This window comes from Oncorhynchus keta, chromosome 31 (genome assembly GCF_023373465.1).
Source record: "Oncorhynchus keta strain PuntledgeMale-10-30-2019 chromosome 31, Oket_V2, whole genome shotgun sequence".
Classification (NCBI taxonomy): domain Eukaryota; kingdom Metazoa; phylum Chordata; class Actinopteri; order Salmoniformes; family Salmonidae; genus Oncorhynchus; species Oncorhynchus keta.
This window is the reverse complement of record NC_068451.1, coordinates 11,165,638-11,309,816: the sequence shown is the minus strand read 5'-3', so window position 1 is coordinate 11,309,816 and position 144,179 is coordinate 11,165,638. Positions and strand designations below refer to the sequence as shown.

Here is a 144,179-nt window from a genome sequence, read left to right as displayed (position 1 = left end):
GGGTGCCATAAGGGACGCAGCCTCAATCTCTATATCTGTATTTCTGTCGTTAAGTTCGCCACCAAGGCTATTGCAGCCACAGTCAGCAGCACATCCCAGGGACTGGCCGGAATGCAATAGCCCAGCCACAGAGGAAATCACATAGGGTGTGATAAATGCTTTATCTTTTAATGTTGTGAGAGATTGTTCCTGGTGAATTGAGTCAGTCTGACATGGCCTGAAATATACATCTACAGGCCTTTTATTAGTAATACAGTGGGAGAATATTAAAACGCCAATCCAAGGTCTGAAATAGAAGATCTGACAAAATAAATTATTTGCAATTTTAAAATAAATGGTTCCTGATGGCAACTGTATAAAACATCCACACTCACAAACAACATGCTATAGTTGAGGAGGTATTCACAAATGGCTTGTGAATTCTGCCATGATACATACCCCTTCCATATTTCATATTAGGCATTCTACAAATTCTGGCATATTGGCTACGGATCCCATGATGAACCTTACAGTAGCCTACTGTAGTACTCATAAACATAGCTGATGTTTATTTTTCATTCAAGCGTAATTGAGTGAGTTTATTACGATATTAATTATGTCGTGCCGGCTTGCATCCAATGGTGGTCTGTTATAATTCTGCCAACCCTGAGTGCTGTTGCTAACCAAAGTTGAATCTGTTTACTGTACCCAAGAGGCCCATGGAAACAGTAGCGGAGATTCACAGGGGAGGCAGTTAGAGAGAGAGAGAGAGAGAGAGAGAGAGAGAGAGAGAGAGAGAGAGAGAGAGAGAGAGAGAGAGAGAGAGAGAGAGAAAGAGGAGGAGCCTTCCAGACAGCTGAGCTCCACATGATTCAAAAGAGAAAATAGGATGTGGGGAGGGGAGAGGAGAGGAGGAGAAGAGAGAGAGTGATGAGAGGAGGGAGTACACACAATCTGTGAGCTGCAGTGCGGTGACAGAGCTCAGTGAGGCTTCAGGGCTATGGAGGAGTGTGTGTGTGTGTGCGTGTGTGTGTGTGTGTGTGTGTGTGTGTGTGTGTGTGTGTGTGTGTGTGTGTGCGTGTGCGCGTGCGTTTGAAGTGGGGTTAAGGGGGCGCTATTAATAGCCATTTCCCCTTTCTGTGAGAGCGCACAGGGCTTTTTTTGAGTGAGCCAGGGGCAGAGGATCCTTCATAGAGTAGAGAGCATTGTGCCAGTTGATTTAGTTGACCATCCCCATTACAGTCAAAATACTACTGCTCTCACAAATTCTGTCCCCTCGTAAAAAAGCAGTAAATCTATCATGGTGTTAATGTTTCCTTGCAAAAGCTAAAACATGTCCTACTCTGCTGTACATTGTTAAAATGCCGATGTTGCGACTTTGCTAAAAACACTAAACATAGGACATTCTGTTCACTCACAAAATATCCTAAATGCTAATATAATACTACCAATGCTAAGATCGTTTTCAAATACACGACTACATACATCATGCATCACTAAATGCTAACATGACTCTACCTTTGCTAAAAAGCCATACATCTTCCATTGCTATTATACTAACACACTGTCTTCACAGTCCCTTAAATGCTAACTATGTTCCTCCTTGCTTTGCTGAGTAAAACAGACACAGCTCTGCTCTGCGGTCACGGTCCAGTCCTTTTTTAATCATCCCTCTCTCCCTCCTTCCATCTCTCCCACCCTTCCCTCTCTCCCTCCTTCCATCTCTCCCACCCTTCCGTTGATATACTAAGCAGTTTGTGCCAAGTTAATCTAAAGGCCAAGGAGACACCGGGAGAGAAAGGTTCTCTCTACCCTCAGGGCTACCAGCTGATCTGAAAACAAGAAACAAGCACACAATGAAAAGAGCAAAGGGGACAGTGGGAATTTCCCCAAGGTTATGGCTATGTTAACATCCACCTTGAAAACATGAACACGGTAAAGAGAAAAGGCACCACGACTAACGGTTTGAATATAACCACACTGTCAACAAGACACAATGAGTCTTGATATTGGTGGCAGTAGAAATGAAGTGTATCTGCTCAACTGTGTTAAATCTGTCTGACAGTGAAATCTTACAGCAACATCTCCAGCAGTTCCCCAGAAATCTCTTGCTGAGCGGCAGACAGTACTACCGGAAAATGGCAACCAAAGATTCTCCATTTGCGTTCTGTACAGAGAAATGTAACAATGCATCTGTAGCTATGTACCTTTCTATCTTTCATGAAAAAAAAATGATGTTCCAAGCACAGTGTCACAATTTCCAAATTCACCTCTTTGACTAATGTGGATGCTTACTGCTGCTGGATGGGTGCAGCAGGTGGGAATATATTACGGTCATTATCACACACACACACACACACGCACGCATGCACACACACGCACGCACGCACGCACACACACACACACGCACGCACGCACGCACGCACACACACACACACACGCACGCACGCATAAACACACACACACACACACGCATGCATGCACACACACACACGCACGCACACACACGCACGCACACACACACACACGCACGCACGCACGCACACACACACGCACGCACGCACGCACGCGCACACACGCACGCACACGCACGCACGCACGCACGCACTCACGCACGCACGCACGCACGCACACGCACGCACGCACGCACGCACGCACGCACAGACACACACACACGCACGCACGCACGCACGCATAAACACACACACACACGCATGCATGCACACACACACACGCGCGCACACACGCACGCACACACACACACACACACACACACACACACGCATGCATGCACACACACACACGCACGCACACACACACACGCACGCACACACGCACACACACTGTGTGGTTCCGCCAGAGTGCATCAGGTTGAAGAGACTGGCTCTCTGACAACACTAACAGCGGTCTATTCTGCCTACTAATACAATGGCAGGCAGGGAGGAGGGAACAGCGAGGACACTAGGACCCATGGGAGGCACAGTGGCATACATGAGAGACGCACTTCAGCCTGAGTCAGACATGTTGTGTAACAGGGGAGAGACCAAGGGCCTTGTTTCCATACCGGCTCCCCCAACACAGCACGTACAGAGACCCAGTGAGGGACAAAGAGACAGAGAGACAGAGAGAGAGAGAGAGAGAAAGAGAGATCGAGAGATCGAGAGAAAGAGAGAGTCCACACACATGCCGTTCACACAGACACAAACACAAGCATATACGCCTGCCAGAGCACATGTGGGAGAGTGTCACTGCTGGGAGTCCATACTTACACACCCATTACATACGAAAGCATGCACACATACCGTTTGTAGACTAGAAAACAACCCACACATGCATGACTGGATGTCAAATGAGTCATCTCTATGTCAGTGTGATGTGGATGATCAGACACTGAATTAAATCTAAATATGAAAACTGCCATTGACAAAATAATCAATATGGACCAGTGTGACTTTTGGCCGAACAACAAGAGAGGAGAACGTAATGGTGATGGAGAGAGATTGTTTTGAATCCATTCTCAATCCTGCTGCGCTATAAAAAACATGATAGCCCTTTTAACACCCCATTCAATACGCTGACCTCACTCCCCACATCAAACAAAAAACAACAAGACAAACAAAATGAATCGATAAAAACATGATACCCCTTTTAACACCCCATTCAATACGCTGACCTCACTCCCCACATCAAACAAAAAACAACAAGACAAACAAAATGAATCGATAAAAACATGATACCCCTTTTAACACCCCATTCAATACGCTGACCTCACTCCCCACATCAAACAAAAAACAACAAGACAAACAAAATGAATCGATAAAAACATGATACCCCTTTTAACACCCCATTCAATACGCTGACCTCACTCCCCACATCAAACAAAAAACAACAAGACAAACAAAATGAATCGATAAAAACATGCACAACACAGCATGCCAGTAAAACGGAGAATGAGTTGAATGTGTTATGACCATAGCCCTCGTTCATTGTGTCCTTGCTGAATGGCCAAAGAGAGATGGCGTGTTAGGCATGGAATCTGACTGGACATTGTCCCCCACCAGGAAGGGAAATGGTCACATGAGTAACTTCGCACAGCACACACCATTATCTTAATGAGCCTATGCTATGGTCTCCAGTGTGCAGTATATTATGCTACAAAACACCTGAACCAAAGCATGTATAGGATTTGGCTTGGATTTCAGAGACCGTTTGAGAATTAAAGGGGGCGTTCAGTAGTTTCATGGGCAGTGAATCCTAAAGGCCTTGAGATACTGTAAACCCATATAAAGTGTGTTAAAATAATAAGAGTATGGGGAACATTTTATATTAAAGGGATACTTGTGGATTTTGGCAATGAGGCTCTTTATCTACAGTCGTTGGCCAAAAGTTTTGAGAATGACACAAATATTAAATTCCACAAAGTTTGCTTCAGTGTCTTTCGATATTTTTGTCAGATGGAACACTGAATTATAATTACAATGCATAATTACAAGTGTCAAAGGCTTTAATTGACAGTTACATGAAGTTGATGCAAAGAGTCAATATTTGCAGTGTTGACCCTTCTTTTCAAGACCTCTGCATTCCGCCCTGGCATGCTGTCAATTAACTTCTGGGCCACATCCTGACTGATGGCAGCCCATTCTTGCATAATCAATGCTTGGTGTTTGTCAGAATTTGTGGGGTTTTGTTTGTCCACCCGCCTCTTGAGGATTGACCACAAATTCTCAATAAGATTAAGGTCTGGGGATTTTCCTGGCCATGGACCCAAAATATCGATGTTTTGTTCCCCGAGCCACTTAGTTATCACTTTTTCCTTATGGCAAGGTGCTCCATCATGCTGGAAAAGGCATTGTTCGTCACCAAACTGTTCCTGGATGGTTGGGAGAAGTTGCTCTCTGAGGATCTGTTGGTACCATTATTTATTCATGGCTGTGTTCTTATGCAAAATTGTGAGTGAGCCCACTCCCTTGGCTGAGAAGCAACCCCACACATGAATGGTCTCAGGATGCTTTACTGTTGGCATGACACAGGACTGATGGTAGCGCTCACCTTGTCTTCTCCGGACAAGCTTTTTTCTGGATGACCCAAAAAATCGGAAAGGGGATTCATCAGAGAAAATTACTTTAAGCCAGTCCTCAGCAGTCCAATCCCTGTACATTTTGCAGAATATCAGTCTGTCCCTGATGTTTTTCCTGGAGAGAAGTGGCTTCTTTGCTGCCGTTCTTGACACCAGGCCATCCTACAAAAGTCTTTGCCTCACTGTGCGTGCAGATGCACTCACACCTGCCTGCTGCCATTCCTGAGCAAGCTCTGTACTGATGGTGCCCCAATCCCGCAGCTGAATCAACTTCAGGAGACGGTCCTGGCACTTGCTGGACCTTCTTGGGCATCCTGTAGCCTTCTTCACAACAATGTAACCGCTCTCCTTGAAGTTCTTGATGATCCGATAAATGGTTGATATAGGTGCAATCTTACTGGCAGCAATATCCTTGCCTGAGAAGCCCTTTTTGTGCAAACCAATGATGACGGCATGTTTTTCCTTGCAGGTAACCATGAACTCAATCAGCATGACAGAGTGATCTCCAGCCTTGTCCTCATCAACACTCACACCTGTGTTAACGAGAGAATCACTGACATGATGTCAGCTGGTCCTTTTGTGGCAGGGCTGAAATGCAGTGGAAATGTTTTGGGGGGATTCAGTTCATTTGCATGGCAAAGAGGGACTTTGCAATTAATTGCAATTCATCTGATCACTCTTCATAACATTATGGAGTATATGCAAATTGCCCTCATACAAACTGAGGCAGCAGACTTTGTGAAAATCAATATTTGTGTCAGTCAACATTTTTGGCCATGACTGTACTTTCCCAGTGCCAGATGAATTTCTGGATACCATTTTTATGTCTCAGTGTCCAGTATTAAACTTTTTTTAAACCTTTATTTAACTAGGCAAGGCAGTTAAGAACAAATTCTTATTTACAATGACGGCCTACCCCAGGCAAACCCGGACGACGTTGGGCCAATTGTGCGCCGCTCTATGGGAATCCCAATCCCGACCGGATGTGATACAGCCTGGAATCGAACCAGGGACTGTAGTTACTCTTGCACTGAGATGCAGTGCCTAAGACCGCTGCGCCACTAGGGAGCCCAGTATGAAGGGCGATAGAGGTAGTTTCTTGAACCAATGCTAACTAGCATTAGTGCAATGACTGGAAGTCTATGGGTATCTACTAGCATGCATGCCTCATTGCCAAAATCCCGAAGAATCCCTTGAATAGGCTTCCTCTATGAACTCAAGCTTGCTATTGTAGGGAATAGAGAGATGCAGTCAAAAACTGATAAAGAGAGTGAGAGGGCTAAAGAGAGTTAAGGGGCTAAAGATTGTGAGGGGCTAAAGAGAATGAGAGGAATAAATAGAGTGAAATGACTAAATAAAGTGAGAGGACAAAAGAGAGTGAGAGAACTAAAGAGAGTGAGAGAACTAAAGAGAGTGAGAGGGTTAAAGAGAGTGAGAGGGCAAGAAGAGAGTGAAGGGGCTAAAGAGAGTGAGAGGGCAAAAGAGAGCGAGAGGGCTACATAGAGCGAGAGGGCTAAAAAGAGTGAGAGGGCTAAATAGAGTGAGAGGGCTAAATAGAGTGAGAGGACTAAAGAGAGTGAGAGGACGAAAGAGAGTGAGAGGACTATAGAGAGTGAGAGGGGAAATAGAGTGAGAGGACTATAGAGAGTGAGAGGGGAAATAGAGTGAGAGGGCAAAAGAGAGCGAGAGGGCTAAATAGATTGAGAGGGCTAAAGAGAGTGAGATGGCTAAAGAGAGTGAGAGGGCTAAAGAGAGTGAGAGGGCAAAAGAGAGCGAGAGGGCGAAAGAGAGCGAGAGGGCAAAAGAGAGCGAGAGGGCAAAAGAGAGCGAGAGGGGAAAAGAGAGTAAGAGGGCAAAAGAGAGTGAGAGGGCTAAATAGATTGAGAGGGCGAAAGAGAGTGAGAGGGGAAAAGAGAGCGAGAGGGCAAAAGAGAGCGAGAGGGCAAAATAGAGTGAGATAGCTAAATAGAGTGAGAGTGCTAAATAGAGTGAGAGTGCTAAATAGAGTGAGAGGGCTAAAGAGAGTGAGAGGGCTAAAGAGAGTGAGAGGGCTAAAGAGAGTGAGAGGGCTAAAGAGAGCGAGAGGAATAAATAGAGTGAAATGACTAAATAAAGTGAGAGGACAAAAGAGAGTGAGAGAACTAAAGAGAGTGAGAGAACTAAAGAGAGTGAGAGGGTTAAAGAGAGTGAGAGGGCAAGAAGAGAGTGAAGGGGCTAAAGAGAGTGAGAGGGCAAAAGAGAGCGAGAGGGCTACATAGAGCGAGAGGGCTAAAAAGAGTGAGAGGGCTAAATAGAGTGAGAGGGCTAAATAGAGTGAGAGGACTAAAGAGAGTGAGAGGACGAAAGAGAGTGAGAGGACTATAGAGAGTGAGAGGGGAAATAGAGTGAGAGGACTATAGAGAGTGAGAGGGGAAATAGAGTGAGAGGGCAAAAGAGAGCGAGAGGGCTAAATAGATTGAGAGGGCTAAAGAGAGTGAGATGGCTAAAGAGAGTGAGAGGGCTAAAGAGAGTGAGAGGGCAAAAGAGAGCGAGAGGACGAAAGAGAGCGAGAGGGCAAAAGAGAGCGAGAGGGCAAAAGAGAGCGAGAGGGGAAAAGAGAGTAAGAGGGCAAAAGAGAGTGAGAGGGCTAAATAGATTGAGAGGGCGAAAGAGAGTGAGAGGGGAAAAGAGAGCGAGAGGGCAAAAGAGAGCGAGAGGGCAAAATAGAGTGAGATAGCTAAATAGAGTGAGAGTGCTAAATAGAGTGAGAGTGCTAAATAGAGTGAGAGGGCTAAAGAGAGTGAGAGGGCTAAAGAGAGTGAGAGGGCTAAAGAGAGTGAGAGGGCTAAAGAGAGCGAGAGGGCTAAATAGATTGAGAGGGCTAAAGAGAGTGAGAGGGCTAAAGAGAGCGAGGGGGCTAAATAGATTGAGAGGGCTAAAGAGAGTGAGATGGGAAAAGAGAGTGAGAGGGCTAAATAGAGCGGGAGGACTAAATAGAGTGAGATAGCAAAATAGAGTGAGAGTGCTAAATAGAGTGAGAGTGCAAAATAGAGTGAGAGGGCTAAAGAGAGTGAGAGGGCTAAAGAGAGTGAGAGGGCAAAGAGAGTGAGAGGGCTAAAGAGAGCGAGAGGGCGAAATAGATTGAGAGGGCTAAAGAGAGTGAGAGGGGAAAAGAGAGTGAGACGGGAAAAGAGAGTGAGAGGGCTAAATAGAGCGAGAGGACGAAATAGAGTGAGATAGCTAAATAGAGTGAGAGGGCTAAAGAGAGTGAGAGGGCTAAAGAGAGTGAGAGGGCTAAAGAGAGCGAGAAGGGAAAAGAGAGCGAGAGGGCAAAAGAGAGCGAGAGGGCTAAAGAGAGCGAGAGGAATAAATAGAGTGAAATGACTAAATAAAGTGAGAGGACAAAAGAGAGTGAGAAAACTAAAGAGAGTGAGAGAACTAAAGAGAGTGAGAGGGTTAAAGAGAGTGAGAGTGCTAAATAGAGTGAGAGGACTAAATAGAGCGAGAGGGGAAAAGAGAGCGAGAGGGAAAAAGAGAGCGAGAGGACTAAATAGATTGAGAGGGTTAAAGAGAGTGAGAGGGGAAAAGAGAGCGAGAGGGCAAAAGAGAGCGAGAGGGCTAAAGAGAGTGAGAGGACTAAATAGAGTGAGATAGCTAAATAGAGTGAGAGTGCTAAATAGAGTGAGAGTGCTAAATAGAGTGAGAGGACTAAATAGAGCGAGAGGGGAGAAGAGAGCGAGAGGGAAAAAGAGAGCGAGAGGACTAAATAGAGAGAGATAGCTAAAGAGAGTGAGAGGGCTAAGTAGAGTGAGAGGGCTAAATAGAGTGAGAGCGAAAAAGAGAGTGAGAGGGCTAAATAGAGTTAAGGGGCTAAAGATTGTGAGGGGCTAAAGAGAATGAGAGGAATAAATATGACATAAAATGACTAAATAAAGTGAAAGGACAAAAGAGAGTGAGAGAACTAAAGAGAGTGAGAGAACTAAAGGGAGTGAGAGGGTTAAAGAGAGTGAGAGGGCAAGAAGAGAGTGAAGGGGCTAAAGAGAGTGAGAGGGCAAAAGAGAGAGTGAGAAGGCTAAAGAGAGTGAGAAGGCTAAATAGAGTGAGAGGGCTAAATAGAGTGAGAGGACTAAAGACAGTGAGAGGACGAAAGAGAGTGAGAGGACTATAGAGAGTGAGAGGGGAAATAGAGTGAGAGGACTATAGAGAGTGAGATGGCTAAAGAGAGTGAGAGGGAAAGAAGAGAGTAAAGGGGCTCAAGAGAGTGAGAGGGCAAGAGAGAGTGAGAAGGCTAAATAGAGTGAGAGGACTAAAAAGAGTTAGAGGCATATAGAGAGTGAGAGGGCAAAATAGAGTGAGAGGGCTAAAGAGAGTGAGAGGGCTAAATAGAGCGGGAGGACTAAATAGAGTGAGATAGCGAAATAGAGTGAGAGTGCTAAATAGAGTGAGAGTGCAAAATAGAGTGAGAGGGCTAAAGAGAGTGAGAGGGCTAAAGAGAGTGAGAGGGCAAAGAGAGTGAGAGGGCTAAAGAGAGCGAGAGGCGAAATAGATTGAGAGGGCTAAAGAGAGAGGGAGAGTGAGGGCTAAAAAGAGAGTGCTAAATAGAGTGAGGGAAAAGAGAGAGAGGGCTAAATAGAGCGAGAGGACGAAATAGAGTGAGATAGCTAAATAGAGTGAGAGGGCTAAAGAGAGTGAGAGGGCTAAAGAGAGTGAGAGGGCTAAAGAGAGCGAGAAGGGAAAAGAGAGCGAGAGGGCAAAAGAGAGCGAGAGGGCTAAAGAGAGCGAGAGGAATAAATAGAGTGAAATGACTAAATAAAGTGAGAGGACAAAAGAGAGTGAGAGAACTAAAGAGAGTGAGAGAACTAAATAGAGTGAGAGGGTTAAAGAGAGTGAGAGTGCTAAATAGAGTGAGAGGACTAAATAGAGCGAGAGGGGAAAAGAGAGCGAGAGGGAAAAAGAGAGCGAGAGGACTAAATAGATTGAGAGGGTTAAAAGAGAGGGTGAGTGGGGAAAAAAAGAGAGCGAGAGGGCAAAAAGAGAGCGAGAGGGCTAAAGAGAGTGAGAGGACTAAATAGAGTGAGATAGCTAAATAGAGTGAGAGTGCTAAATAGAGTGAGAGTGCTAAATAGAGTGAGAGGACTAAATAGAGCGAGAGGGGAGAAGAGAGCGAGAGGGAAAAAGAGAGCGAGAGGACTAAATAGAGAGAGATAGCTAAAGAGAGTGAGAGTGCTAAATAGAGTGAGAGGGCTAAGTAGAGTGAGAGGGCTAAATAGAGTGAGAGCGAAAAAGAGAGTGAGAGGGCTAAATAGAGTTAAGGGGCTAAAGATTGTGAGGGGCTAAAGAGAATGAGAGGAATAAATATGACATAAAATGACTAAATAAAGTGAGAGGACAAAAGAGAGTGAGAGAACTAAAGAGAGTGAGAGAACTAAAGGGAGTGAGAGGGTTAAAGAGAGTGAGAGGGCAAGAAGAGAGTGAAGGGGCTAAAGAGAGTGAGAGGGCAAAAGAGAGAGTGAGAAGGCTAAAGAGAGTGAGAAGGCTAAATAGAGTGAGAGGGCTAAATAGAGTGAGAGGACTAAAGAGAGTGAGAGGACGAAAGAGAGTGAGAGGACTATAGAGAGTGAGAGGGGAAATAGAGTGGGAGGACTATAGAGAGTGAGATGGCTAAAGCGAGTGAGAGGGCGAAAGAGAGCGAGAGGGGGCTAAATAGATTGAGAGGGCTACATAGAGCGAGAGGGCTAAAAAGAGTGAGAGGGCTAAAGAGAGTGAGAGGGCTAAAGAGAGTGAGAGGGCTAAAGAGAGAGAGAGGGCTAAATAGATTGAGAGGGCTAAAGAGAGTGAGATGGCTAAAGAGAGTGAGAGGGCTAAAGAGAGTGAGAGGGCAAAAAGAGAGAGAAGGGAAAAGAAGAGAGGGCGAAAAGAGAGCGAGAGGGCAAAAAAAGAGAGCGAGAGGGCAAAAGAGAGCGAGAGGACTAAATAGAGTGCGATAGCTAAAGAGAGTGAGAGTGAGAGTGCTAAATAGAGTGAGAGTGCTTAATATAGTGAGAGGGCTAAATAGATTGAGAGGGCTAAAGAGAGTGAGAGGGCTAAAGAGAGTGATAGGGCAAAAGAGAGTGAGAGGGCTAAAAAGAGAGGGAGAGGGGGAAAAGAGAGTGAGAGGGAAAAAGAGAGGAGAGGACTAAATAGAGAGAGATAGCTAAAGAGAGTGAGAGGGAAGGCTAAAGAGTGAGAGGGCTAAATAGAGTGAGAGGAAAAAAAAGAGAGTGAGAGGGCTAAATAGAGTGAGAGGGCTAAATAAAGTGAGAGGACAAAAGAGAGTGAGAGAACTAAAGGGAGTGAGAGGGTTAAAGAGAGTGAGAGAGGGCAAGAAGAGAGTGAGGGGCTAAAAAAGAGTGAGAGGGCAAAAAGAGAGTGAGAAGGCTAAAGAGAGTGAGAAGGCTAAATAGAGTGAGAGGGCTAAATAGAGTGAGAGGACTAAAGAGAGTGAGAGGACGAAAGAGAGTGAGAGGACTATAGAGAGTGAGAGGGGAAATAGAGTGGGAGGACTATAGAGAGTGAGATGGCTAAAGCGAGTGAGAGGGCGAAAGAGAGCGAGAGGGGGCTAAATAGATTGAGAGGGCTACATAGAGCGAGAGGGCTAAAAAGAGTGAGAGGGCTAAAGAGAGCGAGAGGGGGCTAAATAGATTGAGAGGGCTAAAGAGAGTGAGAGGGCTAAAGAGAGTGAGAGGGCTAAAGAGAGTGAGAGGGCAAAAGAGAGCGAGAGGGCTAAATAGATTGAGAGGGCTAAAGAGAGTGAGATGGCTAAAGAGAGTGAGAGGGCTAAAGAGAGTGAGAGGGCAAAAGAGAGTGAGAGGGCAAAAGAGAGCGAGAGGGCAAAAGAGAGCGAGAGGGCGAAAAGAGAGCGAGAGGACTAAATAGAGTGCGATAGCTAAATAGAGTGAGAGTGCTAAATAGAGTGAGAGTTCTTAATAGAGTGAGAGGGCTAAATAGATTGAGAGGGCTAAAGAGAGTGAGAGGGCTAAAGAGAGTGATAGGGCAAAAGAGAGCGAGAGGGCTAAAGAGAGCGAGAGGGGAAAAGAGAGTGAGAGGGAAAAAGAGAGCGAGAGGACTAAATAGAGAGAGATAGCTAAAGAGAGTGAGAGGGAAAAGTAGAGTGAGAGGGCTAAATAGAGTGAGAGTGAAAAAGAGAGTGAGAGGGCTAAATAGAGTGAGAGGGCTAAATAAAGTGAGGGGACAAAAGAGAGTGAGAGAACTAAAGAGAGTGAGAGAACTAAAGAGAGTGAGGGGGCTATAGAGAGTGAGAGGGAAAATAGAGTGAGAGGACAAAAGAGAGTGAGAGTGCTAAAGAGAGTGAGAGGTCTAAATAGAGTGAGAGGGGTGAAGAGAGTGAGAGGGCGAGAGAGAGTGAGAAGGCTAAAGAGAGTGTGAGGACTAAAGAGAGCGAGAGGGCAAAATAGATTGAGAGGGCTAAAGAGAGTGAGATGGCTAAAGAGAGTGAGAGGGCTAAAGAGAGCGAGAGGGCTAAATAGATTGAGAGGGCTAAAGAGAGTGAGAGGGCTAAAGAGAGTGAGAGGGCAGAAGAGAGCGAGAGGGCAGAAGAGAGCGAGAGGGCTAAAGAGAGCGAGAGGGCTAAAGAGAGTGAGATGGCTAAAGAGAGTGAGAGGGCTAAAGAGAGCGAGAGGGCTAAATAGATTGAGAGGGCTAAAGAGAGTGAGAGGGCTAAAGAGAGTGAGAGGGCAGAAGAGAGCGAGAGGGCAGAAGAGAGCGAGAGGGCTAAAGAGAGCGAGAGGACGAAATAGAGTGAGATAGCTAAATAGAGGTAGAGTGCTAAATAGAGTGAGAGGACTAAAGAGAATGAGAGGGGTAAGAGCATGAGAGGGCTAAAGAGAGTGAGAGGGCTAAAGAGAGTGAGAGGGGAAAAGAGCGCGAGAGGACTAAAGAGAGCGAGAGGACTAAAGAGAGCGAGAGGACTAAAGAGAGCGAGAGGACTAAAGAGAGTGAGAGGACTAAAGAGAGCGAGAGGACTAAAGAGAGTGAGAGGACTAAAGAGAGCGAGAGGACTAAAGAGAGTGAGAGGACTAAAGAGAGCGAGAGTACTAAAGAGAGCGAGAGGACTCAATAGGGTGAGATAGCTAAATAGAGTGAGAGTGCTAAATAGAGTGAGAGTGCTACATAGAGCGAGAGGGGAAAAGAGAGCGAGAGGGAAAAAGAGAGCGAGAGGACTAAATAGAGAGAGATAGCTAAAGAGAGTGAGAGGGCTAAATAGAGGGAGAAGGCTAAATAGAGTGAGAGGACTAAATAGAGTGAGAGGACAAAAGAGAGTGAGAGAACTAAAGAGAGTGAGAGTGCTTAAGAGAGTGAGAGGGCAAGAGAGAGTGAGAAGGCTAAATAGAGTGAGAGGACTAAATAAAGTGAGAGAACTAAAAAGAGTGAGATCGAAAAAGAGAGTGAGAGGGCTAAATAAAGTGAGAGGACAAAAGAGAGTGAGAGAACTAAAGCGAGTAAGAGAACTAAAGAGAGTGAGAGTGCTAAAGAGAGTGAGAGGGAAAAAAGAGAGTGAAGGGGCTAAAGAGAGTGAGAGGCCAAGAGAGAGTGAGATGACTAAATAGAGTGAGAGGACTAAATAGAGTGAGAGGCCTATAGAGAGTGAGAGGGAAAAATAGAGTGAGAGGGCTAAAGAGAGTGAGAGGGAAAAATAGAGTGAGAGGGCTAAAGAGAGTGAGAGGGATAAATAGAGTGAGAGTGCTAAAGAGAGTGAGAGGACTAAATGAAGTGTGAGGGCTAAATAGAGTGAGAGGACTAAATAGAGTGAGAGGACTAAATAGAGTGAGAGGGAAAAAGAGAGTGAGATGGCTAAATAGAGTGAGAGGGAAAAGAGAGTGAGAGGACTGAATAGAGTGAGAGGGCTAAAGAGAGTGAGAGGACTAAATAGAGTGAGAGAGCTGAAGAGAGTGAGAGGGGAAAAGAGAGCGAGAGGGCTAAAGAGAGTGAGATGGGAAAAGAGAGCGAGAGGACTAAAGAGAGTGAGAGGGCTAAAGAGAGTGAGAGGGCTAAAGAGAGCGAGAGGACTAAAGAGAGTGAGAGGGCTAAAAAGAGTGAGAGGGGAAAAGAGAGCGGGAGGACTAAAGAGAGTGAGAGGGCTAAAGAGAGTGAGGGGAAAAGAGAGCGAGAGGACTAAAGAGAGTGAGAGGGCTAAAGAGAGTGAGAGGGCTAAAGAGAGCGAGAGGACTAAAGAGAGTGAGAGGGCTAAAGAGAGTGAGAGGGGAAAAGAGAGCGGGAGGACTAAAGAGAGTGAGAGGGCTAAAGAGAGTGAGAGGGCTAAAGAGAGTGAGAGGGCTAAATAAAGCGAGAGGACAAAAGAGAGTGAGAGAACTAAAGAGAGCGAGAGTACTAAAGAGAGTGAGAGGGCTAAAGAGAGTGAGAGGGCTAAAGAGAGTGAGAGGGGAAAAGAGAGCGAGAGGACTAAAGAGAGTGAGAGGGCTAAAGAGAGTGAGAGGGCTAAATAAAGTGAGAGGGCTAAATAAAGTGAGAGGACAAAAGAGAGTGAGAGAACTAAAGAGAGTGAGAGTGCTAAAGAGAGTGAGAGGGAAAGAAGAGAGTAAAGGGGCTCAAGAGAGTGAGAGGGCAAGAGAGAGTGAGAAGGCTAAATAGAGTGAGAGGACTAAAAAGAGTGAGAGGCATATAGAGAGTGAGAGGGCAAAATAGAGTGAGAGGGCTAAAGAGAGTGAGAGGGCTAAATAGATTGAGAGGGCTAAATGGAGTGAGAGGGCTAAATAGAGTGAGATGACTAAATAGAGAGAGATAGCTAAATAGAGTGAGAGGGCTAAATAGAGTGAGAGGACTAAATAGAGAGAGATAGCTAAATAGAGTGAGAGGGCTAAATGGAGTGAGAGGACTAAATAGAGTGAGAGGGAAAAAGAGAGTGAGAGGACTAAATAGAGTGAGAGGGCTAAAGAGAGTGAGAGGACTAAATAGAGTGAGAGGGAAAAAGAGAGTGAGAGGACTAAATAGAGTGAGAGGGAAAAAGAGAGTGAGAGGACTAAATAGAGTGAGAAGAATACAGATCGAATAAACAAGGAGGGAAAGACAGATAAGGGAACCGGAATAGAGAGAGTGTAATACATTTAGAATAATCGACAGCAGGCTGGCCATTAGAACCATCTTACCCAACATGCCCTTGCTTTCCTCTGACAGACACATGTCCTTCTCTGCGCTGGGCAGCACAAAGCCCACCACGAAGATCTCCACACCGTCCGCCATCAGCGCCAGCCCCAGCACAAAGTACAGCGTCCACTGGAACTTCCCATGGCCACACTCCTGCAGGATGGTCTCGTACTGCTGGGCCAACTCCTCCTGATCCTTCCTCCTCTCTGCCTCGAACTGGGCCAGGTCCCTGATCTGAGCTTGGGGGGCAATCCCGTCCACCGGTACCGTTTTTCCGGACTCTGCCCGGGGGATTCCCTGATACTCGCCCTCGTAGATCTCATCGTCTTCGTCGTGACCTTCCGTGGAGTCGCTGTGGCCGCCCTCGTCGTCGTTGGCCCGGCTGTCGTTGCGGTAGTAGCCGTCGCCATCTTGGCTCTGCTGCACGGGGTAGTCGTCATCGTCGTCCTCTTCCTCGAAGCGCTTGTACGAGCGCTTTGTGTACTCGTCGGCCATTTTGTCCACGCTGCGGCCCACCTTCTTGCCCGCCTGCTTCTTCACCACCTTGGCGATGTCTTTGGCGCCGCGGATGAAGTCCTGCCGTCCGTCTCGTCCATAGCCGTCGTCCATCTTGGCTCTGGCGGTGAGGTTGGTTGCTGCTAGGAATGGGAGATATCAGGAGTGACACAAGAGCATGGGTGTGAACTGGGGATCTCTGTGGATCTGGAATTCAGCGCCACGGACAGCTCTTCTATCAGCTACAGCCAGAATATTTTCCTCCAAATTGAGACCTGGAATGAAAGAGAGGATTCTGTTAGAACGGCACCTCCAACAGTGTAAAGAAACTACGCAGCATCAACTGTCCATCACAGTTCTCACTCATTCTCACTCCAACTTCCAATCAAGAAATACAAACGATGGTGTTTCCATCCTGTTCCAATTTTCACAAGAGTATACACCTGCGTCTGTACATGACAGCTGGCCGGTGGCACCTTAATTGGGAGGATGAGCTCATAGTAATGGCTTGAACGGATAAATGGAATGATATCGAACACATCAAACACCTGTTTGATACCATTCCATTCACTCCATTCCAGCAATTATTATGATCCGTCCTGCCTCCTGTACTGCACATGCCACAGAAAGCCAAACTCAAGTGAAGTCAGTAACCACATGGAGGTTCTCAATACCTGTATTCATTATTCTCAGCCCACCTTATCAGACCCAATGTAATGTCCTTCATAAGTGGACATGACAGCTTTAAGTAGAAAACGACATAAGAGCTCTTGTTCAAACTCAGTGGCCTACATTGATTGAGCCCCAGTTATCTCATAGGTCTCTCCCAGCCCATCCACAGGTCACAGCATGGCATTTCCAATGGCTCTCGGCTTGAATCAAACCTTCAAGGGAACATACTGCTACACTGACGGCCCAGTTAGGAGCACTGCAATTACATTTGTTCCCAGGAAGTCTATAAAGAGACATTATTACTTCCTGTCCGACAATCTGGAGAATGGGGTGATATAAGCCTATATGTCTAGCAGATGAATGCATTAATACGATGAGCTACAGTAGGCAATTAGGTAACACGACCAGTTTCTTTTGGGAGATAGCTTAGAGTCCTTCAGCGATATCACTAAAAAATCATCTTGTGGAATTCAGTGAACTGATGTGGCTTGGCAATAATGTTTTCTTAGTATGTCTCGTGTGGTCTAGTGTGGTCTAGTATGTGTCTAGTGAGTGTCTAGCGAGTGTCTAGTGTGTGTCTAGTGAGTATCTAGTGTGGTCTGGTATGTGTCTAGTGAGTGTCTAGTGAGTGTCTAATGAGTGTCTAGTGTGTGTCAGGTGAGTGTCTAGTGAGTGTCTAGTGAGTGTCTAGTATGTGTCTAGTGAGTGTCTAATGAGTGTCTAGTGAGTGTCGAGTGAGTGTCTAGTGTGGTCTAGTATGTGTCTAGTGAGTGTCTAGTGAGTGTCTAGTGAGTGTCTAGTGTGTGTCTAGTGAGTGTCTAGTATGTGTCTAGTGAGTGTCTAGTGAGTGTCTAGTGAGTGTCGAGAGTGTGTCTAGTATGGTCTTGTGTGGTCTAGTATGTGTCAGGTGAGTGTCTAGTGTGTGTCTAGTATGGTCTTGTGTGGTCTAGTATGTGTCTAGTGAGTGTCTAGTGAGTGTCTAGTGTGTGCCTAGTATGTGTCTAGTGAGTGTCTAGTGAGTGTCTAGTGAGTGTCTAGTGTGTGTCTAGTGTGTGTCTAGTGAGTGTCTAGTGAGTGTCTAGTGAGTGTCTAGTGTGTGTCTAGTGAGTGTCTGGTGTGTGTCTAGTATGGTCTAGTATGTGTCAGGTGAGTGTCTAGTGAGTGTCTAGTGAGTGTCTAGTGTGTGTCTAGTGAGTGTCTAGTGAGTGTGGTCTAGTTAGTGTCTAGTGAGTGTCTAGTGTGTGTCTATTGAGTGTCTAGTGTGTGTCTAGTGAGTGTCTAGTGAGTGTCTAGTGTGTGTCTAGTGAGTGTCTAGTGAGTGTCTAGTGTGTGTCTAGTGTGTGTCTAGTGTGTGTCTAGTGTGTGTCTATTGAGTGTCTAGTGTGTGTCTAGTGAGTGTCTAGTGAGTGTCTAGTGTGTGTCTAGTGAGTGTCTAGTGAGTGTCTAGTGTGTGTCTAGTGAGTGTCTAGTGAGTGTCTAGTGAGTGTCTAGTGTGTGTCTAGTGTGTGTCTAGTGTGTGTCTATTGAGTGTCTAGTGTGTGTCTAGTGAGTGTCTAGTGAGTGTCTAGTGAGTGTCTAGTGTGTGTCTAGTGAGTATCTAGTGTGGTCTGGTATGTGTCTAGTGAGTGTCTAGTGAGTGTCTAGTGAGTGTCTAGTGTGTGTCTAGTGAGTGTCTAGTGTGTGTCTAGTGTGTGTCCAGTGTGTGTCTAGTGAGTGTCTGGTGTGTGTCTAGTATGTGTCAGGTGAGTGTCTAGTGAGTGTCTAGTGAGTGTCTAGTGAGTGTCTAGTGTGTGTCTAGTGAGTGTCTAGTGAGTGTCTAGTGTGTGTCAGGTGAGTGTCTAGTGAGTGTGGTCTAGTGAGTGTCTGGTGAGTGTCTAGTGTGTGTCTAGTGTGTGTCTAGTGTGTGTCTATTGAGTGTCTAGTGTGTGTCTAGTGAGTGTCTAGTGAGTGTCTAGTGTGTGTCTAGTTAGTGTCTAGTGAGTGTCTAGTGTGTGTCTAGTTAGTGTCTAGTGTGTGTCTAGTGAGTGTCTAGTGAGTGTCTAGTGTGTGTCTAGTTAGTGTCTAGTGAGTGTCTAGTGTGTGTCTAGTGAGTGTCTAGTGAGTGTCTAGTGTGTGTCTAGTTAGTGTCTAGTGAGTGTCTAGTGTGTGTCTAGTTAGTGTCTAGTGAGTGTCTAGTGTGTGTCTAGTTAGTGTCTAGTGTGTGTCTAGTGAGTGTCTAGTGAGTGTCTAGTGTGTGTCTAGTTAGTGTCTACTGTGTGTCTAGTGAGTGTCTAGTGTATGTCTAGTGTATGTCTAGTGTGTGTCTAGTGTGTGTCTAGTGTGTGTCTAGTGTGTGTCTATTGAGTGTCTAGTGTGTGTCTAGTGAGTGTCTAGTGAGTGTCTAGTGTGTGTCTAGTGAGTGTCTAGTGAGTGTCTAGTGAGTGTCTAGTGAGTGTCTAGTGTGTGTCTAGTGTGTGTCTAGTGTGTGTCTAGTGAGTGTCTAGTGAGTGTCTAGTGAGTGTCTAGTGTGTGTCTAGTGTGTGTCTAGTGAGTGTCTAGTGAGTGTCTAGTGTGTGTCTAGTGTGTGTCTAGTGAGTGTCTAGTGAGTGTCTAGTGAGTGTCTAGTGTGTGTCTAGTGAGTGTCTAGTGTGTGTCTAGTGAGTATCTAGTGTGGTCTGGTATGTGTCTAGTGAGTGTCTAGTGAGTGTCTAGTGAGTGTCTAGTGAGTGTCTAGTGTGTGTCCATTGTGTGTCTAGTGAGTGTCTGTGTGTGTCTAGTATGTGTCAGGTGAGTGTCTAGTGAGTGTCTAGTGAGTGTCTAGTTAGTGTCTAGTGAGTGTCTAGTGTGTGTCTAGTGAGTGTCTAGTATGGTCGAGTATGTGTTAGGTGAGTGTTTACTGAGTGTGGTCTAGTGAGTGTCTGGTGAGTGTCTAGTGTGTGTCTAGTGTGTGTCTAGTGTGTGTCTAGTGAGTGTCTAGTGAGTGTCTGGTGAGTGTCTAGTTAGTGTCTAGTGAGTGTCTAGTGTGTGTCTAGTTAGTGTCTAGTGAGTGTCTAGTGTGTGTCTAGTTAGTGTCTAGTGAGTGTCTAGTGTGTGTCTAGTTAGTGTCTAGTGAGTGTCTAGTGTGTGTCTAGTTAGTGTCTAGTGAGTGTCTAGTGTGTGTCTAGTTAGTGTCTAGTGAGTGTCTAGTGAGTGTCTAGTGAGTGTCTAGTGTGTGTCTAGTTAGTGTCTAGTGAGTGTCTAGTGTATGTCTAGTTAGTGTCTAGTGTGTGTCTAGTGAGTGTCTAGTGAGTGTCTAGTTTGTGTCTAGTTAGTGTCTAGTGAGTGTCTAGTGTGTGTCTAGTTTGTGTCTAGTGTGTGTCTAGTGAGTGTCTAGTGAGTGTCTAGTGTGTGTCTAGTGAGTGTCTAGTGTGTGTCTAGTGAGTGTCTAGTGTGTGTCTAGTGTGTGTCTAGTGTGTGTCTAGTGAGTGTCTAGTGTGTGTCTAGTGTGTGTCTAGTGTGTGTCTAGTGAGTGTCTAGTGAGTGTCTAGTGTGTGTCTAGTGAGTGTCTAGTGTGTGTCTAGTGAGTGTCTAGTGAGTGTCTAGTGTGTGTCTAGTGAGTGTCTAGTGTGTGTCTAGTGAGTGTCTAGTGTGTGTCTAGTGAGTGTCTAGTGTGTGTCTAGTGAGTGTCTAGTGAGTGTCTAGTGTGTGTCTAGTGAGTGTCTAGTTAGTGTCTAGTGAGTGTCTAGTGAGTGTCTAGTGAGTGTCTAGTTAGTGTCTAGTGAGTGTCTAGTGTGTGTCTAGTTAGTGTCTAGTGTGTGTCTAGTTAGTGTCTAGTGAGTGTCTAGTGTGTGTCTAGTTAGTGTCTAGTGAGTGTCTAGTGAGTGTCTAGTGAGTGTCTAGTGAGTGTCTAGTGAGTGTCTAGTGAGTGTCTAGTGTGTGTCTAGTGAGTGTCTAGTGTGTGTCTAGTGAGTGTCTAGTGAGTGTCTAGTGAGTGTCTAGTGTGTGTCTAGTTAGTGTCTAGTGAGTGTCTAGTGTGTGTCTAGTTAGTGTCTAGTGAGTGTCTAGTGTGTGTCTAGTTAGTGTGGCCCCTTATCCACATTTCCTTCCCTATTTTTTCCTTTTTCTCCACTCATCTCAGCCTCTTTCTCTATTACCCTTCTCCTTCCCTGTCTTCCTCCTCTCTCCTTTCTCCATCCTTCATCTCTTTCCCTCTTGTCATTCTCACCCTCTCCTCACGCTCATTCTCTGTCACTCCTTCCCTATCTCTGTTTCTCTCTCTCCCTCCCCCGGCTCTCTCTCTCTCTCTCTGTTATTTGTGGGTAAGGATAATTGGTTCTCAGCTTCACTCTGTTCTTTCTGTTGTGTATTCCTCTCCTCGTGGCCCTATCGGCAACACTAACCTGACTGGGCTGTGCCGTTTAACCTCCCAAAGTCTCTCTGCTCCTGCTAGAGTCTCCAGAGATAGCAGGCAGGTTAAACCTTGACCCGGAGAACAAGGCCGACAGAAAAAAGGCCAGTCTAAATCTGGCAGCTGGGTGGTCTGCTCTTTTCCCTGCACCTCTGTCACCATTAACACACACAGGTCCGTCTAATTTGTCTCACAGAGGAATACAGCAATACAGCCAAGGGAAACAGATGCAGTCAGATTGTCAGATTACTATACAGTGTCTTTAGAGAGAAAGTGTGCACACTGTTCATTGAAATCCCGGCACAATATATAGCCCAGACTACTATACAACCTTAAAATGTGATGTTTCTTTAGTGAATACTAATTTGATTATCTCCGAAATGTGACTGTATGCTGTTAGTTTGATAATAACACCCATCTGAAATGGTGGTGTGTAGGAGACAGTGTGAAGCTAATCCCTTGATAGAGTGGTGTTGGTCCCCACTGTGGCTGCCTAGTGCTATTGGATTCTCTGGCCCTTTGAAGAGGAGGAGACACAACAGGAGAAGAGAACAGGCCTCAGGGAGGATCCATAGACCATAGCTGAACCCAATGACCATGCACACACTCTGAAATACTGTAACAGTCCCCACCCTTCTTTGGTTAGTGGCCCTCCTTTTATCTGTTAACACTATTTTACAGTGGTATTTCAGCTAGTACCTGTTAGACAAGGGGTACTCTCTGGTGCTGTGATTCAGTACCTGGTACCTAAAAGGCACATACGTAACTACCAAGTCAACTGTGTAACAGGCTACTATTACAGCCTTACCAAACGGACAGTTGCCATACCAGGCAGTGATGCAACCCGTCAGGATGCTCTTGATGGTGCAGCTGTAAAACCTTTTGAAGATCTGAGGGGGAATAGGTTTTGACGTGCCCTCTTCATGACTGTCTGGTGTGCTTGGACCATGTTAGTTTGTTGGTGATGTAGACGCCAAGGAACTTGAAGCTGTCAACCTGCTCCACTACAGCCCTGTCGATGAGAAAGGGGGCGTGCTTGGTCCTCCTTTTCCTGTAGTCCACAATCATCTCCTTCGTCTTAATCACATTGAGGGAGAGGTTGTTGTCCTTGCACTACACGGTCAGGTCTCTGATCTCCTCCCTATATGCTGTCTCATCGTTGTCGGTGATCAGGCCTACCACTGTTGTGTCATCGGCAAACTTAATGATGGTGTTGGAGTCGTGTCTGGCCGTGCAGTCATGAGTGAACAGGGAGAACAGGAGGAGACTGAGCACGCACCCCTGAGGGGCCCCCGTGTTGAGGATCAAATCAAAATCAAATTTATTTATATAGCCCTTCTTACATCAGCTGATTTATCAAAGTGCTGTACAGAAACCCAGCCTAAAACCCCAAACAGCAAGCAATGCAGGTGTAGAAGCACGGTGGCTAGGAAAAACTCCCTAGAAAGGCCAAAACCTAGGAAGAAACCTAGAGAGGAACCAGGCTATGAGGGGTGGCCAGTCCTTTTCTGGCTGTGCTGGGTGGAGGATCAGCGTGGCTGATGTTACCTACCCTTGCCACCTAGGGGTCGGCCCGTCAGGAAGTCCAGGATCCAGTTGCAGAAGAAGGTGTTTAGTCCTAGGGTCCTTAGCTTAGTGATGATCTTTGAGAGCACGATGGTGTTGAACTCTGAGCTGTGGTCAATGAATAGCATTCTCACATACAGGTGTTCCTTTTGTCCAGGTGTGAAAGGGCAGTGTGCCGAGCAATAGAGATTTCATAATCTGTGGATCTGTTGGTGCGGTATGCAAATTGGAGTGGGTTTAGGGTTTCTGGGATAATGTTGTTGGTGTGAGCCATGACCAGCCTTTCAAAACATTTCATGGCTACAGACGTGAGTGCTACGGGTGGGTAGTCATTTGACAGGTTAACGTAGTGTTCTTGGGCACAGGGACTATGGTGGTCTGCTTGAAACATGTTGGTACTACAGACTCAGACAGGGAGAGGTTGAAAATGTCATGAAGACAATTGCCAGTTGGTCAGCGCATGCTGGTAATCCATCTAGCCCTGCGGCCTTGTGAATGTTGACCTGTTTAAAGGTCTTACTCACATCGGCTGCGTAGTACGATTCAATCTTAGTCCTGTATTGCTTTGCCTGTTAGATGGTTCGTCGGAGAGCATAGTGGGATTTCTAATAAGCTTCCGGGTTAGAGTCCCGCTCCTTGAAAGCTGCAGCTCTACCCTTTAGCTCAGTGTGAATGTTGCCTGTAATCCATGGCTTCTGGTTGGGGTATGTACGTACAGTCACTGTGGGGACGTCGTCATCGATTAACTTATTGATGAAGCGAGTGAGTGAATTGGTGTACTCCTCAATACCATCGGATGAATCCCCAAACATATTCCAGTCTGTGCTAGCAAAACAGTCCTTTAGTTTAGCATCTGCTTCATCTGACCACTTTTCAATAGACAGAGTCACTAGTGCTTCCTGCTTTAATATTTGCTTGTAAGCAGAAATCAGGAGGATAAAATGAAGGTCAGATTTGCCAAATGGAGGGCGAGGGAGAGCTTTGTATGTGTCTCTGTGTGTGGAGTAAAGGTGGTAAAGGAGTAAAGGTCCCTCTGGTTGCACATTTAACATGCTGATAGAAACGAGGTCAAACTGATTTAAGTTTCCCTGCATTAAAGTATCCAGCCACTAGGAGAGCCACCTCTGGATGAGCGTTTTCCTGTTTTCTTATGGCAGTATACAGCTCATTGAGTTTAGAGCCAGCATCGGTCTGTGGTGGTATATAGACAGCTATGACAAATACAGATGAAAACTCTCTAGGTAGATAGTGTGGTCTACATCTTATCATGAGATACTCTACCTCAGGCAAGCAAAACCTTGAGGCTTCCTTAGATATCGTGCACCAGCTGTTGTTTACAAATATACATAGGAATTCGCCCCATGTCTTACCAGAGGCTGCTGTTCTGTCCTGCCGATAGAGTGTATAACCCGCCAGCGGTATGTTATTAATGTCGTCATTCAGCCACGACTCTGTCAAACATAAGATATTACAGTTTTTGAAGTCCCGTTGGTAGGATATACGTGCTTTCAGTTCATCCCATTTATTTTCCAGCGATTGAACGTTGGATAACAGTACGGATGTCAAAGGCAGATTAGCCACCCGTCGCTTGATCCTCACAAGGTACCCCGATCTCTTTCCGCAAAATATATTTTTTTTCTCTCCTGCGAATGATGGGGATGAGGGCCTGTTCGGATGTTCGGAGCATATCCCGTCCGACTCATTAAAACAAAATTCTTCATCCAATTCGAGGTAAATAATCGCTGTTCTGATGTCCAGAAGCTCTTTTCGGTCATAAGAGATGGTAGCAGCAACATTACGTACAAAATAAGTCACAAAGGCTTCCATTAGCAGATACTGTGACACTGAAACATGGTTGCATGTCAAGATAAATGATTTAGATTGCATTGAATTGCATGTTAATATTCTCTACATATCATGTCCTCTCCTTGTTCGCTGCTGGGCTAATATAGGCCAGAATGTTGTATGTGGATTTGCTTCATCCACTTCACACGGTAAAGTGTGCATTAGGTGCCACCAGAGTGGTACATAGAAACCTGATTTCCATATAAATGGCAGTGAGTGAGATGGCCCCTACTGGCCCTTGAAATCTTTGCCTCTGAGTCAGAACCTATCTGCTAGCTACAGATGTAGGATCTTAATCTGATCACTCTTTTGTTGCGGAGAATTTTCCTGCACAGCATGAAATGCAAATTTGTAGTGTATTTGAGTTCTAAAACAGCTTCTAAAGTTTGTAATTTCCACTTTGAAATTTCAGACTTGATTTGCCCTTACAAAAAAAATGTATCAACCCCTACAAGAATGTCCATTAATTAATTATAATCCGCATAATAATTTACATTTCCTGTTGCTGTAGGATTACTTTCCTGCTGTAGCAAACTGGCTCAAATTAAGATCCTACATCTGTATGGCTCAGGAATCCTGAAGCCATTGCATTTAAACCTGGGTCCATTGTACCAGAGAAAGCACAAGAGAGACAATCTTCCATTCCTACTGAACGGAGCTTGATGTGCAGGTGGGAATATGAATTGTGGTAAAGCCAAAAGGCAGAAGTACTTGAAAAACATAAGGAGGTAAATATGAAATGGAAATCCTCCTGTAGGACCTTTGGCAGGTGAACAAGAGCAGACATACAGTATGCATAAAACATGAGGCTTGCTGTAACAAGCAGGTTTCCCAGGAAGGGAACAACCTTGTGGTTGCATTACACATGGAGTTAGTGCGTAAAGAGGAGGAAGCTCAAGAATAGTTCTATATGCTGATTTGTATGCCAGCAGCCTCTCTAAGAAAACAACATTGAATACATTGAATCATTGCATACTTTGACAACAGTATATTCATTGGCAATGAGATTGGAAATGTGGGCTGAGAGGGAATCCAATGAATCCATATTGATATGAATTATTTTCAAAGAAGAGATGATATAATTTGAAACAGACAGACAATGTATCAGAATATGTCGCCATGCAAAAACAAACTGTTGTCCCTTGTGCCTGCCTGTATTGGTGGAGGAGTTTCCTGCCTTAACATCATTAGTGGTTAATGGGCCATAGTTTACAAGGATCCTTACACAGAATGACTCTGTTGGGAGCTGTCTGCTTTGGTAAGACATCTCAATTTAGCAACCAGAGGACATATTCCATGTGTCGTCAGAGAAGATGAATGAGGCCCTCCTAGAGGACATATTTAGTTCTGTGTTTGGATAAGAAAACGTGACACTAAAACAGAAGAGTAAAAGCTGTATTAAACCTCCCCCACCTACTGAAATATAGTTACTCCTTACTCCCTAAAGGTCTACCCTCTGCTCCTGATCTTTAATACTTTAAGAGGGCTATTACTCACCTACCCCATTCTAGAGATCCTGGTGTACCTTACTGTAATGGTCCACTGAGCTAGACTATTCTGTAAAAGAGCTGCTCCAAAACCAAAAGCATATTGTATCATCTCTTAGCAATCCAAGATCTTCAGGGCACATAAAACCGCCCCCTCTGCTCTTGGTCTAGAAATCTCGATCTACACACAGCGCCTCAGTAAATCTTCTATCCCTCTCGGAGACACCAGCCGGTTGGCTGGCTGTCCTTTGTCTCCATGGTCACGACTTCAACACCAGGAGCCACTCACTACTAAATGCAATGAGCTAGCCATCACCATCAGATTTCTCTTTAACCATCCCCACTACTGATAGATATGAGTAGGTACAGATAGACTCTTTAGCCTGGAATAATAAACCATTCTCTACTTGAGAGTTATGCTGCATCAAGTATGTGGCTGTTAGTACTAAAAATACTTGAACTAATCTGTGAGTCATGATGTAGACATTTGGCCACAACAAGACAGCAAATCCGTTTGGAAATATGCAACAACAAAGGGCTTAATATACGGGATAAACAGCAAGAAAGGCGATAAGATAACAATGTAATGAGTTATTCCAAAGTAAAGCACATCACTTATTGGGCCTGGCATCTTCAATGAAGTGTAAATTGATAATAAATTAGGTGTCCAAAGGGAGCCGGACCAAAACCCTAGCTGTCGTTTGCCAGTGATGAAAGACTTAATTATTTAAACCTATTTCCTTCTAGTGAGCTGAGAGGATGCCAGGGGGTCAGTGGAGCTCCTCTCTACACCACACACGAAACCGGAACAGAGCAGCAGCTTGCTCACAATAAAAGAGAGCAGAGAGAAACAGGAAATAACCTACCCTGAAGCTAAGATAACGCTAGCTAGCACGTTAAAACTGAGGCAGTGCACTAAAGCGGAACAGCCTTTTGCTCTGGCTGAAGCTACTGTATTTGCTTAACTTAAAAAGCCCTACCACGGCTAAAATACAGCTAGTAAATTTAGACTCGAGCACTGGGCTAGGCAACAGTCAACAGCTGAAATTGTGTGGGTCAATTTCCAATCAAATCATTGCTAATGCTAAGGAGCATTTGCTAAATGTGATACAACACTGTCAATTTCCACCCTAAAACCATTGTGCTAATAGTAATGGAGGAATATATGCCGAAGTTAAAGACAACAACAAGTACAGACAGTTCTGTGCCAGAAGGGTACGTCGCCGTGGCTTAAAGCGATAGTTTAGTGCTAATGCTACCAGGGCTATTAATCCACCCAAGAAAGTTTATGAGTTGGAAAAACGATGTATGTTAAAAGAGAATACTAGAGACATAGGCCCAACTTTATGTCATGCAATATAAGGTGTGAGACAATCAATAAAAGTCACAAGTCAATGAAAACAGATACAATGGAGTAGGCCCTATAACTCAATATAATGTTTGCACAGTACAGTTGTCTGGCTGGCTGTCCAAAAGCCTTGTTTGTTTAATCACAGTACATGAGACCCTACATACCCGGTGTATAAATGTGTACAGTAAGCTGTATCGATCTTTGTGCACAGTGTCTCCCTCTGTTCAAACAATGGAGTAAGGAGGGAATATGTCTCTCTACTATTCCGTTTCAGTCGACTCTCTCTGACTCCTCTGTTTACAGTTCACTGGAGCACAGATTGTCAGTCACTCTGCCAAGGACAAGAGTCAAGATCCCATTACAAAATGGCATGAGTGGCTTGGGGAGTCTGTCAGTAAAAGCTGTTGTCATATATCCTACTAGCAAGAAAACGCTTCCACAGAAAACCCACAACTGTGCTGAATAGGGACACGTCAATTTAGCCTTCGGCTACACTTGGATAAGCTAGGTGAATGTGCATATAAATCGGTCATTTAGATCCACTTCAAACAGATTTCCATTTGACAATGTGGGGTATATATCCACCAAAGAGAGAAATGCATGTGATAAAGGAGTGACATTTTATTCAGCGGAGGCTTTCTAAACGTTTAGCGGGAGACAGTGTTGCCGGAGAGAAGTCAGCCAGTAATGGAGTAAGAAGATGGATGACAGTAGGAATAAAAACACCACAACAGATAGATAGTGCACTGTGTAGACAGGTCTCTACTCTCCCACTCTAATCATATCCTCCTGACTAAACTGTGGTTTGATGAAATCCCACAGATTCTGTATGTGGTAAGACAACTCAATTTACTTCCACGAGAGTATAGTTTGCCTCAACAATATAGTATTGTTTGGCTGTCCAACACAGTAGTCTGGCGGGTGCTTACATGAACTAGCTAATCAGGAAGATTATCCATAATGCTCTGGATGGAGTTTACAGTAAAGTATTATTTGATGACAGAAGAGTGAATGAGATTGGCTCTTCATGGATGTTTTGAACTAACAGAGTTTTTGTGACAGGGTATAAACATCAGGTCTTTAGCATTGTGTCAAGGTTACATCTCTCTAGGGATGCATATACAGTTGAAGTCGGAAGTTTACATACACTTGGAGTCATTAAAACTCGTTTTTCAACCACTCCATACATTTCTTGTTAACAAACTATGGTTTTGACAAGTCGGTTAGGACATCTACTTTGTGCATTGACACAAGTAATTTTCCCCAAAATTGTTTACAGACAGATTATTTCACTTGTAACTGTATCACTATTCCAGTGGGTCAGAGGTTTACATGCACTAAATTCACTGTGCCTTTATACAGCTTGGAAAATTCAAGAAAATTGTGTCATGGCTTTAGAAGCTTCTGATAGGCTAATTGACATAATTTGAGTCAATTGGAGGTGTACCTGTGTATGTATTTCAAGGCCTACCTTCAAACTCAGTGCCTCTTTGCTTGACATCATGGGAAAATCAAAAGAAACCAGCCAAGACCTCAGAAAAAAATATTGTAGACCTCCACAAGTATGGTTCATCATTGGGAGCAATTTCCAAACTCCTGAAGGTACCACATTCATCTGTACAAACAATAGTACGAAAGTATAAACACCATGGGACCCGAGAAGAACGTACTTTGGTGCGAAAAATGTAAATCAATCCCAGAACAACAGCAAAAGACCTTGTGAAGATGCTGGAGGAAACAGGAACAAAAGTATCTATATCCACAGTAAAACGAGTCATATATCGACATAACCTGAAAGGCCGCTCAGCAAGAAAGAAGCCACTGCTCCGAAACCGCCATAAAAAAAGCCAGACTACGGTTTGCAACTGCACATGGGGACAAAGATCGTACTTTTGGAGAAATGTCCTCTGGTCTGATGAAACAAAATAGAACTGTTTGGCCATAATGACCATCGTTATGTTTGGAGGAAAAAGGGGAAGGTTTGCAAGCCGAAGAACACCATTCCAACCGTGAAGCATGGGGTTGGCAGCATCATGTTGTAGGGGTGCTTTTCTGCAAGAGGGACTGGTGCACTTCACAAAATAGATGGCATCATGAGGTAGGAAAATTATGTGGATATGTTGAAGCAACATCTCAAGAAATCTGTCAGGAAGTTAAAGCTTGGTCGCAAATGGGTCTTCCAAATGGACAATGACCCCAAGCATACTTCCAAAGTTGTGGCAAAATGGCCCAAGTATAACAAAGTCAAGGTATCGGAGTGGCCATCACAAAGCCCTGACATCAATCCTATAGAAAATGTGTGGGCAGAACTGAAAAGTGTGTGCGAGCAAGGAGACTTACAAAACTGATTCAGTTACACCAGCTCTGTCAGGAGAATGCACCCAACTTATTGTGGGAAGCTTGTGGAAGACTACCCGAAACATTTGACCCAGGTTAAACAATTTAAAGGCAATTCTGCCAAATACTAATTGAATGTATGTAAACTTCTGAGCCACTGGGAGTGTGATGAAAGAAATAAAAGCTGAAATAAATCAGTCTCTCTACTATTATTCTGACATTTCACATTCTTAAAATAAAGTGGTGTTCCTAACTGACCGAAGACAGGGAATTTTTACTAGGATTAAATGTCAGGAATTGTGAAAAACTGACTTTAAATGTATTTGGCTACGGTGTATGTAAACTTCTAACTCCAACTGTACCTCCACTTCTAATCACACACTCTCTTTCTCTCTCTCACACTCTCTCACCCTCTGTCTCTCTCACCCTCTCTCTTACCCTCTGTCTCTCTCACCCTCTCTCTCTCTCTCTCTCTCTCACACCCCTCTCTCTCTCTCTCTCTCTCTCACCCCCCTCTCTCTCTCTCTCTCTCTCCCTCTCTCCCTCTCTCTTTCTTTCTCTCTCTCTCTCCTCTCTCTCTCTCCCTCTCTCTTTCTCCTCTCTCTCTCTCTCTCTCTCTCACCCTCTCTCTCTCACCCTCTCTCCCTCTCTCTCACCTCCATGTTGGCGCTCTGCCACCTCATCCAACTACAGATGCCCCCCGTGTAGGTGTGTGCCACACTGTCATCACTCTAAATCACATTTGGAAGCAGACCGGCTTCATAAAAGGACATGTTTGCCTCAATGATTATAGACTGGACCTATAGGTTGTTAATTCCCAAGCATAATACGGTGCAAACAGCCCCATCTGCACATTATAGAACAGGTATTTTCTGATGATGACATTTCAGATGATAGATGCCTTTTATTAATAAGATAGGAAGTGTCCTTAGTTACAACCCAAAACAGATCAGGTCACCACCGATGACAAAGCCACTATCAACTCTCATTGGCTGTGTTTACACAGGCAGCCCAATTCTGATTTTTTTTCTTCTAATATTTGGTCTTTTGACCAATCACATCTGATCTTTTCACATCAGATCTTTTTCAGAGCCAAATATAACAATAATGTGCAATTGAAAACCCACTTTTGTTCTTACATCGGTTCAAAATACAGCCTTCAACAAGGCAAAAGGAAGTGTGTCCTTTCCAGCTGTGGATTAAGAAGGACAGCTGTCAGTTGGCATGATCACATATCTTCCCTTGAGCTATGCTATTCTGGTGAGAAGACATGCTAAATGTTACATCCGAAAGGTATGAATGAAATATAAGAACATAATAAAGAACATAATAAAAAAATGGATCAGAATTGGCCTGCCTGTGTAAATGCGGCGGCCATTGAGGCTGACTAAGAGGTAACATAATAGAACATTTAATGGAAAAGCTCATCAACACCAAGTTACAGTACAATACTGCAGAGAGAGAGAGAGAGAGAGAGTGGCTTGGAGTCATCAGCAGCCTTGCTATAATCATCAGAAGTTTAGCTAAAGCAGCTCAGCTAAACTGCAGCTCCAGTGCATTATGACTCATGCCTGATAAACCCAACTGAAATGCAGTGGAACATGCCAGTAATTGCCTGCTGATGTCCAGAAGAGTTTTCTTATTATTAATAAACACACAGTCAAATGTGAATTAAATTGCTGGGAATTTCCGCGTATATGATTTGAAGTGTTATGGTCCAAATGAATAGCAATTGGCTTCAGATTTACTGTACATGGTGAGGAGAGAAGACGCATGGTCATGATTAGTCATGGGGAAAACCATTAATATCCTTTATAGGTAACTGCAGCAATCTTCATCCCTGTTTATTCACTACCTGGGTAGGCCGACATTATATGTAATTATAAGCTGGATGGTTCGAGCCCTGAATGCTGATTGGCTGACAGCCGTGGTATATCAGACCGTATACCACGGGTATGACAAAACATGTACTTTTAGTGCTCTAATTACGTTGGTAACCAGTTTATAATAGCAATAAGGCACCTCTGGGGTTTGTGGTATATGGACAATATACCACGGCTAAGGGCTGTATCCAGGCACGCTGCGCCGCACCTAACAGCCTTTAGCTGTTGTATTTTGGCCATATACCACACCCCCTTGTGCCTTATTGCTTAAATATACCTCAAGCCGTATCCAATGTATCAAGTTTCTGGTTGAGCCATATTTTCACACCATACTCCCAGCAAAACCTTGGCTTGCCTCAGTGTCATGTGTGCAGAGCACTGCATGCTGGGCCGTGTCAGTGCGGCCCACTCACTCCTGGCACATGTCTGGTCTGTTAGAAGTGATCCCCACAGGGTCCAGTCAACAAACCCCTATGCTGGCACCATTCTGTCCACCATGGTGAAACACATACACACTGAGGAGGATGTGTATCTAGTCAAGTCCATTTGATTGGGCAGTATGTTTCTGTTCAACAGGAAGCACATAACCCCATTACACTTGGATAGGTATAACTATCAATACAGGTGTGTGGACCATAATCATCTCCAGTGTACAGTACACATCAAGCGAGAGACCAAATTCACATTCTCGTGAGCGTCTTTTTTGCTTTCTATAATTTCCTCAATACCAGAAAGTGTGTTAGTGAGGGGGTAGCAAACAACATGGAATACAAATATCTCAACATCTGTTTGTAACAGACTAACTGCAATGGAAATATATGACCTTCTAGAGACTAAATATTGAACTAAATGAGGAACCAGAGGTCCAAAACTAAAGATCCTATGAATATACTGTAGAATGCTCCTGAATGTGTGCAATTAAAGTAAATGTGTTTAAATTGGTTCCCCTTGGAGCGGGTGAGGTGCCGCTCTGAAAGACCAGATAAACCAATACCTTTTCACTTATTCTAATTCTAAGCGAAAGTTGCATGAGTTGCAGTTTTGAGAATACGACATGATAGACTAGACAGTGTGTCAAGGTAATAAAGTCATTTAATTTCCCTCAAGGAATAAGTCTAGGTAGACAATAGAGTGCTCTGTTGAGGTAAGGCAGACAGGTAGAGAGCCTAGGGACTCCCGTGAGGACATACATACAAGCTTGCACGCACGCACACACACACCTTTTAATTTCATGTCAATCTATCACAAACTGCAAATAAAGGAGAGAATAGAGTATCATATTAAAAAAGGAAAGTTGTGGAAAATAGCGAAGGGTGAGGTGAGGTTGTTACAGTAACTTTCAGAATATGATCTACTTAGACAGCTAAGTTATGACTCAGTTCCTTGTCCTCTCTTGCCGTAATTCAGATATCTGCTGCTCTGGTCTGAGAGTCCAGGGGTGGCCTGGTCTGGTCGAAACATCCATCAGTTATTGGCTGCTCTGGTCTAAGTGTCCAGGGGTAGCCTGGAGCGATCGAAACACCCATCCATAATTCATGCCTGGTTTTCTGGGCACAAGGACAGGGGCGCAGCGGCCAAGTCATCCCTCAGTGATGATGTATGTTGAAAGTTTGTTCAAGTGTAGTTGCAGAAAACATCAAGCGCTATGATGAAACCGGCCCTCATGAGGACCGCCACAGGAAAGGAAGACTCAGAGTTACCTCTGCTGCAGAGGATAAGTTCATTACAGTTAACTGCACCTCAGATTGCAGCCCAAATAAATGCTTTACAGATTTCAAGTAACAGACACATCTCAACATCAACTGTTCAGAGGAAACAGTGTGAATCAGACGTTCTTGGTCAAATTGGTGCAAAGAAACCACTACTAAAGGACACCAATGAGAAGAAGAGACTTGCTTAGGCCAAGAAACACGAGCAATGGACACTAGACCGGTGGAAATCCACATTTTAAACTTTTGGTTCCAACCGCATTGTCTTTGTGAGATGCAGAGTAGGTGAATGGAGGATCTCTGCATGTGTGGTTCCCACCGTGAAGCATGGAGGATGGGGTGTGGGGGTGCTTATTTAGAACTCAAAGGCACACTTAGTCAGCATGGCTACCACAGCATTCTGTAGTGATACGCCGTCCCATCTGGTTTGTGCTTAGTGGGATTATCATTTGTTTTTCAACAGGACATATGCGGACATATCTCAGCATATGTGGGAACTCCTTCAAGACTGTTGGGAAAGCATTCCTCATGAAGCTGGTTGAGAGAATGCCAGGAGTGTCCAAAGCTGTCATCAAGGCAAAGGGTGGCTACTTTGAAGAATCTAAAATCTAAAATATATTTGGATTTCTTTAACACTTTTTTGGTTACTACATGATTCCATATGTGTTTTTTCATAGTTTTGATGTCTTCACTATTATTCTACAATGTAAAAAATAGTGAAATCAAGAAAAACCCTTGAATGTGTAGGTGTGTCCAAACTTTTGGTGTGTACTGGACCTAGAAAGAGACTCAAAGGAAATGTATTTCTTTATTTGATTACATTGTGTCACTGCTGCCTGAACACTGCACAGGCTAGACACTCCTGGGTTGGGCATTGCAGGGTGGAGGTATACCTGAGAGAGGATGATGAGAGGCTGTTCAGCAGGAGCAGCAAACAGAGAGTAGACAATATCTATTTATTTAGCTGTTCCTTTCTGTCCAGCTCCAATGCCATGTTTGGATGTGCGTAAACACACTCCTTTCATGGCTCATACAATAGCTCCACCCACCTAGACAGTCTGTATGGTTCTGCAGAGAAAGAGAGAGAGAGGTCCCCTCTGGAAAGGGCACAGCCCAACATGAGTCACGTCATCACTGTCATCATTCCCTGGGTGGAACCTCTCAGTGTGCGTAGTCAACCTGGGCTCACTACAGCAGTCGGCAACACCATGTCAAACAGCATGTCATCCCAGCATCCATTTTAGTTCCCCACACTGCTATATAGATATTCAAAGAAAAAACAGCTGTGGATGCATTCCCAGTGCCTATAATGACAAATGTCATTATAAGCATCTGTGGAAGTTGCCCTTGCGACAGAATAGTTGAATATACACAATATTGTACTATTTGAGAGGGCTTCTTCATGTCGGTTTTGAGAGGCAACAAGGGAATGAAATGGGTGATATATGCAGAGGGAGACAACTCAATGAGCTTGTATTCCCTTCAACGATGTAACAGTCCATAGGTTTTAACAGTACAGTACTTGAATTGGATGTTGGTGGTATCCATGTCAAGGGTAACTACTTTGTACCACTCCTGTCCACCTTTAAACGGGGGCTCTGATTCTCTAATAGAAGCTATTGGCATTTGATTATACCTACTGTAATGCCTGAGTGGTAATGCCTACGTATGAAATAATAGATATGTAGAGGGTTTTTACAATTTTCATGGTCGTTTCATGACTCATAACAACAATGTTTCTGTTACTGTTTCAAAGCAGCAAGTGTAGATGCTAACACAAGGATGCCCGGCTTTGAACTGAAATATGAGAAAATTGTGACTATGTGTGCTGGATGTGACAATTGTGAAAGGTTGGAGAGGAAAGTATAAAATGTCCTCGCTGGAGAAAGGGAATCTTACGAACAGGAAATTGCACACTGCAATGAAACACCAGAGAGGAGAAGGTGATTTCTCTAACAGAACCCCAAAATATACTGCAGGGATTATGGGAGGAGAGGATTATGATGCTGGGGACTGGGGTACTCTCGATGCAGATATCCTCACCACTGCATTCTGTAGAAACTATGGCAAGCTCTCCTTTCTCAGTGTTATGCATTGGCTTAATACCATTTGTTGCTGTTACAAATTTAGCCCATGTGAAGCGTTTGAAATTGCTACTATACAGCGACAAGGTTTGCTCTTGTTTTCCTACTGCGTGCACTGAGGCTATTTGTTTTGCTACCGCTTTACAGTTTGGTTTACAACATTACATTCCTCTGAGGTAGATACCCCTTATGGCAGATTAAAAGCAAATGTGCTGTCAGTGGAAGACGGATGGTAATGTGCTTTGAGAACTCCGTCGAGACACAAAAAAAAGGCATTGATTATCTCTCAGTTGTACAGTCAATCTATAAGAGAGTAGAAATGTAAAACACGTAAGTATGTATTTGACCGATGGCCTGTGTTTCTGGGTTGCTAGGTGGTGATGGAAGTGGACTGTCTAAATTTAGCAACACCTGCACTGATCAAGTGATCTCAGCGATATGTATTGGATACTGGTGGATGGGAATGAGTTGAATGTCTGTGTTGCTGGTCCACAGGCTATTTCAGACTGTTTTAGGGTGTGTTATGGTAATGTGCTCACAGCCACCGCGGAGTCAAGTTGTAACTTGTGACAAGGCTCATCTTTGAGGACAGCCCAGAGCACACCCTAATCAGCAGAGGTAGCAGGCAGAAAATAAGAACACCAAAATGTCCAGCTCCCTTCCCTGTCGTCTGGCTAACTGTGGAGGCTGGAGCTGCTGTCGCATATCCATGATACTCTCCCTCTTCAATGGATAACCTCCATTATATAGTTATTGTACAATTAGCCCAACTCTCCCTTAGTATAGCCACCCAGAGCTTGATCCAGAGCCCCTTGTGTCTCAATACTTCCCCAGTTTGTCAAGCTTGCGGGTACTTGATGTACTTGATTGTACTTCTGTGCCACATCACTGCTCAAGGAGCCCAAACAGCCACTGTATTTAATGAATACTGCCTTTAATGCCACTTTACAAATGGCTCATCTGGCCTCAACGGGTTGTTGAACAAGCACAAACAACACAGAGGGAGTAATATCAAAACTTCAATGAAGATTATGCATTGAAGAGGAATGTATCATCATGGGCATGACTGTAACTGTCGCCAAACTGAACTGCAATGCCATTCTCAATGTATTCTGTTTTACTCTGTACTCTACAGTACACACACCTTTCAGAAGTAATCTCTCAAGGTTACACTACAGTGAGTATTGCAGCATCAGAAGAGTAGTGAATCAGCCAAGAGACTCACGGAGGAATTACTGCAAGGTTAGAGAAAAACATATATTTATAAACTCAAACAAAAAAGAAACGTCCCTTTTTCAGGACCATGTGTTTCAAAGATAATTCTTAAAAATCCAAATAATTTCACAGATCGTCATTGTAAAGGGTTTAAACACTGTTTCCCATGCTTGTTCAATGAAACATATACAATTAATGAACATGCACCTTTAGAACAGTTGTTAAGACAGTAACAGCTTACAGACAGTAGGCAATTAAGGTCACAGCTATGAAAACTTAGGACACTAAAGAGGCCTTTCTACTGACTCTGAAAAACACCAAAAGAAAGATGCCCAGGGTCCCTGCTCATCTGCGTGAACGTGCCTAATAGGCTGACCACCTGCTCGCATCGCAAAATAAATTTAGGAATCTATGTTATTTAATTATTGCACCCACACTGCTCGCGCGCGCCAACGAGCGTCTGCGTTGCCAAGGGCTAAAATAGAAGTCATTCCTATTTCTGACGCAGATCGTGCTGCAAGTCCTGCCTCTCCCATCTCTCCATTGGTTTATAGAAGCAGGTACCCACGTGCCATCTCCTCATTGGTTATACCGACGTGGGTGATTGAAAGACGAATTGTGTTGCCGGTTGTCGTGGTAATACTATGAAAGTTTAGATGCCAATCACCATATAAGTTCAAAGATGAAAAGGCTTAGAAGTAGGGAGAGAGATGACTAGAAACGATTCGGTTGACCGTGTGTGGACTAATTGTCAGAGTAGAGGACCTTGTGCATTTCAGGTAAAATAACAACCTAATGTTTATATCCCAGGACAAATTAGCTAGCAACAGCAAGTTAGCTAAATAGGACAAATTAGCTAGCAAGTGCAAGCTAACTAGCTAGATTGCCATAAATGTTTAATGCTTTTCGACCTGTCCCCAAATGAATGTCATTGGTTTAGAGTTTGTTTTGATATTTTAACCTGCATGTCGTGATCGCGTTTGGTGTAGGGGGACAACATAAATGTATGCACGATGGGGCACGATGGCGCACGCACGCAGCCGGTATGGGTTCCGTGTTAAGCATGCTGCAAGGAGGCATGAGGACTGCAGATGTGGCCTGGGGGAAAAAATGCAATGTCCGTACTGTGAGACCCCTAAGACAGCGCTACAGGGAGACAGGACGGACAGCTGATCGTGTAACAACACCTGCACAGGATCGGTACATCTAAACATCACACCTGTGGGACAGGTACAGGATGGCTGCCGAGTTACACCAGGAACACACAATCCCTCCATCAGTGCTGAGACTGTAATAGGCAGAGAGAGGCTGGACTGAGGGCTTGTAGGCCTTTTGTTAGGCAGATCCTCACCAGACATCACCAGCAACAACGTTGCCTATGGGCACAAACCCACCGTCGCTGGACAAGACTGGAAAAAAGCTGTCTTCACTGACGAGTCACAGTTTTGTCCCACCAGGGGTGATGGTCGGATTTGCGTTTATCGTCGAAGGAATGAGCGTTACACCGAGGCCTGTGCTCTGGAGCGGGATGGATTTGGAGGTGGAGTGTCCGTCATGGTCTGGGGCGGTGTGTCACAGCATCATCGGACTGAGCTTATTATCATTGCAGGCAATCTCAACACTGTGCGTTACAGGAGAGACATCCTCCTCCCTCATGTGGTACCCTTCCTGCAGGCTCATCCTGACATGACCCTCCAGCATGACAATGCCACCAGCCATACTGCTTGTTCTGTGCGTGATTTCCTGCAAGACAGGAATGTCAGTATTCTACCATGGCCAGCAAAGAGCCCAGATCTCAATCCCATTGAGCACGTCTGGGACCTGTTGGACCGGATGGGAGGGTGAGGGCTAGGGCCATTCCCCCCAGAAATGTCCGGGAACTTGCAGGTGCCTTGGTGGAAGAGTGGGGTAACATCTCACAGCAAGAACTGGCAAATCTGATGCAGTCCATGAGGAGGAGATGCACTGCAGTACTTAATGTAGCTGGTGGCCACACCAGATACTGACTGTTACTTTTGATTTTGACCCCCCCTTTGTTCAGGGACACATTATTATATTTCTGTTAGTCACATACCTGTGGTACTTGTTCAGTTTATGTCTCAGTTGGTGAATCTTGTTATGTTCATACAAAGGAACACATGTTACAGTTTGCTGAAAATAATCGCAGTTGACAGTGAGAGGACGTTTCTTTATTTGCTGAGTTTATATCTGAGTCACCAACAGCCTTTGCAAGCTACAGCAGGACTTGATTGACATCAAGCATAACAAATGAAAGGGAGGGTAGTAAATACGGTGTCACTATTTGGCAAGCACTGTAATCCAATCCATAGGCCTAGTCAATTAGATTATAAACTGATGTAAATCACAAAGCATCTTCCAATCACATATTGATCTTAATAAATAGTGTGTTAACCAAATAAAATAAACATATATAGGCTATCATTCTATTGGTAAAGGCCATATTGTAGTTAATCCTATCCAAGGTGAGAACACGCGGACGTAACAGTGATTGTGAATAAAGGATTGTAAAAGAGATAGGTAGGTGTCAATTGTTGTAAAATAATTTTACAATCAGATCGAATATTTTTCCCAGAATGCCTTTTCTATCAGGCCAATAAGTCAATGTAACCGTAGCCTATCCACGCATAGACGTTGCCTTCAAAAATCGACCATATGGGGTTGTGTCATGTTTTTTAATGGAAAGGTCATTGTAGCAGAACTAACGCCACACTGCAATGACATATAAAAAAATAAAATAAGATTCCGTCAATTCGTTTAGTCCTAAACTAGACTTGTTCATCTTCAGGTTCACAGAGCGCAAGGTCATTTATCGTGTTCTACGCGTAATGAATAGGTCGCAGCCGTTTATGCCGCTTCTTTAAAAATTCTAAATAAACAGTCTACATATAGCCTTTGTTAAAAACATTTAGTGATGCTCAACAGTGTGTGCAGCCTATACCTTATAGTTCAGGTGAATATATCCAACCATCAAATCAAATGCAAGCAGTCCAGACTGGTGAAGGGGCGAGGCGAAGGTGAGAGTCATTATGTAAATCAACGCCACTTAACCATAAACTAAACTATGGAAGAGTCTTCACCACTATACGTACACCAACTGTAGCCTATATTTGGCCAGGTTATGTCATGCTTGAGAAGAACTCAGTTTTCACTAGTAATAATGGCTAAGATGTGATCGCGCAGGGATGGAGCTGGGATGCAGGTTTACATTATTACGCACGAGACCACGGGCCAAATTTGGTGGCTTTCGAAATGCTATTCGTTCTTTGGAGATATGTTGTTTTTGTTGTAGAAACAGATGTATATCACCTGTATTTTACTCACAAACGTCGACTTCTCCTCTGGCTCTTTCACTAACAGGCTATTAAGGGATGGGGTGGGGGTCATTTTCTATCGGTTGTGCGTTCTTGCTATCGCTCAAAATAACATCGGGAGCTCGGCGTGGTCAGCCGTGGGAAACTATTGACTAGGCTATTTAACAAAATTATTGCGATACTAGCCTAAATGCTCTTGATAAACATCGAGTATGACGAAATAAGCGTGAAATAAATGTAACCAAGACTTATAATCATCCTTACCTTTGGTAGAAAAGGTTCGCGTTTTTCCACTTGACCTTATTAATTAACTGTATTTGTTTCTTAAGGTTGTCACCGTGTTCAAAAAATATATAAAGGTGTTAAATCCGGTCTATGAAAATTGTTCTGTGGTCACCTACCCAGTTTAGAATACAACCTAACCCTGTTATGTGCACAAGGCTGACGTGGTACGACAGCGCTACCCTACCACACAGCATCCTTCTTGGAACATCCCCCTCCTATCGAGCATCCATCCCTCTCCTCTCGCGTACCCCATTCTCTTCAGAGAGGGGGTTCCTCTTTTGCTCCAGTGTGGACGTTAGAATGTCAATGGAGCCGTATGCTGTTTGTAACGTGGCATTCATTCATTTTTCAAACCACGGGAAGCATTTTTGAAGACATATTATGATATAAGGGTTTTTTCGTTTTTATAGACGCTATAGATTTCTTACCAAACTGATATGGATTCGACTTAGATTTTCGCCATACTCACCAAATTGTTGAGGCAATGATCTGTGCACGAGATGTCTCTGTCTACACGTGCTGCAGCTCGTGGCTATAATTGACCATGAAAAATTATAGTTTGATATTGATTTGGATGACTCAAGTGCTGTTTTTAATTAAAGCAGCACTGGCTTGAATTTAAATGTGTAAATCTTGTGTAAAACTGTACTTTTAGGTATTTATTTTGGGTGTCATCTTGAATACTCATTAGGCTATCAGTATCGACTTTAAATTAACACATGTGCAAAAAAAGACTGATAAATCATTTGGGAGAAGTAAAAGGTGTAACATATTTTCAGGAAAGTTATTGCTGTAAAATTAATCTGTTAAACTGAGATGGAGAAACCTTACCGTCTGTGCAAACCATAAATTGTAACACCAAAATAGACTAACATACACTACCAAACTGTACACTGAACCATACGTCTAACCTTGATAGGCCTACCTATTGCCATGCCAACTGCAAACCCTCTCCATCATGATCTCATCAGACCAGATGAGTCCTTGGCCTTTAGCTTCAGGCCTTACTATAGTCGCCAACCACAGTCTATTTCAGAGATGGCCAGCTGCCATTTGGACAGCTGCCTACAGGCTGGTATCTATTGACCACAACAGTCCTACTCCTATCTTTTACCCAATCTCTGCCCTGATTCCACATTAAATTAGCCTATACCCTTTAATTCACAAAAAGTGAGAAGAGTGATTGATTGAAGCTGTCAGAGTGACAGGTCACATGACCATGATGTTGATGGGATCAGGACATCCCATAGTACTCCTAACCTCTGGTGCACTGCACTCAGTCCCAGTTGGATGCTCAGTGCATGACTGGCATTATGTTAGAATAGCTATATGGCTTCTCTTCCACTCTTCCACCCACCCTGGCTGACATATGTGAGGAGTACAGTACAACGCATCACTATCTTCCAATCATTTCCAGCATGGTTTGTTGGTGAGAGATTTGATTGGTCGGGGTCAAAAGTCGACATATTAAAGCTGCCTTGTTATTTAATCAGCATTAATGTGAGAGATCTGCATTAAGTGACTTCTCACTCGTAGCACGGTCCAACTTGGAAAGCATACTTGAAAAGCATACAATTAGGGTCAGAACAGAAGTCAGGAAATGGAACTCTCAGGGTGCTGTGATACCATCCCAGAATTCATTAGGGAGGCCATGCTGGTTTTAATGAAACACATTCAAAGATGTTTGGGGAAGGTGTGGTGCCTATTGCTACAGTAAACAAAACATGTTTCTATAAGGTCTTTATATGTTTTTCATTTTGTGAAATTGCATGTTAACAATACTGTATTGAAAAGTGACCAAAATCTTATTTCCGTTGCTATCTATAATACTTTAACTAAATTCATATTAATATAATACTATAATCACTGTATCACTGCAACCACACACAACCCTGAGTAAAATGATAATCCTATATTGCAGTAGGTGCTTATATTGCCATACTGTATCTCACCTAGACATCATTTCCACAGATGGTCCAGACTCCAGTGGAGGGAGTAGAAGCAACACCTATCCATGCATCACCCTCAGAGGAACCAGAGGAACAGCTGCACAAATTGCCCCTAAACCAGTCAGCAGATGGCTGGTGTGAGATCCACATAACTGACAGAAAATATTACAATCTTATCAAACAAATGTGCTTGAAAGTTAGCACTGCCCAGGCTAGGTAGCATTTCATGTGGCCTACAATAGAATGATCTTCATTGCTATTTGCATCTATTTGACTAGTATTTGCCTGTTATTACATTTAATTTAGAAAAATATAGGACTGCATCATATCTTTGTACAATAACAAAAGTGAGCCTAGCCAGTGCTGGTTTACCAAGAACACCTAATTTAATTACAAAGATATCCAATTTCCTGAGCACAATAGTGGCATCATGGGCCAATATTACTATGCATTTCCTTCCCTGCCCTATAATTTCATACTTTATGATAAACATATAAGGCAAATAATTGAACACTTGCATTGGAACCACTCTTTTTTTTTCAAACATGAAGTTAAAACCATTGACCATAGCTGACGTTAAAACTCAGTGGGACAGTAAGTCTTGTCAAAGAATGCTCAGGTATGTATCGCCACCCTGTGGCTACCTTGTGAAGTTATGCCTTCACGTAGCGATTGCCGCATCCTAATGACCCGATATTCCACATGAACACATGCACATGGCCCAAAAAGAGAAAAACCCTATGCGCGTTTGAAGTCAGCATTAAATGAACGTATTGCTATATGTCGAAACGCCAAGTGTAACCTATAGACTTTCCATGTATGATAATAAATAACGTTAACGTCAATATCAACGGTTTTCATCAAATCCAGTCTACGTCGTGTGCGCTTTTAATCTATCCTGATTACTCCAGCTGCTCTACTTCGTATTCAGTTTCTGTTCGCGTGCCGTGAATACCTGGTGTCAATGTAACCTACTCTAGTTAGAGGAACATTCGAAAGCAATTGCCATTGTAACGTTATTCATTTTCTCTCACTGGAACTGGTACAACGATACTGCTTTGTTATGCATTTTGGATTTGCCTAATTTCCATATTTAGATAGGGTGGTTTTAAAGGCAACAGAGAGTGTAACATATGAAATAAGACCGACGCATAGAGGATGTGCCCCAGAAACCAGGTCGATGAAATATTGGCACTACCATGAGAGGAAGCGGTATGGACCTTTTATGGAGAATCTTAGCGGCTCTGAGCTTCGATTGTTTTAAAGGTTCGGCGTCTTCACAGAGGTGAGTGTGAGAAAATTCCATCAAATTTTCCCACGGGCAATGACCATAATTGTTTAATATCCCACAGTTTTTATGCCATTCTATATTACACTGAACAAAAATGTAAAGGCAACATGCAAGAATTTCAACGATTTTACTGTTTTACAATTCATGTAAGGATATCAGTCAATTGAAATAAATTATTTATGTCCTAATCTATGGATTACATGACTGGGAATACAGATACCTTAAAAAAAAGGTAGGGGTGTGGATCAGAACCAGTCAGTATCTGGTGTGACCATCCACACATCTCTGTCACATAAAGTTGATCAGGCTGTTGATTGTGAAATGTTGTCCCACTCCTCTTCAATGGCTGTGCAAAGTTGCTGGATACTGGTGTGAACTGGAACACGCTGTCATATGTCGATCCAGAGCATCCCAAACATGCTCAATGGGTGTCATGTTTGGTGAGTATGCTGGGCCATGGAAAAACTGGGACATTTTCAGCTTCCAGGAATTGTGTACAGATCAGAGTGCTACACATTATCATGGTGAAACATGAGGTGATGGTGACGGATGAATGGTACGACAATGGGCCTCAGGATCTAGTCACGGTATCTTTGTGTAATTCAAATTGCCATCGATCAAATTCAATTGCGTTCGTTGTCCGTAGCTTATGCCTGCCCATACCATAGCCCTACTGCCACCATGGAGCACTCTGTTCACCTGTTCACAACATTGATATCAGCAAACTGCTTGCCCACACAATGCCATACAATGCCATCTTCCCGGTACACTTGAAACCCGGGATTAATCCGTGAAGAGCACACTTCTCCAGCGTGCCAGTGGCCATTGACGGTGAGTATGTGCCCACTAAAGTCGCTTACGTTATCAAACAGCAGTCAGATCAAGACCCTGGTGAGGACGACGAGCATGTAGATGAGCTTCCCTGAGACCGTTTCTGACAGTTTGTGGAAAAATTCTTCAGTTGTGCAAACCCACAGTTTCATCAGCTTTCTGGGTGGCTAGTCTCAGACAATCCCGCAGGTGAATAAGCTGGATGTGAAGGTCCTGGGCTGGCGTGGTTACAAGTGGTCGAATCAAGTCAAATTGATTTATATTAGCCCTTCGTACATCAGCTGATATCTCAAAGTGCTGTACAGAAACACAGCCTAAAACCCCAAACAGCAAGCAATGCAGTTGTAGAAGCACGGTGGCTAGGAAAAACTCCCTAGAAAGGCCAAAACCTAGGTAGAAACCTAGAGGAACCAGGCTATGTGGGGTGGCCAGTCCTCTTCTGGCTGTGCCGTGTGGAGATTATAACAGAACATGGCCAAGATGTTCAAATGTTCATAAATGACCAGCATGGTCCAATAAGAATAAGGCAGAACAGTTGAAACTGGAGCAGCAGGACAGCCAGGTGGACTGGGGACAGCAAGGAGTCAACATGTCAGGTAGTCCTGGGGCATGGTCCTAGGGCTCAGGTCCTCCGAGAGAGAGAAAGAAAGCCCCCCGACATATAAACTACTGCAGCATAAATACTGGAGGCTGAGACAGGAGGGGTCAGGAGACACTGTGGCCCCATCCGAGGACACCCCCGGACAGGGCCAAACAGGAAGGATATAACCCCACCCACTTTGCCAAAGCACAGCCCCCACACCACTAGAGGGATATCTTCAACCACCAACTTATCATCCTGAGACAAGGCCGAGTATAGCCCACAAAGATCTCCGCCACGGCACAACCCAAGGGGGGGCGCCAACCCAGACAGGAAGATCACATCAGTGACTCAACCCACTCAAGTGACGCACCCCTCCCAGGGACGGTATGAAAGAGCCCCAGTAAGCCAGTGACTCACCCCCTGTAATAGGGTTAGAGGCAGAGAATCCCAGTGGAAAGAGGGGAACCGGCCCGGCAGAGACAGCAAGGGCGGTTCGTTGCTCCAGAGCCTTTCCTTCCCACTCCTGGGCCAGACTACTCTCAATCATATGACCCACTGAAGAGATGAGTCTTCAGTAAAGACTTAAAGGTTGAGACCGAGTTTGCGTCTCTTACATGGGTAGGCAGACCATTCCATAAAAATTGAGCTCTATAGGAGAAAGCCCTGCCTCCAGCTGTTTGCTTAGAAATTCTAGGGAAAATTAGGAGGCCTGCGTAGCTGGAAAGTAGAGCATTGCAGTAGTAAACCTAGAAGTGACAAAAGCATGGATACATTTTTTTGCATCATTTTTTGGACAGAAAGTTTCTGATTTTTGCAATGTTACGTAGATGGAAAAAAGCTGTCCTTGAAATGGTCTTTGTTCTTCAAAAGAGAGATCAGGGTCCAGAGTAACGCCGAGGTCCTTCAGTTTTATTTGAGACGACTGTACAACCATTAAGATTAATTGTCAGATTCAACAGAAGATCTTTGTTTCTTGGGACCGAGAACAAGCATCTCTGTTTTGTCCGAGTTTAAAAGTAGAAGGTTTGCAGCCATCCACTTCCTTATGTCTGAAACGCATACTTCTAGCGAGGGCAATTTTGGGGCTTCACCATGTTTCATTGAAATATACAGCTGTGTGTCATCCGCATAGCAGTTAAAGTTAACATTATGTTTTCGAATGACATCCCCAAGAGGTAAAATACACCGAAATGTACAGTTGATTTGTCAGAGGACAAACCATAGACAAACTGATATCTTTCCGACAGATAAGATCTAAACCAGGCCAGAACTTGTCCGTGGTGGTCTGCGATTGTGAGACCGGTTGGACGTAATGCCAAATTCTAAAACGACGTTGGATGCGGCTTATGGTAGAGAAATTAACATTCAGTTCTCTGGAACAGCTCTGGTGGACACTCCTGCAGTCAGCATGCCAATTGCATGCTCCCTCAACTTGAGACATTTGTGGCATTGAGTTGTGACAAAACTGCACATTTTAGTGGCCATTTGTCTCCAGCACAAGGTGCACCTGTGTAATGATCATGCTGTTTAATTGGCTCCTTGATATGCCACACCTGTCAGGTGGATGAATTATCTTGACAAAAGGATAAATGCTCACTAAAAGGGATCTAAACAAAGTTGTGCACAAAATTGGAGAGAAATAACGTTTTTGTGCATATGGAATATTTCTGGGATCTTTTATTTCAGCTCATGAAACATGGGACCAACACTTTACATGTTCCGTTTTACATTTTGTTTAGTATATTATGGAGTCAGAGCCGAAGTGTCAATATCACAGTAAATAATATTTCATTTCAGTTTTAGGACTAGATTAATAGCATAGGGGATAATCTATTTGATCCCCCCTCTAAGAGTTTGTGAAATGTAACAATATATTTGCTATGAAGAAAAAATCCATCCTTTAGTTGTTATGACAAAAGGTTTGTGAAGCAAAAAGGTTTGCCTCCATTCTCCAGCATTGTCTTCATGAGACAAATTATGAGAGGGATGAAATAATGTCACATGACCACAAATGTAGCCAGAAATGCATCTGTTGGAAACTCTTTGTTAAACCAAAGCATATCATACACTATATATCTTACTGAAAATGCAATAGTATCTGCATGTATGATATGTGTTCTATTCAGGGTTGCTGAATGATAGTTTCTGTACTTGTATGATTCTATTACATACCATTTTGCCCCACACCATTTGTTTGGACTAAATTGATTTTCAAGATTCTCAGAGTACCACACTGTAGTCTATACACCACCTACCATTGCAATTCAGCAAACACCTTGTTATGCCTATTCCTGCTCCCTCCCTCAGGCATTTGACATCACCGGTCCTAGCAATCCACATTGCGCAAACCTGCTCCCCTTCGTTAAGCACACCTGGACTTCATCACCACCCTGATTACTTTCCCTTCATATAGCCCTCCGTACGCCTCATTCATCAGGCAGTATTGATTTTGGTCACATTCAGTACACGTATCCTGTTTTGTATTTTCTTCATGTTTATTATTATTAAACTCACCTTCTATGCCTGCTCCCTGACTCCCTGCGTATACATTACTCACCTCTTACCCAGAGTCCAACCCCTAACTTCTCATCCCCTCTGTAGGTCTCCAGGCAAGCTGAGCTCCAGCCAGGCAGGTAGTCTGGAAAGCAGCTCCCTGACTAGCTCGCTCTCCCTGGGTCCAGACCTGCCTCACTGCCAGTGCTGCATCTCCTACGAAGCCCGCCTGAAACGCCTGTCCTGCGGCCATCTCTACTGTGACCCTTGCACAGACCAGATCGTCAACCTGGCCTTCGAGGACATCGAGGGCCTCTCTGATTACCCCTGCCCCATGTGCAAGTCCCTCCGCAAGCTAGGGGACCTGGGCCCCCCCTCTTATGGGTACCTGGGGACCCCCTCCTTTGGGCCATGTGGGACCCTGAAGCAACAGATGGCTAAAGAGCATGGGAGCAGCTGGGGGTAAAACTGAGGCAGTTTATACTGTACATCAAGGGGTGTGGGTAAAAAAAGCATGTTGTCCCCTCTCCAGATGAAATACCGTAGGAACCATTTTGTCTTTTCAGTTATGTCTTTAGTGTTTTGATTTGAATATTTTAATGCACTGCCTTACACTGAGATTGTGATCTGGTTAACATGTGGTGGGAAGTGGCTCTGTCTTTCTTCTTTGTGTAATATGGTGGTGGAAGTGAAACTAATGGAAGTGCATAACATTACAGATAAAGTCCATTTGTGTGCCATAACATGAGTGGTTATTTCAGGGTGATTAAGCCAGATAAAAGATAAATGTTAGATGTTTGTGTCAGAAAGTTCTTTATATTTATGTGTACTGATTAAGATTACTAGACATTTGCACCTTATTTTATATTTTGAGTGTACTTACAGCTTATGCATTTTAATTTAACTGAATTGTGCAGTGCCATACTACTTTTAAAGTGTTCAATATCATATCGTAAATATTTATTTAGCTAAAAAATAAAGTTTGAATTGTATTACTCTGTTTGAAGACTTGAATGATTGCAGTACATCATCATCTGGGGTCCACGGCATGAAAAACGTGTCTTGCAGAGCTTCCTGTCCTCCATTGTGATCTCTGGCCTGACTCTTCTGCAGAACGGAATATGTTCGGGGATTCATCCGATGGCATTGAGGAGTATACTACCACATCCGTCATTGGCCTTCATTAATAAGTGCATCGATGATGTTGTTCCCCACAGTGACTGTACGCACATATCCCAACCAGAAGCCATGGATTACAGGCAACATCCGCACTGAGCTAAAGGCTAGAGCTGCCGCTTTCAAGGAGCGGGAGTCTAATCCAGTGCTTATAAGAAATCCTGCTACACCCTCCAATGAACCATCAAACAGGGAAAGCTTTAATACAGGACTAAGATCGAATCCTACTACACCGGCTTTGACACTCGTTGGAGGTGGCAGGGCTTGCAAACTATTACGGATTATGAAGGAAACCCCAGCCACGACCTGACGTGAGCATACCAGATGAGCTAAATGTCTTCTATACTCGCTTCGACACAAGCAACACTGAACCAATACTGAGGGCGCCAGCTGTTCCGGACGACTGTGTGATCCATAGGTGATGTAAGACCTTTTTTAAACAGGTTATCATTGACAGATTACCACGACACATACTCAGAACATGTGCTGACCAGCTGGCAAGTGTCTTTACTGACATTTTCAATCTCTCCCTGAGTCTGTAATACATGTTTCAAGCAGGCCACCATAGTCCCTGTGCCCAAGAATGCAAAGGTAACCTGCCTAAATGACTACCGCCCCGTAGAACTTACATCTGTAGCCATGAAATGTTTTGAAAGGCTGGTCATGGCTGAAATCAACATCATCATCCCGGAAACCCTGGACCGACTCCAATTCGCATACTGCCCCAACAGATTCACAGATGATGCAATCTCTATTGCACTCCACACTACCCTTGACAAAAGGATCACCTACGTGAGAATGCTGTTCATTGACTACAGCTCAGCGTTCAACACCTGCACTGCAGGCATCTAATGTGACCCAGGATTCACAGCTGTAAAGACGTGTGGTGATAGACTGCTTGATAGACAGCAAGTTTGGTGTGGAGGTGGAGATCCCTGTTTTGGAAGACTGAGTTTCCTGAAGGCAGTTGATGCTTTATCCTATTTTGAATTTCGAGGTCGATGCTGCAGTCCTCGGAGAGGATGCTGCCCAGGTATTTGAAGGATGGACTATTGCAAGTGATTTGTGTTCAATGGTGAAGACAGGCATGGTGGGTGGAGGGCTAGATCTCCATTAGAACACCACCTCTGTCTTGGTGGTGTTGCTAGACGGTCCCATCCTGCTATAGACCCTCACAGCCGCTAACAGGACAGACTGAAGGTCTTTCAGAGTGTGGCCACGAGCACAGTCATCAGCATACTGCAGCTCAAGTACCCACGCCATCAAAACCTTGATGGTTGCTTGGAGCTTCCTGATGTTGAATAGGTTTCCATCCAGCCTGATGTCCACTGCAAACCCGCTGCTGTCCTCAAGCCTCCTTATGGAGAAGCTGGGTGACACATAGGAGGAAGATGTTAAAGAGTACAAGTGCCAGCACATGCCCCTGCATCCCACCGATGCTTACTCCAAAGGGCACTGACTCGCCCTCCTATGGCCACCTGAGCCATCACCCCATCATGGAACTGGAAAAGGATGTTGAAAAATTTATCTGGACAGCCAAATTTGAGTAGAATGCCCCAAAGTAGTTCCCTGTTCAGTGTCGAAGGCCTTGGAGAGGTTGACAAAGGCAATGAAAAGGTCCTGATGTTGTTCACAGCACTTCTCCTGGAGATGCTGTGTGGTGAATATCATGCCGACTGTACTCCTGTTCTTTCTGAAGCTGCATTGTGACTCTGTTGTTTACCAGCCTGGGTAACATCACCTTGGCCAGACCTTGCCGGCAACCGCCAGAAGGGATATCCCCTTGTCACCCTTGTTCTTATAGATGGTGCAATGTTGGCATCACGCCACTGTTGGGGGATCATCCCCCAGTCCCAAACCTCAGTGATGTACTGGTGGAGCTCTCTGGTGCAGAAGTAACCTCCCTTCTTAGGTAGCTATGGCGGGATGCTGTCAGCACCAGGAGCCGTATTGTTCTTGCGGGAACGGATAGCTGATAACACCTCTTGGAATGTTGGCGAATAGTTGAGGTCTTGACTGGGTGGATGGACAGGCAGTTCTTCCAGGATGGAGTGGTCAGTAGGACAGCTTTGATTGAGTAGTGCTAAAAAGTGGTCAGCCCACCATCAGGATATGGTTTTGGTCCTTCAAGAGATTCAGACCTTCAGCTGTTTTCAGGGGGTGATGGAGTGACTTCTAGGGTGAAGATAAAATTGTGCATGTTGTTTTTGTCGGCCGACATTTGGATTTCCTGTGCCTTATTCATCCACCATTCGTTCTGCAGAGTACACAAGGTTGTTTGCACTTCCTTGCGCGACGCATTTGAACCTTTTTATTTAACCTAGGCAAGTCAGTTAAGAACAAATTCTTATTTACAATGACGGTCTACCACGGCCAAACCCTCCAATAACCCGGGCCACACTGGGCCAATTGTGCGCCGCCCTATGGGACTCCCGATCACAGCCGGTTGATACAGCATGAACCAGGTCTGTAGTGACACCTCTAGCATGCCATTGACGGTGGAGGGTAGCAGATGTGTGGCTGTTGAGAGTAGCTCTGGGCGCTTTGCGCATATTGTCCAGTGGGGTTGTGATGGTGACAGTTCTCATCGAACCAGTCCTGATGTTTCCTACCTCTGTAGCCAAAGGAGTGGGTCGCTGCCTGATAGAGCACTGAGCTAATAGCCACTTCTGGTCCATGGGGTCCTCTGCGCTCAGAAGAGGCTAAGTCTCCCTCAGCCTTTTAGCGAGAGGGCAAAGGAACTCGTCCCTTACTACAGCTTTCTCAAGCCGAGTACAATGCAGAGGCCTCTTACTGGACATCTGCAAGCGTTGGGGGACGTATTCTCACCTGGAGTGTAGCCCGTATCATACAGTGATCTGTCAGCATTCAGCACCTGTAACAGTTTTGCTTCCGTCCCTCTCCTCGCCCCTACCTGGGCTCGAACCATTGACCCTCTGCACACATCAACAACTGCCTCCCACGAAACATCGTTACCCATCGCTCCACAAAAGCCGCAGCCATTGCAGAGCAAAGGGAACAACTACTTTGTCTCAGAGCGAGGGACGTCACCGATTTGAAAAGCTATTAGCACCCACCCCACTAACTAGCTAGCCATTTCACACTGGTTACACACCCCTCATAGTATGTGTCAGCAGGACATCATTCGTGTCAGAATGTCTCACTATGACGTAGTCGATCAGGTGCCAGTGTTTGGAGCGTGGGTGCATCCATGATGTTTTATTTGTTCTTCTGCAGGATCAAGGTGTTAGTGAAAATGAGATCGTGCTCTGCACGTAGTTAGCAGTCTCGTGCCGTTCTCATTGACCTGGCCAACACCATGCCTACCCAGTACTCCACTCCATATCCTGTTGTTCCATCCCACCCTAGCGTTGAAGTCACCCAGCAGAAAGATTTTGTCATTCCTGGGGATGTGGTGAATGGCCTCATGTAGTGACTGGTAGAAGCAGTCCTTTGACTCATTTTCAGATGGTAACTTTGGTGCTTATGCACTGAGAGGAGTAGTAAAACACATCTTGGCTAAGGGGATATGGAGAGACATGACTCTTTCACTTATGCCGACAGGTGTTTCGGTGAGGCTGGGTAAAAGGCTGTTCTTTATTGCCAGTCCCACACCATGCTGATGTTGTCCACCTGGAGAGTAACTTTCCAAAAGAAGGTGTAGCCTTCTCCCTCTTTCAGGGATCCTTCAACTAGGAACCTGGTCTCGGGTGTCAATGATGTCAAATCAAATCTTATTTGTCACATACACATGGTTAGCAGATGTTAATGCGAGTGTAGCGAAATGCTAGCGCCTTAGTTCTGCACAAATCAAAGCTGTTCTCTGATAGGGTCTATCGCTATTATCATCAGTGTCCAAAAGAGTTTTGATGTTCCATGTCGCCAGTTTCAGGGGAATTATTTTCGTTAGCATTTTTTTGACTGCTGAGTGGAACTCCCGATAGGTGCGGTAGCCTATCCAGGATGGAGCGAGTGGGCAATTTTAGACCAGCTTTTCTAGGCCTCTTCCCAGCTTGGGTGAGCAGTGTGGCTCCTAAATAGGGCTGCTTAGTCACACAGGGGTCTGTCAAGAGCAGCTGCCACTCAAGTCCTAACTGTTGGCGACCATAATCGTCCTGTGCCGCTGGCGTGCATTGGTCTAATTTAAGGGATCCCGGTGCATTCACTCCTGCCCCTGTCACCAGACACCCCAATGCCACCAGACTTTCGTCCGGTTTCCGGTTGACGACTTCACCAGAGGTCAGAAGTGGATACCTGCGCAAAGGAAGTTATTTAAAGTGCCACTGATGGTGCACAATCCCCAACAGCACTGCTTCACTGTAGGTAGGTGAATTCCAGTGGCAAGGAGGGAAACCCAGGATGTCCGGTATCTTCCACAGCTGTAGGAGGCTGCCAGATCCCCACCTACCGCTCACCTCCAGCACGCTACTTTTCTCTCAGGGTGTGCTCCCCTAGCCTTTGTCGTACCAGACTAACCCACAAGGCAGCAGAGCAGTGGTTGATGGCTGCCAGGACGTGTCCACACAGAGGTGGGCCTGTACAGATGCACCTCTGCGGCCCACTGCTGCTCTGAAATCCCCTGCCCGTTAGCCTGGAGTTTCAAGACAACCAGCTAACTGGGAGGAGGTCAGAGACCTGGCAGTGTGGTGCCACGACAACAACCTCTCCCTCAATGTCAGCAAGACAAAGGAAGCAAGGAAAAGGAGGGCAGAGCACACCCCATTCACATCAACTGGGCTGTAGTGGAGCGGGTTGATGGCTTCATGTTCCCTGGTATCTACATCACTAAGAACCTATCATGGTCCAAACACACCAACACATATTCCCCCGCAGGAGACTGAAAAGATTTGGCATGGGACCTCAGATCCTCAAAATGTTCTACAGCTGCGCCATCAAGAGCAGCCAACCCAGAGGCTACGACTAAGGACACGTGTACACGAAGTCCCACTACGACCGCTGCAGAGTCATCAAACAGGCAAAAGGACAATATAGGAACAAGGTGGAATCCTATAACACCAGCTCTGATGCATATGTGGCAGGGGCTACAGTCCATTACAGACTACAAAGGTAGACCTAGCCGTTATCTCTCCAATGGTGCCTCTCTACCAGACGAACTCAATGCATTTTATGCACGCTTCGACAAAAAGAACACAGGGCCCCCGCCATCCCAGAGGATTGGGATGGCGGGGTCTCATGCTCTCCGGGTCTGAGGTTTTTAATCTGGTCAACACTTGCAAGGCCAGACGGTATTCCAGGGCGCGTTCTCAGGGCATGCACAGACCAGCTGGCAGGCATCTTCATGCTCAATCTCTCCAGTCTGTAATCTCTACATGTCTCAAGGTGATCACCAACATTCCTGTTCCCAAGAACTCTGAGGTTAACTTCCACAATGACTACTGCCCTGTAGCACTAACACCTGCAATCATGACGTGTTTTGAAAGGCTGGTCATGGCACATCTCACCTCCATCATGCCAGACACCCAAGACCCACCCCAATTTGCATACTGCCCACACAGATCTACAGACAAGGGCAATCTCAATTGCACTCCACACAGCCCTCCCACCTGGACTAGAGGAATACTTGTGAGAATGCTGTTCATCGACTACAGCTCAGCGTTCACACCATAGTGCCCTCCAAGCTCGTTATATCAAGCTTGGGACCCTGAGAATGAACACCTCCCTCTTCAACTGGATCCTGGACTTCCTGACGGGCTTGACCCCAGGTGGTGAGAGTAGGCAAAAATACCTCTGCCACGCTGACCCTCAACATGTGGGACCCCACGTGTGTGCTTATTAGCCCCCTTTCTGTACTGCCCGTCTACCCACGACTGTGTGGCCACACACAACCAACTCTATCAAGTTTGCTGACGACATGAAGATGGTAGGCCTGATCACCAACAGCAATGAGACAGCCTACAGGGAGGTTGTCAGAGAACTGGCAGGGTGGTGCCAGGACAACACCTCTCCCTCAAAGTCAGCAAGACCAAGGAGCTGATCGTGCACACCCCCATCCACATCGACGTGGCCGCAGTGAAGAGGGTCAAGAGCTTCAATTTCCTCTGTGTCCACATCACTAAGGACATAATATGGTCAGCAACGCCTCTTCTCCCTCAGAAGGCTAAAACGATTTGACATGGCCCCTCAAACTTTTACAGCTGCACCATTGAGAGCGTCCTGTCTGTATCACCATCTGGTATGGCAATTGCACTGCCTGCAACTGGAAGGCTCTACAGAGGGTGGTGTGGCCGGCCCAGCGCATCACTGGCGGCGAGCTCCCATCCATCCAAGACGCACATGCCAGGCGGTATCTGAGAACGGCCTGAATAATTGCCAAAGACTACTGCCACCCGAGACATGGACTGTTTTCCATGCTCCGTCTGGCAAGCGGTACAGGAGGTGCTTCAAGGCTCAGACTAACAGAGTCCGAAACAGCTTCTATCCCCTGTCCATAAGACTAGATGGCTAACTGGTCATCCCCAAAGCCAACACCTCCTTTGGTCACCTTTCCTTCCAGTTTTCTGCTGCCAATGACTGAAACGAATTGCAAAAATCACTGAAGTTGGAGACTTATATCTCCCTCACTAACTTTAAGCATCAGCTGTCAGAGCAGCTTACCGATTGCAGCAGCTATACACAGCCCATCCAACCAACTACCTACCTCATCCCCACTTTTGTTTTTGTTCTTTTGCACACCAGTATTTCTACTTGCACATCCTAATCTGCACATATCACTCCAGTGTAAATTGCTAAATTGTAATTACTTCGCCACTATTGGCCTATTTATTGCCTTACTTCATTTGCACACACTATACAGATTTTTCTATTGTGTTATTGACTGTGTTACTTTATCCCATGTATAACTGTTGTTTTTTTCGCACTGCTTTGCTTTATCTTGGTCAGGTCGCAGTTGTAAATGAGAACTTGTTCTCAACTGGCCTACTGGTTAAATAAAGGTAAAATACAAAAATAAATGCTCTCCTTCTCCCACAGACAATGCACACTGACTGCCCATTCACAGGTCTATACCCACTGACACAATCTATGCTAAAATGATGATTGATTTGATGTATTACTCCATTACGCTGCTGTCCATTGATTTCCATTACCATTAGTATTTATCCTGCTACTGGTCACTATTACTCCTGTTTACATGTCTATCCTACCAGTCACTTTTCATGTAAACATACCTCAACCACTCCAGTACCCCTGCACATTGAATACTGTAAATACTTGCATTCTCATATTCTTTAGCTCTCATCATTATTCTTGAGGTTTTTATTCTTACTTGTATTTTTTTAATTCTATCATCTGTGTATTACTTTCATTACATTTTTGGAAAGAGCTCTCAAGGTAAGAATTTAACAGTCCTGTTGTGCACATGGCGTATAAACTTTGAACGTGAAAGCAAAGATTTTATGAACTTATACAGTTTATTAATCAGGATCCTAACATGCTGATACAAAAAAATATGTACATCTGGCAAATCATTTTGTCATTCGTACCAAAACATTTAAATATATAATAGTGTATAGATACAGGAAGTAGGGTTGCATGCAAAAAGAGTACTTTCATTTTCTCTTTGTATAGCCAATGCCATTAGGGAATGTGATGGCCGTGTGTTTTTTCCATGGAAGACGAGAGCAAAAGTACTGGCATCAAATCCAAAAACAACCTGATATTCAGTACCTGATATCAAACAGTGTGCTGTGATATTCAAAAATGAATATTTACAGCCCTTGAATAATTCAAAATGCTCTCATACTGAGGCATAGCAATGCAAGAGTGATGATGTACACCAATGTAAGTCATATATATAACCACCTTCAGCCTTTATATTTCATAATAAACATGAGACATTGTATGCCAGCCAGAAACCCTTTCATCCTATACAAGTACTTCTCTGCATGTAAATGCTAGTTTTGTATAAACACACAGTACATCCCTGTAGCCTGAAGAGTGTTACAGTATATGGAAATCATGCCAGTGTATTTGCTGCTTAATATCCACATCATGCAAACAATAATCTGGCTGGACTGAGTAACCCAGTCCCAATAGCTCACTGGGCTTTGAATGAAATGATGCATTTAGAAGTCTTTGACCTGAATACTAGCTGCATACGAAACTAGCAGTCAGGACAAGTCGTGAAAAAATACACTATTGAAAAAAAAAGTAGCTTACCTTAAAAAAAGCTACATCTAGAAGAACCAAATAAAAGGAAATTATAAATATGAACCATCAGAACTTATGGTTTGCACAATGACACCATAAGGGGGGGAAGAGTAATACTCATCTTGGTCACGACCACTTAAGAATGTATCGTTAAATATTCGGAAATTCATACGCAACCAAAGTTGGTCAATAATACTTAGAACTCTCAATAGAGATGCACAGACCATAAAAATAATAGCACTTTTACCTCAATCATGCACACTTACAGCAATATTAACTGACCATGGCCATAATCTGAAAAACAGGGTTATGATACGGAGTTCACTACTAGCATGCATGCAAGTATAAAGATATGGGAACAGTATCAAAATAGCTCCAGTGCCCTAAATTCCAGATCAAATTTACTGGACAAAATGCCTGGAGTTACAACTGCATGTTTTTTTGTGACGCCAATGTCTGTCCCTAGTGTTGACTTGGTGAACAGCTCTCTGTATTTTTCCTCTCAAGGCTGAGTTGGTTTTAGAACTGGGGGTTATTGTCACTCAAAAGGAGCGAAGAGTCAGGACAACAGTCCTATTATAGCTGTCTGGTCAAGAATGAAGGTTGTCATGATGAAATCATGATTCTAAAAACAGCTGAAGTCTGATCAATAGAAGTATTTGATTCCATATTTCAGCCAATGGCTCACTATTTGTGCTCCCAGGTCATTAGCTTATCAATCATCATCAGCCCTTATTCATTTTGGGTATTAGCTTGCTGCTTTTAGAAACACCAATACGTTCTCAGGGAATGCTGACCAGACCATCAGTTTGGGTGTCATATTCAGTAAAACAATCTTTCAGAAACATTTCAAATACTATTTGTGCTTTGCACTGCTCTATGCATTATTACTGCAGTTTAGTCTCTCCTCCCTGCTCAGTACATGACTCTCCTCATCTTGTTATGGCCTCAAAGCCCCTCAAACAGGCCTTGACAGGAAAATCACATCAGGTTCCACCCAGAGATCAGGTGTCGGGGAAGGAAATAGAGTCTTGGAGGGTGTGTATAGGTTCTAGAGTGCTGAGCCAGGAGGAACAGTTTGTACCATTTGTGCTAACTGACAGCGGACACCCAGAGCTCAGGAACCCAGTGAAGGACCGTTGCTCTTGGGCAGCTTGGCATTATTATTGGGCGCGGGGAAATAACGCTGGTCTGGACGGGCCTCTGAAGAGGATGGGTGGCCAAATAGGAATGTGTGCTTGCTGCTGTCTCTGGGGCCAGGTCTAGATAGAGGGGCAGAGGAAACTGGAGGAACCATGGGTTGGAGGTTCAAGATAGGGGGCGTGGTTCTGGAGACAACCGGCCCAGGGTGTCTGCAGGCTGGGAAGAGGAAGGTGCTATTGTTGGTGTTCTGGTTGAGGTTTGAGTCTATCTGACGGGGCTCCAGGGTCTTGGCTGGGACTGTGTTAGTGGGGCTGGAGGCCAACGTCAGCTTGTCTCTAAGCTGCTGGACCTCCCAGGCTAGCTGTTCCACTGGGTGCTGGGTGGATGAGGAGATGGGGTGGGAGAACGCCTGAGGACACAACATGGCCAGGGTTTCTGTTAGTTTATGACACCATCATGACTACAGCCATCCATGAGGAACTAATTGTAGTTTCTGATGTGACCAGCAAAAATTAGAAGCTTGTCCAGTACAACGTATAAAAATATTAATTTTGATTTCTTACTATATTTTTTATGCAATACCTCTAGTTGAAATCCTTTTTCAGATACCGAGTTCAAAGTTCATTTTGATCTCCCACCCACATACTAGTAGAGTAGGCTATTATAAACATCCCCATGGCAACAGTGTTCTAGGCTCTGTATAGTAGTGAGAATGATCCTCCTTCCCTATGTACCTGAGCATGAAGAGCCCCACGGAGGTAGCAGTCTCTCCACACACCTAAGCAGGGCCCCAGGAGCAAGGGCAGCAGAGGCTCATAGGGGTCCAGGGGCCCCTGGAGACCCAATATGGTGGTGGTGTGGCCCTGGGGGAGCTCTGTGAGGGCCCAGGCCTTCAGAAGCCTCTCCAGGCCCGGCAGGTTCTCTGAGGAGGACCCCCCTCTCCGGTGGCTCTTCCGGTAGACGCCTGAGCCCCCTCCGCTGCGCCAGGGCAGGAGGTTAGCAGAGCAAGAGAAGGAGCCCCTGGAGAGCAGGAACACAGAGCCTGGTGCGCTGTCACTCAGCTGAGTGAGGGGGGGGGAGAGAAGAGAGAAATAGGGAGAAAGAGATAGGTGGAGATTAATACGTTTAAATATCCCTTATGTACCTTAAGGGCGGCAGCGTTGGGCCAGTAACCAAAAGCTGGCTGGCTCAAACCCCCGAGCTGACAAGGTAAAAATTAGTCTTACTGCCCCTGAACAAGGCAGTTAACCCACTGTTCTTAGACAGTCACTGTAAATAAGAATTTGTTCTTAACTGACTTGCCTAGTTAAATAAAGGTTAAATTAAAATAAAATATATTATTAAGCATGTTGCAATACTGAGACCTACCACACAGAGGTGCAGTGGGCTTGTGCGCTTCCCTCATCATGGCCATTAATATGTGTGTTTGTGTGTGAGCGGGGTGGCTTTTGTAAGACAAGAGCTCATTAAAATAGCAATAGAGTTACTAAGCACTCTAACATGAATGATCAAATGCATGATTTGCATTTACATTGTGCTTTTCACACTCCTAGCGCCTGGCTGTATCCCCCATAACAACATCCTCTCTCTCCTACCCTGTGTGCCTCAGAGTTGGTGTTGAGGTTGCCGTTGAATAGGGGCTGTGGTAGGGCGGGCAGAGACACTGGCTGGGTGAAACATTCCCGTCTCTGGCTGCTGTACTGCAGAGCCCAGTCCCACACAGGGGGCAGAGGGGGGTCTGAGGGGTCCGGGAAGGAGCCCCTGGGTACCACATCTCTCCAGCCGTTCACTGGAGTGTAACTCTGGGATAGGTTCTGGGAGAGACAGGAAGGGATGGAGGAAGAAGAGGTGAGAGAACAGTGATTTGTCTGATTCAATCTGAGCTCATTCAAGAGTTATCGTTGAAGACAATCTGAGCTGATGCATGTGTGGGATTGAAAATGATGTGGACTCGCCTCGCAAATCAACCGCTTTAATCTAAGATGGTTTACAGAATTACGACTTTGAAACTTTGAAACAGTTATTTCCAACTTTTTCCATGTTAGCCTAGGGTAGCATACCTACAGTGTATCTTGTTTAGTACTACAGCTTCAGCATTAGCGGTGGTGTTGCTGAACAGTGGCCTACCTGTGAGCGTTTGCACCTCTCCCTGTGGCAGTTGGCCAGAAAACTGCTGAAGAGGGGCAGGTGGAAGCTGTCATGGAGGGCCAGCAGGAAGTCCCCTGTCAGCTGGAAGCGGGACGGGTACTGGACCCACAGCTGCCACACACAGTCCAGGAAGAGCAGGAACACTGGTGCCTAGTGGGGACAAAACACAGGGTTAAGAAAGATGGGAGATCACCACAGACAAATGACTGGCATTAAACGCTGTGTCCTAATGCAAATAGTTTCATTTCCTTGCCCTTTTTCCTCCATGACCATTGATAGGCGAGTTGACTGATAGGTGACAGCTTATCCTCTCACCTCTTCCTTGTCGCTGTCCCTGTGGTAGTTGATGCGGCTGAGGAAGCGATGTCCGGCCATCACCCACTCCTTCTGCACCAGACCCTGGAAGCCCACCCTGGTCCTGCAGTGGGGGTCACACATCACCTGGACCAGACTGGACACCACACAGGTCATGTCCCGGTCTTCCGCCTCTGCACACAACATGAGGAAATAGACCATCAATAATCATGTGTAACTGAATACAGTAACAGAACACATATTCAGGGCTCAGATATCAGAGGATAAGAGAAGTATCCACAAAATAAAAGATTTGAGAAGATGCCTTGTATAAAAAATAACACAACATGACAATCTAAATGCCACAGTCTCACATCAGCCCTTTCATTCTCACAAAAAGTGCCCCCCCCACAGAATCCTCACAGAACTCCCCCACATCTGGTTGGCAGGTTTTTTCTAATGTTGGCTGGGCCTGTCTGAAAATGCCATTGGGTAATTTCTCCAGTCATTTACTTGTGTTCAGGACACTGTCAGCTCTGTGGTTTTAGGGGGGTGATATGCAACCCTCTTCTCCAAAAAGCCCACTTGAGGCTGGCCAGGCAACACAACTCATATGGGGGGGAAGGGAAAATCACAGAGCAGTAGCAGCCATTGTTCATGTGATACAGAGTTCTGTTGACTTTTCAGTCTGTGGTAGCTTAGCTACCTTAGGTATCAACAGACTAGGACGGACTCTCACAGCCCAATTATATGTGTCAGTACAAGGAGTCATGTAATAATAATGTATGAACATAATTGTATTTAGTCAAGAACGTCTGTAGCTTTGCCATAAGACTGTTCTCTCTCATAATACTGTAATATTACACTTATCTCTCCAAGGCTGTGGTCTCCAGCCTGGGTGCCAGACTATTTATGTTCAACATCGCTAGTTCGCTACGTCCTTGACTTGTGTGACAAAACAACCACAATCTGGATAAAACAGAAACAGACAGACTGGCACCCACCTTGAACTTCCAACACACTACAGTAAACTTCCACAACTAGGTGAGCCGGTCAGCATGACAATATGGTACACTATCATAACACAACCTCACCAGACACAATAGACTTACCACCTGCTGCATTATAGTGTCCTAGTAGAGTAGTGCTTCTACAGTACGAGTCTCCTTCAGGGTAAGCCCTAATGCCGCTTTAATGAGGGACGCAGCGTGAATAATAAATGAACGGATTGAATATTCGGTACTGCTTGGCCCTCGACACGGGACTCACCTTGAAGCACCACGGTCAGGTGACCTCCGCGGAGCAGACAGGCCACCTCAGCAGCTTTCCTCAGACAACACCTGGGGTGGGAGCAGAGCAGCATGCTAATCAGGCTAACGCTATGCTACTATCACAGTTATAGCAAGTTTCAGCACATAGATGCTTCAACATCCACGTGTGTAAGCCTGTATAAAAACTAGGTCTTGGTCTACTGTGTAGATATAACAAGCTCCAACACTTATTGAATATATGAGAGCTACATTCAACATCCATGTGTGTAGGCCTATTATAGCCTCATGCTAAAGGTATGTTAGAGCATTCCAAATCTGCTTACAGCTAATGTAACACAATAATGCCACATATTCAACCAGGGCTAGGCTAATGTGCTATAATGGTACATTCATACTACATCAACATTGAACTACAGGCTATTCACTATCATTACTAGGTAGACATAAACAAATTGACCAAATCAATGTAGGCCCCGCACATTTATTACAGATTATTTATTACTTTGATGAGAAGCCAATCAGGACCTCTCACCTGGTGTAGTCCAGCCAATGGGTGCTCTCCAGCGTAGACAGCCATTTGTCATCTGGCACAGACACAGATGTGGAGATGTCTGTGGACCAACACAGAAGACAAAGAAACCGTGTTCATGTTTTTGTCGAAGGAGCATTATTGTACATAACTTAGGGTGGGGATTTGACAAGTTTTAAGATATACTATTGCACCTGAAATCTTTAAATAAGATCCATAGCTCTACATATTAAATGAGTTTGGTTGTAAATACATATCTTCTGAAAACATATTGTTTAAGTCTTAAAACATTTTTTTCACAATTGTTAAGGTAGTTCAAACATGATATGACGAGTGAGGCTCATAGATTTGTGTGGTTGTTGTCTATCCAAATCCATCAGCCTTGTGTAGCGGTATCACACAATAAACCAAACAATGTGAGCATTGTGTTGGCAATGTGTGAGCCATGGGAATCAATGACCTGTGGTGTGCCCTGCCTTGACAATGTGAACTCCACATCCGCACAACAGAGAGGGTGTTGTCTAGGAAACTAGTTGTCTCCTCGTTTAGATAAACTGTCTCTCATAGCTTTTTTGACTTCTCACAGCATACAAAAAGAAGAGTCAGGAAAAACACGCCACCATCACATGGTGCTCACGTATCTTATAATTTGCATATCGCTACATATTTGTTGCCAAACCCACTGGATCCAGATAATCTATACGTCTTTGCTAGGTAGCCTTAGCTCAGCTCACTGGTCCCCATAGCAACACCCACCCTTGGCACACGCTTCAGCAGGTATATTTCACTGGTCATCCCCAAAGCCAACACCTCCTTTGGTCGCCTTTCCTTCCAGTTCTCTGCTGCCAATGACAGGAACAAATTGCAAAAAGCACTGAAGCTGGAGACTCTCTAACTTTAAGCATCAGCTGTCAGAGCAGCTTACTGATCACTGTACCTGTATACAGCAAATCTGTAAATAGCACACCCAACTACCTCATCCCCATATTGTTATCTTTTTGCTCTTTTGCACCCCAGTATCTCTACTTGCACATCATCATCTACACATCTATCACTCCAGTGTTAATGCTAAATTGCAATTATTTCACCTCTATGGCCTTACCTCCCTAATATTCTACATTTGCACACACAGTACATAAGATTTTTCTATTGTTTTATTGACTGTACGTTTGTTTATGTGTAACTCTGTGTTGTTGTTTTTGTCGCACTGCTTTGCTTTATCTTGGCCAGGTCACAGTTGAAAATGAGAACTTGTTCTCAACTGGCCTACCTGGTTAAATAAATACATTTTATTTAATTTTTTTAATGAGTAGTATACGCCAGTGGTGGAAAAAGTACCCAATTTTCATACTTGCGTAAAAGTAAAGAGACCTTTGAAAGAAAATTACTCAAATAAAAGTGAAAATCCCCCAGTAAAATACTACTTGAGTAAAAGTCTAAAAGTATTTTGTTTGAAATGTACTTAAGTATCAAAAGTAAAAGTATAAATCATTAAACATTTCTTATATTAAAGAAACCAGACAACACGATTTTCTTGTTTTTATTTATTTATGGATAGCCAGGGGCACAGTTCAACACTCAAACATAATTTACAAATTAAGCATTTGTGTTTCGTGAGACTGTCAGATAAGAGGCAGTAGGGATGACCAGGGCTGTTCTCTTGATAAGTGTGTGAATTAGACAAATTTCCCTGTCCTGCTAAGAGTTCAAAATGTAACGAGTAATTTTGGGTGTCAGGGAAAACGTACGTAAGGAGTAAAAAGTACATTATTTTCTTAGGAATGTAGTGGAGTAAAAGTAAAAGTTGCCACAAATATAAACAATAAAGTAAAGTACAGATACCCCAAAAAACGACTTAAGTAGAACTTTAAAGTATTTTTACACCACTGGTGTACGCTTATATGAGGGGGTATACATTGATTTATTGAGGATCTAACTGAATCCAAATCTGTAATTTCAGGAGGTAAATTGGTGTCTGGGGTCTTGTCATCTGAATGTGATCTCTACTAACCTACCATCTCTGTCTCAGTAGCATTGTAATGGGAAGCACATGGAAACAGATTAACACCACTTCATGTCCTCTATAAAATCTGCATGCCCACTGTCCCTCAGGGCTAGAGTGCCCCTCCATAGATGCGGTGTAAAACCTGTGCTAAAGCGAATTCATTTGTCAACAAATAAAAAAGACGGCACGGGAGAGGCAAGGGGAGGGCTTGCCAATGAAACTGGCAACCCCAATCAAATGTCTATCAGGCTATCATGTGAAACGAAAACAGAATACACTCCTATGTTTAAATGCCCTGTGGCAACATTTTGACAAACATTTTATCCAGTGTGGGACTTTGTCAGGTACATTAGAACACATACTAATACACTTGTCTTTCCAAAAAGTGCAGATGATTTGTACTGACCTCCCAGACACAGAGCCCGTAGGCGGGTGTGTGCCAGCTGTATGTCTGTGGGTGAAGGCATCTCGTCTCCCAGCTCCACCACCACACATAGAGACTGGCCCCCAAACAGGATCAACTCCAGGTTCCTACAGTAACACCCCACAGGACAGACAGACAGGGATCCCTTAGCATTATTCTCTGTGATTAGACATGTCACATTCCATTACTTTGTAACCATAGCCCAGGGCTAGTAAACTGTCTTGCCCCCAGTCTAAGAGCTGTCTCAGACATGCACAAGGAATAGCATTCAACGATAGCCTGCTAACCTGTCCCATCTCAGGAATGGCCAGGTAACATGTACATGATTACAGGTTAGTTTTGACTTAAAAATTCAGCTGTGAAGCAATAGCCTTTGGCATAAAAACAAACAACAACAGTATTACTATGTTAATCTCTCTCTATCTTTCTCTCTCTCTCTCTCACACACACACACACCTGATGTCATCCTTCTCATGGTAGATGTTGTTCTGGAAGCTGGCCATCCGTAGCAGGTCACTGCCCCGAGGATGTCGCCAACACCAGCGCTGGACGACAACAGTCACACAGATTTAGACACAACGTGATCACAATAGTAATGTTTTTTTGTTCTGAAATCCCTGTATGAGTTCTTAGTGACCAGGGCATGAGATTTTAACTGAGTTTTCTGACATGACTGATATTGTGGGGTCATATGATGAGTGGTAGAGTTCTACTTACAGGATTGACTGATATTGATGAGTGGTAGACTTCTACTTACAGGATTGACTGATATTAATGAGTGGTAGACTTCTACTTACAAGATTGACTGATATTGATGAGTGGTAGAGTTCAAATCAAATCAAATTTTATTTGTCACATACACATGGTTAGCAGATGTTAATGCGAGTGTAGCGAAATGCTTGTGCTTCTAGTTCCGACAATGCAGTAATAACCAACAAGTAATCTAACTAACAATTCCAAAACTACTGTCTTATACACAGTGTAAGGGGATAAAGAATATGTACATAAGGATATATGAATGAGTGATGGTACAGAGCAGCATAGGCAAGATACAGTAGATGGTATCGAGTACAGTATATACATATGAGATGAGTATGTAAACAGAGTGGCATAGTTAAAGTGGCTAGTGATACATGTATTACATAAGGATGCAGTCGACTACTTACAGGAATGACTGATATTGATGAGTGGTAGAGTTCTACTTACAGGAATGCGTCCCTCGTTGAAGTGGGCAAAGGTCTTCTTCAGCTCAGTGTCTAGAACTTTCTGAGGGACCACGTTGAACTTGGGCAGACTGACATGAAATAGGAGAAAATTACATTAACCATTGCAAGTGGGCATTTGGGCTAGGATACTGACTATACACCAGGAGCACAGTGTGAGCAGGCTTCTGTTACAGCCCAACACTAACAGGACCAGAGTGGGAAACTATATCATGTATTTTATATTTTCCACTAATAAAGTTCCATACAGGTGAACCACCAGGAAGTGTCAGGTGGTGGGTGTATAGGCTACCTGGTGGACATCTCAAAGCGGTCATTGACAGAGCTGACCCTCCAGCCGCAAGCCCCGGTCCTCTCTAGCTCCTGCTCCCAGTCCGACAAACTATCAAACCAGTTCATCTGGGCGTCACGCCTACGGTTGCTTAGAAACTGCTTCATCTCTGGGGAGGAGAGGGGGTGGTGGAGAAATTTAGCTTTCCTTAAGAGAAGCTTTCCTTGCCACATTGAAACATTGGTTATGCTGATTTCATGTGTATCACTATTAATACATTTTAATATCAAGTTTACAGCTGCATTGTATCACTTTTTGGGCAACCTGGCGAAATTCACATAGAAATGCGTGTTATAGATCTGTCGTTCTCATTAAAAGCAAGTATAAGAAACGGTAGATCTGTTCTATTTCTATGGTTCCCGTTCTCAAGTTTAGTTTTTGTGTCTTTTACTTTCGGTTTTGTACACCAGCTTCAAACAGCTGAAAATACTATATTTTTGGTTATGGAAAATATATTTCACAGCGGTTTACATGGTACATTATTCTCGCCCCGATACATGCTTGTTTTGTCACATAAATTGTAATTTGGGGAACTATTAGAATTTTAGCAACCAGGAAAGGGCTGAGTGATTTCTGCATAGTGTATCTTTAATGCTATTCTATTCAGCTAGAATAGAATGGTTGTAGGTCAGGGGTTTGCAGTTGTTTGGTGTATAGACCTGAACTGAACACATCCTGACCACACTTGAACCTTTGACAGGGTTCATCAGGGTGATGTTTCAGATAGCTTAACATTAGAACTGCCTAAGAGCTAGCTGGATGTATCCTGGCCAGTGTAGCGTACCGTAGCATTGAATAGCATAGTGTACAGTAGTGGCTCATGTTTCTGTATACAGTATGTTCTGTCCAGTCAGATATTCACTGTCATGGTGAAAACCAAGTTACTTCTTAGTTGGCAGCTACATGTTTTATATTTTGTGTCTGCACCTGTAACTTTCAGTTGAGATATATATATATATATATTATATATAGAGATTTCATCAAGGGCCTGCCTGCAATAGCAATTATTTCCAGCCCCATAACCCGTCGGACAAAAATGTGTGTGTGTGTGTGTGTGTGTGTGTGTGTGTGTGTGTGTGTGTGTGTGTGTGTGTGTGTGTGTGTGTGTGTGTGTGTGTGTGTGTGTGTGTGTGTGTGTGTGTGTGTGTGTGTGTGTGTGTGTGTGTGTGTGTGTGTGTGTGTGTGTGTGTGTGTGTGTGTGTGTGTGTGTGTGTGCGTGCGTGCGTGCGTGCGTGCGTGCGTGCGTGCGTGCGTGCGTGCGTGCGTGCGTGCGTGCGTGCGTGCGTGCGTGCGTGCGTGCGTGCGTGCGTGTGTATGAATGACTCATGAATAAATTATTCCAAGTATCTGTATGACCTTTAAAATACTTTAGTTATTTGTACTCAGAATGTACTCTCTTCAATGTCACTTCTTTAATAACGTATTCCAGCGTGTGTGTGACTCACCAACACTCCCCAGGGCTGCGTTCTGGAAGGAAAGGACAGTCCCTGGCTTCAGAGGCTGGTAGGTCTTGGCAATGGTGTACGTTATCTGAGGCAGAACAACAAGACTCAGTCTGCTGATCAGCATGACAAAGTGCATCAGCTTTCAACATAGAGGGAGACCCTGTAAGCATGATCACAATGACCTAGCAGACACATCAGTTTATCTAATCACAGGGTAAATGCTGCATACTAGCCATTTGACTCAAATCACAACCCTCTGAAGTCAACCTTCAAATAAGGAGACGCTGGGCATGCTACATTGTAATTAATATAAATGTGCTTTAAAAGGTAATTTTGTATTTAATCACAAGGACTCGTATACTAAAATATACACACATGCTGACAGAGTACAGTGCATTTGGAAAGTATTCAGACCCCTTGACTTTTTACACATTTTGTTACGTTACAGCCTTATTCTAAAATGGATGAACATGTTTTTCCTCATCAATCTACAGTACACACACACTACTTCATAATGACAAAGGCAAATTTATATATACATTATTTTTTAAATACCTTGTTTACACAAGTATTCAGACCCTTGCTATGAGACTCGAAATTGAGCTTAGGTGTATCCTGTTTCTATTGATCATCCTTGAGATGTTTCTACAACTTGATTGGAGTCCACCTGTGCTAAATTCTATTGATTGGACATGATTTGGAAAGGCACACACCTGTCTATATAAGGTCCCACAGTTTACAGTGCATGTCAGAGCAAAAACCAAGCCATGAGGTCGAAGGAATTATTCGAAGAGCTGAGACAGGATTGTGTTGAGGTACAGATCTGGGGAAAAGTAACAAAACATTTCTGCAGCATTGAAGGGCCCCAAGAACACAGTGGCTTCCATCATTCTTAAATGGAATACGTTTGGAAGCACCAAGACTCTTCCTAGAGTTGGCTGCCCAGCCAAACTGAGCAATCGGGGGAGAAGGGCCTTGGTCAGGGAGGTGACCAAGAAGCCATTAGTCACTGTGACAGAGCTCCAGAGCTCCAGAGAACCTTCCATAAGGACAACTATTTCTGCCGCACTCAACCAATCAGGCCTTTATGGTAGAATGGCCAGACGGAAGCCACTTCTCAGTAAAAAGCACATGATAGCCCCTTGGATTTGGCCAAAAGGCACCGAAAGGACTCTCAGACCATGAGAAAGAAGATTCTCTGTTTTGATTAAACAAACTCTTTGGTCTAAATGCCAAGCGTCACATCTGGAGGAAACCTGGCACCATCCCTACAGTGAAGCATGGTGGTGGCAGCATCATGCTGTGGAGATGTTTTTCAGCAGCAGGGACTGGGAGACTTGTCAGGATCGAGGGAAAGGTGAACGGAGAAAAGTATAGAGAGACCCTTGATGAAAACCTGCTCCAGAGCAGGGCTGTTATGGTGACCGTATTACTGCCACACCCGCAGTCACGAGTCATGAAGGCAGTCAGTCAAATTCCACGTGACCCTTTAGTCACGTTAATTGTGTTTCTCCAAGCTCTGATGCTCCAAAACTTGCTAAGTGCCTGCTACTCAGCACTCTATTGTCCCTCTAATCACTCTGCCATCAATGCAAATGTAATCGAAAATATAATCAAATACTTCATGAAAGCCTATGAGCTTATGTTTATGTAATTGCGTAAGAATACAGGTTGATGGCCCCTATTAAAAAGAGGAGGATCCCATCAGCTTTTTATAGGCTAGGCCTACTATATTTATTTCTCAACATTCCTAATATTAAGCACATTGCTTCTCTTTACAACAGGAGTATAGCTTACCTAACTGGCATGAAAATTACCTACAGAAAAAGCTGCTCCCTTCGCTATTTAAGTGCATAGATTACATTTATTTTTTCCCCTGTTTCGAGACAGGTGCATGATAATGGTCCTTTCTAAATCAAAACAAATTTCCCACATATATGTAAAGACAAGCCTGAAATCAAGAATAGTCTGATGGGTGACAATATAATATTATTCACTTGTGAACAAGAAACAAAGCCTTTCATAGTCACACACCTCATGTAGCCTAGCCCATAGGCCTATATGTTTTGATAAGGTTTGTGCCAAATAACTTCTTAAAATTAAACAGATGAATCCGCTTTACAAGGGGCATAGAGCCTAACTGGCAGGTATAAGCAGTGCGTGAGTTTCAAGTTAAAATGTGGACAGTTCTTCCAATATCTTCAATTGGATAAGAACGCCCGCAGTTGCGAGTGCACACAGCACTCTAATTGTTATAAACTCAGCAAAAAAAATGTCCTCTCACTGTCAACAGTGTTAATTTTCAGCAAATTTAACATGTGTAAATATTTGTATGAATATAACAAGATTCAACAACTGAGACAAAAACTGAACAAGTTCCACAGACATGTGACTAACATACATGGAATAATGTGTCCCTTAACAAAGGGGGGTCAAAATCAAAAGTAACAGTCAGTATCTGGTGTGGCCACCAGCTGCATTAAGTACTGCAGTGCATCTCCTCCTTATGGACTGCACCAGATTTGCCAGTTCTTTCCGTGAGATGTTACCTGGGGTCTTCGCTGGCCATGGCAGAATACTGACATTCCTGTCTTGCAGGAAATCATGCACAGAACGAGCAGTATGTCTGGTGGCATTGTCATGCTGGGGTGGCATTGTCATGCTGGAGGGTCATGTCAGGATGAGCCTGCAGGAAGGGTACCACATGAGGGAGGAGGATGTCTTCACTGTAACGCACAGCGTTGAGATTGCCTACAATGACAACAACTCAGTCCGATGATGCTGTGACACACCGCCCAGACCATGAAGGACCCTCCAGCTCCAAATAGATCCCACTCCAGAGTACAGGCCTCGGTGTAATGCTCATTCCTTCGACGATAAACGTGAATCCGACCATCACCCATGGTGAGACAAAACCGTGACTCATCAGTGAAAAGCCCATTTTGCCAGTCCTGTCTTGTCCAGCAATGGTGGGTTTGTGCCCATAGGTGACGTTGTTGCCGGTGATGTCTGGTGAGGACCTGTCTTAGAACAGGCCTACAAGCCCTCAGTCCAGCCTCTCGCAGCCTATTGCTGACAGTCTGAGCACTAATGGAGGGATTGTGCGTTCCTGATGTAACTCGGGCAGTTGTTGCCATCCTGTACCTGTCCCGCAGGTGTGATGTTCGTGTGTACCAATCCTGTGCAGGTGTTGTTACACATGGTCTGCCACTGCGAGGATGATCAGCTGTCCATCCTGTCTCCCTGTAGCGCTGTCTCACAGTACGGAAATCGCAATTTATTGCCCTGGCCATATCTGCAGTCCTCATGCCTCCTTGCAGCATGCCTAAGGCATGTTCACGCAGATGAGCAGGGACCCTGTGCATCTTTCTTTATGCGTTTTCAGAGTCAGTAGAAATGCCTCTTTAGTGTCCTACATTTCCATAACTGTGACCTTAATTGCCTACCGTTTGTAAGCTGTTAGTGTCTTAATGACCGTTCCACAGGTGCATGTTCATTAACTGTTTATTGTTCATTGAACAAATCAAATCAAAGTTTATTTGTCACGTGCTCCGAATACAACCTTACAATAAAATGCTTACTTACAGACTCTAACCAATAGTGCAAAAAAGGTATTAGGTGAACAATAGGTAAGTAAAGAAATAAAAGCAATAGTAAAAAGACAGTGAAAAACAGTAGCGAGGCTATATACAGTAGCGAGGCTATAAAAGTTTTGAGGCTACATACAGACACTGGTTAGTTAGGCATGGGAAACAGTGTTTAAACCCTTTACAATGAAGATATAAGCAGTCATTTGGATTTTTACAAATTATCTTTGAAGGACAGGGTCCTGAAAAAGGGATGGTTCTTTTTTTGCTGAGTTTATTTACCCCAAGAGCACAACGGCCACTGGCTGCAAAAGGCATGGATTTTGTTAGGGGGCATTACGGCCACACAAAGGGGATGCTGCCGGGAAATTCTAGGCATTATCAAGTATTTGTCAAATTGAATGAGAGACTGATGAAGTGTGTACAGCCTGCTCCAAAAACAAAGCAGAGGGGCCTCCCGAGTGGTGCAATGGTTTCAAGGCACTGCATCGCAGTGCTAGCTGTGCCACTAGAGATTGAGGGTTCGAGTCCAGGCTTTGTCGCAGCCGGCCGTGACTGGGAGACCCATGGGGCGGTGCACAATTGGCCCAGCGTCGTCTGGGTTAAGGGAGGGTTTGGCCGGCAGGGAAGTCCGTGTCCCATCGAACACTAGCAACTCCTGTGGCGGGCCGGGTGCAGTGCACGCTGACACGGTCGCCAGGTGTATGGTGTTTCCTCCGACACATTGGTGCAACTGGCTTCCGGGTTAAGTGGGCATTGTGTCCAGAAGCAGTGCGGCTTGGTTGGGTTGTGTTTCGGAGGACGCACGGCTCTCGACCTTCGCCTCTCCCGAGTCTGTACGGGAGTTGCAGCGATGAGACAAGACTGTAACTACCAATTGGATACCACGAAATTGGGGAGAAAAAGGGTTACATTTTTTTTTCAAAAAACATGCCTTTCAAGCAACTTTTTTCAAATCATTATTAGAGTCGAGTCATGCAGCCTTACAATTAATTAAAAATCTAAACATATAGCCCAACATTTGTAGAAAAACTCAAGTTAAATGAATAACTCAATTAGGCATATAGGAGTACCCATTTCTTTGTTAACTGCTCAATACAGAATAGCCACATATGCGCAGTTTCTCAAATCGTTTTGTGAAAAAGTATCCTTTCTACTTTATTCAGCTTTGTTAAATTTGATTCTATAAAATAATATTAAATAATGGCACGGAATTCTAAGCAAATCTTGTCTGCTAAACGAACTAGTGTAGCCCACAGCCATATGGCAGAGCCAGATCAGGACTTAACATAAGGACATACATGGATTTATTGTGAAGGTGTAGGCTATATTACATGGATTTATTAGACTTAAAAAATGTAGACGTTCCAACAGTCTGTATCAGTGGCTTGTAGGCTATGTGTGGAAGCCAGGAGTTGCTAAATGTGTTTTTGTTAATTAATGGTAAATTACCATGAACCCGGCAGTTTTTTGCTTTACAATCACCGGCTGATGAAATTTCGTGACCGCCACAGCCCTACTGCAGAGCGCTCTGGACTTCAGACTGGTTCAAAGGTTCCCCTTCCAACAGGACAACGACCCTAAGCACACAGCCAAGACAACAGAGGAGTGGCTTCGGGACAAGTCTCTGAATGTCCTTGAGTGGCCCAGCCAGAGCCCGGACTTTAACACGGACATCAAACATCTCTGGAGAGACGTGAAAATAGCTGTGCAGCGATACTCTCCATCCAATCTGACAGAGCTTGAGAGGATCTGCAGAGAAGAATGGGAGAAACTCCCCAAATACAGGTGTGCCAAGCTTGTAGCATCATACCCAAGAAGACTCAAGGCTGTAATCGCTGCCAAAGGTGCTTCAACAAAGTAAAGGGTCTGAATACTTATGTAAATGTCATATTTCCATTTTAAAAACCAGTTTTTGCTTTGTCATTATGGGCTATTGTGTGTAGATTGATGAGGAAAAAAATAATTTAATCAATTTTAGAATAAGGCTGTAACGTAACAAAATGTTGAAAAAGTCAAGGGGTCTGAATATTTTCCGAATGCACTGTATACATGCACGCACTCACACACGCATGCACACACACACACGCAGAAACATACACACGCACAGACACATGCACATGCACAGACACACACACACTACCTCCACAGCCTGTGTGTCGGGGGTGAGGCGGTCGAAGAGGAAGCAGAGAACACGCAGGTCCCGGCAGTACAACACCAGCTCCTCAGGAGTGAACTTCAGAGAGGAGCTGGCCGTCACCAGCTTGGTCCGGGATGGGCCCACTGCAGCACAGAGGTTACACAACCATCTTACAGTCAAAACCCAGGTACACCACTGATGGTTCATAGCTACAGCTTCCTGTGTCAAGCCGAGTCTAGAATTGGGTTTAGGATATTACCACTGTTTATTATTTATATCATTCATCAGATTTTCTTTTACAAGGACATCTCGTGGCTCTCATAGAACAAAGGACTTTGGGAGCACTACAGCCTAGTAGTTGTAGAAGCCTTACCAGCTACAACCTTCTCAATGGAGGCCAGGGCCACGTCATGATCCCCCAGGAGAACAGGGTCTGCGTTGTCCTACATACGGAGGGTTAGAGGGATAGTACAAATATAGGTCAGTTTGTCTGATCAGGATTTTTACACCACTGAATGGATGGTCTGAAAACGTTCTATATGATGTTGTTGATTGTTATGATGGTGATTACGCCCACAAGCCTTCTTCTAGCAATAATACGGCATCATTACTACTTTCCTACTATGATAGCAGGTGAGCTGTCCTTCAACTGTCCATACTCAGAGCTAGTCCAGTACTCACGTCAGGTTTGGGGCTGTCCTGAGGCACAAAGGCCACTCTGAAGTGGGTACAGAAGAGAGTGCCAGACAGCCATCCACCCCCCTCCTTGGCAGTTAGCTTCTTCCTCACCAACACAGCCCTCTGGAGCACACACTCTCCTGGGGAACACAGACAGGGGGTTTAGGCTGGAGCACACACTCTCCTGGGGAACACAATCAGGGGGTTTAGGCTGGAGCACACACTCTCCTGGGGAACACAGACAGGGGGTTTAGGCTGGAGCACACACTCTCCTGGGGAACACAATCAGGGGGTTTAGGCTGGAGCACACACTCTCCTGGGGAACACAATCAGGGGGTTTAGGCTGGAGCACACACTCTCCTGGGGAACACAGACAGGGGGTTTAGGCTGGAGCACACACTCTCCTGGGGAACACAGACAGGGGGTTTAGGCTGGAGCACACACTCTCCTGGGGAACACAATCAGGGGGTTTAGGCTGGAGCACACACTCTCCTGGGGAACACAATCAGGGGTTTAGGCTGGAGCACACACTCTCCTGGGGAACACAGACAGGGGGTTCAGGCTGGAGCACACACTCTCCTGGGGAACACAATCAGGGGGTTTAGGCTGGAGCACACACTCTCCTGGGGAACACGATCAGGGGTTTAGGCTGGAGCACACATTCTCCTGGGGAACACAATCAGGGGGTTTAGGCTGGAGCACACACTCTCCTGGGGAACACAATCAGGGGGTTTAGGCTGGAGCACACACTCTCCTGGGGAACACAATCAGGGGGTTTAGGCTAGAGCACACACTCTCCTGGGGAACACAATCAGGGGGTTTAGGCTGGAGCACACACTCTCCTGGGGAACACAATCAGGGGGTTTAGGCTAGAGCACACACTCTCCTGGGGAACACAATCAGGGGGTTTAGGCTAGAGCACACACTCTCCTGGGGAACACAATCAGGGGGTTTAGGCTGGAGCTTACTGAACATAATGCAACAACTTTATTGTCCACAGAGTGTTTCAAATGTGCCTGATATTGATAACAATAAAAAAGTACACAATTTTAGAACATCATGAGAGTTTCATTGTCAAGACTGAGCATTTCAAGGTAAAGTGATAAATTGTGCAAAATACCAGAATGACTGCTTGTTTGAGGGAAGGGAGAGGGTAATGTTGAGTCCTATGTATAACAGAAATGTGAATGAAAATAAACTTCAGCATGGAGTTTATCAAGGGGCTGGGAGGTGCTATTTTCTCAGCTATGTCAGCCACTGAACGGTTGAGTCAAGCAGATGTAGTTGTCTGGCATCCAGGTCGAGCTTGGCATTTGCCTCATATTTCCGATCACATTGACATTTCACATACATATAATTAAATATGGTGTGTGCAACCAATGTGATTACAGTTCTACTGTACATAACAGTTAGCATAACAGCCCTTACATATAAGACCTCTCTCATGTACCGCAATCACAATTCACTAGCTTGTGATCGGGCTCCATAAACTCAAAATCACTGAAAGAGGGTTTCAGAAAAGGTACTCAGTCCTTTTCTCTCTAAGGCGCAACATTCAGCTCTCTTTTGTCCTTCCACACTCTGAATTTGTATCCATTTCATTACCTTCATACCAATATTTCAGCTCAGCCTGTCTACGTAGCTATCAGTCTGTATCAAAAGAGAAGGACCAATTCTCCTGTTCGATCAGGTCTGGATCTACTGAAAGATCCAGTGACAACTGCCTGGGGACACAGATACTGTAAGGACTGTATTGAGCGCTACTGGGATCAGGATGATGAGTAGGGGTTCTACAGCAGCCCCCAGGGCAGACTGGCCTTTATCCCCAAGGACTTTTTTGAACAGAAATACCACCCTGGCTGATATGGTGGAGAAACTGAACGGAGAATTCCAAAGTGTTTTCTTTTACGCTCGACCCGGAGATATGCAGTGTGACGTCTGCTCGGGGAGAAAACGGAAAAGCGGATATTTCCTGTCTGGTGTGTATGGCCAGCTACTGTAGGACCGCCCTCCAGCATCACTATCAATCTTCTGCATCTAAGATGTACACGCTAGTCAAAGCCTTGCCAAAACTGCAGGAGAAGGTCTGCTCTCGTCATAACAAACTGTTGGACGAGTACTGCAAAGAACAGCAGTGTTTCTGTTATCTGTGTAGATGAACATAAAAGCCATGATACAGTCTCAGCTGCAGCAGAAAGGAGTGTGAAAGAGATTCAGGTGAAAATACGGTGGGGAAACATTCCAACTGAAGAGAAAAGAGAAGACATGGGAGATAGAACAGCTCAGAGAAGCTATGGCGTCACTCAAGAGCTCTGCAGAGGCAGCAGCGGAGGGCAGTGAGAGGAGGTTTAGCTGGAGCTGATCCACTCCATTGACAGAAGGTGCTCTGAGGTGAAGGAGTCAATCAGAGCCCCGGAGGAGGCTGAAATGAGTCGGGTTGAACTGCTCCTGAAGCGACTGGAGCAGGAGGTGGGTAAGCTGTGGATGAGAGAAGCTGAGTTGTGAACAGCTCACACACACACAACATATCACATCTATTTCCTTCAGACGTACAAGGAACATTGTAAGCCTGTCTCTGAAGATTTGCCTGCCACTTCGACTCAACCAGGCTGGGATTTTGGGGCGGTGAGGAAATCAGAAGGGAGGGGTGGAGATAACCATGGCAGTGAAAGCTGTCCAAATGCTAGTGCGACACAAATATATTTAAAGCAAGTAAGGAATCATTCCGTCATCGCAATTATTGATATCAATGCAAACATTGTCACAAATAGAAAAGGCAGCATATTACCAGAGGCATGTGCGTGCCAATAAATTCATTTTCCTATTTAGATTGATGAACAGTTCCCTGCCTTTTCTCACTGTGGTGTTTCGGCCTTAAATGAAGCTGTTTGTATCAACGCCAGTCATATACTATTCCACCTCACACTCCAACATATTCTCATCAATATACTGTACTTACAGTTGAAGACGGAAGTTTACATCCACTTAGGTTGGAGTCATTCAAACTAGTTTTTCAACCACTCCAGAAATGTCTTGTTAACAAACTATAGTTTTGGTAAGTCAGTTAGGACAACTACTTTGTGCATGAAACAAGTAATTTTTCCAACAATTTTCCAACAGATGATTTCACTTATAATTCACTGTATCCCAATACCAGTGGGTCAGAAGTTTACATACACTAAGTTGACAGTGCGTTTAAAAGGCTTGGAAAATTCCAGACAATTATGTCATGGCTTTAGAAGCTTCTGATAGGCAAATTGACATAATTTGAGTCAATTGAAGGTGTACCTGTACCTGCCACTCAACAAGGAAGAAGCCACTGCTACAAAACCGTCATAAAAAAGCCAGACTATGGTTTGCATCTGCACATGGGGACAAAGATCGTACTTTTTGGAGAAATGTCCTCTGGTCTGATGAAACAAAAATAGAACTGTTTGGCCATAATGACCATCATTATATTTGGAGGAAAAAGGGGGAGCTTGTAAGCCGAAGAGCACCATCCAAACCGTGAAACACGGGGGTGGCAGCATCATGTTGTGGGGGTGTTTTGCTGCAGGAGGGACTGGTGCACTTCACAAAATAGATGGCTTCATGAGGGAGGAAAATTATGTAGATATATTGAAGCAACATCTCAAGACATCAGTCAGGAAGTTAAAGCTTGGTCGAAAATGTGTCTTACAACTGGACAAATATCCCAAGCATACTTCCAAAGTTGTGGCAAAATGGCTTAAGGACAACAATGTCAAGGTATTGGAATGGCCATCACAAAGCCCTGACCTCAACCCTATAAAACATTTGTGGGCAGAACTGAAAAAGCGTGTGCGAGCAAGGAGGCCTACAAACCTGACTCAGTTACACCAGCTCTGTCAGGAGGAATGGGCCAAAATTCACTCAACTTATTGTGGGAAGCTTGTGGAAGGCTCCCCAAACATTTGACCCAAGTTAAACAATTTAAAAGGCAATGCTACCAAATACTAATCGAGTGTATGTAAACTTCTGACCCACTAGGAATGTGATGAAAAAAATACAAGCTGAAATAAATCAATCATACTCTCTACTATTATTGTCTCTACTATTATTCTGACATTTCACAATTTCTTAAAATAAAGTGGTGATCCTAACTGACCTAAGACAAGGGATTTTTACAAGGATAAAATGTCAGGAATTGTGAAAAACTGAGTTTAAAAATATTTGGCTAAGGTGTATGTAAACTTCCGACTTCAACTGTATGTATCCTAATTATACTTCAGATGCATTTTCCAATCCAAATGCATGACTTTTCTTCTGGGAAGGGTTGTATTGGTGCATATTTACAGAGCCTTTTTTAATGTCAATTAAACTTGCAATTTAACCTGCTCTTGTCTAGTCCCATGGGATACAGGGCTCATACAGCTTTGACTCTACAGCTATCAATATTAGTCTATTACCATGTTATTACGCCATAAATGTGTTTGAATGCTTTGTTAGGAATGATTAATTTATGCAACATATTTTAAAATATGTTTGTAATATTTTGTTGATGCTTGAAAATAAAAACTAGATTCCAGAACTCTAGAACAAATCTTCCAAAAACAAGCACTTTCATCCATACAGCTCTCTTACATCTAAACACATTGAACACAAAGACACACCCTCTTTCACACATCAGTGAGACAGCACATTTGTAATGCTCTCTCCCAGCAAAACAAAGCCTTTGCCAGCTAGACTTGGGTTTCCATGGCAACAAAGTCCAGGACAGAGTAGAGGGGGAAAATAGCCTTTTTATCTCTTGCAATGGAAGTGTTTGGCCAGACAACATCATGGTGGAGAGAATGTTTTCATTTTCAGAACAATAAAAAGGATTTGGTGGGTTGTTGAAAGGGCTCAATTCCTTCAAAACTAATTTTAAGGAACTGAATTCCTTCAAAAATAACGTTGAAGGAGGAAAAAAAAGAGAATAAGTCAAAAACATAACTGCACAAAGCATGCCATTTTTGGTAGTGCTCAACCTCAGACAGCCAATTAGACCTCGGTTGAGAGAAGATTTTCAGGGATACCAAATGACATAAAAACAGGAAATCGTAATTTAACACATCAAATGCTTGTTTATCCTATGAGAAAGGGAAGTGTGGCTGTAATCAAGGTCTTCACAGCTAACACTCCAATACTTTGCCCATTGCACAAGATTAACACCAAAGCCTGGAAAAAACTACAAAGAAATCTTCAAAGGGTCCCTCAGCAAAGCCACAAGATCTTTGGGGTGTGTGAGCTGAGGACTGGAACCAAGCAAGGCACTGTGATTAGGCTATGTTTACGCCGACTTCGGTCTTATGACGCCGGATCAAAGTCACAAACCCTCAACACAAGTATTCCCTTTCTAAAGTCCCAGACATATAGCTACGAATTAAACTCTTGAACCAGGCGCCCTACGGACACTTTAGGTTTTAAACACAAATGAGCCCTTGTTTCTAGGATTGCCTGTTACTCTGTGGCCAATCAGGCCCAGTGGGATTTGCGTGCTCCTTTTAATGGCTCCCGGGTGCAACAGTGCTGAAGACATTTCTTAGGCATTGTGGCTCACAGACATGAGAGAGGGGACAGGAAGTGTCTGCTTCTGGTTTGACTCTTCTGGACTGGAGAGTCTGCAGGTGGTTTACATTCCTAAAACATGGGAAGCTGAGGATTGAGTCACTCAATACTCTGTATACAGTGACACTGTTTATAAGATGACACTGGTAATTTAACAGTTTAAACAGTTTTACTTTCGTCCAACAGAGTGCAGGCCCCACCCCCACCACACACACAAAGCTCAAGTGCCTTTGTCTCTCTCTTTTTCTAACCCTCCCTCGCTCACAAAAACACATGTACTCACATATGCACTCAGACAAACACAAACACATGCACTTTCAGACAAACACACATAAACTCTGAAAAATCCCCACTGTGGCTATATTTCTCTTTGTCCATTGGTGTTCTGCCAGTGGATTGAACAACCTGAGAAATCGGCCAGAGAGAACACAGCTGAATGTGATATGAACCAAATGCTCCATTTTCAATTTCATTTGTTTCCAACCACATTTTGTTCCTCTGTGCGTGCAGAGGAGACGTTTCTGGCCCTCTGCTAACCAATGGGAGAGAATAAGACAAAAGGTTTACCAGAGCGGTGTCATGAAAGGTCTGATGAAACAACACACACAGCTTTGTTTTCATAAATTTACACGACTTTTTGGGCAATAGAAATGTATTCCCATTCAAAAATCCTATTTTGACAGCCCCTAAACCTAAATATAACCCTAACTTTTACCCCAAACTTAATAATTAAGCCTAAAATACAATTTTAACAAAATCCAGACATGAAGTCCTGACTTTTCAAAATGTTTCTTGTTTTCCTACCTTGTCAGGACATTCTGGTGACCTGTCAAGACATTGTGGTTGTGATAATGTAGGAAAACATGTATACATATGCACACACACGGAATGCACAGAGCTCTTCACTACTTCTTTAGGTAGGTGTGCTATCCAAATTGAGCTCATAAAGCATACAATTGTATATTCTTCAGAGATATTGACCTGCTCTTCTCTTGTCACTCAGCAAGGCCAGCAGTGACAGTCCAAGGATTGACACCAAACCAAATCCAGTGTAACATAAGCGCATGGATCAGGGGATTGTGGTTATGCTCTGAGGAGGGTCCTGTCCACTTGGCTTTGTCTGTGGATCTACAGTAGGCCCTTCATATTCAAAAAGGTACACGATCTATCTTTCCACCCATAGCTGTTTGTGCTGCCCTGACCCATTCACCCCCTGGAGCCCGCTCTGGTTTCCCCTGTCCTGTGTTCGAATGTTATCTGAGAATGTGATGAATGGCATGCAGGGTTGTATAGTATACAGTACACTGAGGCCTGGGACTTTTCCGACTGTCTGTGTGTCTTTGGGATGCTGCAACGTGAGGCCTTTCACCCAGTTTGCTTCCACAAATTCCCCATTACCTTGTGTGGTGCATCTGTGAAAGTGTGTGTAGCACATTTTTCAGAGCTGAAAGTCAGTTTCCAACATGAGAGAATTCCTTCGCAGAAACTATGACAGTGTTTCCAATTTGGATGAATCCTTTCTGCCTTAATGTGAGGCAGATTTCCATGACCAGATGTGTTTCAAATCTGCCATGGCAGGACACAGAAAGTTGGTCAGAGAAAGGGATGTGAGAGCCGGAGAGAAAGAAAGACAGACGGACAGAATTTCACAGTCACACAATAACAAAAACAACTCCGAATGGGTCCACAGTGACCCTCAGACAGACTGGGAGAGTCTGGAAAGAATGAGGCAAAAACAGTTTCTGAATCAGACAGAAAAAGTGAATGAAGTGGGAAGTGAGGGAGGAGGGGTGTGTCTAGGTCAGCGGTACAAGGTGGAAGTGAGAGCTGAAAGTGAAAGGGACAAGGAAACACACACACTGCTCCCACAGAGGTGCTGTGAATAACTGCTGATATGAATCGTTAGAGATTAGCTTGGCTCTGGAGGGGCCCTGGCCTGCCAACATTCCAGTTGGAAAGCTCCTGATGCGGCGTGCTGCTGAAACTGAGATTATGAACAGGGGCAGGGGCCTGCAGCACTTCTCTCCACAGTACACTGACACACTGTTCTCAGAGGCTACATTACAGTAGCTTAGCACTAGGATTTAGTAAGAAAACAGAGATACAGATGGGTGCAGTTTCAAAAGATGGACTTGCCTAAAGAGATGTGGCTGACGCTGTGTTTTCAGATCCACGTGTTATGATATGCGTATGGCTACTGTATTTGTCACATGGAACTAGCCTCATATTCATCAGTGCTCTTCAGTCTGTGTCTTACCTGGTAAGCAGCGTAGTCCAAACATATCTCTCCCCCGTGCGTTGACACCACTGTGACTCAGCATCCTCTCCTGCAGAGGGAACAGAGAACAGGCCTGGTGTTATTACTGCATCCCGTCAAAAAATAATAAGAGAACAAACACTAATGTGATTTTGCTTCAACTCAAGATTTTCTTATTGACCACATTCCCCAAAACCATAGCCAATCCCACAATGCTCCATGATGACTCTCAGTTTCCATGTTTTATTAGTTGTTTTGCTCTGTACTGTATGATTTGATGCGGTCTCAAAGTACTCCAGGCTGTTCTGCTAGCGACATAATCCAATCCCATAGAACCGCAGGTTGCTATTACCGGACTACTGGCTAGCTGCTAGCACATATGGGCCCATTTAGCCTGAGCTCCCACCCACCACAGAAGACCATTTACATAGGGTATAAATCACACAATGCACAAGACATAGGCCTAGGCATTGAAAAAGGAACTGTTTGTTCTGGTAATGACCACTCTGGCAGTCCAGTATAGAGACATGGAAATTGCTATAAAGTATACAATGAATCTTTATGGTACTGACTACTCAGCAATTCTTCACTGCCTACAAGGCCAATGTTCACAAACACGTTACATTTTTGCTCCAGTTTAGTCACATATTTCTTGGCTTGCGAACTAAAAACAACTTACTATAATGTGTGACAAATACTCTTAGGCTACTATAACTCTTGTGACACACACAATGTAGAGGTGAAGTGAACTGTGTGCTAACATGCTAATGAGAACGTATGACACACTTCTGGTTTCCTTTAGATTGACAGTGGCTAAAACCTCATGAGAACATTAAACAAAGTTAACCTTTGCTCCTTAAGCAGGTTGTAAGTTCCACTCATTCATAGCATAGCTGTTTGTCTTGTCTGTGAAATGCATATGCCCAACTGACCATATCAACAGCGGCCTAAGCTCTAGAGCACTCTGCTAACATTAGCATTATGCTAGCATAATGCTAGAATAATATGCTAGCCTCATGCTAATGTTAGCAGAATACTCGAGTGGCTGAAAATGCTAGAGAATATGGAGCTTAAGGAACTTGTCAACAATAACAGAACTTGCACATCTGAATAATAGTAGTATTGGTTTTCAGGTTCTTTCCCATCATCAAATCACACAGCTTTTAAATTCTTTCCACAGCAGTTAGTGTGAGAGAAACCCCAACCCCAAACTGCCAACCCCCCTAACAAAAATCTCAAAAATAGGTGAACAGTGCCGACTTTCTCAAAACAGAAGATGAAGTCCTGGGTCATACCAAGACATCCTGGACAGGGTTATTGTTCCACCAATTTTATTGACTCAATCCTCCACCCAAGACCTGAGTTAGCAGAAGGGCATGGTGGATAAACAAGCCAGTTTTTAAATTACAAGGGAGAACACTAAAACTTTACAACGTTCTTGGTTTCTGCTCACCAGCAGACCATTGTTAATTTTTGTTTTCTTCTGGCTTTTCAACTCATTTGTTTTTCCGTTGTTTCAGCACCAATTCCCCATTTATAACTCAAACACCCACAGCTGCATTGCTTGCTCTTTTTCTGAACTTATTTTGATATTTAGATCTTGTTTTATTTTTTTTTAAATCTGAAACTCAGTTCCTATCATCAACCCTTTTGGGAGTTATCAATATTAACAAACTCTGTTTCTGTGCCTTGGGATTGTGTTATATTCCGAAGTTCAGTCAACATATTTGGATTCCAACAGCAGAAATTCTCCAAACTGCTCCACCAGCTAAAACTACATTGGAGGCTGTGGAAGAATAGAGTGAAAGCCCATCAAATAAACTACAACAAAATGTGTCATAACATGAAGAATAACTGCACTAGGCAAAGGTAGAACAAGTCAGCAGGTAGATCAGATAGGAGAGAAAGGAGAGAAGGGCGAGGTGAATCTGTCTAGACGAAAATGACTGGAACCCTAAATCGGTGAGGGAGAGGAAAAATCCCAAATTAGAGTCCTAAATCCAATTCACCTCCAAAAATGAATAACCACATGTCCAGGCTCTGTTTCTGCTGATGATTCACTCCTTGACTCTCCCTGAAGTATCTGGCTTTTGCGTGTGTACTACTCGATCACTCTTTCCCTCCCTCCTGCCCTCCTTCCCTTTCTCCTCAGGGAGTGCAGCCAAGGCCCATTGCAGTTTCCATTGCTCATGGCTTCCCCTTGCCACTGCGGGCAGACTTCTTCTGCAGAGGAGAACATACCTCCTCTGCCCTGAAATAGACCAAACTTACTGGTGGAAGGAAAGTGGCAGTCTAACACCACATAAACCTCACACTGTAGGTTTGAACAACGTCCCTCGCCAACAAGGGGCCTGTGTGTAGCTCAGGTAGTTAGATTTTTACTAGTTTGATCATTAAAACACACTGTTTTAACATGTGGTGCTGCTGTAGAGGGAGGTTAGCCTGGTGGTTTATGTGGTATTGTTCTTTTCCTCACATCAATAAGCAGGTTTGTGGCATTGCCGTAGGGGCTCGAAAAAATGTAAACAAGGATGTTGGGTCTTTTCTCTAAACATGGACTCGCTTTGAAGTGTTTTACCTCTTTCCCCATTTGGAGCAACTCCTGAAACATAAACCAGACAAAAGTTGTCCTGAAACCCAAAACCGTTTCTGTCTAGCCGTGAGCCGTGGCTTTGCTTTAATGCTGCCTCGTTTCTTTTGCTTTCAAGGAGCGTCTACGACAGTGTAATACATTTCCTACAACATAAATAGTCACATCACACCATTTATTATACCGAGAGAACAAAACCCCAACGACAAAACAATGAAAGATCCCACACTGGAATAGACTACTGAGAATTCCACCTCGGAATGTACAAAAGACAAGGAAGGAAAGTGATTTGAACATACAGGAGAAAATATGAATGTTTTAATGAATCGTAAATTCATATACCATTACCCACTTGCCCTGCTTAAAATGCAGCTTTGAACCACTAGCTTACTCTACAGCCTGCAGAAGCATTACTATAACTCTCCCTATGGAATCGAATGTGCCCACTACTCTCCATATAAATGAAGGTAGAGGGACTATTTATAGTAATGCCTATGGCGTCTTGGCCTTAAATCATAATAACGACCTCAGCACAGACTTGGTCTGCAACAAACACTCATTAACTGCCCTTAATGATAGTACAAATGAGTTGCTGTTCATGGTGAGACATTTTGCATTCTAATCTTCTTCTATATCCCTCTAAATTAAACTCTGTATCATCTAGTCTGAAGGAAAGTGGTTGTATACTCAATGATGCACTCGCTGTGTAAGGAGGGTTCAAAGTTCAATCAGAGGGTGTGTGTGGGGCACGTGTGTGTCAGAGGGTGTGTGTGGCAGTATGTATTTCAAGCTTCTATTTGTCACTGGTTGTGCATGTGTCAGTTCATAGCTTAACTATGTCAATTTGTAGACTTTAATAACAGGACAGGTTTCAATAACTCGTGTTTCAAATGTGCTTCTTGTTTAACAAACATTTGTGACTCCAGCAACTCATAAACATACAACTCCCACATTGGGTGTTGTCCAAAACATTCTAGACACTTGAAATGGACAGAAACAGGCTACCATCCTTGTTTCAGGCTTCCCTCGGGATAGCAGTATTGGTTAATAATCACCCAATGTACAATCAATAAATCCTTGAAAACAAGCATACATCTTGTTTACTAATTACAGACCGCATTGTTTTGTTCAGTTTCCGCATGGGAAGCACCGCCAGTTCCATAGCTTGTTTCAGGATCGGAGGCCTTGGCCCTATGGGACTGGGTGTGTGAATACCATTTTGGCTCTCTTTTATGAGCCCTCATGGATCTCCAGCCACTCTGAATAGAGCTGAGCCCTCTGACATTTTCACTACTGTGGCACTTGCATTGTGTTGTGTGGTTGACTGACTGACTGCTTCCAGATTCTAGCTAGCTGAGGAGCCAGCATGTGAACAACTCAAGGGAGGGGAAAGACCGAGTGGGGGAAAACAACAAGCCTGGACTGTAATTATGAACAGTAACATGCAAACCTCCTTATAACCCAACCAGTCTGCATGTGATGTGAAATGGATGGCAGGACTTTGCTTAACCTTATGTTATATCTCAATGGTAACTAATTTGGTATTACTGTACATAGCCTACATACACAAGAGTTACAACACTTATTCCACAAATGTAATTTGATTCAGTATTGGGACCAACTGTAGCCTACTTCTTAAATACAAAATGTACACGACAAAGGTTTCAGATCCAGTGTCAACTCATTCCTATTCAGTGCGTTTCTAAACCTCAACACTTTAGTGGAAGTGAAACCAGAGTGTATAGGTGTATAATATTCAGGACATCACCATATGTTAATCTGCAGCCACATTGCAAACGTTTATTTCCAAGATGGCTAAAAGAAACTGCTATTTCTGTTAGGCACTTATATTCAAGAACTCCTGCTCCTCAGGCTGCCGTTGCCATGGCAACAGTCAGATGTTGCGCTAATCACCCCCACTCCACATGTGAGCAGCAATGCTTGAGGGTGGAGTTGAGGCATCTGTTATCGTTTCCCCCTGCGGCTTCTCAAAATAACCATGGAGGAAGAGCGAACCAGCACAGAGCGCACGAGCACACCAGCATAAAATTCTAAAGAAATATCTAGGCTATGACCATCACTATAATAAATCAGTCTACCAATTTTCACCAAGGTTCTTCAATTTAGATTGGTTTTAATTGTATTGGGCTTATAGACATGTCCCTCGCCCCGAATGTGTTCACACAGACAGTCTTCCACGCAATGATGTCCAAATCTCTGTAAATTTGCATGGCTGCTGCCTTTACAAAATACTTTTCCCAAAGACGGGCGTGACAAAGCATGTTCACTGACATACTGTAAGTAAAAGGTTGATCCCTTTGTGGTGGTATAACAGACTTGAAGGCATCAACAGTGTGGACCCGTGCACAGACCCATCCAGAGCTCCACCACAATGTGTCCTGTGCAACAACAAAATATTCAAGGCCACAACACATGATGAAGGATCTCAGAAATAAACCTGAATGTTAAGAAACCACAGGTCTCTCTGATGTTCAAAATAAATTATATATATATATGCTTTCAGTGATAGTGTGATGGTAGCAGCTTCCTGTATGATTGCTTCCTGGCCACCCAAGTTTAGAATCAAGAGGTGCTGCTGAAGAGTAGTGAGGAGTTATTTAAGAAAACGGGCATCACTATATGCATAATGATCCAAGGTCTTGAATATGTTGACTAATCCCACTTGTCGTAGTCAATTTATATTCCCACATTTCATTAATCTCATATAATACTGTACAGAATGCAACTGTAGGGTTTAAAAGTTTGTTTAGTCCATCAGCTCAAATTATGTTCTCTCTAAACCTGTATTAACCATATGGGCATTCATAGCACATGCCATCATTTGGTATGGATAATAATTCATAGAATCCAAGCAGGCAAAATGAATCGTTGCACATGTGCTGGCTGTCTCTTTACCATACATAAACCTAGTGTATAAAACAAAGAATGCTACGATGGACAGCTTCTTTTGGATGCTGTATAAAAGGAAAACAACTCCCTTAGTCCCAGACAATAAGAATAAAAGGCCTTCAGTCTTCTGTCTGTGGAATGTAGGTTATCAAACCATTACTGTTTCCACAAGTAATACATACATACGTCTTACAATGTTTCATAGAATTCGAGACATTGTCGAATTAGTTGGACACATTGTAACTAACCATTCTGAACACAGCAAGATATCTAGGTGGAATCTACATCTGTTTATATAGTCCAACGATGGAACAAAGTATTTCAGTTCATTATTCTCATTGGTAGCTAAAGTTGACCCACGGCAAGCTACCTTTCAGAACACGAAACAAATCCAACATAATATTAAAACATTGAATCGAAAGCGTACCTTTATATCTGGAACCATCTGTCTCACTTTGAACGTGGTTTTGGATCCCGTTAACATTTTGACGTCCAACACTCAACTCTCTCGAGCGAAATATAGAAAGTAGACCTTAGACCTTAAGAAACAGTCCACTTTCTTCGAATGACAGCGAGACCCTGCATCACCGGTTTCGAGAACAGAGGTGGTCTCTGTGAATTAAAAACTAATTTCGTTCCTTTCACGGTTATCACTGCCGAAAGAATCCATGTATGTAGGCTACTGTGTAGTGCACGCCCCACATAAATGTACCGCCCGTCAGGAAAATTTGCCTATAGTTGTTAGTCACTGGAATGTGTAAGAAATGTTTACCTCTGCTTGTACCCATTCCTCTCATTTCCATTTGTTGATTCCCTCGCCATAGTTAAAATGACACACCAGTGAAAAAAAGAAAGTGCAGTACAGCCTCTTAAAGGGCCAGCAGTGTAAAAAGCATCTAATAGGATCCCAATTTTTCACCAGTATATTGTACTTCAATAATAGTCCTGCAAATTAAGCCACCTTATTCAGGTAATCAAAGTCTTGGTTAGTTGAATGAAGTGTCACAGCACTGGGACTAAAGCAGTTCAGTTCTTCAGGACTATGAAGAACACTGTGCTATGACATTTTGAATTTAGGAAAGGTAAGACAGTATGTCAAGCTTTTGAAGTAGGCCTAGTTTTATGGAAATGGAGATGGTTCAAATGGGCCATTTAATAGGTTGTTGAATACAGGCCTATACACAGATGCACATATATTTCTAAATACAAGTGTTTTGCCTGATTCACTGAATTTAGAAGTATAGAAAGAGCCTGAGGTACAGAAATAAAAATGTGATCGTGTAGTCCCATCGTTAACTTCGTTAACTTCAATATAGATACTTAACATCAACAGTCCTATAACATTTTACAGGATCATACATGCTTGTAAAATAGTTGTAAATCGTTATACTCGTGTTACTAATGCAGAATTAATTGGATGTTGCATTTGTAGTATACTGTAAAATGACTCACTAAGTATTCAACTTCTCGCCTACCTTGAGAATTTCAAACGAGAATGGAAGCAACGATGTAAACAAGAAAATACCATGAGGATGACTAGGCTTAAAGAGCACAGAAGCAAAAAAAAAACAAGAAAAATACTATTTCAAATTCTAAATAATATTACCAGTAGTAAACTACCTACAAGATACAAGCCCTAAAAAAGGCACCCATTTGTAGGCGTTAGTCTTAACACAGGCCAGTGATGAATATGAGTGATACAGTGATACAGTACCTGCAGTTGATCCTTCGGTAAATGATGAGCGTCTGAGGCACTGTCATCTGAACTGACAATGTAGAAAGGTAGTACTGCAGTCATGCAGACAAATGATATTGGAAGAATATTCCAGCGGGAATGTATTGAAGAAATTCCTTTTGATGAGCAAATAGAAATTCTAAAATGGATAAAGTACAGTCTGTCCCTCCTAACAGCCAGGTGGGGAGACCGTGTCCTGGTGATCGAGCTATAAATCCAAGCCTCGTTCTACCACATGGGACCTTATTCAATATTACATAAGGGTCTCCAATTTCTCTAATACATAGAACAGCTTCAGACACTGTCAGCTGCATCATCTGGGTGAAAGTTACTACTAATGTGTAATGCTGTAACAAGTTGTTTCTAATACATAAAAACAGCTTTTGTGGTTTAATCAACCAAGCGAGAGAGAGACTTGAGTGTTTCAACACAATTGATAAATTGGACAATATAATAGTTTTGAACATTTATATGCACTGGCTGGCATCAGATGTAGATGAATCGATGTACACATTGTTAGAATCAATGTAAATCGCAGTAAACCCAGAACTAAAATCTGGTGTAATTTGGTCAGATGGTCGATAAATGTACTGGACTACGGTACCATTTATGTTTAAGTAGTCTGGCCACGGGAGATTTCAAATCAATGGTGTCACAATTACATCATTCTTAGATCAAGATAATACCAATTCTCACCCTTCATCTAACATTGTATATCCAATGAGTACATTGAAAAACAGACAATCCCTTTTCAATACATCTCTGCAATACCTACCATACATTTGTAACCCCCCAAAAACAGTCAGAAACGGAGAAAAACATTTGGATTGCCACCATGCTGTTGAAATACAAATGAGAGTTTATTCAAACAGTGCAAAAAAAATAAAAATAAATCAGATGTTCTTTCCATCCAGATTGCACTGTCACAGCCTCTCCTCTCCAAACATGAAAAGAGAAAATAAATTTTAAAAACCAGGACAGCCCAAATCAGCTCAAAATAATGCACAAATTTGGTTAAATGGATAGTAATTTACATGCAACAGTTCCAGTCCCATGCAACTACAGTATCCCATGTTCATGTTGCTTATGACTATTTTGTCCCATAGAAATGAGAGAAAATGTACAATATAAAAATAAATGGGTCAGTTACTTTGTAAAACAAATTCAAAGCCATCTAATTCCTAGAGAGGGATTGCAGCAAGAGCATAGGTTGAAAACACCAACCATCAAGTATTGAATCATTACCGTAATGTGTTAGCATTGCATGGATTGGTGGTGGAAAAAAATACACACGTACAATTCAAATAAAAACAAACAAATAAAAGCCAGTCCGCTTGACACATACGTTCCTCAACTAAACATTCCAAAAGGAAACTTCTGAAAAAAAAAACAATTTTTCTATAAATATATATTCTCAAATCATATCGTCAGGTCAGCAATGAGGAAACTAGTTTGCTAATGAGAAACCTTTTGAGTTTAGGAGGCTCTTTTGTGATCAACCTTGACAGCCAAACTGTCCATTCTGGTGAATACTGACTCCTCCATAAACCCAGGCTATTACAAGCTTATATTCCACTCATTTTAGCATCCATCAATATAGATTCTTTAAAAACATTGTAAAACTTTGGGTTTACAAAAATAACTTCCAACATATACAACCTCGCTGTCATTTGTTTTTGTAATACAAAAATGTTTGCAGTCTATAAGTGAAATGTTCAAGATGTTGTCTGTAAGCCATCCAATTCTTTAAAAAAAATTGAGTTGATGATGTAAGCTAATATTATTACATTGAGAGGAGAAAGCACACACACACACATTTCTTAGTTATCCCGCTTTCCATTAAAGATGACCTCTTGTTTGTGCCTTGTGAGCTGCAATGTGTTTGTTGCAAAAAGGTTTCATAACAGCGTAAGCACACACACACACACACACACACACAGAATTATTGTTTTGGATATAGCATAATGGTATTGTGGGGAATGGTTGGTTCCAATTCAAGAAGCACATGCCACCTCGAAGTCATGGAGCATCCCTTGAAGGATGACTATTTTGAGCCGCATGTTTGAACTACCTCTCAAAAGGCAAACATTACTTAAAGTCCCTCATACCCTTGGCAAATTGTATTTTTGGAAATTAACTCAAATCTTAGTACCCTTGAAAATTGTTCTCTTTTGTATTTTTGGTTAAGTAGGACATGGAAACTTCCAGGAACAGTGAACACAAATACAAGAGCGCCATCCATTGGGCAAGGCAGTGAATTGCATACAGATATTCTCACACCATTGTGCTTCAAGTAAAAAGACTGAACGGCTGTTTATCAAGTCAGGAAGATTGGTCTTCCTCATGAGTCTACATGGCTCATTGGTAATAACACGGCTTGGGTGAGAAAGTGTTAATACATTGGTGATGAGATAAACAATCAATTCCTAATCTGCAAATCATTGAGAGTAACATTAGACCAAGACGGTATCTAAAAAATGTGATATGTTCCAATCTCCAGAATTATTATTTATATATTTTTTTTACATTTGATTTCTAAATCGCTTTATGAACTACGAACAATGACTCCATGTCTGGATGCAAAATGAAAATAATTAAAACAGGGGCTTTACACTGAGTAGGGTACAAAAATACCATTAGAGAAACTGCAGCAAAAACAAAGTGTACATCTGATGCACATTTTGTAAAACATACAAACAAGACTGTAATGCCACAAGGACAAGAGACTGAAAAAGGCAACAAGGAAATAGAGTTAAACCACAACACTGGCACCAAAAAGCTGTACCCATGGTAACTGAATCCTTAGAGAAGGGGTTCTAGCCCATGCATCTGCCCTCCCGCAAGTAGAGGTGGCAGTGTCTACAGTTCTGACATGACCTAAGGACAACATAACAGTCAGATACCTTCAAAACGGTAACAAAATGTCTACGGACATTAGGAAAGTGCTTGAATTTGTGCAGAAAGAGGTTAAGCGACAGGGGTCAGTCACTTGTTTGGAATCAACACAATGCCCTCAATAGGACTTGAAGGAGAGTTGGGTTAAACAATCAAACTCGTTTTGAATCGTATCAATGGGGTGTCCATGTCAGGAATTTGGGGTTTGCCATAAGTAGGTTCACGAAAAGTTACATTAATATTTAGACCAAAGTAACACAGCCCTATGGACGAGATTCCAGAAAATACCTGTTACCTTTCTCAGCCACAAGAGAAGCAGAGACTAATTTGACAGTTACAATGTAAGTGGACAATGTTACAATGGACAGTGTCTTTTTCAACCAAAATGTGAACGTTTACCAGTTTAGCATATACTGATTACCTTGAGGTCGAGACGAAATTGTGAGGGGAGTTTGTGTTTTGAATGCCGGTTTAGTAGTGTTGGATGACCCTAAATGTACCAGCATATTATTGAAATGCCTCATTTTCATGGATATAAAATGACGAAAACAAGTCAGGAACAGTAAGATTATAGCAATCTTATTAAATACTATATATTAGTCATTCGTAATATCTACCACAGTACTCTGCCATGTTTGTTCTATAATTGATACTTCTATAATTAAATGTACTTGACTGACATCTGGACACAATATGGTTTGGACACAATGGTGAATTTAGATTGGATAGTTACTTGGCCATAAAAGGCATCTTAACGGTGGATAGGGCTATATGTTTGCCTGTTTAAATTTGAGATGAACTTGTATAGAGGGGGTCTGTTGCATTCTGGAACGTTAGCAGCACCAATGCAGCCCACAGAACAGCAACCACTGTAACATAATACTGTAGTTTCAATTTGCATTACAAGAGAAAAGAAACCCAACAACTCATCAGGAAAGAGCTCCGTTCATTCCCAAGTCATACATGAGCACCCGGTATCAGTAATGCCCTAGGCTAGTCCGTCTGCATACATCTCTAACCCTCTGGTTGAAAAGACTAACAAGACATCGAAGGGCTGATTCGTATGTTAAAATACCACCAATTTACAGGGCCAAATATAGGTCGTCTCCACATATAGAGGAGTGATAATCAAGAAGTTTCAGGTTGTGCTTGTGCAGTGTTAGTTTGTGTGTGTAATGTGGATGTAAGAGTGCGTGTATCGCCTGCCGTATACATTCTCTCCACCAGGAGGAGACAGTTGCGAGGTGACAAGGGGACAAAGCGGAGGAGAGCCTGAAGTTCTCACTCACACATACACACAGCCTGCATAAGAGCCACAGCAAATGTAAGAGAAGTGCACAGTCCTATTGTCTAACGCCCGCCGCAGCAGCCGCCAGCCACCTTCTCTCCAGTCACTGTACCGATCCTGTCCAGGACGCTCTCCACACACAGTGTTGCCTTTAGAGAAGGAAGTGATGCGATGAGAGGGCCAGGCTCTGTATCGTCCTATAGCAGGAAACCTCATCCATCAGTTCCCTTGTGGTTGGTGGCCACAAAGCCAGTTCTGGTCAGTCTGTCCGTTCGTTCAGAACCTGTGGATGGCCGGCTCCGTTTCCCTCCTCTTCAGCTCCTCTCGGTAGCAGCAAGAGCAGTAGTTGCCCGTCTCAGGGTGTCCGTAGTAGTTGCAGCTGGGCGTCCGGCAGCGGCTGGACTGGAGGCTGGATAGGCCTCCTGCGCTGCCCAGGGAGTAGTGCCTGACCGGGAGAGGCCCGCTGCGAGGAACATCCAGGCCGGAGCGCACTTCCCGGAATCCGTTAGTGTAGCCCCCGCCTACAGGCTCTGAGGTGGGGTAGTCTGGAGGGTCGTGCTCGGGGAGGTACGAGGGTGCGAAAGAAGAGGGGATGAGGCGAAAGGGGCTGAGGGGTACCGGTGCCTGTGGGGGTGGTACTGGGGGTGAGGGGGGCCCTGCGCCATGGGGCAGTGGCGGGGGAGGGTGGCGTAGGAAGGCAGACCGGGATAAGACGAGGCTGGGGAGCCACCTGCAAGCTGGCGCCGCGTCTCCATGTAGCCATGCATGTGTGGGTGCTGAGTAAGAGGGACGGGGGCCGGGGAGGGCGGCTGATCCATGAAGGTTGGCCGGGGGATGGGCACCACGCCAGAGTAGAGCGAGGGGCTGAACGAAGACGACTTGAGGTGGTTGAAAGTGGGCGGTGAGCTCTCAGCCGGCTCTTCTTTCGGTTCATAAGTGCGGTACCCCACCTCTGTGCCTGTCGTTACCTCCTTCTTGGGCTGCTGGATGCCGTTGGTGCTTCCTTTCCGCTCTGCCTCTCTCCGCTGCTGCTCCTGCTCTACCCGGAAGCGCTCCTCAGCGTCAGACAGGTAGCGCTGGATCATCTCCTCCTGGAAGGGCTGGCGGTTGCTGGTGGTGAGCAGGCCAGCAAAGATGAACTTCCTCTCGCCCTGCATGGCTGCCCGCAGGATGCCCAAGCTCGCCTTCACGTCGGCACTGTACTTATATGGGTCACACTCTCTGCTTCCGCCACCCGTGCCATTCTGACGCTCGCTGCCCGACGACGGTGAGCCCTTCCCAGAGTCCTCGGAGGCGTGGGCCGAAGGCGAGCTGTCCTTGCTGCCTTTCCGCCCCCTCAGCGAATTTTTCTTCTTCTCTGTGCCCTCCTGCTTGGCTCCGCTTCCTCCTGCATTCTTCCCCGTCATCAGCCCGCCCACATTCTTTTTCAGCTTGCTGCCCAGGCTCTTGCCGAAGCTGCCCAGCTTGTTGGCCACAGAGTCAGCCCTCTTCTTTTCTTTGTCTTTCTCCTTCTTGGTCTTCTCCTTTGCCCCCATACCAGTCGTCAACGTTGCTGAGCTGTTACTGGACGAGCTGGAGGAGGAGGAGCTGTTCTTGGTCGACACACCACCTGCGCTGGCCGCCCCTGCTGTCGTCATTGCATCCCCGTTGCCGTTGGAGCTGCTGCTGACAGACTCCTTGTCGGATTCTCCTGAGTCGGGAGGGGTGCGGGTGTCTTCTCCTGCAGAGGCGGTGGGGGACTCGGGCTGGGCCAAAGGTGCCTGCTGAAAGAACAGATACACCGATGATGAATTATAGGGAAGAAAAATTTAATTTTAAAAAGAAACAGGGAGCAGGTGTGAGTGACGCAGAGAGCAACCGAGAGATTAAGAGCAGGAGTGAGGTACAGATGACTCAGTTCAGAAAGCTTCTTTTCCATTTCTATAAATTCTATTGGAAAATGTACGCAATAATTGGAGAGGGTGTGACCTACAATGAAGACGTCACTCTAGTTTACACAATAGACAGCTATAAAAACGGTCCTCTCTGCCAAGCCCCATAACCATGACAACCGAAGAGCTAAAGGTAACTCCAACATCCTCATTTTTATTGGAAAGGCCTAGAAAACCTCACAGATCTTCAACAGCGATCCTTCTATTGCTACTTCTCACTAGAGGTTAACAGTGAAATTGCCATGAGGTTGAGATTCCTTTCTAACTCCCCGGCATTAAATTGGAATTCACAAAAAGGCCACTCAAACCATTTAGTGTGACGTCATTTTATGCATGGTTTGTTTTCACATGCGATTTGTGAAGCAGAGGGGAAATGACTACAGTCTAGATCAAAACAGAAAATTACAACCCACATAATAACAGAAACCCACACAGTTATGTAACACTGTAAATAGCTTGTCTACATTTAATAGCTTTAAATTTAATCATCCATTACAACATGCTAAAAACATAACCAGGTAGGTAGCATATGATCGAAGCTTCACATTCAGAAACTATTTGGGGGGTTGAGGTATGCCATTGTTACAAGATGATCTGCAACCAGGGCTGAATCCAAACCAGCACCTAACTCAAATGATCACTTAGTCTCCGATTGACATCAACGCATGACTGAGGGAAATGTGTTAAGAGTTAGGATTCTCCGTTAGTGAATGAAAACACAAAAGATACCTCACAGGGCAGGGGCAGCCAGGTGACAGTCATGTAGCTGTGTAGCAGCTGGAGCTTTGCCTCCAGGGACAGGGTCACACTGAGGGAGGAAGACAGACAGGTCAAAGTTCAAACGGGGGGGTGAAATCGCCTCGTCATGCCCCTAACAGTAACACCATGTTGGGTGAAACATTTAGAGAAAAAGGCTGCTTCCCAGAATATTACATGCATCATTTAGAGAAAGGAAAATAAAACTAGGCTACATAAGTGATGTCTGGTAGGTAACATGTCGGTTATTCAAACTAGGCTAATGGCGTGGCATCTGTTCAAGTCTTGAGCCCCAAACGGCTCAGCTGAAACTATGTAACCTTTCATAATGCAGAAATAGTATACCGTGTCAGATATGTAGCTAACAAGAATGCATAATTGTGCAGAGCTGAAATACTAACGACCCCATAATGTTTCTATAATCCATTTGACAAACTTCAGAAAGTATTCATACCCTTTGACTTATTCCACATTTTGTTGTGTTTCAGCCTGAATTCAAAATGGATTAAATAATCTCACCCATCTACACACAATACCTCATAATGGTATACCACAAGTTTTTAGAAATGTTTGCTAATTTATTGAAAATGAAATACAATAAGTATTCACACCCGAGTCAGTACATGTTAGAATTATCCTTGGCAGCGATTACATCAATGAGTCTTTCTGGGTAGGTCTCTAAGAGCTTTGCACACCTGAATTGTACAATAATAGATTATTGTATTCTTCAAACTATGTCAAATTGGTTGTTGATCATTGATAGACAGCCCTTTTCAAGACTTGCCATATATATTCAAGCCTATTTAAGTCAAAACTGTAACCAGGCCACTCAGGAACATTCAATGTAATCTTGGTAAGTAACTCCAGTGTATATTTGGCCTTGTGTTTTAGGTTATTGTCCTGCTAAAAGGTGAATGTGTCTCCCAGTGTCTGTTGGAAAGCAAACTGAAGCAGGTTTCCCTCTAGGATTTTGCCTGTGCTTAGCTCGATTCCATTTATTTTTTATCCTAAAAAACTCAATAGTCCTTGCCGATGGCAAGCATACCCATAACAGGATGCAGCCACCACCATGCTTGAAAATATGACGCGGTACTCAGTGATGTGATGAGTCGCCCCAAACATAGCGCTTCGAATTCAGGACAAAGTTAATTTCTTCACAGTTGTACTTTAGTGCCTTACTGCAAACAGCATGCATGTTTTGGGATATTAGTCTATATTTTTATTCTGTACAGGCATCCTCCTTTTCACTCTGCCATTTAGTTTAGTATAGGGGAGTAGTGCAGAGAAATTGTATGAAAGTTATATTATTAAATAACTAATTGACCAATGTTGGTTCAATTATTTGAAATACATTTTTTCATCCCCGTGAGCTCAACGCACACATTGCAGTTTCTCTAGAGACAAATCCGATCCAGCCAGAACTGTGCAATATAGTAGTGAGCTGAAGTTTCCAGCAGACAAATATTTTGGTGCTTAAAATGTGGTAATTAACACACCTGTGTGTTCTTTGACACTAAGTAAACTAGTCACCCCACAGTGTTTGTCATTACAGCCTGATCAATACAGCTTGTCTGTCAAAATGTTGGATTTTAGGTTATTAAATTATTGCATTTGAGCTCCTAGAGTCTGGGGCTCTCCTTTCATTTTTCATGTGTTCTATTCCCTTAGCCAGCACCTCGTCTAAATAGGTGTGAGTTTCTTTCGCCTCCAAATTGATTACAATGATCATAAACCATTGCACATCTACTTGTCGGTCTGCGTTTCTTTTATGCCTGCTACCGAAGAGAAAAGAATGCTTGATCGTGAGGGGACATAGAAAGCAGCAGTTGCTTTGCTAGTCATCTCTACCTGAAAATACAGTAAACAGCAGTCATAAAAGAATGCCTTATTTACTTTGGAGAACAAAAAAATATAGATATTTTTATTTTTGTCTGACCACTTAGGCAGCAGCTCTACAAGAGATGAGGACTTGGAGTGAAATAAAGCCATAAAATAAATGTAATATGCACAACTGAAATCTTGAAAGTAATGTGAATAAATTATGGTTAATAAATTAAGCAGTAATGGACAGTCACTACCATCATGGGACTCATTCATTGTTTTATTCTGTGTTACAGCATTCAACCCAAATAACCGAAACTGAAAAACATTATTATTTTTTAATAATCAAACCAAAACGACCTCAAAAGCACCAATCTCTCAGCACTATTGTGGAGTTCTATCACTACTGTCCGAAGTTATATCACAGCCATTAAATGTTAACTGTTTTAATGTCACCATTGGCCCATTGGCCCCTGAGCGGTTTACTTCTTCTCCGGCAACAGAGTTAGGAAGGCCGCGTGTATCTTCGTCACTGGGTGTATTGATACACCGTCCGAAGTGTAATTAATAGCATCACTATGCTCAAAGGGGTATTCAATGTCTGCTTATTTTTTTTTTTTTTTTAAATGTATCTACCATTAGGTGCTTTCTTTGCGTTGGAAAACCTCCCTGATCTTTGTGGTTGAAATTCACTGCTCGACTTAGAGACCTTACAGATAATTGTATGTGTGGGGTACTGAGACGAGGTAGTCATTCAAAAATCATGTACACACCATTATTGCAACTTGTGACTTTTGTACATTTTTACTCCTGAACTTATTTAGGCTTACCATAAACAAAGGAATTGAATACTTACTGGCTCAAGACATTTCAGATTTCCATTAATTAGTCAAAATGATTTTTTTTAATCATTCCACTTTGACATTATGGGGTATTGTGTGTAGGCCAGAGACAAAACCTCAATTGAATTAATTTTAAATTCAGACTGTAACTACAAAATGTGAGGAAAAATCAAGGGGAGTGAATACTTTCTGAAGGCACTGTATTAATTCCATTTAAGTTATTATTGTACACCATTCCAGTTGAAACAGCAAATCTTAATCCAATGGAATAAATATCCAGCTATTTTTATTTCAGGCTATTTCTGTATTCCCCTTGTTCCAATCATAGAAGGCATTTAGTCCTAATCTCACTCTCACTGACAAGCATTTCTCTAATCTGGTGCAGGGGTCAATCCCTACCCACAGACACTAGGTCCTTTGAGGACAAAGTGACTGTGTGTTTTTGGAGGGGGTAATGCAGAACCAATTCGGAAGTGTAATGATTCAGGTCATACCTTGCCAACATGACATTGTCTGTGTCATCCTTGCCCCATTCCCAGTCCTTCCCAGGGTCCACTGCAAAGTGTACAGGCAGCATTTTGTGTTCTGAGTCAGTGAGAGGGATAACAACTGTGGGGGAGAGGGAGCAAAAATTATCAAAGTCAAATTAAAGGCATTCTTTCATCCAGCAATTGTCATTCAACTGATTCAAGGTACTAATTAAAGAGGGACTGTAAGGGGGACCCAATTTCACCTCAGTTTTCCTATGCCTCATTAAGAAAATACAACTGAAAAGACAAGATTTGTGTCTTGGAGGCATACTTTGATGTTGGTCATGGGGTAAATTCATGAACACTGGCAATCTACTCCAATCAGTACTCTGGTTTGAGAGTCCCAGAATGCAGAATCATTGATGAATTTACAAATGACATGTTTCTGTAAAAACTGGCTTTTTTTTTTTTTTTGTTGCCAGTATGACATTTAGTCACGAACCCTTCTAGATAAGAGAACAGTATAACCAGCTCTTCTAGGGTGAGTAAAATGGTCAGAGGAAGGTGTTCTCTCATTTGTGTCTGGAAGTAGCTAGCAAGCTAGCCAACTTTAGCGTCAGTGTTTGACTGATGTGAGATCAGAATGCTACTCTTCAGTCGGAACATCAAGTGAGTGTTATTTTACGAACAAACACTGTCAGTCAAGGGAATTACTTGAATTCAAAACCGAACCTTCAAATATTTCAAAGGAAACATCAGAGATGTCACAGGTAGCCCTAATCTCAGACTTTTTCATTTTAGAAAAACATTTGACGTCCAAAAATATATATATATATATTTTTACACGTTAGTCAATTTTGGGACTATGATTGATGTGCAGTTCCTCCAATTTCCACTTTGGTGAGGTGTAGTCTATTCAAGTGGCCCACTTCACTATGAGACATGTTGGCGTGTTGTAGTAGGCTGATGATGGATGCGTAACATTACCTTGCTCTTTGGATCCGCCCTTCTGCTCCATGGAGACGAGGGCAGAGAAGTGGGCCTGGTCGTACGCCAGTACTAAGGGCGAGCGATGGCACTTGGCAGCTGGCACCTCCAGGGGCAGATAGATCCCTCCGAATGGGATGGGCGCAAAAGCTGGTAAGGGAAGAAGAATACCGTTTAGCATAAAACATCACAATCCACTACAACACTAAAGTTCATAAAGCACAGCTTATGATGTAAGGCAGTCAATTGGTAATATCAAAATGTATCTTCCTACCCTCTCCTCCAGAGTCCCTGAGCATGGTGTCTGCCACCACTACTATGGGCCTCCTCAGGACATGGGCCAGGACAAACACATGGAACTCCTCCAGACTCTCGTACACAGGCTCCTCTGATGACTCCGTCCTGCACATAGGAAACAAACGGGGTCAGATCAGGAAACACCCAGGAAGTGACATAGTGGCTGCCTATCTAACATTTTCCTCTCACTATCATAAGTCTTCGTTCCAAAACAAAGGCTCATGAAGGGCCGTAACTTCATGTGGTATGCCTCAAACTTAATATAATAGTATACATACTTAACATAAATAATGCGTGTGAGAGATGTCCAAGATAGTCTTACCCATTGCTGCCATAGTGTATCCTAGGTTCACTGGAGGCCAGTTTCAGCAGGTCATTCCACTCCTTCTGCCACTCCTCCTCTGTGTACACCAGACCAGACTGTGGACACACACACTTCAATACACTGAAATGGAAGTTTGGACTGTAAACAATCCCTTGGACTAAGTTTCACATGGAACCATCCTAGTGAATTCCCCACCTCTTTATTCTGCATGGTCTGCTGCCACCTCCACCTGCGTCTCAGCGACTCCCTCTCCTGGCCGTGGTCCATCAGTGCATATAGAGACTTCCGCAGCATCAGGTCGCGGTCATGAAAGCCCCACATACCTGCAAGGCCGTACAGACACATAGTATAAACAACACCATCTCAAAGAAAGGAAAACCAGTGGTTACATCCAAACCTTACTCAAGGCAAAAGGCAAGTTGCTTGATGTGGGAGTTCTGTTCTTAATTACCCTAAGCTGCCATTATGGGCCTTAGCTTCAGGAATATCACAAATAAAGCCCCATTTCTAAGGATGGATTACAAGGCATTTTGCATATAATGCTTACACCTCAATTGGGTCTTAATTGCTCTGGGCTAAGCCTCTCCAGCAGGACACTGCCGCTTAGCTTTAATGTGTATACAATTATTCAAGGGCTTACTTTCAGCTAACAATGAAGCTCTCATCATTGGTTGACATAGGAGAGTATGACCTAACACGTTAGATTTGGATCTTGTTTGAAAGGCTATGACACTCACCCAATGACGCTGCATGCAACAGGCAGTTTCCGTCCCCACTCGTTGCCAATGGCAATAGACTCTGACAGTTAGGTCCCACCCGTGTCCACCAATTGAGTCGGCCTTAACGTGAACAGAACAGTCACTCGCGGTTTCACTCACACAAAAAACAATTCAGAACGCACATGTAGTACTGAGAAACTACGGTGTAGACAGTCATCTAGACAACACAATTAACAAGATTGCATCAGAAGTGAATAAAGTAATTTATTTGCAATTAATGGCAGCAGTGGACCCGTGCAGTTAAACTCACCGGCGTGCTCTAGGGCCACCATCATAGATTGCTCAATGAGGTCCCTCTCGATGAAGCCGCGGAAGTCGTCCCGGTACACAGTGAGGTCGGGCAGCTGGAATGTGCACAAAGGCGTGTCCAGAAGGGGCTCACTACTACAGTTGCCAGTACTGGAGACGTGTGACCGTGCCAGGGACACGATGGTGGAGCTGGCATGGGAGATGCCTCTCGATAGACGCTTCTCTGTGGCTGCAGAGGGAGGTATCACAAAAAAAAGGAGTTTAGGTTAATTGTGGGAAGGTGGGAAAGAGAAATTGGACAAGGGGAAAGTATACAAGGAAGGCTGACTTGAGAATTGCCAAAAACAAAAAGTGAATTAACAAAACAAAAAGAGGGTTCTAGTTTATCACAATGAGGAGAACAAGAGGACAACAGATAAGTGGTTGTGAGTAAGTGACATTATGCCCAAAATATTATTTTACACTTACCACTGTTCTCACCTTGCAGCACCTCCTCTTGACGGTGCAGAAGGGGCCGCCCCACCCTGGCCATCTCCTTCTCCGGGGCTGGGTACGTTCTCTCCTCAGCAAAAGAGTACGACAGGTTCCCAGCATGCACCTGTCGCAGCTGTTCAAAGTCACTGAGGGCGGCGGTGAGATCCCAGTTCTTCCCTGCAAATGAAAAGGACAAGTCATACCTGACCGAAAAAGCCAACGCATTTTATGAAAGTCAGATCCACACAACAGTCATTAGTTTAAATATTTACCATATGTCAACAGAACCATAGCGACTGTTATCGTATGTAAAGGCCACTGACACTTTCCGTTGCTTGAGTAAATACTTGAATTTTGAGCACGTCTTGTCTCTCACTGCCTTATAGCTACTGCAGTGCATTACATTTTTAACCCATATTCGTATCTGCAACTTGTGCTGCTGCTAGGCAACAAGAGTTGAGTCTCTTCTGGATTTAACTTCCTCCTTTTACATGATAGCTTACCTAACCAACATCTACCAAAAGCTCTAACTGGGAGGTGCACTGCTCAATTTATACCTCTCACTAGCAGTTGGCCATAAAACCATCTATTTTACCCCAGAATGCCTTGCAACTCACCCTCTAGCAGGTCTCTGGCTAGTCCTGGTTCGGCTCCAGTGGAACGGACAAAGTCGGACAGGACTGCGTCCATATCCAAGGTCATGTGATCATGAATTTACAGGGCGGCGGGGGGCATCAGGGCAGAAAAACACAGGGGATCCGCCCTCCCCAACAAGACCACTGGACCAAGGGGAAGGGGGAGAGGGGCTCTTCAACTTGCCTTACACGTCCAGCCAAACCTGAATAGAATCAAAAATAAGCAAAACGGATGAAAATGTAAACCTGAATTGGCATCAAACTATGATCCATTTGTACAGCATGCAGGTACTGTGGAATGTTATTGGTCCAGGAAAAAGGATTCAAGTGTGTTAAATGTAATCTTATTAACAGCTAACACACATAAAAAAAGATAGACCATAATCCCACTGACCCTTTCATAGTACCCACGTGTAAGCCTGTTTTGGTAAAGGGCAACATCTCTGTGGAAAATAAGATTCCTGTTGACCCCTATGCCTGGCCACATCTCATTCACCCATGACCACTGTTGTGGTAGGCTGCTCACAGAGCTGTTGAGCAAATTAAAAAAGGTGTTCACATTTGCATTGAATCATAGCAACAAAATAACATGTTGGGATGATGCAAATGGGTCTCTAGGTTGTTTTCTACCTACACACTCTGAACTACAGTGCACAAAGAAGTCTCATTTAGAGATTCAGCACACAAAGGGTCTGGTGTACTCAAACAATGACTGGGGTTTAGAAAAAGTCCAAAACTACAGCAATCCATAGGCAATAGAAAGCACATGACTGAAAAGAGGCATAACTGAACCAGGCAAAATGGCATGTTACTATGGTAACCAAGGTTTTTACACTAGCAAATAGCAATGATGATGACCCCCATCGAGACTGGGGAACAATACATTTTCTACAGATGGGCTATTGAAAGGAGAGATGGAGAGGGCAATCGATACAAGTGCAAGGACAAATAGAAATGTCCCTGACAGAAATAAGATAGATGTTGACACTAGAAGCCTCAGTCCATAAGGCAGCTAGTGTTTGGCTGTAGCACTGTGCCAATATGTGACCTATAATACGTCAAAATATAAAACATGTAAACAGTTGGTTCCATGTTTCATGAGCTGAAATAAAAATTCCAGAAATGTTCCTTACAAAAACATTATTTCTCAGATTTTGTGCACAAATTTGTTTACTTCCCTGTTTGTGAGCATTTCTCTTTAGCCAAGATAATCCATCACCTGACAGGTGTGGCATATGAAAAACACCATGCCACAGATGTCTCAAGCTGAGGGAGTGTGCAATTGGCATGCTGACTGCAGGAATGTTCACAAGAGCTGTTGCCAGAGAATTGAATGTCAATGTATCTACCATAAGCTGCCTCCAATCGTTGTAGAAAATAGCAGTACATCAAACCAGCCTAACGACCGCAGGACCTCCACATTCGGCTTCTTCTCCTGCAGTATTGTATGAGGGAGAGTGGGGGATGCTGAGGAGTATTTCTGTCTATAATAATGGCATTTTGTGGTGGTGGTGGTGGGGGGGGTCTGATTGACTGGGGCCTGGCCCCCCCATGGCTACACCCCTGCCAGTCATGTGAAATCCATAGATTAGGGCCAAAATAATTTATTATTTCAATTGACTGATTCCCTTATATGAACTGTAACTGAGTAAAACCTTTGAAATTGTTGCATGTTGCATTTAGATTTTTGTTCGGTATTAATATCGGAATTGAGATTATGCTCTCTTTTGATTATGCTCTCTAAAGCAGTACTTCAACATCCTTTGGTAACCTAGGATAGGGTTGGGCGATATGGCCAAATTATTATATCAGGGTATTTAATTTTTTTAAATGTTTTTTAATAATAAAAGTTCTAAATTTGCTTTATGAGTAGTGCGTGACCCTAGGGTGGCAACACATACATTCTAAGTGATTTCAATGGGTCTTTTTTCCTCACCTTTATTTAACCAGGAAGGCCAGTTGAGAACAAGTTCTCATTTACAACTGCGACCTGGCCAAGATAGAGCAAAGCAGTGTGACAAAAACAACAGAATTACACAAACAACGTAGTCTCCATTCTGATTGTTTTATACTGTTCAATTCAACTTCAACCCAAAAAGAAAAACATAACTTTCATAAATTTCAGCATTTGAGATCATTTCTACACTGCCATGTAGGGCTGCACGATATGGGCAACCAATGTGGGCCTTATTTTTTTACCAAATGTTGCAATTTTACTTGCAATTTAGAGCAAAACACTTGGGTTAACTGTTGGAATCATGGAAATAGAATGTATATTCTAATTATATAGTTGGAATATAATAGTGGGCACTTTAATCTAGTGTTGTTTGACATAAAAACAAATGAAAATACCAGGGAGGAGATATTGTGACAGGGTAGGAACTAAAACGCTGATAGGTGTTTCCTAGGGGACCCTATAATCATTGGCTACATTGAATGATCTCTTAGCTACTTCATGTAGCCAAAATATTCTTGATTTGCGTTCACCTCTTCAATTTCAAAGATACTGTTGCACAAACAACATGCTGACATAGGTCTACACCATCACTGGTTTTATCTAGCTGTATTGCTAATTAGCTTCCGGTTGCTCTTACTCAGTAAATGTTTTAGCTAGCTAGCGATTAGCATTAGCGGCTAACAAGATTTAAGAACAACTTGCTAAAAGTGACAACTGCATCATTGTCATCAACATTGTTGCATATGCTGCATTGACCATGCAGACTGGATGCAAGTGTCTCGTGGTCGAGGAAAAACAAATGCGCTCCTTGAGTGGTTAGGCCTGTCTGGAAAGTGGCATAGAGAGTGGAGAGATGACTCAAGTAGCAAAGTACACTATACAAATGTACGTTAGACACTACGCATCCCATTTAACAAACAAAACATTCAAATACCGTTATAGAAGATAAAGTAAAAACCCCAACCGGCCTGTGCATCAATACGGTATATCGCAAAAAACGGTATACCGCCCAGCCCTACCATAGCGTACTATATGGTCAAATGTTCCACGTCTCATGTTACGGCTTTGAGGTACTAAAGTTCAAGCTGTGAGTGGACTACCATCCTTGTTACCTGCAGTCATCTAGCCCCACCCATGCCTCAGCTCATCCACCCTCTATTCTTGCCTCAGCTCTGACTCAGTGAATTCTTCACCGCTGCACCTGATGAATCATGTTTTTTTTTTAAACACCCACCCATTTAACACCCATCCCCCTCTCTCCCTTCTTACAACAAAGGCATACAGGCAGGCAAGAGAAGAAAGTCAACAGGACAAAAGGTCTTTCTAAACCAGAGTATTTCCAGTGCCCTCGTTCCAAAGTCGGCCACAAAAAAAAGCCTTCTCTTTGCAGGGTCTCCAACACACTTGCTGTGTAGAAATGCACTCTTGTTCACATATACACATCACATCAAGGCTGTTTACATCGCTTGTACTAGTCTTTTCCCAAAGCCGCTGTGGATAGGAGCCAGCCTACCCTCAACCAAACTATACAGTGCCTTCTGAAAATACTTCCACATTTTGTTACGTTACAGCCTTATTCTAAAATTGATTAAACGCTAACTCAATCCACACACAATACCCAATAAGGACAAACCAAAAACAGGTTTTTAGAAATGTTTGCTAATTTACAACAAAAAATATATATAAACTGAAATATCAAATCTACACAAGTATTCAGAAAGTTTACTAAGCACTTTTGACAGCGATTAGTCTTCTTGGTACGACACTACAAGCTTGGCACACATGTATTTGGGGAGTTTCTCCCGTTCTTCTCTGCAGATCCTTTCAAGCTATGTCAGATTGGATGGGGAGCGTTGCAGTTATTTTCAGCTCTCTCCAGAGATGTTTGATGGGGTTCAAGTCCAGGCTCTGGCTGGGCTACTCAAGCCACTTCTGCATTGTCTTGGCTGTGTGCTTTGGATTGTTGTCCTGTTGGAAGGTGAACCTTCGTCCCAGTCAGAGGTCCTGAGCGCTCTGGAGCAGGTGTTCATTAAGGATCTCTGTACGTTGTTCGGTTCATCTTTCCCTCTATCCTGACGAGTCTCCCAGTCTGTGCCATTGAAATACATCCCCACAGCATAATGCTGCCACCACCATGATCCACCTTAGGGATAGTGCCAGGTTTCCTCCAGACATGATGCTTGGTATTCAGGCCAATCTTGGTTTCATCAAACCAGAGAATCTTCTTTCTCATTGTCTTTAGGTGCCTATTGGTAAACTCAAAGTGGGTTGTCATGTGCCTTTTACTGCGGAGTGGCTTCCGTCTGGTCACACTACCATAAAGGCCTGATTTGTGGAGTGCTGCAGAGATGGTTGTCCTTTTGGAAGGTCCTCCCATCTCCACAGAGGAACTCTGGAGCTCTGTCAGATTGACCAACAGGTTCTTGGTCACCTCCCTGACCAAGGCCCTTCTCCCCTGATTGCTCAGTTTGGCCGGGCGACCAGCTCTAGCAAGAGTCTTGGTGGGTCCAAACTGCTTCCATTTAAGAATGATGGAGGCCACTGTGTCCTTGGGGACCGTCAATGCTGCAAACATTTTTTGGTATCCTTCCCCAGATATGTGCATTGACACAATCCTGTCTCGGAGCTCTATGTACAATTCCTTCGACATCATGGCTTGGTTTTTGCTCTGACATGCACTCTCAACCGTGGGACCTTATATAGACAGGTGTGTGCCTTTCTAAATCATGTCCAATCAATAGTATTTACCACAGGTGGACTCCAATCAAGTTGTAGAAACATCTCAAGGTTGATCAATGGAAACAGGATGCACCGGAGCTCAATTTAGAGTCTCATAGCAAAGGGTCTGAATACTTATGCAAGTAAGCTATTTCTAAAAACCTGTTTTCACTGTGTCATTATGGGGTATTGTGTGTAGATTGCTGAGGATTTTTTATTTTATTTAAACCATTTTAGAATAAGGCTGTAACGTAACAAAAACGTGGAAAAATTCAAAGTTCTGAATACTTTCCGAAGGCACTGTACATCTGTTGGCAAGAGGCTGTGTGAGTATACTCATCATTCACAAGAGACAGGAGTTGAGTGGACAAGTAGTTCTGGCTCTGGTGATAGGTTAGTGTTTACACTAGTGAGAGAAGAAAAAGCCAGCAGGACAATATCTCCCTAGGCCCTGGCCTCCATACAAAGCCTCTTGTTGTGTTGACTTTCCTGCATCTCATAAAGATAACTTTGACATGATTAGTTTGAGAAACACTATTACACCTACTGCTGGGAGTTGAGCGAACTAAGTCCAACAAATAATGATGTATCAACGGACAAGCTAGTGCCAATGCCTGCTGGTAACGTGTCGCTCTGTGGACAGAATGGACCCAACAGACCAGTGAAAGGAGTTTGTTATTACCAGCCTCCAACATCATCCATTCCTGTGGATGCACTCAGCTTCTGACGCATCAACAAGCAGGAGTTCTTGACAATGAGGTGAGGGCCACAAAACTAGGGAAGGGTCCCACTAAATTATTAGTTGATGGCTGCTAGGAGTGATTAATCGACAAAGACAACAAATTGATGTCAATATTGTGTCTGCAAATATTGACAGCAATGTAAGAGAACAGGGGTTGAAACTAAGTCAGAATTTCCCAAAAATAGTTTCAATCCTGTTAAGGTTATGTGAGAGACACCCAAGCGATGACCTGACTAGCATAATGGCCCTGCTGCCAGCACAGAGCAGGCAGTGATGTGTGCAGGCCGGCTAGGCTTTTGTCTGAGAGGTTACATAATGGAAGCTGCTGCTAGCACGTGGGTGCTGACCCTGGGAGAGGCCTGGATCACTGAAGCAGACATGAAGAGGTCACCACAGCCTGCTGCAGCCATTGTGTGGGCCCGTGGAAGATTTATGGAGGTAAACAAGGGATGGAGAGACAACCTCCATTACAGTATAGGCTTCCAGCAGTGAAACTGCAGGCTAACCAAAACAGAGACTTCCACGAGACTGAGAGAAGTCTAATTTAAGCATGGCAGGCCTACTGCAAGTGACTTAGGAGAAACGAGAGTGGAGTGTAAGCACAGTCAATGCGGTGCTAATCTGACTTTGACTAACAGGTTAGTAGAAAGCTAATGTCAGCAACCCAGAACCTCTGGCCAGCTACTCCATTAGGTTCTGGGTGGAGGACGGGGAGATGTTGGACTAGTGCAAGAAGCGGATTCTGTTTGGCAGCTTCCCACCCCAACCTCACTCTCTCGCTTTACAAGCCTTGGAACGTCTATGGGCCAAATACACCCCCCCATTCTGAAATTCAAAATAATGCATGGGCAGGTGTAGGTGAACCCCCTCAAAAATCGTGATTCTTATAAACAAACAAGTACACAAAAAAAGGACACAGAAGAAATGTTCCACACTATCTGTCATATCCCAGTCTCCTGACAGACATTTGAAATGTTTGTTGTCACGAGACTAGTACAAACCTAAAAATCAAACACTGAATCAAATGAACATAGAAAAAAAAGATAGTGCTGCTTGACACATTTTGAATGATAAATTGGACCCAAAAGGGGCATGGCCTGAAATCATGACACTAAATGATTAGTCACTGAAACAGCAGAGACCTCCTTGGCAAGTAGTTTGTAGCCATGTTGGTCTAACACACAGCTACATAACCTGGGGTGTGAGCCAGCTAAAAGAAGAGAGCTGCCACCCCAGCAGCTGAGAGCCACAGAAGAATACTAGAGATATCATTCCAAGCAGGAATAGGTCTATAGAACCATTGCTTTAAAATTAATCAGATATTATAGGAAGTGATCTAGCCTAAGATAGATGTTTAGCACAACAAGACCGAGAAAGACTAGGTTATAGACTAGTTATTAAGGGCGGGACTGCTCCAAATGCTTTGTCATGTCACATTGTGTAATCATGTAAGGTCACTCAATATGACCTACATTACTTAAGTAGGCTTACACCAAGACCTAGATGTGTTTTTTGCACTTGCTCCACTATAGGCCTAGCACTAAGAAAACTTGACTCTCTCTGCCTACAAGACATCTTGCTCCACCAACTTCCATCAAGCCTGGACAAGAAATTAGGTCCAGCTGTACAGGCACTCTTTCATGATAAATCTGCATTGCCTGTGGTAGCGCACAGGGGGAGCATCAAATAAACTGGTAGGCCTACTGCTAAGAAAGATACACAGGTCTGGAATAACTGATATATCAGAATTTTGGTGACCTCTGCCAACCCTTCACATAGTCGTATTCAGAACCTCATGAAGCAAAAAGACCCCATTTTGAGGCTATTATTAATAATAATAATAATATAATAATAAATGCCATTTAGCAGACGCTTTTATCCAAAGCGACTTAGTCATGTGTGCATACATTCTACGTATGGGTGGTCCCGGGAATCGAACCCACTACCCTGGCGTTACAAGCGCCATGCTCTACCAACTGAGCTACAGAAGGACCAAGGGAGTTCAACTTCCTGATTTGGCTTCGTTTATCGGCTTGGTCATTAAATGCAGCGGCAATGACTGAAGCCAAAGTAGAGTTGTCTTGGGGGGGGGGGTTACCTTAGGCAAGTCAGTTAAGAACAAATTCTTATTTTCAATGACGGCCTAGGAACAGTGGGTTAACTGCCTGTTCAGGGGCAGAACGACAGATTTGTACTTTGTCAGCTCGGGGGTTTGAACTTGCATTCTCCCGGTTACTAGTGGGTGCCTTGTGTGTGTTTTCCCACGTGACAAGCGTTCGTACATAACTTGAAATAACCAGGTATTGTGTCTTGTAGTTGCCTAGGCTAGTTAGTGCTAGCCAACTTCTTTCACCAATTAGCAGGCTGGTGTGCAACTGTGGCAAAGTTGGTTTGACATGGGATAGCCTATTTCTGGGGCTAGTTAAGCACCATCAATAGATTGTGCAATGTAAATGGGACAATATTTTCATGTTGCAATATTTTAGTTGTCTCATTAAAATACCTCAATATTTGTATACGCACTTTTACAATTTATAGTACGTTTAAGGTTAAGTCATTGAAATTGGGAGCTACTGACATTAAAATATTGTCCCATGTAGGCCTACATTGTGTAATTTACTGATATCCCTATGGGGCTAGTTGGGAACTATACCATGTGAAACCAATTTGACCATGGACAATACGATGGGGTCACGTGCAGCTACGCATTCCGAATTGAGGTTTCACTTGGGTGCTGCCAGCTGTGGACAGGATTGAAATAAACTTAACCCAAGGAAAACTGTTACAGTACCCTTTATTCCATTTTTCTTTTCTTTAAAACTCACAAATCTCAGCTTTGGACAAGACTGACTATATGACCAAATGAGAATTAGCTTTTTATGGGCAGTCATTCATTAGAGTCAGCCCTCTATGCATCCTTACATAATGAGAGGTATCTGCACTTCCAGTGAAGGGGGAGCAGGGTTGTTGGATGTCACTAGTGCACAGCAGAAGGACTTGCCATTTAATGTTTGGCCCACTAAGTTATTCATCATCTGTAAAGTGAGGTTCATTTTTCACTCGAGGGAGAGCAGCTAAAGCCTGAGGCCCAATATGAAAACGGTACGGCTAGCCACTGTACCGTACCACCTGAAGATACTCAGGCTTTACAATGATATTGTTCCATTGTCATCAACATATCGCCTTAAGTCAGCCTTTTCCAAAGATGGACAATTGGGTTGTTCTATTCCCATTTCATCCTCAGTCAGGACAAGATGGATGACCACATCTCTAAATGTGTCAGTTCTATTTTAGTTTAAATCAACGTTTCCCTGTGATCTCAGTGAGTGTGAAACACCCTCTCACCACTGCAAAAATCACAAGTGATAATATAGAAGGGCTGATAAGACAACAGAGGCTGTGTGAGTTGTGTCAGCGATTATAAATGTTGCCCAGTGGTAGGCCCATACCCCTGGGCTGGAGGAAAGGTGAAGAGGGGTTAGGAAGTGGCACAGTAGTCCAAGGCACAGCAGCTCAGAGATGGCCAAAAACACTGGAACAACAGCTTAAGCTATTTGGTTAGATTGATTTATGAACTTTATGAAGTGGCATACTAGACTGTCAACTATAGCCTGATAAGCTATTACTGTACTTGGAAACCCTGTATCGCATACAAGGCTAGCCTAATCACAGCTTTAAAAGAAAGAGCCAGATCTTATGAACATGTAATAGCCCCAAGCCTTCCTTGTTATGTACTAATAATCCCTCATTCTCAGCAAGTGAAATGTACCAGGGATCAGTCAGAAATGGGATCAAGAGATCATAAAGTGACTAAACAGAGTACAGACACTTCACAACCAGAGGAAGTCAAACAATGGTGTGATTACTGACTGAAGCTGAGTCCACTAGCTCATTACATAACTGCACCGCTACGTCTGAGGAGGCCGAGCTTGTCTGGCGGAGGAATGAAGTCAAATCAAGCCCATTTTCCCAGTTCCTCCTGAGCTTCAGAATACTGCAACTACAGCTAAGCATACCACACAGCAGCAACGGTCTTTGCTGTACAAGTCAGCATAACGCAGATCAACTGAAGTAACCTACTTCTTGCTTCGAATAGCTGCAGAAACATGAAAGGCAGGAGCCCTGGACAAAGAAGCACAGTCCAAGACCAAAGGCTACACACTACAAGGCAACAAATCGCAGGACATCATAAGAGACAGAGCTGTCCAACATTAGCCCAATGTCATGCTACGCTAAGCAACGTAACACCGTGGGAGTCAACACAATGCAAATCATTGAGTGCCCATTAAACATGGCGCAGGAACACAGCAATATCTGTGACCAGACAGGAGCCGAGAAGACAAGCCCATACTGTAGTTTCTGTTCCACATCTCGCCTTCACAATAATCTATTTTTTAAATATTAAATACTCCTGTTCTGCTAGCAAATTGGTGTATTGCTAATGGTACCGTCAATGTTTTGTCCGTTTGGGTAAGTAAATGTGCTTAACCAGTTCAGGTGGCGAGACCAATGTCTCCAATTTTCAATGCCTTCCAGCTCTTAGCCAAATCAATATTTAATTGGAGTTGGACCATTTCCTCTGGTCAAAGAACATTTGTTTAAGCTGGTCATTGGAGAAAAATCTATGAAATGCAAAATTTGAGCTGGAACATTTTCTGAGATGTCAGCCAATTGAACCATGAAAACTACTGATTTGAGTTTATTAGTGAAAAATTGGTTTTCCATAGCAAAGCAAGCTTTAGTTTGGTGTTGATGGCACATACAATACAAACCGTCATTCTGTTACCAAACTTTGCATCTGTTCTATTCTCCCTTCTCCAAATCGAGATCTCAAAATATGGTAATGCGACAACAGGCGCAAGAGTTTGGGTAAACAAAGGGTTGTTACTTGTTTTCCCTTCGAATTAGGCCAGGTCTTTTGGTCATCATCTATTCATTCATGAACTCAAAGATTCCAGTCTTGATCAAGGCTTGGACACCAGCTGAGGTAAGCTGTGCAACTGAATACAAAGGCACACTGCTCATGCGCTAAATGAAAGAGAAAAGGGGGAGAAAGAGATAGCGCTGATGTCAGAGATTCCATGGGATGACCACCCTCAGAGAGGGCATGTTGCTGGAGCCAGGGCTTAGAGATTTCCAGTCATCACCCAAAAAAACTGCCCCTTTCACCCTTCCTCTCGTCCACACTCACCTGGCTCAGCTCGTCAGCACCAACTCTTTACCCCCCAAAATGCCTCAGATAAAACTAGTCCATAGCAGACTAAGCAATATTAGCATACATCATTTAATCTATTTTGTAAGAACATACCTAGAAGTTCACATCAACCACATCCCATCTGAAGGAGGCTACAAAACAAAGTGGCTTCAAACATTGAATGGCATAAGGGGATCCCACATGTTGTCTAAGCCTGCTGTAAGCATTCAGTAACGCTTGTTCCCAGTCTTCCCTCACTCCTTAAATACTCAAGCTTCTCATTCCATGTGATAGCTAACTGTCGACCCTGTATGTTCTACTGTGAAAAAAAAGAGACGTTTGTACGGTTTGTTACCACAGCTAGAAACGCATACAGAAAGCCAGCCCCTTATCTACAAGGTGCCAAAATTACAAGACTTTTCACAGCCTAAAAATACCCCTCCATAATCATGAAACAAACGTATCACCTCCCCACTGTGCAAAGTTTTTAAACAGCAGACAACTGAAAGAAAACAGAGGCGGGGAAACAGACAAAAAGTTCCGGCGAGCAAACAAATCAGCTAAGCTATGTCTGCAAGTGTCATGGCTCGGAAGCTTGTCTACGAGAAACACAAAACATCCCTGACAGGCTCCTGCTCGCTCTCTCCGGTGTATCTGCTGAACTTCAATGGGTAAATGGGTTATGCCACCAGTAAAGTGTGCAGTGTTCTCTGACAGTGTAGGACTAACTACTGCAGGCTTTTCAGTAGCAACTCGTAGTGTAGGCTAACTCCAGTAGGGTACAGAAGGGTTAGGGGGCCTGGTAGTCGGTAATGTTTTTGGCAGACAGAGGCACGATATCCTCATTGACATGTATGGCAGTAACTGCCAAGTTCAAGCAGTTCAAATGTGCAGAGTAATAGCTTTCCAGATAAACTGTTTATCAAAGTGTCTGAGAGCTGACGTCATGGCTAAGCCAAGCATTTTGTGGCCAAGGTCTCAAAAAGGTTTCACTTACAAACGGTCTTCCTCAAGTGAGGAAAAGGACGTCTCAACTCCTCCCCCCAGTTCACGATTGGTGGTGGGGGTCATGTGCATATGGCATGGAGTATTTCAGAACAGCCCGTTCTCTCCTCTCCTGCCACCATGCTCCATTGGGCACTTTATTACAGCTGCCCAGTGCCTGGCTTCAGAGGTAACCCTGCCCTGTGCACAGGGCCTGTCGCTGTAGTCAGAGTCAGTCATCAACAGTGAAGCAGTGCTAATTAACAGCCACTCATAGCAGATGGCTTCAGATGGGGATGTGGGATGCCGAGGCAGCAGCCAAAAGTACTGACGCCCCTGACATATCCTCCGACCAGTGCTGTGTGCCATGCAGTGTCGTGCCATGCTGTGTCATGCGGTGCTGACCCATGCCATATTGTGCCTTGCTGTGCCATGTAGCAACCTGTGAGGACACAGGGGTAGTTAACAGAGAATGGTCGCAGAAAGGGAGTAACAGGACAATTTACGAGGACATGTTTGATTTGTGTGTGTTGTAATGAGACTAGGCCTACACTTTGTCCCCATCTGCTTACATGTCAATGCTCTTCAATGCTGTGGATAAACAAAATAATATAGCTTGATTCTGTCAGTTGCAGAGTGCGAGCAGAGCGCTGCTATGCCAATGAAGGACTGCAGCAGAATTGTTTAGTTGGACTCAGGGAACAATCTGCCCTGGTTTCAGTATTACCGGAGAACTGCCAACCTAAACTCAGCACACCGTGGGCGGTAACTCCTCATACGGCACTAGCTGCTTTTTATTGATGTCTTTGTGCAGAAATGCCAGCTTCTGCATCGTCCGAACACAGCTAGCCTATTTGGATGAAATTGTGCAATAAGGCACGGGAGGGGGGCTATATGGCCAATATACATGGCTGAGGGCTGTTCTTAGGCACGACACATCGCAAAGTGTCTGAACACAGCCCGTAGCCATATACCACAAACCCCCGAGGTGCCCTATTGCTATTATAAACTGGTTACCAATGTATTGGGAGCAGTAAAAATGTAATGTTTTGTCATGCCCTTGGTATGATATACCATGGCTGTCAGCCAATCCACATTCAGGGCTCCTCTAACCACCCAGTTTATAAAAGCAATTAAACCCTATGGGGTAGGGCAGTAAGAGGCATGAGACTGAATTTTAAAATGTTGACCAATATTTGCTTTCCCCAGTAGCTTAACATGCAAATGCCATCAATGTGTTGTAGATGCCAATGAGACTTCACAAAAACATGGTTTGTTGTGGGTATAGGACAATGAGCTAAGGCTTACATAACTCACATTTAAAAGGGTGGGTGTTAGCTCCTTCACGCATATCGGATATTTCTTAGAAGCAACCCTGCATCTTTGGCTGCACTGCTCTGTGGAAACAACCACAGGACTACACAAGAACAGTACACATCCTGAACATATTACAAACCTGTAAATTAAGTCAAAGTAAAAATCCTAGAATAGATTTGTTATGTATATATCTTTTTAAAGAGGCAACAACAACCTTCTTGTTCAAAAAACACTGAATACAAAGGTCTTGATATTTGCAATTGTTCAAAGACCTACTACCAATATCTTGAATTTTAAGTCTCCCATTGACATTAGCATAAATTATGATTAATGCAGAGTTGCACCTGTGGATCTCAAGTCAGAATACTGTCAGCCCAAAATGAATGGTAAATGATCTGTTTGGCTGTGATATAATTAACTTATTTTCAACATCGGGTAGGCCCATCCTATGCATGTGCAAGGTCCTACCGAACCTGTAAGCAGTCCGTGGCTAGGCTAACGGCAGCGGTTAAACAAGCATTAGCAGTGACAGGCCTGGGCATTAATGCTCATGTGAATCCCCACGTGGTGCTGGCTTAGCAGTCAAGGCAGTGCGGTGGCTTTACATCACCCTGGGCGAGAGGCTCCTCTCCTGCGGGGATAGAATTACTGTTGTTCTGTCTTGGATCTAGAGTGGAGAGAGTGGGAAGGACTGCTGTTGTGTTGTAGAGGCAGGGTGAGGAGCCAGCAGCCCTGTGATCTTACCATGGCTTCCTTCCGGGTAGAGGGCCCAGTCATGGGGGATTGTAAGATCTTTTTTTTTATGTGAGAGGGCAAGCGATTAGCCTCTGTACCCATTCACCCCTCTATTTGGCTATACCCAACAACCTTTTGACCCGGTTGGCACATCCGTAGAGCGATGCTGAGATAATATTGGGGATGCTTCAGAAAAGCAAAACTGTGAGCATGTGTCCCATTGTTTTATATCAGAACTCAATGTTTTCAACATCCTTCAATCATACCACAGTGATGCCTCTGAAAAGAGTTGGCATAGCAAAGTTGAGTACAAATCCCCCACATAAAATGGTAAAATAACCAGTCAGAGTATCCCAAAGCATTGGGCACACGCACCCAGTCTCTGGTTGAACACAAAGGAGGTAGGGACTAGGTAGGGACTAGGTAGGGACGTGGGGAGAGGCCGGGGTGTGATTGCTGATGCATGGTTTTGAAGGCCTCGCCACCCTGACACAAACAGCCAAGGCTGCTGTGTCAAAAGGCTGGCAGGCATCCAGGCACGCAGGGGAGGGGCTGAACAGGGTTTTTATGAGTCGCAGTCTGGGTGCACAGGATCTCAGAGACAAGCTTCCTATTGATCGCCCCTCTGCTGAGGAATCATGGGGATGTTTTTTCTTCCAAAGCACATCTGGTACAGTCTTGTCTGGGCCATGATGTGTGCTGGCAAACAAGGATGCAGGGGTGCATGGTGGTGGAATTCTAGATGTCTCACATGTCATGGTTATAAAGTCTTATGAAAATGTATGGATACTATATGTGCTGTGTAAAGCAGTAATTGTGACCACCAGAGCGAACCTGAAGAATAAATCGTTGTCGCCTAATTAGAGAATTTCTTCACGAAGGGGGCAGGATGTGTCCATTCATGTTAACGTATACAATACATTTGACATTTTAGTAAGTTAGCAGACACTCTTATCCAGAGTGAATTAAAAGTTAGTGCATTCATCTTAAGGTAGCTAGGTGAGATAACCACAAACAATATTGCAGTCATAGTAAGCAACTAGGCCTAAGTAATCTCTGTTAACCCAGAACTAAAGTCATGGCGGAATTGGTCAGCTGCTCAAAAAGAGTTACCAAAATGATGAATTGCCCATGTAGGCCACCGCTACCCTGTTATTTTCAGGAGTCCAGGTTAACTTTGGTAACCCAAGGTCTGACCTCCTTGATGACAGCAACGAAATGCCTGTTGGCTGGAACATGAAGCTGGCAACAACCAGGGTTGAAGGGGTGACTCCTGCATGCATGGGAATACTAAAAGCCTAGAACTGCATTGCATACCCTGTAGCATTTGGTCGTGGTAGGACAAATTACAATCCTTTAACACTGAGGCAATAAGAGACGCAGAGTCATGCAGTTGTCCCACTAACCTGGAGAAGCACTCAACTATTTACTTATTAATCTGACCTTGTTTGTGGGGGTAGAGGGATCCTATGGGAATAGTTTTAATCTACATGGGACTGGCACTGAAGCTGACACTGGATCCTTGAAACATACTCTTACTGAACAGCTGTTTGGGGGAGCCCAGCGAGAGACCACTTTAAAATTGTATCTCTAGACTAGGTGTTGCTGCGGCAGCAGGGTTCCACACTGAAATATAATATTCAGTCTCTCCTACCCCACAGAGACAGTTATGATGGCTAAAGCCAACCAACACAATGGTAGGCTAAATGCCCGTGTGAGAGAGATGAGGGGGTTTAGCCTTAACTCATAACTTCACATATGTAACACTTCAGAGCATTTATAAACTGTACAGTGACAAATCATTTAGACTAGAGCTTTGAGAGAGTGCTAGATAAGGAGAGTGGAAAGAGGGAAAGGATCCTAAAGGACAAATGGATGGACTCTGGGTTTTTCTTTCCACAGAACTGTTCAAATAAGACATGAGTGCTCACAAGGGAACTGCACACAGATCTGTCATGTGTGGATGACTTCACTGTGTCACACATAGGCTAAAGGACACCAATAAACTAGACAAGCACACCCTGAAAACTTCCACAATGCTCAACTGGTGATAAAACATAGAAGTGAATTATGACGTCACCAGGTCAATAGGATAATCCCTTGCCTTTATGGATTATGGTGATAATGCTCTCTGTCATCAGTGTCATATTTCTCCCACCTGTGATTCAGCCAGCCATCCAGTTTGACAAAGTGTAGTGTTTATAAATCTCGAGGAAATTTAGAGGCAAAAAAAACAAAACATTTGAATGTTGGTGGAGAAGCATGAAATCGCAAATTAAGCCATGAACCACAGATTTTCCATGTTTCATTGTCAAGTGTCAAAGGGCTCTATGCAAAACAACTAGTGATCACTGTCAAACAAATGCCTTCAGAACACCATTTTGTTCTATGTGATGCTGTTGTTTTTAATTGTGTTTTATTGGTGTAACATATTTGACATTTACTGCTGGATTAAAACAGTCATTCACAGTGGCTTAGTTGTACTAGAGAATCTCAATATCACAGAGGGACACTATACAGTCTCCTCAAAAGATGTTCTCAGGTGTTCTGTATGATCAATGCGTTCCTTGAAAAAGGGAAGACTTGTGTAACGAAGCCTGACGATGGAAACTTGCACTCATAACCTAGCAGTCTGCTCACTGGGGAACACTCCTCTTGCCAGTTAGCTCATCCATTTTGCCTTTCAAGCATCCCCCTGCATTGCCATTGAAATGAGTAGAGGTGGGAGGGCTAGATGCATTTCTTCCTCCCACTGCAATAATAGATCCCTCAGAATTTCACTGTGCTTGTGTGCTCCCTCTGAATTCTACTTGTACTACTATAAAAAGGCATTTGCTGCATTTGTCCCTTTTGTTTCCTTTCTCTCCCCAAGCAGTAAGCTCGATCGACTAGTGTTGTAATGCAAATGGTCACAACTTGATTTTCTTGCCAAAACACAGATATCATAACTCCCAAAATAATGCTTCATCTGGCAATTATCATGGTATGGTATAATGCATAGCGTACTTGTAGTGGGTGTAAGACACACATGGGTTCAGGTAGAAGTGCATACAAACTGCAGTCAGAAAGCTGCAGGGAAGGTAGAGTTGCTAAGGTTTAGACTACCCTCATTTCTTCTAACAATGTGCCTTCTTTACATAATGAAACAGAGAGAAGGCCGTGTAGGCCTAAGAAGTGAAGAGCATGTCTCTGTCCTACTTTTATGTTGCAGGATGGCTGCCTATACCAGACTACAAGCAAACAAAATCAATTGTAAATAAAGAGCTGAATAATTCAAGTCCAAGTGTAATGCTACCCTTTCAATGGCAATGGCGCAATGCATAGTTTACATAATGAGGAGAGGTCTTTACATAAACATATACACTGTGGAGCTGCCAAAGCCTATGTCACTGGCTTCAATCGTCAGGGAAGAATATTAGTGACCCACTGAAATGTATTGTCAATGTTTTACCATTAACTAAGCAATAGCCTAAATACAGGCCATTATTAAACACTGGGGCAAATAACCATAAAGCAGGAGTCCCTTGTATTGATATAACATTTGATACTCTCTGCATGTCTATGGGTTTACTTTAAAACGTTAATTATAGCAAGCAACAGGGCTTCGATTTGCTGAATATTTCACCAACAATTGGCTGACAGAGGCCTCCCGTTTGAAGTTGCTCATTCCTTAAATGGATTCATAGACCTAACGTTAGATGGGGAGAGAATGATACAAGGCGAGTTGTATGAGGGTACCAGGAGAGAGTATAATGGCTAACTAATCAGCTAACGTTAACTAGTTAGCCCAAGAATGTAACGTTACTAAAGGAGCCGACTGGTATGTGTAAGTCGTCTATGAATGGGCTAAGCGTTAGCTAGCTAAATTTGTTAACGAAACTAACGTTAGTTAACTAAGCATAGTACATATTCGTGCTATCCTTCTCTGACTAACTAGGCAGATGGGCAAGAAAGAAAACCAGCCAGCTAGCTAACGTTAATGTTAGCAAAGTTATCCTGCACGTAGTTAACTAACGCTAGGCACAGTAACCGAAGCAACATTGTTAACGCGACATATAGCTAGCTAGCTAGCCCGTTACTAACGCAAGTTACGTTGTTAAGTCTAGCTAGCGAGTAGCTTAATGGGTTATAAGGCTGGGCTGACTAGCTAACGTTAGCTAGGTAACTTAGTTAGCTAGTTCATGTTTTAGCCGTCTAGGAGTCTCCCACTTAAAACTTCCCATTTAATGAGTTAGCTCCTTCCAACTCAATAAAAAGGTTAATACAAAGCCAGCTACGGGTCGTCCTGTCCAAAATGTTGCCAGATAGATATAATGTTACAGGCTAAAGTCGTTAGCAAGGATAGCTAGCTAGCAGTTGAGTGTCCCTTGTCTGCTTACCTTGAGCGGCTTCGCAGATATTTCTTTCATCGTCCCATAATGGTCCTCCTCTCGACAAATATTGTGAAAACCAAGTTTATTAGACCAGTTTTTCCTGACTTTGAGCTAATACGGAGGTTGCAGTCTACAATTAATCCAAAACAAGACTCAACGACAAAGTAGTTTCTTACTTACAACAACAACAATGTCAACCAAGGCGCTTCTGAGTCGGGCCAGCTGAGGTAGCCAAATTATGTCGCCTGCCAATCGCAAAACGGACTGATGTTGACTGACAATCCAACACACCAATGACCATACGATACTTTTTGACTGAAACGTCCCAGTGTAGATAACGTCAAATGGAAAAGGGAGAGTGGGGGAACCTTCATACGCCGATTGGCTGCAGAGAAAGGAGAGGCAGGCAATCGATTCAAGGCTCGGGATGGGACGGGAACTGTTCCTTCGATGAGGTCATCTGGGTGATGTAGCTAATGTGCAAACTTGTGCCTTCAGAAAGTATTTATACCCCTTGACCTATTCCACATTTTGCTGTGTTACAGCATGAATTGGGTTGACTCTGGGCCAAGAGTGTGGTGGAGATTGAGGTTCACTAGAATAAGGATAATTAAGACAACGTTTCTGTCAGCAAAGAGCCACAAAGCCAAAGTCTCACCTCCCTAAATAGCCTCCCATCGCTCAGCAATAAGATAACTGTATTCTACATACTAAACAGGACATATTTGGGAAAGGTCTTTTGTAGCAGAAGGAAAAGTAATGTACATGATCAAAACTCTTCAAAACAGGGGTTTGGCTCAGATTGTCAATAGCCTAGTAAAGCTGTTTAAAATGTTAACACTTCATTTATCTTCAATATTTTTAGAGTAATGTTGAAAAGTAAAGATATGTGTGATTATAATACTTTATGACTATATATTTGTAAAAAAAAAAATCTCCCTTTTTATGAACTCTAAATATACAAAAAAAAGTATTCATTTTATGAATTGAACATACTAAAACCTACATTAGATATATAAAATCAGTATTTTTTTTTACAAAAACACTGCACTAATTCGAAACGGATGAAATGGGTTTTTTTCTCACCTATGTACACACAATACCCCATAAATGACAAAGTGGAAACCTGTTTTTAGAAATGTTTGCAAATATATTGAAAATGAAATACATTAATATCTCGTTTAAATAAGTATTCACACCCCTTTTCTATGACACTCCAAATTGAGCTCAGGTGCATCCAATTTCCTTTGATCATCCTTGAGATATCACTTTAACTTGAATGGAGTCTACCTGTGGCCAATTAAATTGTTTGGACAGGATTTAGAAAGAAACACCCCTGTCTATATAAGGTCTCATAGTTGACAGTGCATGTCAGAAGATTTTGAGACAAGACAAGTGTTTACACCGGGCGCTGAGTCGAGATGGCCTGTAAGATGGTGGACAGGGAAAAAAAGAAGGAAAGTGGAACATATTATGAGTAAATATAGAGTGGGGGATTTCACAAGCCTTCTGGAAGATCTGATGAAGGAGAAGATGGTGGGCAGAGAAGGAAAAAAAGGAGAAAGGTGTCACATTTTTTGAGTGAATATGGAATAGAAGATCACACAGAACTTTTGTAAGAGCTACAGAAGGAAATTGAGAGTGACGAGAGTGAGGATTAATTAAATGCGGTGGCCGGTGCAGTGGTGACCGCTGAAATGAACTGAGTGTAGAAGGAAGCAATGTTGTGAGGAAGGTTGCCATCAAGTGGAAAAAGAGGGATATGTGCTCCGGTAGCTCAGAGATGGAACCTGACAAGAGTGAGGGTGAAGCACCTGTGGTGAGGACTGCCAAGTTCGTGCCTCATTCTGATGATGACAGGGATGATTCTGTCCCAGTGGGAGTGAGATTTGTGGAGAGAATGGATCTGTGCATTCTAGCTGATCCATATGTGGTGTCAGGTTGGGTGGAGAAGAGGTTGGAGACTTGAATTGGTGAAAGTAACTCGAAGTGGACTTTATTGTGTTTCTAACGTCCAGAAGGAGTGGGCGCACTGGACTACGGTACTAGGGACAATAACTGTGACTTGCTTTGCTCTTCAGAGCAGGGTGCCGTTGCAAAGAGAGATAACGTGGGTAGCATTACGTTTTGAGGAAGATCAGCTTTAATGGAAGATTCCTAGTGTCTGTGACGCCTGTCATTTGGTGTGATGCAGACCCAGTGGGGAGCATGGTGAAACAGAAGATGTCTGCCCTGCTGAGTTTTGAGGCAGAGTCTTTGCCTGACAAGGTGAAGTTAGGATGTGATATCTCGTGAGAGCTTTTATTTCCGAAAATACTACAATGTTTTAGGTGCCAAGCTTATGGTCATGTTACAGCAGTGTGTAGGAGGGAGATTCCTAGATGTAAGAAGTGTGCAGGAGGTCATGAGATGAAGGAATGTGTAGTATCAGTGGAGAAAGTAATATGTGTAAGCTGCCGGGGTGCCCATGGGGCTAGAGATCGGAGGTGTCCGGTGAGAGAAAGATAGGTTGCCATGGTCAGAGTAGTATAGAAAGTGTATGCTGGAGCAGTGAAAACAGTGGTAGAGGAAGATAGGTACAAGGTGAGGGATCCTGAAATGATTCCTGTGAGTATGCAGAGACCAATAGAGAAGGCTGGGAATACTATGTGCTTCAGTAAGGTGGATTTCTTAGCATTCATAGCATTGATTGTCAACTGTACTGTATAACTGGAACATAAGTCACAGAAAATTGAGGTTGTGTGGTGGCAGCTGCAGCGAAGAACTTGGGATTGTGAGGTTTTACTGCAGAAGATTTGCAGGGGATGTTGAGTGGTAGTGTTCTGGCCTCTAGTAGGATCATATAGGGTTAAGTACTGGAATAGGGTGGTGTTGTTTTTAGTGAGGGCTAATAGTTGGCAGGGTTATTTACCTTTTCTCCCAATTTTGAATTACCGGAAGTTAATGTAGGTTGGCTGTGACTGGCCTCACACTCCAGTACAGTAGGTGGTGGTGTATGCACCTAAAAGTTGGATGCGACCTGCCAACCCAATCCCAATGAAGAAGAAGAAGAAGAAGAAGTGTACCTCTGAGCAGTAACTATACCATGAAGTTCAAGGAACTGTCCGTAGATGTCCAACATAGGTCGCCACTGGTCTCATAACAATTCTGTCATTCAGGGCAGGTGAGGTAATAAAGCCACATACAAACATGGTCTCTTTTTTTGCTTTCTTGAGTAAGGCAGCTCAAAAATGCAAGTGTTTCAGCCTAGCACAGTTCTGCACAGTTCAGCAAAATGGAGCATAGCGGTTGGTAATGTTCTCTAGTTGTGCAGTGATTGGATCAGTGTCCTGTCACTGACAACATGTCAACGCAAAATCTATGGGTAGAGCATGAAAGTCAAGCCTCTTGGGTGCTACCAGAGTTACATTAGAAGTGCCCATCCAAGAAGGCTCAAGGTCATTGGCCACAGATAAAATGACGTCAAATCATGTTATATCTACCATAGCTTTGATTGGACTGATCATGTCAACGTCATATTTTCAAAATCTTAGCTAGCAAGCTAGAAGTCGTCATCATGAATCAAGTCAACAATCTACTGGCAAATCCTTTTCAATCCTTGTCATATGAAGAGAGATAATGAAGAGAAATTATAGATAACACTTATCAGTACTCATTGGCCATTGGACATAACATTACACAACAAGTTGGAAGTCACAAATTCAACAATGAGTGGTTTGGAAGGAATCAGTGGCTAACTGCAAGCATTGCAAAGCATTTACATTACATTTACATTTAAGTCATTTAGCAGACGCTCTTATCCAGAGCGACTAGCCTGTTACTCAAGGGTCTTAAGGATCTCTTTTCCAAGCATAAAATGATAAACATTCAACATTGGCCATGCTGTTAATCCAGCATGACTTCTGCTGTGCTCAAAACAACTAGAAACTCTGAGTTCAGTGAGTTCAAGACAACTGGGAACATGGAAGAATATGAGCTCAGACTGGGAAAATACGTTTTCCCCGAATTGCAAGTCGGAAATCTGGCCTCTTTCTAGAGCTCTGACCTGAAGATCACTGACGTCATGATTCAACCTTGTTGTCTTGAAAGCACCATAAATCCAGAGAATTTCAGAATTTGATGACAATGTTTGATGACTAAATTTGCCCATGAAAGACTGCCACCCCACCTTCCTGTTCAAGTGAGCACAACAGAACAAGGTGAGTCCAAACATGTATTGTGTGATGCTGCATAAATGATGTAATATGCCAGGGAGATATGTATACTGTAGATAAGAAAGTAATACAAAGTGTGTTTTGTGTAGTAAGCTGTTAGTAGCCCATGTGCCTCACCCTAATAATTTGGTCCCTTTTCCCTTCATAATTTAGCCAACTGTTCTGACTTGTTGGTGCATCTATAGCCTGTTTTAGAGAAATGTCATCATTGAATATTATAAGAGATTTCATTGTCTGCTTAAATACCCCCTTTTATTTATCCTACGGTGCGTAAAATTGAGTTTTTTACTTTGAGTGATAAGACCAATTTGAATCATTGAGCAATGTCATTCTAAATTTTGGTTTGGAGAATTAGTTGGGTTTTTAATTATGATTTGGAATATGAATGATTTCCCTGACCTATTCTCTTCCTGTCTACATCTCTGATAGTGAGGACTCCAATTCTGAACATGAGGACTTGTGTTGTGATGAGGCCTGTGTTTAGACACTGGTTCTCCTGTAATTTAGGGAGCATTTCTATGTTATGTTATGTTTTTTATTTTCCTCAACAATGTATTTTTCTGTGTGATTAAACATGTGCAAGTCTGTCATATAGAATAAAGTTTGTAAACTTAGTTTCAGAAGGGAGAAAGCTTATATGTAAGCGAAGGTATTTGACATTGAAGGGATTTGATTCTTTATTTTCTTTTAAATATTGATTGTAATTTTTTCACAATTCATATACTCTGCAACTACTGTTAGTCAGGTGTAACGTTACTGTTCTGATTGTCCAGAAGGGACGGAGTCCCTTGAGAGGGAAATGTAGCGGATTAATCAGAATTAGTTGGGTAACATAGATAATTAAGATGTTTTATTTGCATAATATGCTTATGTGAGATACTTGTCATTAGACTGTATCCCTTTGGACTATAGTGCTGGCAGTTGCACTTGTCCTTCAAGTGGGGACTCGGTCACCTGGGGCCCAGAGAGGTCAGGCTTGTCTTTCACATGTCCCTGGTGCTATGCAGAATATCAGAAAGGGAAGAGGACAGAATGGAACATTGCCTTCATATGGGAATGTGTCTTTACCTATTCTTAAACCATGTGAAGGGATGGCATGAATAATGGGGAACAAATTACTTGTCTCCACAATGTCTGTGTGCTTATCCTGGGATAGTGTATGACCGAGAGGCTCACTCCCCTCAGTGAGCTTGTCCAGGAGTGGGGTCAAGAGGAGGTTTACTTGAGATGGGAGTATCTAGAGTTGACAATTGAGTTATGCCTTGGATGAGGTAATGTTTCTGTGCTATGAAGTACCAGGAACGAGATTGGAACCTCGTTTTAGGGAACAAACCGAACGATAATTTATAAGGAATGCTATCTGGCTATGGGATACTCCTCTCTCTCAAGTAAGTGTTTCTTTGTGAACAGTTCCTAAGATCTGTGATTCGTCATGTAAGTTGAGAGGGGTGAATCTTGGCTATAAAAGATCTTTGTACTTTTCTGTTGGTACGTTTCAATGGTTCATTAGAGATAGCGCATCATTGAAAGGCAAAAAGGTCAATATACCACGGATAAGGGCTGTTCTTATGCACGACACAAAGCAGAGTGCCTAGATAGCCCTTAGCCGTGGTATATTGGCCATATACCACAAACCCCTGAGGTGCCTTATTGCTATTCTGAACTGGTTACCAATGTAATTAGAGCAGTAAAAATACATTACGTTTTGTCATACCTGTGGTATATGGTCAGATATACCACAGCGGTCAGCCAATCAGAATGCAGGGCTCAAAACACCATTTATAAATATAAATTCAACAATCAATGACTTAGTTTGTGTAAGGAAATCAGTCAATTGAAACATTAATTATGAATTTCACATGACTGGAAATAAAGATATGCATCTGTTCAGATACCTTTAAAGACAATAGGCCTCACAATAGGCCGCAGGATCTCGTTACGGTATTTCTGTGCATTCAAATTGCCTTTGATAAAATGCAATTGTTTGTTGTCCGTAGCTTATGTCTGCCCATACCGCCACCATTGGGCACTCTGTTCACAACGTTGACATCAGCAACCTGCTCAACACACCATACATGTGGTCTGCAGTTGAGGTCGGTTGGACATACTGCCAAGTTCTCTAAAGTGACATTTGACAGAGTTTATGGCAGATAAATTATCATTCAATTATCTGGCAACAGCTCTGGTGGATATTCCTGCAGTCAGCATGCCAATTGCACGCTCCCTCAACTTGAAACACCTTTGACATTGTGTGACAAAACAGCATATTTCAGAGTGGCCCTTTGTCCCCAGCACAAGGTGCATCTGTAATGATCATGCTGATTAATCAGCTTCTTGATATATCACACCTGTCAGGTGGATGGATTATCTTGGCAAAGGAGAAACACCCACTAACAGGGATGTAAACATTTGTGCACAACATTTGAGAGATATGCTTTTTGTGCAAATGGACACCTTCTGGGATCTTTTAATTCAGATCATGAAACATGGGACAAACACTTTTACATGTTGCATTTATATTTTTGTTCAGTGTAAGCATACACACACTCCCAAAAAACATTTACCATGATAACATAAATGACCATGGCACACACGATCCACTTAAAATGTTTTATTCCCAAGTAATACATAAAAAAAAGCTGCACAATTGCCTGGTTTCCCAAAAACAGTAAAGAGTATGTTCATCATTAAAACCAAGGATCCTATGGTTATAACAATGAACTTTTGGGAAACAGGGCCCAGAACACAACCAAATTAAACCTTGAAACAGAATAGAAAGATCCATAAGAAAACACATACCACTACTTAAAAACAGTTTTTTTATGCAACAACGTTTCACTGATCATAGTGCATTTGGTGTTCGTTGTTTCAGAAAAAATAAAATGGCAGCCCTGCCATTTTGCTGGAACAACTAATAATTTTGTCTCTAAAGCACACTTGTCAGGACCATTTGCAATTTAAACCGATTTGCCATGGAGCCATCAGTGAAGTTAGCGCTATTACAAAGCACAAATGTAATAAAATAAAAAAAACCTTTCAAGAGTAGATGACAACAGCCCTTGCTCGGAACTGGGGCTACGCTATGTGAGGGAATCAACGTCGTCTCCTGTCTGGACTCCTGCTGCGTCTACGTCCACCACCCCTGTGGGGAACAGAGAAAAGGTTTTAAATCAACAAAACCATTTAGAACACACAGGACTACAAATTTACACACAAACCTACACTTGAATCAGTAATTTATCTGTTTAAAAAAAAAATTCAAGTTAAGCCACTGCACCCATTCTGTTCCACTCTTTATATAGACCCAAACGAGTCACATCTTATACTTAAAATGTGAAATGGAGATAACCAAGTGAAGCCCTTAGCTCTGGGTTTGCCCTCTTGTTTAAAGTGTTCTCACAGTTCCAAACCCTTACAATTACCCTCCACACAGCAGAATACTGCTCACTCTATGACACTCACCTCCTCTTGCTCTTGGGTGGTCCTCTGACAAAGCCCCAGTCCACACTGATAGGCTGGCCCATCATGTCCTGGCCATTCAACCCTTCCATGGCTGCCTGGGCTTCTTTGTATGTCTCATACTCCACCAGCGCATAACCCTGTGAAAAGGGTTGATGAGCAAATACAAGAGTCAGTGATGAAAGTCAAAAAATAGCCATATTACAACGAAAGGGCTTCCCCTTCTTGTCGCAACTGTCGCAGGTCAATACGAGCACCTCTGAACCCAGACTATAAAGCACAGGAAAACATACTGCAATACAGACATGGTAGGTGTCACTGTATTCCTAATTATCCCATAACGTAAAATGGCAGATTGGTGTGATCGAAATACAGCTAGTTCTTAATTAAACAGGCTTTTGCGTAGTCGTGCTAGGTAGCTAATGCTAAGGCAGCCCATTGGATTCCCTGAACATGTGATGCCTTGACATTGAGATGAGCAGCTACAGGAAGTGTTGCCCTGCTATAGTCCAACCACACTACTTAGTAACCAGTTAATGATGGTACAGATATTGTTGGAATGCTAATTCCAGTGGTGGAAAAGCACTCAATTATCATACTTGGGTAAAAGTAAAAATACTTTAATAGAAAATGACAAGTAAAAAAAAGTAACTTGTTTTAAATGTACAGTGGTGGGGGGAAAAAAGGTACTCAATTGTCATACATGGGGTAAAATTCAAATTCCTTACCAAGCTGCACAATTATTTAGTTTTTTTCACTCAGGGGCACACTCCAACACTCAGACTTCATTTACAAATGCAGTATTTGTGTTTAGTGAGTTTGCCAGATCAGAGTCAGTAGGGATGACAACGTGTTACTATTGATAGCTGCGTGAATTGGACCATAATTCTGTCCCGCTTGAGCATCCAAAATGTAACAAATACTTTTTGGTGTCAAGAAAAATGGGAGTAAAAAGTACATATTTTCTTTAAGAATGTAGTGGAATAAAAGTTGTCAAAAATATAAAGAGACAACCCCCAAAAAATATTTTACACCACTGCATCATTTTAATGTCTGCTCAGCTGCAAAGTCACAAAAGGCCCATTGTCATTTGTCCATGTCCAGTGTATTGTTGCCATCTTGTGGCTTAAAAGAGCATTGCACAACAGATTACACAATTATGAAATTTACAATACTAGCCAGGCAAATTAATCCTGTCAAAACTGGCCAAGCAACAAATCCTAATTTAAAATGTGCTGTGTAGATATGGGAATTGGGCCTAACCTTGAGGTAACCTGTTCTTCGGTCCAGGTTCAGATGTAGGTTCTTGATCTCTCCAAACTCTGCAAACTTGTCGTGGATGTCCTCCTCAGTGGCCTCTTCATGTACCCCAGTCACAAAAAGGATCCAACCCTCCACAGCTGAGAGAATCAAAGGACAAACATGTCCGTGTTAAATAACTGCCTCTATGGTTAACTGGGGCTACCACCTGCTTATAAACACAATATTTAAATTAAACTCATATTGGAATGAGCATTTGAAACTTGGACAATGTACAAACCACAAATCAACACCCCATTCAGAAGTGACTGTCCACCTTAGGTTCATCATGGCACTTACATCTCTGAGGACCTGGCTCATCTCCATCCTGCTCCACGGTATCATAGTCCTCTCTCACTCTGGACCTTGCTCCCTCCTCTAGCACAGCAAGAGAACAAAGGGAAGAAATTGCATCATGCATGCCACCTAAAACATAATTGTACACTGTCCATATACTATTGAAAAATTGGAGAAGCAGAATACAGCCAGGTTAGGAGTCAGAACTGCAGTGCTAACTCACCTGAACCAAAACCTCGACCCTTTCTCCTCTTTGCCTTCTCTTTTAACTTGTGGATGCTGTCTGGGGAATGAAGACATTACAGACACACATTAGTGAACTGAAAATGATAACTACTGACTTACCTAGAGTATAACTAATAAATAGCCTAACGCGTTAGTAAAAGACAGCTAGCTAGCTACAGTAACTATACAGAAAAAAATATATAATAGCTAACGTTTAATAGTAATAATAATAGCTAACGTTTAATAGTAATAATAATAGCTAACGTTTGTAAACCGTGACCCCACGGTTTACAAACAAATTAATTAGCTAGCTTGGTGTAGTAACGTTTGCTAAAGTAGATTGGTCACATAAATCGAAAGGGTGTTAGCTAACGTTATTAACAGTAGTTATGATACGTTAATCTTTGGATTGGTGTAGCGAGAGGTAAATCTAGCGTTAACTTTCTAACGTTCGTTAGCGCACACGCTAATCGCCATCAATTTACAATAGTCGACACAATAAAGGCTGACTATGTAATTTGCGAGTTATTAACATTGACCTCGTAGTTTACAAACAAATGTATGGTCTACATAGCTACCTTGGTGTTAGTTACGTTAGCCAGATAGCTTGTAACGCGTTAGTTCACAACCTAATCGCCATATTTTAACAATGCCAGTTCTGTTATGGGTGTAAAATGAGTGGCAAATATACATATTCGCTGGCTAACAAATATTTTCTAAACGAAATAGGCACAATTCAAAAAGTTATTAACAACAATACATTAGCCAACTAGCATGTTTGAATGGCTGCAAGGCCCAACAGGCAACACGCATCCACGATTTGCGGATACTATTCACTCAGTTAGCCGAAAATTCCCAAAATACGCATTTTTAGCGAGTCCATAGTAAGCAAAAAACAACAACACATAAATACTGTTTCATCAATTTTACCATCACCATCCTCATCCATAGCAAAGTCCTCGCCTCCCGCTTCATGAAGATCTAGTACGTCAGCCATGTTGTTAGCTCCTGTTTTTGCGCTAATGCGCGTGAACGTAGACGATATCCGGGAAGTATCCCTGCCTGGTCTGTATTCATTAGTTGGATTCCGATTTCAAAACGTTTCGTCTGTTGCTAAACGTTTTGCAGTGGAATACTACTAATGAATACACCCCGGTTGTCAGAAACGGCATAGAAATAATATAAATAGAATCCAATATATATTTGGAAATGTGAAATAATGAAAACTGAATGAATACATTAATATATGGGTATGGGTATGTATTGGTCCCACTGAATTATTTGTCAGTTAGCTTATATTTGTCAGTTAGTTTATATTTAGTAGTTGAATTTCATAGATGCAAATGTCAGGTAGCCTAGCAGTTAAGATCATTGGGCCAGCAGTAACCGAGCTGACAAGCTGAAAAAAATATGTCGATATGCCCTTGAGCAAGGCATTTAACCCTAATTGCTCCTGTAAATCGCTCTGGATAAGAGCATCTGCTGAATTACTTAAATGTAAATGCGTTGACATGTAGGCCGGAGCAGGGACAGCACAACACACATCACAACATCTTGGGAAAAGGTCAGCAAAAAAATTCAAAATAACCTAGAGAGAGATCTTCCTCAACAAAATAGGCTGTGCCTTTCTGTAAGAACGTTGCTGAAACTACCAATCTCAGCACAATCTTTTCACATCAGCCTACGCAGTGACTGCTGTCTTTTCTTTGTCTGCACTGTGCAGAATTAGCTAAACATTGCATTCCCTTAAGTGAATCATAAACTTCATACAAAGAAAGATGCAGAGATTGAAAAAAATAATGAAAGAACTTGGAAATACAAAAATGACTTTATCCACGAGTTGGAGGAGGGTGATATTTATGACAAATTGTTCAGTCAACATCTTGGGCACATGTGAACTATTTCACATTGGGATCTCTGGTCCAGCCAATCTAATTTCCTGAGATAATTGCATTGCTTGGAGAGATGCAAAATAATGAATGAAGTCATATTACATTTTTTAATTATGGTTCTTTCTATTCATATTCATTCATGCAATGTGCAATTTATATACAGTATATCTTATATATTTCCAATGTGTTACATTTAAGATTGTCTTTATATCAAAGAGGATCATTCTTGCTGTATGTACGAATGATAATGTGTCATCATTACCTTAGGTTACCCAATAGAGAAAGATAATCCAACAGTACAGAAAAATCTGGACGTTGTCCACGTTAAACTATAGCATGCAACTATTGAAGCACATACCAATATCTCTGTTCTCAATCTATCAACTGAACAGGAAATGTTTGCTCTTTTGCTGACTCCAACCGACCTAAGCCAAACTATAAAACGCATAAAATGCAATTCCCATTAGTTTCACATTATAACCGAAATAGATGTCCTCAGGAATAGCAAGTTCATATACAAACAATGCATCTACCAGACCTCATCAACTTACAAATGTAATTTTACAAATCTACCTAAACACACCTTTTACCTAACTTTAAATGCATCATGTTACATACCGTGTGTGTGTGTGTGTGTGTGTGTGTGTGTGTGTGTGTGTGTGTGTGTGTGTGTGTGTGTGTGTGTGTGTGTGTGTGTGTGTGTGTGTGTGTGTGTGTGTGTGTGTGTGTGTGTGTGTGTGTGTGTCAGTTGAAGTTGTGATGGGTTTATCTGAGGCCCTCTGTTTCTGCCTGGAACTGTAACAGTGGTAATGTGCAGTGAGGCAATCGCTGATAGACAGATATTACTGTTCTAAGGGATGTCCGACCTGTAAAGTAGAAAAGGCGTTATCAATCATGTTACTATCAGTGTTTTTCTAAGAAATGTGTGTTTCATGGCTGTGTAATAAAGACTAGCTATTCAGGAAGTTATTTGAATTGAACATTTCCAAAACTTTTGACATAAATAGCATCCCCTTTTCAGATGATTGAGAACTCATTGACAACAGATGCCCTTTTCCAATTATTGAATTGTAATTTCAGTTTACTTTATCAGCCAGACTAGAATGTACTTCCTTCAATTCGAATGGACCTCAACCCTGGTTAACACGCACAATACCAAGCTTTTCTCATTTGTGTTGCTGGGAGTTACTGCCCCAAAACCAATGTTATTTTTCTATAAAAATGCTAGCTCTGCCAATCATTTAGAAAACGAGTTGATAAAACCTCAAAACATTGGAAACAAATGAATGAGGGGGGAAAACAAAATGATGCAACTTCCAACTGCCGTATAGTTGAACCCAAATTAAAAGACGAGGGTAACCTAAAATGCATACCCAAATCATTTTAAAAAATGGGCATCTTTACATTTTTTTTCAAGAAACAACTAATCTATTAATGATTGCGTTAAGCCTACACAATGAAGGGATGACAGGATAGGTTGGATTGAATGTAACTTTTTTATTCAATCAGTATTATGTGTTTTAAATGTGGTGCAAGCACGAATCTCGAACCCAATCAATACACACATTTGGACTTTGTGTCATTATTGTGACAGGCAACACATCAAGGTTCATCAGCCAACACTACACATTTGCACATTCCACCTCAGTTCACTTCCTTACATGTAGTAGCCAATAAGATTTGTGCCAGGCCCCTTTTCTCCAGCAGGAGCCATAAAACCCCTTGGCCCCAGACACAAGGTACCGTTAGGTCCAAGAGCCCCTAGAAGTAAAGGTAAGTCTTCCATGGTTTTCTCTGTCTGATCCCAATGTCTCAGTATATTGGTTTAACGCTTAAAAGTGTAGCCTCATATTTATTGTGTGTATAAAGAGTGTTGAGTGTGTCTTTTTGTTAGTAGTAGCCTCAAGAGAGATACATCTAAGTACTGTAAAGTTTTCATTATGACTACACGGTTAAATATGATACCAATTCCTACTGAGATCTTAATGTGGTAAGTTTCATCACATTTACCTGGTTTCACCAGGATAAGTGCAAATTCTGAAAGTGAATAGAATATCTTAGAGTGTCAATTGCCATGTAGTGTACAATGTTGCATCTGAAACTCCCTGTTGTCGTCCTAATCCTCTTGTCTCCTCTCCTGTAGATCCACCTTGCCCATTAGCAATCATGAAATTCTCTATCGTCGCTGCCCTTGTTGTTGTGCTGGCCATTGGTAAGAATTCATTACACAAATTGTTCCGCAACAAAGAAAAATCTTTGACTTTCTATCGTAATCTGCATTTATACCTAATACTACTCATGAATAGTAATTGAGTAACGCATAACTGCTAAACCAGGTAATTCAGAGGATAAATATGTATTTGAAAATCAAGCCTTTTACTCCTCTGCTCATCTATAACCTCTTCAATCATAACTACATCCATCCTTGTTTTCTGACTGAACACAATACTGTGTGTGTAGTGAGTGTGTGTGTAACTAAGTGGGTTTTCTGTATGTGTGTATGACAGGCTGTGAGTCCAGTTCCCTGGTGAAGCGTGACATCCCTGCTGAGATCGAGACTCTCACCAAGTACTTCCAGGACGCCATTGAGAAAGTGAAGTCTCATGAGCTGATCAGCCAGACTCAGTACGTCACTGACCACAACACTCTTCCAATAGAATTTAATATAATAGAATACTTCTCTTGAGGGGGGATTTTTATTGCAGATCAACAAAATAAGTACCATCAACTCTGTATGGAGTTGAATCTCTTCACGTTTAAGATATCATTCTAAATAGATCACTAATTCAAATTGTTACTATTCATTTCATTTATTCGTAACATTGTACTTGACAGGGATATTACCTTTTAAAACATGTCTGTTTTCACATCAGTACCATAGAGTCGGCTTTAAAGCTAGCTTGCTCCCTGAGCTTACAGCTGTTGGAAAACGTCTCTCTAAGTGTGTCTCTTTACCCATAGGGGTTACCTGGAGGAGGGTAAGACTCAAATCACGCCTCTGACCGACAAGATCCAGGAGCATGCTGAGAAGATCCAGGAGCAGATGAAATCCTTTGTCAGTGACATTGAGGAGCAAGTGCGTCCCATGGCTGATAAACTGCAGGCCCAGTTCATGCCTCTGGTCGACAAGATGCAGGCCCAGTTCAAGCCTCTGGCTGATGACTTGCAGGCCCAGATGGAGCAGCTCTTCCAGACCGTGGTTGACCAAACCAAGGCTCTCCTCCCCCCCCAGTAAAACTAACGTAACATCCCCATAGCTTGGGTTCACTTTTGGTTCAGCCCAGACCATAGAAAGGAAAAACCATCTCCCCTCTGTCTGTTTCACCTGCGTCAAGTCTACCTCACTCCTTCTCTTGACATCACCAATAAAGGGCTTGAAAGGTGACCATTTTGTCTGTGATTGTTTTCTCTATGGTTCATATGGGCACATTGCAGATTAAATGAATGCACCGTGTACTGCTGTGTAATCTATTGAAGGTTCAAAGTCAAATTATGGGGTTGAAATTAGATACATTTCTGGGTGGAATTTGATGGGAAGTGCTTATTGGAATGCAAGTCAATATTTGTTTTTGATATACTGACCTTTGGGCCACTCTATCATATAGCCTATAAGCAGAGTTGGGTAGGTTACTTACTAAATATAATCCGTTACATAATCCGTTACTGTTACCTGTAAGAAAAAAAAAAAAAATCTGTAATTTTGGATTACCCATACTCAGTAATGTAATCGTATTACTTTCCCCTGAAGAGGCATTAGAAGACAAAAACGATCCATCAAACGCATTTGGTATGTCATCATTGTGGTCTCTGATTCATGGTCAGACTCGCTCAGGTGGAACAAGCTAAATTTGCGCCTTTTTTCAAGGCTGAATTGAATGTCATTGAGAACAGTAAAAGGGTAAAAAAAAAAAAATGATTCGCAAGCAAGTAATCCAAGGAGTAATCATCTAGTTTTTCAAATGTATCTGTAATATGATTATATAATTTTAGCTGGAACTACTTTTTTTTGTAATCAGATAACATGATTACATGCAATCAGTTTCTCCCCAACCCTGTCTATGAGCCCGAGTTGTTAATATTCTTTAAATGTAATTTGTATTGGATGGAGTTTAGCATCAGCTACATTTAGATTGTTACATTAATGGCATTGACTGTGTCCTAGGCCAACTACACACACTCATTAATGCATAGAATGTCCAAAAGATGACAATGAAAATCTGATCTGATTGAGGAGATAAATGGTGAAATTGCTTTGCTTGTCCTTTGTCTTGATGATACCATAGCTCTGTTGAATTGACTGGGTAATAGGGACATGCTGGGACTACAAAGTGCATAGAAAAAGAAAAGGTTACAAAAACTCAGTAAAAAGGCACTAATATACAGTCACGGTTACAGATTTAGTAGGCTATAACTGATTTACACTGTGGACAGGGATTTGAGCTAAGCCCCTTGATGTCGCGGGAAACCATCATGTGTGATCCGATCCATGCACTCACAGCAGACGTGGTGACCGCAGGGATGGCGCCAAAGTCTCCAGTGTCGAATGAGACCACAACGCTGAAAGTCGCGCGGCACAGTTGTGCATCCGAGAAGCCTGACATGAGTGACTTCAGAGGAATAAACCCACCACGTAACTGAAGGGGGTCAAAATAATAATATATACAGTATATTCATCATCACGACATCACCATTACATTCTTAAACCCTATTCATACAGAGTACAACCGTTTGTAGTCCTAAAAAACGGAAATAATTTACCTCTGGTTCGTTCAGCCATTACTATGGGCAAAGTTAATGGGGAAAGAATAGAGTTTTGGAATAAACGGCGAAAATAAGGTCTGAGGTTAAAACAGTTTTATGAGATCTTATAGGTTTTGTTCTATGAGGTGTCAGTCAGTTAACATGAACTTTATGAATTACAAAGTCTTTAAGTGCTGTTAAGTTTTTTAAAGTTACATAAATGCTTAAAAATGAACAAAAAGTGATGTTAGCTGATGAAGATTATCTCATAGAACAAAAATGTTCTTATTTTCGTGTTTATCCAAAAACCCTACAAAAACTCCATTCATTTTCACATAGGCTTTGTTCAATGAACCATGGCAGAGTTAGTGCCTACAAAAAAACCGTTATCACAATTGCTCTCTATATCACCACCTCCACCTTCTTCTTCTTCATCATTGTCGTCATCAAAAAAAGGCTGTTCCTTTCAACCAATCAGCGTGCCCGAATGGACATTTGGGATGCTGATCCATCCCACTTCAGGCAGACCAGACACTAGACTAGAGTGTTGTCCGTGCATCCGCAATGTAAGTTTATGGCTTCAACGTCATCATCATTCATATAATAACCTAAATATAAATTAATTGCAGTTTTAGATGTAAAGTTTGTTGATGTTTTGACAGACCAAAATTGACCTCATTTAAATTTGGTGTAAGCCTGCCTGTCTGTTGTATTTTGTCCTCTCAGTTGGCAACAAGGGAAGATGGAAAACATCCCTCTCCAAAATCTCTGCAGTCCCTTCCATACTCTCATTGCTTTGAAAAGTCAATGGAAAAGGGTGAACATCTCTGAAACTGAATGAGACAAAGAGTTAAGGGATGAGGCAGTGGTGTTTGCTCAGCCTCGACTACAGCTTCGCAGATATTGTAACTTGAATATAGGCCTGCCTACCTACAGATATCTCCATTTTAAATAGCAAAAAAAATCATAAACGACACTACATCATAATGGAGAGATGGTTGCAATCTGGAGAATGTTGTACATCCTTTAAAAATAAATATATGCATGTTGATATAGAACCTGCATATTAGGGATTTTTGTCTCAAAGCAATGAGGTAGACCATGACTTGTTGTCAATTTTGACACATAACAACAAAATCACTAGTCTTCCACACAGCTATGGACCCTTAAGATGAAAGGCTGCATGCTTTATTGGTTTTAGAAAATGAAACTCACATAGAGGCACACTGTGTGTGCTGTAGCAACCCAAGGAATCAAATAATCATTCATCAAGTCAATGTTGAGTCTGATTTGGGGAAAAAAAGAATGTGTGTACTTCCTCTACTCTCATTATTAGCATGATGGCGGTGCATCTAAGTGTAAACAATAAGTAGGCGTATAGCCCTCTTGAATACACTATGCTCAATGATTTGATAGCACGATCTCATCGGGCTTCACTTTACTTTACCCTTGCCTATTCAGTTGCCAGGCTACAAGATGTACTCAAGGTGGCCTCCTTTAGCTAATGTTTAAAAGACTGAAGGATATTTTCAGGGAACCTCAGTCTCCTTCCTGCTGAACTAATCTCTATACATCACAATAGCCTTCAGACCTTCAGGCTGAAGGCTAAAGGCATTTGAAAGAGGTAATGCCAGTTCTAGGTGACCTTCTCATTGTAATAGAATATTTAATGAAGACAACTTATTAAGTGCCCTTTCTTGCAATCAAAGAAACAAGTGACAGGAAGTTTTTTTATTTTTAAATCACATGTAAGTTTTATACCTCTGCTCATTTTGATAGGCCAGATGTCTTGTCAGTTCTGCAACATTGCCTACTTGAAGTAAGCATAAAATGTAAAAAAAAAATATATATATATATATATATATATGAACCATTTAAACCTGATTCCAATCTCGACAATGGAGTAACCAAGAATTGCCTCTAGGCTGTTTTTATAACATATTTCAACTATATGTCTGTCAGACTTCTGTACTCATAACAAACGTATCAGTCAACATCAGATGTCAGTGTATGGCAAATGATCTAGCGACCACTGTTACGAAGCAGCAGCAGCAGCACAGATGTTTATCAGACCATTAACTAATGACTGCATGTCTCATGGCATGTCTTTTCATAAACTCACAGAACATTTTAGAACTGCTCAATACTTTTGGTAACACAGGCTTCATATCAGAGGGTTATGAAGGCGTGTGAGGGGCATGAGGCTTATAACAGATGCTATTTCCATGGTGTTAAAGAGGCAGTTGGTGGCGGTACCTTGTTATACAGCCTCTCAGACCCTGGGGTGGTAGTGGAAGGACAAGGCCAGTGTGATGTAGGTAGGCACACCAGCTGGATGGGGAGCCAGTGATAAGCCCCAGAGATAACTGGGTATCTGGGCACACTGTGTCCCACAAAGGTTGGCACATGCAGTTACTGCCATGTAGTTAGGCATAGAGAGAACCCCTAAAGATAAACGGTGCCTTTGAGGTTCCCTTTGCATTTAAAAAAAAAAGTGTGTTACCTGTTTCAATAACGCGTGCATTAAGGTGGATTTGATTTGTACTTCTGAGCTCCATTGAACTTTTTTATACTGGAAAAATAGACATGAATAGCATAACAAAAGCAAATGGTCATGTTTGTGCATGATGTGATGATTAATCCATTTATTTAGCTATGTTCTGTCTTAATAACCATTCGAATCACAACAACAAAATGTTTCCCCTTACCTGTTGATGTTGCCCACTGAATATGGGGAACATCAAGGTAGTATGTATTATGTATATACTGTATTATTCCCGAGGGGTTTTTCTCTGTTACTGTAGGCTGGTGAGTGATTTGGGAAAAGACTCCTTGTGGTGCCACGTCAATTTCCAGAATGTCGAGGTTATTTGTAATCACGCAACCGACCAAATTACGCAATATTTTAGTTCTGGGTTAACCAAGATGAATGTTTTTTGACATCTGAAGTCTGTCTGCCAGGTATGAAATATGGTGTGACATATCTAGCTGGCATGTGGCCATTGTGTTACTGTTTGGACTCCTATAACACATATATTGACATTAACAAATTAGACACATGTAGTTAATGCCTAAAAACGAATTCAGCTATTTCAAAGTTATTGCCTATTCTATACTGGCATAGGCTCTAATCTAATGCATATTCTCCTCTGCATATTAAAGGCTATACTGCATGTGCATTATATTTATAGGGGATTCCATCACACGTACAGGTCCTGTTGAGTAACTAAATAGTCGCAGATATGACAGGAAACACATTTACAGGCAATGTTCTGCAGTTTGATCCTGTATAACAAAATAAATAGATTGATATAATTTCACTACACAAGGAGTGTTGTGTGTGTGTGCCTTTGATAATATGCTCTGTGTGTCTATAGTCTTTAGAAGAAAATATATATATTGTATGCCCATGTTGTCCATGCACTCTTCCTTAAATCAAGGAGAGCTAGTTAGACACGCAGATTTTATTTTTGATCTAACAAATCAGATGAGTAGGAGGTGAAGGATCCTAAGATAACCCAGGAGCATATAGTGCATAGAGACATATGGCACTGATTCAGAGACAACCCATCGTTGACTTTGATTATGCAGATAAAAAAGAGCAGGTTAACATGATACAATGTACCATTTAAAATCATGACATGTCAAGATCAAAAATCATCCATACATCCATATGCACCCACATAATGACAGGACTACTTTCTGCCCATTAGCTAAATGGAAGGTACTCACCATGTTTCAATTTAGGCACCTAGAAGGGTCATCCAGAAGGGCTTGAACTGCGCGTGGAAAATGGCGAACCCTGACAGAAAAGAAACGGTGGCCTATTATGGGAATCTGAATGCACTTAAGAATTTGAAAAAAAATTGAGAAAAGAGAGGAAAATAAGAAAGCGCTACATGGAAGCCACACTTACAGATGGTTTTGGGCTGTAAAAAGTGGGACCAATCCAATATCTACAGTTCCAAATGCCTTGTCTTTAAGAAGAGTGCTGTATGCTTTGGTGTCTGAGGAGTAAGGACACAGACTGTCTCAATGGGCAGTGGGGAATACTGATGGATATGTTTTTGCTGGCATGGGTTATGTTTTTTACTCAAAGCTGACAGACAGACAACCCCCATGCACACAGGTGCTAGCCTATTCAAGGGAATTGTGTAAAAATGACGTCACTTAAAATCTGCTCTGAAAGCCTTTCAACATAAAAGTCCTTCCTTCCACTATGAGATGTTCTACAGTACATCATTTTTTCTTTCCTTCTTTCTTTCTTTCTTTCTTTCTTTCTTTCTTTCTTTCTTTCTTTCTTTCTTTCTTTCTTTCTTTCTTTCTTTCTTTCTTTCTTACTTTCTTACTTTCTTTCTTTCATTCTTGTGTCCTTACAGAATAATATAGTGCAATTCTATACAGTACACATGTAGCAGCAACATATATTCACACGTATATAGTCTCCGTACAAAAAAAACCCCAGGAATATTTGTTTTCCCAATAATTGCCATTTTCTGGGAATTTCTTAAAAAACAAATGAAATATATTTTTCCCAATTGTCTGACGTTCCTGTTTTTATGTTTGTGTTTTTCTTCTGTCTCTCCAATGCTGAAATACCACTTTGTGAAATTACAGTACAATTTTGAAAAGTAGACACAGGCAGTTAGCAATATAGAAATAGAATGGATAGAATGGGCTTGGAAGCTCTAACCCTGGTAAACTCAAGGGTACACTCAAAATGGCTGCCTGCTATTGTGATTCAATAATTCCCATGGTAATTTGGAATGTTCTATCTACCAACTGATGCTGGATTGCCATAGTAATCTAGAATGTTCATTTTAATGATGCTAACTGATGTGGTTCATGCATTGGAATGTATTTGTTGTAATGTCAGTTGAGTTGACTCAACAAATCATCGCACAGACTGAAGGGTACACTTCCTGCTTTTACTTCATGACATGGGTCTAGGTTGAAGATGACAAAGGTTAAGACAAGATGGTTACAATATCCCTTTGCAACAATGGGGTCAGCTACTGTATGCTAGTGAACAACAGCTCTGGTAGCCTAGGGGTTATAGAGCGTTGGGCCAGTAACCGTCAGGTTGCTGGTTTGGATTTCCCAAGCCGACATTGTTCTGTTAATGTGCCATATTTTGGTCCAAGGGTGCGATACTATTATGGCTAAAACTGTCAAATGAAATCATAACTTGTCCCCTAACCTTTTATCTTCAAACTAAGCATGGGTACACTCAAAATGGATGTCAGTCCACCCGTTATGCCATCATTGACTTGAATAGGGACGTCCGTTCTGTTCATTCTATTTCTACGGTTGGCAATGCATGTGCATAGCCTCAGCAACAATGGAGTGCTGGCCTTGGTGATGGTTGCTAGGCAATGGAGGAAATACAATGGCCTCCTTGGAAACCAAAGGCTCTTAAGTGGACTAAAAGGAATGAAATCACACAAAAAATGTATTGATGAGGAAAACAGTGATGCTGTGCACCTTAGAGTAGACATAGAACAACATATTGCTGTGCTGTAGCACATGGGGGAGACAGACAAGAGTAGGTACCCCTGCAACATAAGTTGGACTTCTAGTTCCACACAAACCATTATGGCTTTGGTTCCATGTTGGCTAGACTTATCAATCAATCAAACATACTAATCAATCTAATAATCATTACATGTCTGGCTGGCTCTTGGGTTCTGTCTGTCTGTGATTCATGTTAGATGTCTCTTGATTGACTAACATTTCTTAGTCTAGATGTGGTTACTGCAATAACAACAATCAAGTTACAAATAGGGGCTACCAGTGTAAACGTCAAGAAAATAAAAATATGGAGTTGGTTATCACTGTTGTGTAATCTGTTATTTCCTCTATCAAGTCACATCAGATCTTTACATGATCAGGACATTCTGTTTAGGATGAGGACTGAATGAACCAATTGATCCACATACAAAACATTTAATGATCCTTGTGTATTTTAGACAGGCATTGACGATGTGTACATGTGAAGGGGCTGAGGCTAGAGTGCAGCAGGTTTTATTCATGTGGATGTTTGGTTTGGCTACAAAATGGAAGCAAATTAGAGAGCGATCTTAAAAACAGCAGCAGTCCACTTGCGCTTGACAATAGTGCTTCTGCTGTACAATATTGTTCTTTTTGTGTGGCTAGATGAAACAGGTGCACTTTGCAAGTGGTTGACAGCGGGAAAATAGTATTCTTAGCATGTATTTTTAGGAGCTAGTTTGTTGTCCCATTATGAAAATATGAAGAGTTCTCTCATTTAAGGAAGGTGTATGCAACTGCAGAATAACCTCATTAAATGTCCATTGTCATGAATATATTGATTTGCCTCAATTGCAATCACACATCAATTATTATCACACAACAAAGCCTACAGGGTTTTTTCTTAGATCAAAAAGGAGATTAGGTGGTGAGCTTGGCAGGAGGCGTGGCAATGGGTGTGGTCGCAGTTTTAAAGCTAATTTCCTGCGATTTAACATATTCTGCCTTGGAGCTGAAAGTATTTTGTTGTTTTACATCAAATTTCCTGCATTTCTATGCATTTTGCCATGGCTAGTGCTGCATTTTTATGCTCAAACATAATAACAAAATCTATACTCCTGAATTCATAGTTTTGGGAAAGTTCTATTCTCCCTGACTGTCTAGCTTTCATTTCGATGAGTTAGCTCTTAAAGACTATAGTATGCAAAAATATATACAGTGGCAAGAAAAAGTATGTGAACCCTTTTGAATTACCTGGCTATCTGCATAAATTGGTCATACAATCTGATCTTCATCAAAGTAGCAACAATAGACCAACAGTTTGCTTAAACTAATAACACACAAACAATTTTACATTTTCATGTCTTTATTGAACCCACCCTGTAAACATTCACAGTGCAGGGTGGAAAAAGTACGTCAACCCTTGGATTTAATAACTGATTGCTGCCAAAAGAGGGTCAATAACCTCAACCAAACGTTTTCTGTAGTTGAACAACGGTCAGGAGGAATTCTGGACCATTCCTCTATACAAAACTGTCTCAGTTCAGCAATATTCTTGGGATGTCTGGTGTGAACCCCTCGAGGTCTTGCCACAGCATCTCAATCGGGTTGAGGTCAGGACTTTGACTGGGCCACTCCAGAAGGTGTATTTTCTTCTGTTGAAGTCATTCTGTTGTTGATTTACTTCTGTGTTTTGAGTCGTTGTCCTGTTGCATCACCCAACTTTTGTTGAGCTTCAATTGGCGGACAGACAGCCTGACATTCTCCTGCAAAATGTCTTGATACACTTGGGAATTGATGAAAGCTGTCCAGGCCCTTAGTCAGCAAAGCAGCTCCAAACCATGATGCTCCCTCCACCATACTTTACAGTTGGGATGGGGTTGATGTGCTGTGCCTTTTTTTCTCCACACATAGTGTTGTGTGTTCCTTCCAAACAACTCAACTGTAGTTTAATCTCTCCACAGAATATTTTGCCAGTAGCGCTGTGGAACATCCAGTTGCTTTTTCGCGAAATTCAGATGTGGAGCAATGTTTTTTTGGACAGCTGTGGCTTTGTCCGTGGTGTCCTCCCATGAACAACATTCTTGTTTAGTGTTTTACGTATCGTAGACTCATCAACAGAGATGTTAGCATGTTTTAGAGATTTATGTAAATCCTTAGATGACGCCCTAGGATTCTTCTTAACCTCATTGAGTATTCTA

General features: G+C 43.1%; 6 protein-coding genes across 8 annotated transcripts in view; 2 read left to right on the top strand and 4 right to left on the bottom strand.

Annotated features, from left to right (window-relative positions):
* LOC118364047 (synaptic vesicle glycoprotein 2A-like) overlaps positions 1 to 40,063 on the bottom strand; it is a 54,169-nt gene extending 14,106 nt beyond the window's left edge. Inside the window, exons 1-2 of the mRNA XM_052489558.1 lie at positions 39,803 to 40,063; positions 15,199 to 15,966 (exon numbers count right to left, since the gene is read on the bottom strand). Of these exons, the coding sequence (XP_052345518.1) occupies positions 15,199 to 15,805 (607 nt within the window). The 5' untranslated portion in view covers positions 15,806 to 15,966; positions 39,803 to 40,063. The remainder of the gene's footprint in view (positions 1 to 15,198; positions 15,967 to 39,802) is intronic.
* Positions 40,064 to 42,437: 2,374 nt separating this feature from the next.
* On the top strand, positions 42,438 to 47,962 carry LOC118364409 (uncharacterized). Its single transcript, XM_035745928.1, has 2 exons — positions 42,438 to 43,057; positions 47,079 to 47,962. Exons 1-2 carry the CDS (start codon positions 42,972 to 42,974, stop codon positions 47,434 to 47,436), a joined length of 444 nt encoding a protein of 147 aa, XP_035601821.1. The 5' UTR covers positions 42,438 to 42,971; the 3' UTR covers positions 47,437 to 47,962.
* Positions 47,963 to 55,557: 7,595 nt separating this feature from the next.
* LOC118364408 (myotubularin-related protein 11-like) lies at positions 55,558 to 87,701 on the bottom strand. 2 transcript variants are annotated; one of them, XM_035745927.2, is made up of 17 exons: positions 87,631 to 87,701; positions 81,359 to 81,428; positions 73,537 to 73,673; positions 73,229 to 73,298; positions 72,859 to 72,998; positions 67,129 to 67,213; positions 65,645 to 65,792; positions 65,336 to 65,423; positions 64,586 to 64,674; positions 64,112 to 64,236; positions 61,704 to 61,782; positions 61,170 to 61,240; positions 59,922 to 60,094; positions 59,586 to 59,756; positions 59,054 to 59,272; positions 58,193 to 58,519; positions 55,558 to 57,867 (listed from the first exon to the last, which is right to left on the bottom strand). In XM_035745927.2, exons 2-17 carry the CDS (start codon positions 81,420 to 81,422, stop codon positions 57,433 to 57,435), a joined length of 2,421 nt encoding a protein of 806 aa, XP_035601820.1. In that variant the 5' UTR covers positions 81,423 to 81,428; positions 87,631 to 87,701; the 3' UTR covers positions 55,558 to 57,432. The 2 variants fall into 2 exon arrangements, with proteins under 2 accessions (XP_035601820.1, XP_035601819.1); XM_035745926.2 differs by having other exon boundaries at positions 87,286 to 87,686.
* A 1,733-nt stretch (positions 87,702 to 89,434) lies between these two features.
* Positions 89,435 to 120,587, bottom strand: LOC118364407 (OTU domain-containing protein 7B-like). The gene is given in 13 exon segments (XM_035745924.2): positions 89,435 to 93,352; positions 93,355 to 94,539; positions 95,437 to 95,515; positions 98,621 to 98,735; positions 99,584 to 99,733; positions 99,858 to 99,985; positions 100,203 to 100,300; positions 100,401 to 100,528; positions 100,943 to 101,044; positions 101,235 to 101,462; positions 101,714 to 101,884; positions 102,325 to 102,545; positions 120,369 to 120,587. Coding segments are annotated over 12 exon segments (2,769 nt in total). The 5' UTR covers positions 102,410 to 102,545; positions 120,369 to 120,587; the 3' UTR covers positions 89,435 to 93,052.
* Positions 120,588 to 127,172: 6,585 nt separating this feature from the next.
* rbm8a (RNA binding motif protein 8A) lies at positions 127,173 to 130,946 on the bottom strand. 2 transcript variants are annotated; one of them, XM_035745920.2, is made up of 6 exons: positions 130,787 to 130,946; positions 129,855 to 129,914; positions 129,635 to 129,712; positions 129,299 to 129,435; positions 128,039 to 128,175; positions 127,173 to 127,718 (listed from the first exon to the last, which is right to left on the bottom strand). In XM_035745920.2, exons 1-6 carry the CDS (start codon positions 130,851 to 130,853, stop codon positions 127,670 to 127,672), a joined length of 528 nt encoding a protein of 175 aa, XP_035601813.1. In that variant the 5' UTR covers positions 130,854 to 130,946; the 3' UTR covers positions 127,173 to 127,669. The 2 variants fall into 2 exon arrangements, with proteins under 2 accessions (XP_035601813.1, XP_035601814.1); XM_035745921.2 differs by having other exon boundaries at positions 130,793 to 130,890.
* Positions 130,947 to 133,384: 2,438 nt separating this feature from the next.
* LOC118364406 (type-4 ice-structuring protein LS-12-like) lies at positions 133,385 to 135,133 on the top strand. Its single transcript, XM_035745922.2, has 4 exons — positions 133,385 to 133,521; positions 133,892 to 133,960; positions 134,256 to 134,373; positions 134,710 to 135,133. Exons 2-4 carry the CDS (start codon positions 133,915 to 133,917, stop codon positions 134,981 to 134,983), a joined length of 438 nt encoding a protein of 145 aa, XP_035601815.1. The 5' UTR covers positions 133,385 to 133,521; positions 133,892 to 133,914; the 3' UTR covers positions 134,984 to 135,133.
* Positions 135,134 to 144,179: the final 9,046 nt, after the last annotated feature.

Coding starts and splice junctions, on each gene's coding strand:
- LOC118364409 (XM_035745928.1), top strand. CDS start 42,972: ATGAGAGGAAGCGGTATGGACCTTTTATGGAGAATCTTAGCGGCTCTG. Junction 43,058..47,078: donor GGTTCGGCGTCTTCACAGAG/GTGAGTGTGAGA, acceptor TCCCCTCTGTAG/GTCTCCAGGCAAGCTGAGCT.
- LOC118364408 (XM_035745926.2), bottom strand. CDS start 87,342: ATGTTAACGGGATCCAAAACCACGTTCAAAGTGAGACAGATGGTTCCA. Junction 72,999..73,228: donor CATTGAGAAGGTTGTAGCTG/GTAAGGCTTCTA, acceptor TCTGTGCTGCAG/TGGGCCCATCCCGGACCAAG. Junction 59,273..59,585: donor AGAGGTGCAAACGCTCACAG/GTAGGCCACTGT, acceptor TGTCTCTCCCAG/AACCTATCCCAGAGTTACAC.
- rbm8a (XM_035745920.2), bottom strand. CDS start 130,853: ATGGCTGACGTACTAGATCTTCATGAAGCGGGAGGCGAGGACTTTGCT. Junction 129,915..130,786: donor TATGGATGAGGATGGTGATG/GTAAAATTGATG, acceptor TTCATTCCCCAG/ACAGCATCCACAAGTTAAAA. Junction 129,713..129,854: donor GGGTCGAGGTTTTGGTTCAG/GTGAGTTAGCAC, acceptor TTGCTGTGCTAG/AGGAGGGAGCAAGGTCCAGA.
- LOC118364406 (XM_035745922.2), top strand. CDS start 133,915: ATGAAATTCTCTATCGTCGCTGCCCTTGTTGTTGTGCTGGCCATTG. Junction 133,961..134,255: donor TGTTGTTGTGCTGGCCATTG/GTAAGAATTCAT, acceptor TGTGTATGACAG/GCTGTGAGTCCAGTTCCCTG. Junction 134,374..134,709: donor GAGCTGATCAGCCAGACTCA/GTACGTCACTGA, acceptor CTTTACCCATAG/GGGTTACCTGGAGGAGGGTA.